The 143346-nt window shown below is 39.1% G+C and overlaps 8 protein-coding genes across 10 annotated transcripts; 4 read left to right on the top strand and 4 right to left on the bottom strand.

Moving 5' to 3' along the window:
- Positions 1 to 47407: 47407 nt before the first annotated feature.
- hmx2 (H6 family homeobox 2) lies at positions 47408 to 49589 on the bottom strand. Its single transcript, XM_028006142.1, has 2 exons — positions 49013 to 49589; positions 47408 to 48427 (listed from the first exon to the last, which is right to left on the bottom strand). The coding sequence occupies exons 1-2, from the start codon at positions 49281 to 49283 to the stop codon at positions 47880 to 47882; spliced, it is 819 nt and encodes a 272-aa protein (XP_027861943.1). The 5' UTR covers positions 49284 to 49589; the 3' UTR covers positions 47408 to 47879.
- A 7308-nt stretch (positions 49590 to 56897) lies between these two features.
- On the bottom strand, positions 56898 to 59923 carry hmx3a (H6 family homeobox 3a). The gene is made up of 3 exons (XM_028005965.1): positions 59512 to 59923; positions 59075 to 59381; positions 56898 to 58376 (listed from the first exon to the last, which is right to left on the bottom strand). The coding sequence occupies exons 2-3, from the start codon at positions 59364 to 59366 to the stop codon at positions 57745 to 57747; spliced, it is 924 nt and encodes a 307-aa protein (XP_027861766.1). The 5' UTR covers positions 59367 to 59381; positions 59512 to 59923; the 3' UTR covers positions 56898 to 57744.
- A 25564-nt stretch (positions 59924 to 85487) lies between these two features.
- Positions 85488 to 91243, top strand: ikzf5 (IKAROS family zinc finger 5). Of its 3 annotated transcripts, none has more exons than XM_028007789.1 (4): positions 85488 to 86200; positions 86369 to 86532; positions 87466 to 87639; positions 87801 to 91243. In XM_028007789.1, the coding sequence occupies exons 2-4, from the start codon at positions 86400 to 86402 to the stop codon at positions 88763 to 88765; spliced, it is 1272 nt and encodes a 423-aa protein (XP_027863590.1). In that variant the 5' UTR covers positions 85488 to 86200; positions 86369 to 86399; the 3' UTR covers positions 88766 to 91243. The 3 variants fall into 3 exon arrangements, with proteins under 3 accessions (XP_027863590.1, XP_027863589.1, XP_027863588.1); XM_028007788.1 differs by having other exon boundaries at positions 85489 to 86200; positions 86372 to 86532; XM_028007787.1 differs by lacking the exon at positions 85488 to 86200 and having other exon boundaries at positions 86358 to 86532.
- Positions 91244 to 92114: 871 nt separating this feature from the next.
- On the bottom strand, positions 92115 to 99288 carry cuzd1.1 (CUB and zona pellucida-like domains 1, tandem duplicate 1). The gene is made up of 14 exons (XM_028007786.1): positions 99253 to 99288; positions 98881 to 98979; positions 98739 to 98780; positions 96593 to 96691; positions 96452 to 96493; positions 94982 to 95080; positions 94820 to 94855; positions 94445 to 94586; positions 94115 to 94320; positions 93346 to 93521; positions 92983 to 93213; positions 92738 to 92898; positions 92391 to 92635; positions 92115 to 92274 (listed from the first exon to the last, which is right to left on the bottom strand). Exons 2-14 carry the CDS (start codon positions 98942 to 98944, stop codon positions 92237 to 92239), a joined length of 1581 nt encoding a protein of 526 aa, XP_027863587.1. The 5' UTR covers positions 98945 to 98979; positions 99253 to 99288; the 3' UTR covers positions 92115 to 92236.
- Positions 99289 to 103489: 4201 nt separating this feature from the next.
- agt (angiotensinogen) lies at positions 103490 to 108275 on the top strand. Its single transcript, XM_028007603.1, has 7 exons — positions 103490 to 103591; positions 104839 to 105280; positions 105421 to 105787; positions 105871 to 105995; positions 106097 to 106245; positions 107453 to 107609; positions 107704 to 108275. The coding sequence occupies exons 2-7, from the start codon at positions 104870 to 104872 to the stop codon at positions 107878 to 107880; spliced, it is 1386 nt and encodes a 461-aa protein (XP_027863404.1). The 5' UTR covers positions 103490 to 103591; positions 104839 to 104869; the 3' UTR covers positions 107881 to 108275.
- A 635-nt stretch (positions 108276 to 108910) lies between these two features.
- On the bottom strand, positions 108911 to 118731 carry cog2 (component of oligomeric golgi complex 2). Its single transcript, XM_028007602.1, has 18 exons — positions 118596 to 118731; positions 117688 to 117849; positions 116239 to 116304; positions 116052 to 116132; positions 115747 to 115850; positions 115392 to 115500; positions 115006 to 115185; positions 114206 to 114330; positions 113868 to 113994; positions 113635 to 113774; positions 111958 to 112019; positions 111721 to 111872; positions 111454 to 111639; positions 111190 to 111262; positions 110210 to 110352; positions 109971 to 110110; positions 109666 to 109849; positions 108911 to 109557 (listed from the first exon to the last, which is right to left on the bottom strand). Exons 1-18 carry the CDS (start codon positions 118650 to 118652, stop codon positions 109459 to 109461), a joined length of 2190 nt encoding a protein of 729 aa, XP_027863403.1. The 5' UTR covers positions 118653 to 118731; the 3' UTR covers positions 108911 to 109458.
- Positions 118732 to 118794: 63 nt separating this feature from the next.
- On the top strand, positions 118795 to 121688 carry LOC114138387 (THAP domain-containing protein 6-like). The gene is made up of 5 exons (XM_028007604.1): positions 118795 to 119151; positions 119345 to 119540; positions 119631 to 119738; positions 119961 to 120165; positions 121283 to 121688. The coding sequence occupies exons 1-5, from the start codon at positions 119072 to 119074 to the stop codon at positions 121285 to 121287; spliced, it is 594 nt and encodes a 197-aa protein (XP_027863405.1). The 5' UTR covers positions 118795 to 119071; the 3' UTR covers positions 121288 to 121688.
- Positions 121689 to 122857: 1169 nt separating this feature from the next.
- Positions 122858 to 142698, top strand: pgbd5 (piggyBac transposable element derived 5). The gene is made up of 7 exons (XM_028007389.1): positions 122858 to 123631; positions 128599 to 129029; positions 133814 to 133948; positions 135202 to 135382; positions 137246 to 137443; positions 138108 to 138213; positions 139105 to 142698. Exons 1-7 carry the CDS (start codon positions 123256 to 123258, stop codon positions 139298 to 139300), a joined length of 1623 nt encoding a protein of 540 aa, XP_027863190.1. The 5' UTR covers positions 122858 to 123255; the 3' UTR covers positions 139301 to 142698.
- The last annotated feature ends 648 nt before the right edge of the window (positions 142699 to 143346 follow it).

The raw sequence follows: 143346 nt of genomic DNA, 5'->3' as shown, positions 1-143346 counted from the left end.
TTTGCTCAAAAATAAGCACAGATATGATATGATAGAAACAAACTTAACATAACTTTGGCAGCAAAAAGTAATTTTGAGGAAATGATTTGTCTTTGATAGTAAAGAAGTGTGTGATGTTATGTGTGTTTTTTTTTCCTGATAGAAAATGACTATTCTTTCCTTAGAGTGCAAATAGATACAGCCAGAAAGGTCCGGTGTATCGCCACACTCTTCATTTATTTATTTTGTCATTTATTGTCTCAAATATGTTTACACTGTGTTATTATGCTCCCACTTCCTGCTCAAACGGCTAGATAATTTGGATCTTACATTTAAAAATGGTCTTGAAAGTAACATGTTTGAATCCATTCAGACTTTTTTGTCTCGACTATTAACTTTGCTGTCATAAATCAAGTTAAATGTTGTTGGGTTTTTTTAAACTTTGAATTTCTTTATAAAACAAATGCAGTGTTTTCACAAAAAACATGAGCTCTGAACAAATGTTTAATCAGATATGATGTTACATGCATGTTGACCATCTTGCGCATTTTTCATTCAATCTCTGTGTGACTGCAGCTCTATATGAACTGTCAGTTACACGGCTGTTTGCTCACAGCGCTGCATCCGCACTGAGCAGGAAGAAATACAAACTAGCAGGATTGGGGACTGTCAGTAGAGGAAAGAAAAAAAATTCTTCACCATGATATATGAAGAAAACAATTTGGTTATATAGAAATTCTTTAAATTATTTGGAAATTATCAATATTTAAGTTATTTTTTAACATCTTTCTGAATGGTTTAAAAAACTGTTTCTTAATAAACTCTTCATCATGAGTTTCTCTTAATTTCATATCAGTTGTTCACTGTTTTGAGTTATATGTCGGTGCATTTGATGACCCTGCCATGGGCAATCTGTTTGGGCTACATTAAAAAAAACAAGAGAAAAACTCAAACCTAAGTTCACTGTGACACTTACTGTTGTTTCAAGTCAAGTTGACACAAGTACAAACCAGTCTAAAAGCGAATGCTGTCAGCTGGAACTACTCCAGTGATGGGAAAAGGCAGATAAAATGTTATTCTGCAAAAAAAAAACAATGTGAAGGTTTTGTTGAAAAATCAACCCTCAACTAGCTTTAAATTACTTGTTACTTTAATCAGTGAATACATCAACTATGGCCACATACAGACTTCTCACTGTATTTTATTGCTTCATTTATTTATTTAGAAATAATCTAATTGTCCTGCACCTACAAAGTCTTGAAAAATATGTACTAAATGTGAAAATATAACTAGCTGCCACGCATAGCTTGATTACTGTGTTTCACAGTAGTCAAATGATTTACGAGTAGTGTAAGAGAAAACCAATAGACTCAGCAGACATGATATGTAGGTGGTTCTGCACTAGTCAGTCTGATTTTGCACAACTGCACTATGGCACACTTGCTGTACATATATTTACATATACATATCAGCATTTTTTTTTTATCTTTGCAAGGACTGCTCTTAAGTTGCTTTTTATATTAACAGCATTTCATATTTTTACAATTTGTAGCATTTTATATTTTATTTTTTATTTTTATTTTATCTACAACTCAGTGGTAGTTGTTATTGTGTCTTGTCTCTATGCTGTAACTGCGAAGTAATTTCCCTGCTGGGATGAATAAAGTACATCTATTCTATTCTGTAATGTACAGCTGATTTCTCAGCTGGATTTAAAAAAGAAATAGGTAGCTTTTATTTAGGCAAACCAGTCTATCTGTCAGAAGTCCCTGCAAAGTCCCATTTTAGAAAAACATGCACTGAAGAGCTTGTATTGTGACGAATATCACACTGACTGGCATAAAGAGAAATTGCAATAATTGCATGGCAGACCATGTTTCTCTAACTGTGGCTGGTGTCTGAATTATCACATCATCTGAATACATTATAAAACTTGAAGAGGTCAAGTTGATGTATGGCAAAACGGAAACACCTGTAAAATGATTTTTTTCCCCCTCACTCTCTGTAGAAAAATAACAACTTTAATACGTTTTTTCATGCTTTGATTCAGAATAGGATAAGCAGTCTTCCCAGCGCATTTGTGTGTCTGGAACCAAAAGTTATTGACTCACTTTAAAAAAACAAAACAAAAAAAACCCACTGTTGTTATTTTGGGTACAACTGCAGTCAAATGCATTAGCAGTGATTTTTCCTTCTGATTTTAGTTCTGCTAGATAATTCCCAGCATATAATACAGTGGCATAGTACAGAAAGTACTGTGCTTATCACTAATTGGCAGTTTAACTCTACCCCACTGCCTGACCAAACCTTTTATCTTTAATTGTGCTCACATTAGACTTCCAATCGGACCTATTTTGCCCTTAGCAATAGCTCAATCTGGCTAATTGGTTTCCTCGCTTTTTTAAATTGTAAGGTATTGATTATTCGAGGTTAGCCCTGTTTCGCAAATAGGAGACTCTGCTTTGCTTTTGTTTGGAAACTTTTAAATCTCTTGTCCTTACAATCGTATGGAGAGGAACCAGTAGCCAACAGACCACCTGGGTCATAAATTACCACACACACACACACGCACGCACACTCGCAACGAAAGAAAGACACACACACACAACGATAGAGAGGCACAGAGAGAGAGAGAGTTTAACATAATGCACACATACAACAGAGTTGGTGACACAAACTTAGATTAGCTGTACTACCCCTGTACATGCTTAGAGAAATCGTTTACTTTAATTAAACATCCCAGCACAATGCAGGCCCCTGGATGATAAGACTGCACTTTTTAACTTGCATTTGTTTCAAGCCTGTGGATGTTACAGGGAGACCAATAGCAAATAAAGGCAGAATCAATGGGGCTTCATTAAAAGCAGCAGGCAGTCTTTAGCCCGGACACAGCTTAATTACAGTTTCACTGACGTTTGCTTTAATTGTGGGAAATAAAGGGAATGAAGTGGAGTGAAAAGAGGGTATTAGCATATCTATCACTGGAAGAGGCCACTGGGGCCGCCCTGCGGCTGAACACCTCACCTCTAGCCCCACGGATCCACACAGCATTTACTTTGCTTTTCTTTTTTTTTCCCCCTTTCTCTCCGAGACCTTGTGGTAAATGCACTGAAATGCCCATTTACTTTTTTTTTTCTTGTGTCTGGCACACAGTGTTATTGGAATCAGGTAGTGTTTCAGTAAATAGAACAAAATACATGAAAATTTAAAGGTATTTACAGGCAAGCACTGTCTAACATGATTATGTGTCGCAGTGCATTTGACTTGACAAATGATAAAAGAGGCAGCAAGAAAAGTAATGGGAGCCAGTACAGAGATATCTATGACAGGGATGAAGCAACTGATAATGATGAAGCCACGGGCCATTTTTATGAGACTGAGCTGCACTTTTAGTACTGACAAAGACAATCGAAGCAACATGTGATATTCACACATTTTCATTTCAACATCTTCGTTAAGCAATTATTGATAAAATACACCTAAAGAATTCAAACAAGGCATTTTTGCTCTTCAAGTAATTATGAATTGGGGTTCTTACTTATTTGCGATTACAAAAACCAACTCCGGGTTTGATACAATTCAGGAGTTAAGTTAATGAAATAAGAGTATATGTTTGAAATAACCCTTACATATAAATCACATTTCCTCATTGTACCATGCTCTATACTAATAATTTGGCTGTTGGGTACATGACTTTGTCAGTAGTGACATTCAAGATATTGAAATGATTTTTCCCCAACCTGCCATGAGTCTTTTGTAATTACGTCAGTGACCTCTGTGCATTGGAAGCCTTTACTCATTCTAGAGAATAGAGATTCTTACAGCTACTCATTTATTTTACCCTTCCTGTTATCTGCTGATACTTTTATGTCTCACTCGTTCTCACAGCCTGAATGAACCACAGACATTTCTCAACGAGTCGGAGACTTTTTCATATCGTGCGTGCCTTTGCTGAGTTTGTTGTAAAGAAAAAGTTCATAAACGCAGCACTGTTTTAAGTGCTTTGCTTTAAATATTGTCCATTTCAATTATAGATTTTATGCTATGTATTGTGCAAATCTCCCTCACACTGAGATCTGCCTGAGAATATCTGAGCAGGTCGCATCTCAGAGGCAGATAGGAAACTCTGCAGTCAAAACAATCTCTCTTCCATAGTGAATGTTAATGGAAATAAAAAAATAGATTCATAAGCAAAAAGATATTTTTGTTTTTGCTAAAAAATACATGTGCAGATTTGCAAATGTGCATGTCGAATTGGTTGTGAATCAGAAATAAAATAAAAATGAAACCACTAAGGGCAACGACTGACATGCATCAGGCTCTAATTTTATTCAGAAACTCCAATGCTGTTTATTTAAAATCTTGATTGGTGTTGAGAAATAATTAATATTGAATAAAAACTAAGCTGTTTCATAATGTTGCTGTGACTTCAGAATACTATCTCAATTCCAATATTATCGAATTTTTTAATGTCACTCCTTGATGCAAATACACTCTCTGTGCCAAATGCCTGAAGTCACACCAACTAAAAGTAAATAAAATGAGTAAATAATATAAATATGAATTAATATAGATGAGTAATATATTATTAATGCCACTTTTGTCTGTGGGTGGTGGTGGTTCTTCTCCATCGCAGCCCTAAATCTGACAATGACTGATTACCAGCCAACATCAAACTATCCTCAGTGGTGCTCCGGAGACAGGTGACCAGAGACCGTCTGAGTCCCATCCTCTCCCCTAGCAGTTAATAACAATTTGAGAAAAGGTTTGGGGTTAATAACACAATCATTACCTGGATGAGGCTGGGAGACAGCTGTAAGCATCTATGCAGATGGACGACCATCATTAGTCCTTGTCAAACAAGCCGATCTGAGAGAGCTCTTCATCAGCTGAGAAAAGCCGAGCATGAAAGGCCGAGTGCGCGGCCCTGCAGCTTCAACCCGCAAGGTTTTGTTTTTTTTCACAGTTATTTACACAAACTGAAATTGAGTTCTGTTTTTATAGTCTACTTTATTCATCTTAGAATCATTTTAGGGTACGACATTTCTTTAAAATCCGTACATGTCGTGTTTCTTTATGCTTCAGTAGATGTGACTGAGCAACCACACTGGAAGGTCCTTCATTATTAAAAAAGATTGATCTGTAATTTGTAGAGTTCCCATCTGTCCTGGTTACGCAAAATTATGGCTAAACCAGTTAGTAAACACTTTGCCCCATTGTCTGTTGTTTTGATAATCACCCATAATAGCATCCAGCGTCAGTATGGTCTTTAAACTTGATTTAGGAGTTAATGGAATAAGAGGGAGAGGCAGTCAGTATATGCACTGGGCCTAATGTCATTAGAAATGTTTGCGGAGGCTAAATTAAATCAGTCGTAAATTGTACTCTCAAGTAAGCCAGAAAAACCCTGCCTCTTTGACGGGAGGAGGGGGTGGCATTGGTTCATATTTTAACCTTGCGCATAAAATGCACTTAAACAGATTAAAATAAAATAGGGAATAGTGTGTGGATGGATGGGCATGGTAATTGCTTGTGTTTTAATGGTTTCCTGTTAACCAAGACGGACTAAAGGCAGAGCTATTCTAAAGTTAGAATCTCTGATTGAGGCCCCAACTTTGCAAATCTGGTGATTAAGTCACTCTAGCAGCACACTACACATCTAATGGGGCTTTTGCTGAAAACAGATGTTTGTCGAGAGGATTTTTTTTTTTTTCTCCTTTTGTTGAATTGCTGAGCAGGTGCTTGTTGGAGTGGACGGCTTTTGACCAAACTATGCAGCAGAATGTGCATCGAGATTGATATAGCTTGCCAAAAGTCTAAAAATCTCGGTGTGTGTGCTTGTGCATAAATACGCATAAAGCCCAGTCGTGTGTGTGCCTCATTCGTTTCCCTTAATGCTGTCAGTGCCGGCATACTGTTTGTCTGGTTGCATCAGGTAGCTCATCATACAATGCAGCCCAGACAGTAATGATAGCCATAAACACTCTGGGAATTCCCAAACGCGGATTATATTAAGATGGTGTCTTTCCAAATATCTGCCAGAAAAATGCTTGGAAACAAACCAGTGTCTATTCAATGCACTGTAATATAGTCATAGATCATGTATTATAGTAATAAAGCAGGGTAACCACTAAACATTTGTAGTTAGTGATGCATGGCATGTCTCCTTCTCCTGTGTATTTCAAACCTAATGGAGTTATTTTACTGAACCAGTACAAATCCTGGTATTCTAAAACACAAATTGGGCCGTATTTGTCCTCTTTAGCTGAGGGCTTCCCAAACACTGATGTTTTTTTTTGTTGTTGTTTTTTTTTACCTTGCTGTTCTGGGTTATTTGTAACTCAGCACATTTTGCTCGGGGTAAAATTGTGGCCCCTGTGCATACTCATGTTCATCTATTGTGTGAATCAACAGGTAAGTGGCTCCAGATTGAATGGAAAGTATGCAGGTGATGACACATCCGCAATACATAAAAAAATTGTGTGCAGCATTATTAACATTATTTAAATACTCAGATGAACTCAGTCAAATATTTATTTATCTATTCTTTTTCAACAGTCATCAAGGTGCATTATTTCAAAGAGTACCATCCTGGGTGCAAAGGTACAAAAACATACATATATATATATATATATATATATATGTGTGTGTGTGTGTGTGTGTGTGTGCGTGTGTGTGTATGTATATATATTCCTGCATATGAAACCCTATGCACATAGCTTGAGTTTCAGGTCTTGACCTCTTATCGCCGTGTCTCTGAAGGCCATTGTATAGCCTTTGGTGCAACTGAAACTAAATTCACTGGAGAAGAAACTGAACCCGGTCTATGAATTATAATGTATCTCGCCGATGACGATTTTCCCCACAGACGGCACACTTCACAATGTGATGCAGTAACTATTAATAGTAAATACTGATCACAGTCAGTGGAACAATAACTATAGAAAGTTCAGAGCATCTCTTAGATATACTCTGTCACTCTGTAAAGTGAAACCGGACTGTCAGAGTGCCAGAGGTTGATGTCACCAAGTAGCATGGGGTGATTGAGAGTGAGAGTACAAGTGTTGAAAAAAGCAGGACAGGAACATGTGTAGAATCACCTGCATTGTTCCCTTTGTGTTGCACGCTGGAGGGCACATAGCTCACCGGGTCACAAGTGTGAACTAAAACTCTTTTGTCCAGTGTCTGCACCCCGAGGGTCCACATCTCCTCGCTTTCAGAATGCAACTTTTTTGCTGCTTTTGTTTACCTGATTGAAACCTTTGGCTGGCTTACAATAATAATCAAAGCAAACTTTTGGACTTCTGAGATAATTTTGGTTATGTAGAATGTTGCTTCATGCTTAAATGTACCATGATTTTGTCTTTGTTATTGTCTCATAACTTTGTGTCATTAATGTTCTGTCACTTTATTTAAAAGAAACCTAGTCTAGTTAATAGATAAAAGTAACTTAAGTGCATTTTATGGAACATCAAATCCTCTCACGTCTTTGAAATATGTAGGTGACGTCTGATAAATTCTTGGTTTGCACAGTCAATGTAAATGAATGTCCAGGTGTAAGATTTGGAGCATTCAGTTGCTTAAGGAACAAAATCTTTTTACATGTAATTTTGGAAAATAAAGTATTCTTGTAAAAGTCCAGTCTCAAAGGGCCAGTTTTTGGCAATTCTAAGATGTACCTCTACTGCATCACAGAACACCGTGGTTCTGTTTCTTTAAGAAAAATATTGTATGAACAAATTTACAACTATGCAATAATGTGTAACATTTTAAAAACTGAAATGACAAGTCCAACAAGAAAGCAGATTGTTGGGGTAATTTATTAAATTTCACCTTACCATAACATTCAGCTAACATTAAAGCAAAAAGCAGCAGGCAATAACACAGAAAGAATTTGTCAAATGAATTGGACACCAAAAAATAAATTAATAAAAGATTGCACTGGATGCACTGCAGAAAAGTTGCACATACAAATTGATAATTCTTTTGAGTTTGAGAAAAGTGTTTCAGATCAGATCAGATCAAAATAAATCTGACTTCACAATATGCACCAATATGTCTGCACAGAAACAGAGGCTGCATGCTTGTTGATAAAGACGGCCATGTATGTTTATAATCATCGCCCATGTCACAAATCCTCCATCGTTCACGTTCTTATTTTAGCTTTTGCACACTATCCCACTAGGTGTTTGCAAAAAAATAAATAAATAACATTTATTAAGGCATGGGGAAATCCACAGGTAAGAGTAGTCATCTTTTGGAACCAACCCAGACATTGTTAAGGCACGTAGCCAACAACTCCTGTCCTTGCTTATCTTAAGAATGTAAACCTTTACAAACAATTGCTTCGTCTGTGATTCTACTGAGAGTTGGCCAGTTGTCTCAAAGTGTCTGAGTAATCTAATGAAATGCAAAACCAGTTTTGTCTGCGACACCAAATACGTTGCTTAGTGCAGGCGTCTCAACTCTTGGCTGGTACTGCATGGTATTCGCTGGCAGACAGGATGGCTAGACCACACCAAATCCTGCCAGTAACATTCTTAGCATGATTCAGACATATCTCTTTCTACCACTGGGACTGAGTTAAGAGGTCTGATCAAAAGACCCATCATGCCAAGAAGGCTGAGATTGGATGCAAGGTTTGGAAAAAGAGGAGTGAGAGCGAGCCGCTGGTTGTTGTGTGGTTTTGTGTTATTATTTCCATTTGCTCGGGAAAAGGAGAGATGAATGGAGGAATAAATGGATGATGGTTGGGTGGTGGGGAGGAGGAAATTCCCTTGTCTGGATGGAATTGGATGGCGAGCTTGGGGGTGGGGGAGGTATGAGGGCCACCTGATGTAGAGGGTGCTGTCAGGCTCAAGACAGCGGGGTCTTTGTCTTCTCAATAATCACTTGCTGAAACCTCTTCTTTTCGTTTCTTCTCTCTGACCAGCACTCCACCTTTTACTTTTTGGATTCATATCGCAGCATTGGATCATACTTTGACCTGCCTGAATTCTGGAATATAAAGATGATTTCAATGCAAAATGCAAAATATTTTCTACAAAATATTGTTTTTAATCTAATGGGAATCAAAACAAACTTTAATGCTTTTATTTAAAGACTCTTCATACTCGTTTTTATTAACCTCCACAGCATATTTCTGATTAATTTAACAACATGCACAGCATGTGCAACCCCTTAGTCAATTTATTATGTAGATCGAGTTAATTGCTTGTGAACACAAATAGCAAATCATCCAATCACATGGCATTGACTCAACATTTAGGCATCTAAAAGTGGTGACAAGGACTTGCTAAAATTCAAATGAGCACCAGAATGGTGAAAAAAGTGAGATCTAGATTACTTTAAACATATTTTTGAAACTGTTGCTCTGCTGGTGTTTTCATGAATAACTATCTTTCAGGATAACAGTTGGTTCTGGAAAAGACAAAATATCCATCATCAGAATCAGTTGTATAGATTGAAACCCCTTGTTGGTGTCAGAGAAGAATAGAATATGTCATAGAAAGTCAACAATGAACCAAACAAAAACTCATTTTTAACAAGGTATGCAGATTGTAATCTGAAAACGCTCCATGCAACTGCTGTTAACTAAAAACAGGAAACCGAGAGTAGAGTTCTCACAAGCTCATGTAAAATAAGAATAACAGGCTGGAAAATAATGGCCTTGTACAGTGAGTCTTGAATTCAGTTCTGACATTTAGCAACAACATGAAAGCAAAAATTAAATCCATCTTTGGTTCTAGCGAGGTGAATGTGAAAAAGTGGCTAAGCATAGCATGTTGTAATAATTTTGGACTCATAAAAAAAAAGTGAAATAGTTTTTGTTGTTTCTTTGCTGTTATTTGGTCTTTTCTGTTTGATTCAACTTTGGGAAAAAAAATCACAAATTGGTTTGATTTATCTTGAATTTAACGTGCAACAAATGTTTATGGTAATCTAAAGCATTTGCATATTAAAAAAGAAGTGGTTTCTTGGTTTTGGTTTCTCTTGTTTTGTCTTGTAATTTTAGGTAATTATGTGTCATCCCCATATTTGTGTGGTTTCTTTAACATGGTGATAAAATATCCATGAAATAAACATAAAACCATAGTCTTTTGCTGCTTCAAAGTCCTTTTTAAACAGAATTAAATGCTTTTTCACTCTTAAACAACTGCCTTTTAATGTCATGTTCCCTTAGGTATTTTGGGGGCAAAAATGATACATCCTGTATCAGATCACCTAACCAAGTGAGTTCAGAGCTAGATGACTAGATTATCTTATTTGCACATCTTGTATTACTCCTCAGACTTGCTCTGTACTTTTCCATCAGACTCAATGTTAGAATATTTGTTTATTCACGCTTTCCGACTCGTGTGCGGTTGGTCCATGTCCTCCCTTTCGATAGTAAAAATGTTTTTGTCATGTCTTGTGATTTTTCTGAGCGCCTTTATATATGGTTTTCTCATTCAGGCCAAAGAATAAATGTCATTTAATCTTGTAGTGATTCTCAAACCACCCAGAGGAATGTGTTGCATATTTGCAGGCATCACAGGAATGTCAGATGAAGTCACATGTTTATGGAAAAACAATGCTTGAAATAATCAGGATGACATTGTAAATGGTGCCTTAAAGTTGTGATTCACAAACACACAAGCAGTGTGTGTGTTGTGTCAAACAAGCTTCTATCTGTGTAGAAACTTGTTTGACTGAAGTATTCTTTGAGGTTTTGACAGGTTGAGACAACTTCTCATTTCTGTAATAAAAGGATTGGTGAGAAAGTGTAAACATCTGTGATTGCAAATTTCTAATGTCTTTACGTCATGGGTAATATTTCCAATATTAAAACAATTAACAGCAAAGTTTACAAGTTTTTCCAATGGTTTATTCCTTCTCAAAGCTTCTAACAATGTTTTGTTCCCCCCCCCCCAACATTTGGCATTTTGATTCAACTTGCTTCACCTATCCATTTGTATATCTTAGTTTCACATAAAGGCTGGCTCTGAGCTGCTTCCACACCAAGACCAATCAAGCTGACCCAATCAATTCACTTCGAGGCTCCATCTGCGTCAGTCGTAAATCATGGAAAAAAACTGCCAAAATGACAACAATGACAGTAAATAAATGTTTGTTGTTTCTTTTCCTTGCTTGGTCCTCACTCTGTTCCTTTGCTTTGCTGGTGTAATGGATGGGATATTGTTGGTGCTGCCCTCTGGGCAGGGAGAGTTGTTTACTTGGGTGTAAAGTCCCCATCCACCAAAGGTCTCTGTAGGGGATGTTCCCGCAGCAGCCTCAATCCTAACCTCCCTAAAGCTCCAAAAGGTAATGGCATGGAGAAGACATGATTTATGTCCGCCCAGGCGCCCCCACCGACAGGCCGACTTCTTTGTGCTCATAGCCTCTGTTCATCAATAAAGATCACATTTAGAATTCAGCCCAAACCCAGTAGATGGTGATTTAACTTCAGCAGAGTTTTTCTAAATAAGTAGTCACCCATGGTTTGTAGTCTGCTTCTGGCAAAAGGACTGAATTTTTCACGGCTCCGGGTGTAAACTCGATGCAAGGTTTCAACACAAAGGAGTAAAATATCAGTCTTTCGAAAGTAAAAATCAAGTATTTAAAAAGTATTTCCTTCATAGAAATATGTGCAAACTCTTTTTGGTTTTATTTTATGCTTTTGAGACAAATCAGCAGTAAACTAACTGCACAGTAGTAGTGGACAGTAGTAGTAATTTTCATGTGGATCTTTTCATGATACAGTTCAGTTCCTTGTGTGAAGTTGTGGGAATGTAGATACCTTGTGGTTGGCCTTATAACTAAAATGTAAGGTTCCACTCACACTTGAAAACTATTCACACGCCTTCAATGTCTTCATATTGTACTGGGTTGCTAAAATAAAATGTAATGAATTTTACAGGAATTTTATCTGATAGGCCAAAGTAAGGTGGGTATAATTATGAAGTGGAGGACATATATATATTACTCCTTTTATTTTACAAATGAACAAAAGAAATCTGAAAACTGTGCCATCGTTTTCTCCAGTTTGTGTGTGATTTCAGCTCAGAACAAGCACGGCTGTTTTATGAAGGCCTAAAAGGTTAGTTACAGAACATTAGAGAGTAAACAGCATCAGAGACCAAAGGAAAAAAGCAGACAAGTCGTGGATAAAGTTGTGGAGAAGCTTGAAGCAGGGTTACAGTGGGATAGTTTCCAGGCCCCTTACAAAGAATGGGTCAATTTATCAACTGAAAATGAAAAGTGTAAGGCTCGTGTGCTTACTTATCACAACATGGTCAACCACCTAAACTAAAAGGCAAGACAAGGAGGACGTTAATCAGGAAAGCAGTCAGGAGGCCCTTGGTAACTCTGTGGGAGCTGCAGACATCCAGGTGGAAGAATCTGTCAGAAGGACCACTCCTAGTTCTTAATTGCACAAATCGACAAAAAGGGCATTTTTTCTTTCTTTTTTTTTTTGCTTTTTTAAGCCATAACAACTTCTCTTAACACTCTTTTGTCTTAAGCTTCTAGAAGGTGGTCAGATAATAATAAAATTTAGCTTTTTGGCCTTAACACAAAACACCGTTTCTGGAGATAAACTAACATTCCACAACCTGTTAAACACATAGTTGTGACAACATTATACATTTTCCGGATTGAAGTCAGGAAAATGATGGAATAAAACATGTTAAAAACTTCAAAATATTTGAAAAAGGGAGAGTAGGGAGAGTAGGGAACTTCCTGCTGGGAAGTTAAACTTCCCAAGTCTAATTACACAGAAATAGTTTGAACAGTTAAATATTTTACTTGAAAGTTCAAATATTCAGCTGTAATTGCTAATTTCAGCTGTAATTGCAGTGAAGGATTGTTCTACAAAGTATTTTTTTAAACACATATTCCAGTGCATATTTATTCCCGACTTCTTATTGGTTTGACTCATAATAATTATTGACATGTGGACTTAAAGTTAGACAATGTGAAAAGAATCAAAGAGCACAAAAACTTCTGCAACGCGCTCCACCAGTCGTGCATGTTACTGTGAAAATATATACATTTATTTATTCATATTCATTAATTTTTTTGCTCATTGACAATGTGAATGTCTGAACAATGAGACGTTTTGTCCCATGCCACCTTTCATGTCATGGTTGCCCCTGAAAAGGAGTAAACAAATTAGAACATCATCTTTCTCACAAGAAAACGTGTCACTTGCTAATCTATTATGACTGCACTTCACTTGTTCCAACAGGCCTTTTAACTGGATATCTCAAGTTGAAATTACAAGCTGTCTTGTTTGGGAATGAAAAAGGAGGAGCTCATTCTCCTTGGCAGCCATAGTTTTCATATTAGTTTTTCCTTTCTTTTCTGAGAAAAAGACCTTAGCGTTGACACTAATCCCTGTTGTGTCAGTCTGTGGTTGTCAAATGATAGAATATCATCCGCCTGTCTGGCTGCGTGTGGATGTGCGTGTGCGCACGTGTTCGTCTTTTCTCATTTTATAATACACCAGCACATTTTGTCATTGTAACATAAGCTTTACCATCGAGAGCCAGAGCGGGCTGCTTCAAGATTCAATTTAACCACAACTGTTTACAGCTGTCAATATAAGGACTCACAGCACAATAAATGCATTAAATTGCGTCTGGCCTCGTGTCACTGAAAATAAGGTGAGTGGACAGGCTTGCGTTGGTGTCGCTGACTCTCACTGTTATTACGCGGCTGTGTCTTAAGGGTTGTCTGGGCTGCTGTCCATTGGATTTAATCAGCCTCTATTACCTGCTACCCTTTTCACAGTTAAAATAATCACCCACAATTACTGACATAAAGGGGAGAGCTGACAGGGGAGACCGAGCCAGAGAAATCACACAAAGTAATTTCTCCCCACCTTGGTTGCTTACATGCCTTTTGATGTTTTTGAGGCGTATAATAAAAGGATTGAGGGGTGTCTGACACAACACTCCTCCTAGATATGGAAATGCCCTTTAAAACACAGACAGATCCACAACCAGGTACGTAGACGTCTGGGATCGAGAGCGAAAACATACATCATACAAATATACAGTGCACATTAAAAGTAAAACACTTGTAAATGAAACATATCGATACGCACTTAACTACTTCTAAAAATAGTTACACACAATCCGGAGTAACCGCGGAAGCCCACCGCCATTACCCAAAGAGGACTGCACAATTTATTGCATGTCCCAGATGAAAGAAAAAGTGAAAATAATTTCATAATTGGCCACCTCTAAAATGAAGAAAATACAACCACGAGAAATGGGGCATCGTCATCTATTGTACTTTAATCCTCACCGCACTGCTGAAAAATAAGAGACACCATTAAATGTACCTTTGAAAATAAATGGGCCCAATTACTGGCATGGCTGGGACTCTCTAATGAAGCTTTTGTCAAAGCACACAAACATGGTGGATGGTGCTGCCAACAGGGAGGAGCGGGAGCCGCTCGGAGCTCTTATTATCTCATGCAGAAGTTAAATTCATTAAAAAAATTAATGGCAGAACAGTTGTGATGCAGGGTACAAAGAAAACAGAAACAGACTGTATCTGTCTAAAAAAATATTCATAAATAATCACAACCACGGCAGCATAATAGCTGTGTTTAAACGAGCAAATTAAATAAATAAAAATGACCCGCACAATTAAACACAACATGCTAAATGCAGACAATATGAACATTAGCAGTAATCATCGCGACAAGGGTTGCTCAGTTACATTAGCCGTTATGTGTTTGACAAGTAAGTCGTGTTAAATGGGTTTAGGAGAGTTGTTTTGATAATGGCGTTTTGTGGAATCTCTCCTTTTTTAATTATCTGGTCAGAGGGTAGCAGCTCAAACTCCCTCTCTTTCATCCCTCTTCACAGCAGTGAGTGCAGCTGACCCTTTCCGCAGCAGCGCAGAACGCTCAGTGCCTCTGCTGGAAAACGCAGCCTCAATTAGTTTTGTCAAATCTCTTCACTGGGAGCAGTTTTGAAAAAAAAAAAATGTAAACAGAGTGAAATCATAATTAGTAGTTGTCTTTTTATCTTTTCCTTTGAAAAGTTAACATATTTTGTTAATGAAAAGATTTTTGAAAGCACAACGAACAACCTAAAAATAGGGGTCCTCTGATTCTGTCTTTGGGATGATTACTCCTTTTTTGCTGACCACGAGCCGCATCGATCCAAAAACGAACCAGATCCTAAGCATAGACATTGTGTAGGATTTTAAAGCAACAGCTTGTCAAAGGGTAAAGGTTATGGCCATGAGTGTCTGCTGAGGGACAGACAGAGGTCAGAAGGTCTCAGTCAGGGTCAGGAGTCCAGGTGACCCCAAGTCTGTGCTCCCAGTTGATGTTTCGGTGCATCGGCCACGTTTTCCTTTATGGCTTTTCTTCTTTGCCACAAACAGAAAAAAGCTCTGATAGACCTCAAGTGACTAAATTTTAAGTTTTTTTGGCCGACTTTTACAATAAGGCGTAATTTGAAATATCACAAACTAATTAGAAACTTCTGATAGATGCTCCAGAAAATGATTCTGCTGGTCTGAAATACGTCTGTAAAAATGCAGCATGTCTCAGGATTACCAATCCTCAAATATACACATATTTAGGTTGTTAAGAATTTGTAAAAACTTTGTCAGCTAACATACAAGTACCATTAAGATGCACATTTTAAAATTTTCAACCATGGCCATATTGAAAATCCTATTCACATTTTATCCACTTGAACTTCTCAAAAAAGTTGTCAGATGTTAGAAAAACATTTAACTAAATTCTGGTGCAAAGTTTGTTGTTTTCGGAGACAAGACCAGAAGGAACCTCACCATCGGACGAAACTTCATTGAACCTCCTCCAGAGGTGATGGTAAATGGTAATGTGCACACTAGAGAGCAATCTAATTTCTTTAAGATACAAATAACTCCTCAGAAGATGTTCAATATTTATACCTTTAAAAAAAAGTAATTGAAAACACAAAATACTTTATGTAATCACATTGAATTTGGTCATTTTTATTTGGTTAAGTTAAATTTACCTCAATATTTATTGCCTAATAAACCACATTATGAGTTGTTTCTTCACAATGCACTTTCTGATGGACGCAGGAGGAATCAGATAGAACATGCCAAGTTCAATATAACTCCAAAGAGAGATACACTGGTGGTCAGTGAACATGTCACACCGACTGACCACAGACCACTGATTTATGATCATAACCAGACATTTTTATGAAGTTCTTTTACAACAAAAGATTTTGTCCTTTTTGTAAAAAGTTGCACACCCAGCTTTAGACATTTGTCCTTCCAACCAAGACATGAAAATTTGTGCTGAACGTGGATTGGAAATATATGAAAAGGAAGATCTCAACTTTGTTTTTTCAAACGTTTTCCTGGGTGTATTGGAACAACATCCAGATATTACATAATCTATTGAAAACATAAACAATGAAATATCACAATGCCGGGTACAAAATTGCTCTAATTTTACTACCAGCAGAGTAGTCAGTACTTTCTAACTTTAACTAGCATTAGGATAAAAGAACAAAGAGTTCTGTGAATAACGGCTCCGTTTGGTATGCAAAAGAAATATTTATAATACATCACATGTCAGGTTTTTCGCTTCACTGATAGCTCAAAAAATAATAACGAACCAGAGCTGGAAGTGGTGGCTTGAAATCTGTTTGTATTCCACACACAGAGGATCTATGAATCATCTTAAGCCACTGTCAACAAAGCATAAAAATGAAAATATTTCCATAAAATCTTAATATCGAAATGGGAAATACATCAAAGCAAAATTAACTAGAGGAAGTGAGACGTCAGATGAACCTTTGTCCATAAAGCAGTCGTTTCAGACTTAGCTGTTGCGTTAAACATAACAGCCTAATGTGTACTGCCATCCCACTGCACAATTCATTTCACCATTACTATTTTATATATGTGTATGATTAACACTCATTGCACGGCTCGGCTCACAATCTTTCTGTCGGAGGCCCCCGCTAAAGACAGCTTGAGCTTGAGAGATTTTTTTTCCCAGTCATTTAAATTTTTACACTTCCATTTGCTCGCCTTTTAATTTAGCGTATAATGATGCCATTAGAACAAAAATCCATCTGGAAGTTCTGTTGGGAGCAGTTAATGTTCCATGGCATTTTGCTGCTAATGCCATCGCGCCGGCATTGGCAACAGATGCTCTGAAAGCAACAGATACATTCTTTTCCAACATCATTACAATTATGCCCCTGTCCAGGATAAATGTTGCTGCTTGTTCAGGACTAAAGATACACAGCAGACTGCATCACCGCCAGTGATTTTGATATTTTTATGTCTTTTATGCGATAACCTCGGTCTGCAAAAGCGCATTACTCATCTCGCTCACAGGAAAGTTAAGAAAATAACGAGAGGAATAAAACAGAAAAAAACATTGTCAAAACTTGAGATGATTTGACATTAGCAAAACACAGTGTGACAGACTGGCGACCTGTCCAGGGTGACCCCGTCTCTTGCCCAGAACGTTAGATGGAGATAGGCTCCAGCATCCCTCCAAACCCCACTGGGGACAAGGGTGTTAGAAAATGGATGGATGGATGGATGGATGGAAAACACAGTGTAAGAAAAAAAGTATTCACACCCCTTGACATTAAAACCACAAATCTTGAAGCCTTATTAGAATTTTAGGTGATAGATCAACACAAAGAAGTGCATAAATGCAGAAGTAAAATGATAAATGGCTTTGATTTTTTTGTTTGTTTTGTTTTTCAAATAAAGACCGAAAATGTTTTGAGCAGTTCTATTCAATCCACCCGAGTTATTATGGGCATCTTATCTCTGCTTAATCCTCAGTATAGGTCATGCATTTGTAGGTCAGAAACTGAGCTGTACTTTCTCTATTTGTTCTCTGAGATGTTCAAAACTTGGGATGTTTTTGGTTTGTTTGTTTTATCCTGCTTTATCCATGACTCGTCGTACGTGTTACTTGCCGTTGTTCACTACTGTTCTCCAACAAGCCTCTGCTGCCTTTAGCAAACATCTGGATTCTCCCTAAGATTGAATTGCACACGGGTGAAATCTAACTAATTTGAAATTAGAAGTCATGAAATTTTAGCAGTCATCCAAACTTCATTCAATTAGTAATTTCAGAATTTTTTGCTTATTTCTTACATAAAACCCCTCCTAAATCCTCTCAGATCAGTGGTTGTAATGCGATCATATGTGAAAGAGTTTTGTGGGTGTGAATACTTTTACTAAATACATGCAGCTCTGTTTCAGTCAATGTCTGCTCATCTTGTCTGGCTTTAACTGCACCCCTGCTGCTGACCCCTTCTCCCACCCACCAATGAGCACACTTGGGCAGTTTGTCTTCTGTGATATGAAAGCTAAAGCAAAAGGCAAATCATTATTTTCACTTGCAATTTGGGTGATTAAGTATAGTGGATAATTAATAGGAATAACAAACAATTTCCTCCGTGGAAGATTACTGATGAGATGTGCTCTACTTGCGCCGCCATGGCCTTTTTATTCTCTCTGCCTCAATTATGTTAATGCTAACTTTCTCTCCCACAAATTGTTGTGATTAATTTTGTCTTGTTTTGAATTACAATTGCAGTGGCTGCTGGCACTTTAAAGCATTCATTAATTCCCAATTAGATTGGTGGGCTCATTTGCTCCAGTGCTGCTCGGTTCTGTAGCGCTTTGTGTTTAATGTGTTAATTGGGCAAGATTAAAAACTGCTAACCTCTTATGAGAGGAGAAAAGTTATTCAACTGATACATTACCATAATTTATCGTGGGATGCTTAATTAGGCTAGATATTGCCACGATAATTATGACTACTGTCTAACAATTACTGTTAGAAGTTGCACACTAAAAGTGAAGGAAGTTCGGTTGAAGCACATGTTGCTTTCTCGTGTTCTGAGCGTCTTGCTTAATGTGCTGCCTGTGCTTATCTCCAGTCATCCCGCATGTCTTAGACAGTGTGGTGTGTTTTCTCTTTCCTTTTTCTTTTCTTTCGATTTCTGTGTTTTATGTCTCTTCAGTGCTTTGTTACAACCACTCGAGCAGCATTAACAGCTCACTACTCCATTTACCCAAGACTTGGATTGTCTCTAACTCATTTACCACCATCAGAGGATCGACGCTTCAGGCCAATATGAGTGGGGTCGAACACAAGGAAGGGGACAAAAAAAAATGGAGTGCTTTCATGTCTCGATGTGATCTCTTCAAATGAGACCTGGAACCTGGAAGTGAAATATTGTTTAGCTGTGTGCACCGCGCAAGCTTTTTTCTTCACAAGATAAGAGATGCTGATGCGCGTCAGGCGGGATTCTGGTTCCTGAAAGGCTTGGTGAGGAACTGGGCAGATCAAAGAAATATAAACTTTGATCATTTCACCTTGATCAGAACTCGCTTCAGGTTTGTGAAGTTTAAACTTTTTTCTTTTTTTTCTAATTTTCGCTTATATTTCAGTTTGCTCTTTTTCTGGTTCCAATACAAAGTATTATTAATACAAAAATGTAAACAAGGCTAGTTTTTGTGCATAATCACATCCATTTCCTTTACAGAGAATAACACTAAAAACACATCACACATGAAAACAATTTTAAACACACAATATTGCACATATTTAAAACAAGAAAGAACCTTTTGGACCAGTTGTTTGCTTTTATAAAAAAAAAAGCTGCAGTATAGTTTTCACTCCTGAGAGTCTACAGTTTTTGCACATCTCAGGTTTTCAGGAAGTTTGTTCCAGAACTGAGTGGCACTGAAACTAAATGCTGCCTCACCAGGATGTCCTGGGCGAGCAGATCTCAAATTGTCAGGATCTGTGTTTTCTGTGTTCATTTAGAGTTTTTTGTGTCCTTGAGTCTCTTCGTTGTCCTGTCCTCCCCTTGATTGTTCCCAGGTGTGTCTCCTTCTGTGATTACCCTCCCATGTATTTAACTCCACCTGTGTTCCTTGTTCGTCGTCGGGTCCTTGTCAATGTTTTGTCAATTCGTCCATGTGCGTGCTGCCAGTTGTTTGGACTGTGCTTTCCTTCATTAAAACATTTATTCATCTTACCTGGGTCCGCTGCATCTGCCTCACCACCCCTCAACACACCGTTTCATGACAGAAGGACCCGACCACGACTGAACGGTGAGGCTCGCTTTATTATGGACCCAGCCGGATTACTTAAGACTGTAGAGGACTATGTCGAGGAGGTGGCAAAGCCTTACTCCGCCCGTCACCGCCTGAACATAGCCACACGCTTGGTGATCATGCTGGACGAATGGATCCCGCAACTTCCGCATCTGGGGCTGGCGGAGTTGCAAGAGGAGGCAGAGAGGGAGTGCCTGACGGCGGCTGCCGTGCTGAAGGGTAACCCTCTGCCTCCCAATCTGCACAGTCTCTCCGCCAGCCCAGACCCAGCTCCAGCATCTCCGAGACCAGCAACTCCAGCCGGCGCACCCCAGGCCGAATCAGCCGGTGTTCCAGCTGGCGCACCCCAGGCCGAATCAGCCGGCGTTCCAGCTGGCGCACCCCAGGCCAAATCAGCCGGCGTTCCAGCTGGCGCACTCCAGGCCGAATCAGCCGGCATTCCTCCAGAGACTCCCCGTGTTCCGACCGAGACTTCCCGTGTTCCTCCAGAGACTCCCCGTGTTCCTCCAGAGACCCTGACCCTCTGCCTACCTCCCGAGACCGAGACCCTCTGCCTACCTACCCAGACCCCCTGCCTTCCACCGGAGACCGAGACCCTCTGCCTTCCTCCCAAGACCGAGACCCCCTGCGTTCCTACCCAGACCCCCTGCGTTCCTCCCGAGACCCAGACCCCCTGCGTTCCAACTGAGACCCCCTGTGCTCCACCAGAGACCCTGCCTCGGGGGGCTCGTCGCCGCCGTCGGTGGGCGGCCCCCAGGACTCATCGCCACCTCCAGCGCCGCGGACAGCCGCTGGACCGCCTCCGGGGTTCCCGCCTCCGGGGTTCCCGCCTCCGGGGTTCCCGCCTCCACCGCCGCGGGCGACCGCCGGACCGCCTCCGGGGTTCCCGCCTCCAGCGCCACGGACGGCCGCCGGACCACCTCCGTGGTTCCCGCCTCCTTTGCCTCCGCCCACCCTGTGGGTAGTTTTTTGTTGTTTTTGGACTCTTGGCCCTTCCTGTGTTTCCGCCCACAATGGTGGGTTGTTTTTTGTTTTTTCTGGACTCTGGCCCCCCGTCCAGTGCCCCTCCGCCCACCCTTGTTGTGTTTTTGTTTTGTGGGCGTCTGGTAGCCGCCCTTGAGGGGGGGGGTACTGTCAGGATCTGTGTTTTCTGTGTTCATTTAGAGTTTTTTGTGTCCTTGAGTCTCTTCGTTGTCCTGTCCTCCCCGTGATTGTTCCCAGGTGTGTCTCCTTCTGTGATTACCCTCCCATGTATTTAACTCCACCTGTGTTCCTTGTTCGTCGTCGGGTCCTTGTCAATGTTTTGTCAATTCGTCCATGTGCGTGCTGCCAGTTGTTTGGACTGTGCTTTCCTTCATTAAAACATTTATTCATCTTACCTGGGTCCGCTGCATCTGCCTCACCACCCCTCAACACACCGTTTCATGACACAAATGACCCGAGTGGTAGGCATGGTTTATGCAGCATCTCTGAAATGCATTACGGTCTTATAAACCATGAAGATTTGAACTACCAGTCCAACCAGCTGTCCTGATGATTGGTCAGGCTGCAACTGCGTGACTGTTTTTATTTTTATTTTAGAAGAGACACCAAAAACCAGGTCTACTGAAAATAGACGTTTTCACATGGCTTTCGATGTTATATTTTGAAAGAAAATGCTTCATTCTGATGAGGGTTTTAAAATGTAGCAGAGGAATTTAGTAATGAATTTAACACGATTGTTTAAACTAAGGTCTTTTGCAGGAATGTGAATCCATCTAAACATGCAGCACATGCTTTAGCCAGAATACTATATATGCCTACTTGCATATGTAAAGAATTACATGTTGCATACTAAAATGTTTCATAAAAGTTGTCCATACAAGACCCAAAAGGAAGTGACCACAGTCATAACTGTGGTATAAATGAGGAAAAAGATGAAAGGTCCTCATGTTTCTTCAATGTCTTTCATGTCTAAAGCACTAAGGTACTGTCAATATGTCTTAGAACATTTTCAGAGTGGCAATACGGTGAATACTATTCCTTTTAGTGTTTGTTTCAGGTTATTTGTGAAAGACTTTGGACAAAACCAATGTGGCTCATCTACAAATGGATACTGCCTGTTTCACTCTACAAATTTCATGCAAATGAAAATCAATTGATGCATTGTTTCCTTGTTTGTGCCAAGGTGTAGGGTGAGTGACCGGAAAATAAAACTTACCTGTGTTAGAACGTTCATAGAAAAAAAAAAAGCCCTCATGGTGTTGTTCTGGGGCAAGAGGAGGAGAGAGCTGAATCAAAGAGAAAAATCTGTATTGAGATATTTCTTGGTCCAGTCTAGACTCTCCAGCTCTCGTGCAATCCTCCTGACTATTTGCAACAAAACATTTAATGGTTCTGTCAACACAACCCAATATCCTAGTAATTTCAAGAGTGCTTAGACTTTTAATGTTTTGGTTGTTTTTTTTTTTTTGCACTTTTTAGAGGGTTTTTTTTGGCCCATTTTGCCTCAAGAAAAGAAGCTGCCAAATAATTATGCACATCTTGATATGGGGTGTTGACCTCCTTAGGCCACGCCCTCCCTCATTACACAGAGACACATCACCTGCTACAGTATGCATAAAAACATAAAATATTCAAGTTTATCTACCTTGGAGTTAGAAAATATGTCTACAAATTAAATATGGTAAAAATAAGCATTTTCCTAATAATTCTTCACACACTTAAAATATATCACTTGCATTAATAATTCTTGAAAACACTCCATGTTTGAATTAAACTGAAACAACAACATGTGCAGTATATTTGAAACACCAAGAAAGCAATAAAACATTTAGGCACACGTTGAGGTAGGAAGAGTTGGAACAGTTTTTGAGTTCGTGACTGGGGAAGTAATATTTCAGCATGAGATGCTTTAGTCTTATTTGAATAAAACGTCAGTGGGGATTTCCAGAAGGCTCAAATTTTCAAAGACAAACAAATTAGTTGTGTCAGATTTTACTTTGAATAACTGAGGAACAAAAAGGCTTGGATATGTTTGCCTTTTTCATAAGATGTTTTTACTCTGCTATACCATTTGCTCGTACCTTATGAAGGAAAATCAAACATATTTCTTTCGCTCTCAACTCTATCTCCTCTATTTCCTTCCTGAAATCGAGGACAAAGGAGTCTCTTGTCTCCTAGTTGTGTTCACCGGCAACGGGAAGTTAAGGCGGAGAGAATTAGGAAGGGGCAGGAACAAGGCTCCAAACTACAAGGTAACAAGGGAAAACCAATCCCACCTGGAATTATCCTGATACTGGAGACACAGGCCTCAACAGACAGTGGATCAATGGGGCTCTCTCGAAGGTAAAGGGAAAGAGGAGGGGGTGGTCTGGTGTGGGATATGTTGCCCCCCAATGAAAGTGTGCCACAGCGTGTCTAAATTACCCTCCAAAGTTGTAGAAGATCCAGTTACCTGTTCAGATGTTTCAGTTTGAATGTTCACTTGTCTGTTTTGGCTGTGTGCCCATGCTACACTGACCAAGGATCTTGTCTTTGGGACTAGAATTACTGATTACATTGACACAGCATTGTCCATACTGTTGGTGTGTACACACAACGGCAGCTAAAGTCATGCAGGAAATAAAACTACCGAGTTGGACTTTGTTTTTTTACCATAAATTTGAAACACCAAATTGGATACTGTTCTGTATTTGCAAAGGTGATTTAGTGCGGAAAGTAAGCAGGATTTGAAAACAGAAAAGTGATTAAAAAAGCTCAGCAGACAGTCGAGTGTCTGTACAGTCAGAATGGAAGTCATTTCTGGTCTCTAATAGTCCTTGTTGTTTCCAATGCTTTCTTTTTCAGGATACAAACAGAAATAAAAAATTTGCAAAGCAGAACTGAACAGAAATAAAGCTCTTCAAAACTTTACATTTCAAAATAGGAAGAAAACAATCACATTCATATTAAAGCTGCCTTGCACTTTCTAATATGCAAGAACAAATCTATGGATGATTACAGCAATTTACTTTGCACGGATTTAAAACCGTGCCTTTGGGTGACTGTATTTTCCAAATTATTTTTCACTATTCCAATCAAACATGAAAAAAATGTTGCCTGTGTAAAGGGACAATATAATGGTGGCGATACATTCAGTGTCATTCAAAGGTGGACTTACTGCTGTGCTTCAGGTAATTGTTCTCCTGCAGACCCCAAGTGAGCGTCAGGCTGACGGCTGATCAATCAATGAGCAACTCGTCCAGACTATTATGAAGCAAACATTCAGAAAAGTTTTGTTTTGCCAGTCCATAGAATATTTTCCCCAATGTTTTAAGGATTATCAAAACATTTTTTTTGGAGGGGTGGGGGGATTTTTGCTTCAATGATTTTCACCTTGTATCTTCCCATAAGTACCATTTTCACTCAGACTCTTTCTTGTTGTTGCATCATAAACAGTGAACTTAACTGAGTCAGTGAAGGCCTGCAGTGATGTAGATGTTCTGGATCTTTCGTGACTTCCTGCAAACGTCTTTAAAGAGGCACTCTTCAAATACGTTTGATTGGCCGACTACACCTGGGAGCGTTTAACCCTTTTCCATATTTTCTCCATTTGTGGAAAGTGGCTGTTTGAGCTCCTTTAGCCTACTTCATGTTGTAGACAGATTCTATTTAAGTGATATAATTATTCGTCTGATCTGGCAGTAATCTGACTGTGGATCCTGATACTGAACTAATAAATGAGATTAATTATGAGTATTTTGTAAATCATAGAGAGGGGAAGTTATATTTCACATATAAGATCAATGAAGGAAATCATCATTTGGAAATTATTATTTTTTTATTGCTTCTCATTATCTTGACCCAATATTCTAATTTCTTTATTGATCTGAAACATGTCGTGTAAAATAAAAGGAAAAACTGTAGATCTGTAAATCTGAGAATCAGGATAGTTTACAAGTCCAGCTGCTTATTAGATTCATTGGTATAAAACTCCTTGTGGCTCCATTTAGTTCCTGAAAGAGTCTGATTGGAGATGACCAAAACCAAAAGAAAAGGCCCCAGTGGTAAAGTAAACATGGTTACAAATCAGACATACTTGGACTGATCACTGGTCAAAGCTTTCCTTAGCTATTAATAAACATTTTGCTTCTTAAGAAAGATTATTACTTTTTTCATCTCTTTTACTTTCAGCCTCTTCCCCTTTTACTACCTGTTTACCCTCATGTACAAGCAGTTTGAATAAGACCAAAGCTCCATTGTCTTCCTTTATCCCTTCAAACATGTTTCTCTTCTTTTTTTTTGCCTGTGGTTTCCCTTTTTCAAAGCATTAGATGCCCTCTTTAAGCCAATGCACATCAGAAATGAAAGAGCAGAACACTCCTGGTCCTCACGCTCCCAATCACCACCACCATCCCGGTTGCACAATGGACTCTTGTCTAGTGCCATGTTCCAACCGAATGTCATCATCCAGCGTCTATGAATGAGTAAAGCACGCCGCGTCACATATTGATCCACTCCCTTTGTGAGGCCTTCCAAGCTTGCGATAATTAGCGTCGTCCATTAGCGACTTTGCCGCGCTAACATGCCCATTAAGAGTCAAAGCTTTGTGAACATTCATTTGGCCCAGATTTTCTTCTTAAAAGAGCCTAATAAGGGAATGGTGAAATACCTTGTGGAAAGATGAAAAGTGGAGAACATTAAGTGGGTGTTTAAATGCATTAAAAGGCATCTAGATTTAATTAACACCCTGGATAGCTGGCAGCTTTGTTCATGTGCTGTAAATGATCATCTCGGCAAAAGACGAGAGCTATAATTTTGAGTATGTTTTCAAAAGGTGGTTTGTGAAATCACTGTTTAGTCCTTTCTTTCGCTGCCCAAAATTTATAACTTCTCTTTGTCAGCCTTAATGCCAAACGTAATCTGCACAGCAAGGCTCCACTCAGTTCCAGTGTTTGTAATGCGCCTTCATTTGGTAAGAAAGAGGTGTCAGGCGTCAGTTGCTTGTTAGCAATAGTCATGTCTTTCATATCAAGGCAAATGATTTCCTAAAATCATGCAAAACTATATAAAACCAATATAGCCAGTTGTCACTCTGACAGTCACAAAGATGATGTTCGGAGAAACTGTAGTATAATAACGTCTAATCTACAGTTACAACCATACTGTTTTATGTGTTTTAACTTCCTGTTCGCATGCAAATTGTGTTTTTGGTTGAAATAAAAAAAGTTTCAAAACTGTTTGCGGTGTATATGTGGTGTTTATATAAACCCACTTTGCACATGCCCACTCATTATCTCTGTGCTGAAAAACCACAATAAGTGAAGTTTTTTTTAAGGTTTTGTTCCAGTTTCTGTACCAGTTTCTCACAACTCTTTTTCCATCCAAATGTAACAAGAAAAGGTACAAAGCTTCAACGAAACATGTTTATTTGGTTTGCTTTCTGACATCTGACAAAAAAGATTGCACATAGATCTACTATCTTCCTATGTTACCTTTGTTGTCACATTCTGTAGCACCTGATTGAACACATTTGTGCTTTTTATGACAATAACTATGAGGTTATTTCAGTTTGGATTTGGTCATTTGTGTGCTTCTTACCATAGTGTGATAACAAAGTAGGTTATCATACTGAAGAAGTTGTGCTGGGAAACACCCAACAAGTATTTCATAAATATTGTGTATGTGTGTGCACCTCCTGAAAACAAGCAAAAAGTAGTTTTTGGGAGAAAAAAAAGAGAGATTATAAATAAATCATTTTTAAAAGCTCAGCTCATGGTGGAAGTGTGTAGACTGGACATCTAGAATCTTACAAACAACGGTGTAGATCCCCGCTTTTGCACATGCCCACAATAACTTTCTGTCCTCTCAAAATCCACAAAAACAGTGAAATCATTTCAATTCTTTTCCACCACATCTGTCTTGCCTTTGTAGTGACTTGGTTGGCCGGAATTGCTTTAGCATTGCTCAGGAACTTCTTCTTTGAGATGTTGATGTAGTAAATGTTCTTATTGCCTCCTGCTGGCACGGCATCGGTATTACAGTGTTGATTGGAATCCCACAGACTATGAAGATGTGAATGTTCTCAAAAACAGAGATAAAAATGTATGTTAAATAAAACATCTGCAATAGTGCAGATGGGGCCTGAAACTAGTTTTGAACATGTTGACACTTGTAATTGTTGCCCACAGACCGTAGCGAGTATTGATAGCAGCACAAGAGGTTCACACCTACCTGTTTACTTTCTCTGTTTACTGTTTGTATTGAACTGGCAGGCAAAGATATTATTTTTTCCACCAAGGACCCTAGAAAAGCATCCAGTGTTCGACCCCAGCACCCACTATAGCGCTGCTGGTATAATGAGAGAGCGTGGAGGAAAAACCGCCGGCATCGATAGAGGATCTCGGCCGAGGCGTCCACACGGCAGCCTCCGCTCCCAGACACGCGTGTGTCATGTTGACCTCACGGGGCCGCGAGCCGGCTAAGAGCAGAAATGAGCGCGGGGTGCGGGAAAGAGGGGAGCGCCAAAGTAAAGTGCTCACCCTGGGCCATTATGATTAACCATCAGCAGTTTTTGTGTAATCATCGTCAATGTGCTGGCTGCAGAATTCTGTATGGAATGGGCTGCAGAGGAAAATCAATCACATTATATTACTGTGGACATGCTTTATTGACCTCTGTTGGTGTTCACACATTTCATACTTGATTTGTATCTACTGGCGGGCATTTAGAACAATGTGGGCAATTTGGGCGATGAGGAAAAACAGGGCAGCGTTTTTAAGCCTGGAGCCCCTGCTTATAGATTGAGTGCTGCTTCATACAAAAAAAGGGGGGGAACTACTGAGATGTACTTCCTGCATACATTTCATGAAATACCTAGGGGGGTCCAGATAGATAGATGGTGTGTAGATGTGCCTGCATTGGTTCCAGACAGACAGCACAATGTGTGACATCTCTTCTTCAGACAGACAACAGTAAATAAGGGCTGGATGTCTCATTACCTGAATACCAAGCTCTGACAGCTACTTTCATCCAAAATGCATTGTATCTAAAGGTTAAGAGTAGTTATGAGAAAAGTAATGTATTATTAAAATACCTTTCGGAATGAAGTACCTCCTGATATATTTTCCTTGGTAATGAAAGTAGGGCTCAATGGAAAATCTAATAATTCGAAAGCCCAACCTTTTATTCCTGCTGCTCCATCTTTAACAATTTATCTGGGGGAGAGTGAAGAGCTCACAGCTCGCGAGCAGACAGTAAACATTTTGTTATAGTCAGAACCATCTCTTATTACTGGTTTTTCATTAAAAAAGAAAGCCTTTCGAGGCATTCAAAGCATTTCGGCAGATGAAGATGCTTCACAATTTTCTCCCTCTCACCCTTTTTCTCTCCTCACTACACCTGAATCCTTTTTCTTTTTGATGCTGTTAAGGGAGTAATTGAGTGCAGAAAATGGCTTGGCTTATTTGGACTGAGCCTGATCCAGAAATGATTAAAGCTAAAGGGGTTTGGGGTATTCAAAGAGAGAGAATGACAGAAAGAATATGGTTAATGCTTTTTTTTTTCTTTTCTTTTTCCCATTTTGTGAGAAGAGAAGGAGATGCGGTGGTGGAGGAGGAGGGGGGCGGGGGGATTGACGGAGAGGCTGAGCACTGAGCAGCCAGACAGGTTGGTGTTCGAGGGGGCTCAGCGGAGGGACAGAGGGAGGGTGTGAGCGCACAGAATAGCCCCTACTCATACCCCTATTAAAAGCATCAGGGTTGTCAGAGACAGTAAAAAGACAGGAAATCACTGTAAGAAATGAAGCTTCTTTTACCAATTACTGAATACCGAGTACACACCTTGGAGCTCTTTGTCCTTTGTTGCACCAGTTCCCTGTCTCGCAACCCTTTCTCTTTTTCTTTCCGTCTCTCTCTCCCAGGCTTTCCAGCCTTTGAGTCGGATGCATTAGCACCGAGGCCTGGGAGGAGAGGCAGGGTTTTTCAAAGCCCAGTTGGACTCACTTCTAGCCTGTCGCCGTGGCTCCTTTTCAGGCTTTTATTCGCAGACAGCAGGGGCAGGTCTGAAAGAGACGCCCTCAACCTCTCCACTCAAACATTTATCTCTCCCTTTTTTTTTTTCCTCCCCTTCGCTACAGCAGAGATGATTAGCAAAAGAGACATTTGCTGATCGGCAGCAGCTTTCCATAAAGCACATTTGATTAACACTCCCACTCAACCGCGCACACTGTCAAATTAATGAAACGGTCGCAGTCAATCTCACAGACGGACACAACTTAGACAGTGAAACTGTGTGGTGTGGTTTGTGGATGACATTTTTTTTTTTTTAATAAGCTCCCTCTAACTCTGCTGTGAAAAAAGTAGCTAAGCTGAATACAGATTTCTCTTGTCTTTGCTTACCTTGGCATACTAAAGTGTTTCCGATCAACAAGCAAAGAGAGTTAAATAAATGGTCCGGTCAATGGCATCAAGTTGTAAAGGTGCTGAATAACCAATGCAGTTCGAGATCCCTACCCTCCAAACACCATGGTGGTAGTGTGATGATTATAAATGAAGTTTATCTCTGTTTTATGTTTTCTTTATTTGTGGATGATGGCTCTCGCTCAGTCGGTTCAGTAATCCTTTCCAGACTGAGCCATATCAATGACTGTTTGATCAGGGTATGATGTGTTCATGTTTATGGACCTTTTTGAGGCATTTCTTGATCGCATGGCTCCGGCAGTAGTTAAGCAAGAAATGTTAATCTTATAATTCATGATTTACCAAGGGTGAAGGTGTAATTCTGACAGATTTGGACGTCTGTTTCCCTTATAAAGAAAATAATCATTTAGAAATTTATTTTCTTCTTTGCAAAGGGTCTCAGTCAGATGTTAAGATTTCTTCATTGATCTGAAACATTAATAAAAAAAAAATTAAACAGAAGAAATCAGTCAGAAGGCAAATTTCACAACCCTGTATATCATCAATTTGAGCATGTGTCAGGTCATTTACTTTAAGTAGATCAGCTCTCCCATACCCTTTCACCTCATCTCACTCTCGGGACCCCTAAACACCTCGCAGTCCTGCTTTCCATTCCGCCTATCGACGAACTCAGTTAATTACTTCCCAGTAAAAACAAAACCAGATAACTAATTCAGTCTTAAGAGACCATTTAATGTTTTCTGTTACCCTGGTTTTGCAGCCTGCTTTCCTTTTTGCCGCTCAATGTGGATTCACATCAGGGATTTTTGTAGGGATTGTTGCCGTGGATGCAGTTATGGTGATAGCCAGCAGTAATAGTGTCGTTAAAGAAGATATAGCTTCCAAATTAGAGGTTCACAGAGCATATTCACCATAGATATAGCCGCCTTCAGGATCCATAACATTGTTAGTGAGTTTTCATAGACCTCTCAGACAGACGCTGTCGGCTTGTTCAAGGTTTGCTCTTATCAAGACACATGAGCGCATTATTATGTAAGATTACTCATTCTGAAGGGATTTAACTCAGGGTCTGTTCCTGTGCGCCCGCTTTAAACAGCCCAACCCCACCCCGGGCTCTGAGCCATTCGCTTCACATCATCCTCACCTCATCTGTCATCCCGGCTTGCAGACAGCACCAGACACTTTTCAAATCGCTCGTTGTTTTTGCTATGAGCGCCGCTGCAATGCTAATAAGATTTTCATGTACTCAGAAATCGATTACTCCTGTTTACCTCTCTGCATGTGTACAGGTGTTTTTAATGGTTAAAGAGATTTTTTGGCTTGGTGTTAATGTCAACCATCAGGAAGTTGCCAGCACTGACAGTGTGAAGGCGTGCGGGTGTGTGTGTGTGTGTGTGTGTGTGCGGCATGACACATTGCTTCTCTCTGGCAGCCATTTGCAAGGTTAATGTTGTAGAAAACAACATCCATCTCTACATTCCCACCTCTCAAAACACTTTCATTAGTCCGTGTGCTGTGGCTCCTCATCTCCATGTTGTTCTTATATGACATGAATCATGTTATTAGTGAGTGACGCAATCAATAAAGGTATACAGTTGGCGCAGCCACAAAGTTGTTTGACCGGTGTGTATATTTTAACACACTGGGTAAAAGTGATCTTGTATTCTTGTATTCCTTCATACCCCTTACCCTCCCCCCCAGTAAGGTGATAAATAAGATGCTCCACAGGCACCATATATCAATACAAATAGTAACATAATGGGTTAAGTTCAAGACAATTTCATTAACAAATTTAATGGGTTTTTACACAGCTTTATTTGCTGCTGTCACGTTGAGTGAATGAGGAAATCTAAGACAACCAGGTGAGTCAGATGAGCCAAAAACTGATGAATGACTACCAATGACATTACCCAACTTCAACAGATCATATTTTAATTTTTAATATTATCTTGGCAAAAATAGTCAAACGTAGCGTGCATGCAGTGCTGTGATGGACTCAAGGGCAAGTTTGAAAAAGAAAAAAAAGGAAGAAATAAAGAGAAGCAGGATTTACATGAACAAATAAAAAAAATTGAATGTTGAGTCAACGTGCAATATTTTTTGCCAGTCATCTCAGGAAGTGAAATTTACATATTATCTTTTGTAGGGTGATATGATCCAAGGCCTTTGTTTCTTCTAATTTTGATACTTATAGCTTACAGATAATAAAAACCCAAAATTTAGAGCCTCAGAGAGTACACTATTGTGAAAAAGGTCATAAATGGAAACTTAAGATGTCACATCCTAATCAGCATATTTTCACAAAACACCTGCGAAGGTTTCCTTTAAACTCAATCAATCTCAATCTGGGTCTTGTGGAAGACTGCTGACTTGACAGATGACCAGTCAAAGATATGCTTCACAAGGAGGGTAAGCCACAGAAGGTCACTGCTGAAGAAACTGGTTGTTAACTGAGTTCTGTACCCAAGCATATTAACAGAAAGTTGAGTGGACAGAAGAAGTGCGGTAGGGGAAGGTGCATCACCAACAGGGAGAACTACAGTCTTGAGAGGACTGTCAAGCAAAATCCATTCCAGAATCTGGGGAAGCTGCACAAGGACTGGATTGAGGCTGAAGTGGGGGCATCAAGAGCCAAAAAACACAGACGAATACTCGACATAGGCTACAAATGTCGCATTTCCCACATCAAGCTAGTCCTGAGTCAGAAACAACATCAGTGGCATCTTACTTGGGCTAAGGTGAAAAGGAACTGGATGCTACTGTAAGATGCCAAAGGTGCCAAATTAACAGATATTTTTCAAGGTGGATGGCCAGCGTCAGTGGGACCAAACAACACGACTGCAGCAGGTCAGCAAGGATATTCCATCCCAGACTAGACATAACTGTGTTTGGGTTGCTTGCATTTAGAAAGACGAGACAATTTCAATATTGGTGGCACTGTTGGGGTGGTTCGCCCAGGATGCCAAATAGGCTAGGACTGCCTCTGCCTGAATGGACTGGTGACTGTTTCAGAGTCTACCATGCTTCTCACCCAAGGAAGCCGACGATAGCCAACGATACCTACCCTGCATGGACGGATGAATGGACGGAGGGATGGAATCCTTGTCCTTAGGGAAAGACAAACACAGGTTTTAATATTGAACCTTCAACATAAATCGACAAAGAAATGTCATCTTTCTTGTTGTCACTCGCTGCAATGTGTCATGAACGAACTGGACCGAATCCCATTAAAATAATTCACAAACCGCAGAGGGGGTTCAGTATTACAGAATCATTATTTCTGGTAGCGACGCTTTTGTAAATGCTGTGGTTTTTCAGGAAGACAGTGCACAAGACAACGTTCTTCTGTTCAGTTAAACTCAAAGGCTGGCACATGCACAAAATGACCTGCATGTAATCTACGAGCAAAATATTCTTGTGCCTGAACCAACAGAAATGGGCAAAAAAATAAATAAAAAAGCCTGGATAAATTGCTTTGCTCATTGTGAATTCCATATTCAATTGTAGCATTTTCTGGGCTAAATGGGATTGTGCATTAAAGTCTGAATATGCCTGACTTTGGAGGAGTGATGCAATTTATTTTCCCTTTTTCCCGGCACCGATGTGGCTTGTGGAAGCTGCGGTATTGCGGTGCTTTCAGTGAAAAGGCCATCTTTAGGACCTCTTGATCAATCTGTGACCTTTAAGTACGCAGCCATCACGAAAATAGGAGGGTGCGCTTACAGAGACTTCAAAAGCAAGGGGACCCGATAATTTCAAAATGGAGCGGTGTGGAGTGGCACTGGTGGGGAGTCCATAAAAGCCTGCCTTGTTCTGCACACACCTCCTCTTTGCTCCACAACAGCCAGTTAGGGTAATAGCTCAAGGGAGAAAGGGGAAGAGAGAGGGAGAGGAGGAGGAGTGGAGGCATGGATGGAGGGGTGGGGGGTGAGCAAAAAAACAGGTAATTACTTGTAATCATTGTCTGAGGAAGAGCTGATGATCCCTACAGCATAACAGATTGTACTGTTCCTCGTTGAAAACCGTAGAGGAGTCCGGATGCAGTTCTGTCAACAGGTAACAACTTGGAAATTAATTGGTAACCTTAAACCTCCTTTCATAATCATGGAAAAATACTGTTTTCCTATCTTTCTGCTTTTCTCTCCCATTGAGAGGAGATGTAAAAAAAAAAAACCTCAGTAAGTGCCAAATAAGCGGGCACAGCAAGTCCTCATTATCCTACAATCTTTTATATTTAGATTGGGCATCAAGTAGAGAAAAGCCTGGTTCAACAAGGAAGCATCACAAATAGATATGTTAGAGGAAGTGACAGCAATCCTTCGAGCTGTGCTTCAAATCTCTGACATATTCAGTCATGGTTAAAATAAAAAACAGTCATTAATAAATTGTGCACTAAAGCACTTACACAAAATATGTCTTAACCTTTAATCAAACAGAGTTTGTTTTTTTTCTTTGAAAGCTAGTGTTTATGTAAAAAAAAAAACAAAAAAAAAAACCATAAGAGCCAGCTTATGTTTAAATTTAAATCGTCTTCACTTAGGAAAAGAAGAAGAAAATATGTTGTTGTAGCTTGTCATCAGTTGTTTAAATACTGAGTGATATATTTAATGTTCATTTTTTTATAATTTTGAGGATTTTGTAGTTTTTGTACTTTCTCTGAAAATACAAATACTACAAAAAAAATAAAAGTTGTTTTATATTGCATAAACGTTAGCCTCCTCATAAGTATCCAGATTTTTTTTTTTTTTTTACTAAATGCACTCCGTGGGGCTGCACAGTGGCGCAGTTGGTAGCACTGTTGCCTTGCAGCAAGAAGGTCCTGGGTTCGATTCCCGGCCGGGGTCTTTCTGCATGGAGTTTGCATGTTCTCCCTGTGCATGCGTGGGTTCTCTCCGGGTACTCCGGCTTCCTCCCACAGTCCAAAAACATGACTGTCAGGTCAATTGGTTTCTCTAAATTCTCCCTAGGTGTGAGTGTGTGTGTGCATGGTTGTTTGTCCTGTATGTCTCTGTGTTGCCCTGCGACAGACTGGCGACCTGTCCAGGGTGTACCCCGCCTCTCGCCCGGAACGTAGCTGGAGATGGGCACCAGCAACCCTCCCGACCCCATTAGGGACAAGGGTGAACAGAAAATGGATGGATGGATGGAAATGCACTCCGTGCTTTAACTTTATAATGCAGTGTGACATGGCAGTGTCCAACCTGTGGATCTGCTAAGGTGCTAAGGAAGCTGAAGATGCTCAAATAGTCGTCAGCTGGTCTGCATTGTTGGTTCTTGTGGTGCTAACACTAGAGCCCCTGTGAATTTGAGGTGAGGTGAGTCTGCGTAACAATCAGAGTGATATCATTGTCATACAACATGTATCGGGATCTTTAGCAGTGTCAGCAGGTGCTGAGTCTTCCTGAAAAACAAAATCAACATCTCCATAAAGCTTGTCAGCAGAGGGAGACTTGAATTACACTCATTGGTGAGGATGCAGAACATAAAATGAATCAAGATTTTAATTTTTTTTATTATTAGTCTTACGTAATAATCTAACTTTCTGAGAAGCAAATTTTGTGGATTTTATTAGAGGTAAGGGCTAATAATCTAAATTATTAACTCTATATTACTTTGAATAATTAATCTGTATATTAACTGAGCTTTATGTTTGAATTGACAAAGTAAAAATAAACTCTGAGTAAACTCTCAATCATTATCTAAGTTATTGAAACAAATAGCAACAAAATTATTTCTAATCCTTTTCTGTATTACTGTAGTTTTCCGAGACATTATTACCAACTTTCCACTAATTAAATGATTTCAAACACAGAATAAGTTATTAATAAGCCTAACTTTTCTGTAATCATTACCACTTTTTTTTTTTTTTTTTACAGAAAGAGTGCCATGTTGAGTTGTAAGAATTATAGTATTTTTCATATCTGGAGACATGTTTTTGAGTGAGATTGTACCTACTTGTTACATGGATGGGTCAAATTGCTTGCAAACAATTATTGCAATTAATATCATCAATGCAGCCTTGAGTATCACTTGTATTTAAATGATTTCCTACACTCTCTCCCACACTCTCAATGAAATGGTATTGGAAGTGTGGACAAGGCTTTTGCAGAGCCGGTGACACAGGAGGACGTATTGATTTGGAGCAGTGTCTCTTCTTAGGCTCGGTGCGACGAGACAGTGGCCTCCTGACGGTGGGAGTCTGTAGCGGATCAATTGGGAACACTTGTGCCGCTTGTACCTGTTTGTAACTGATAAGACAACACTTCAGACAACTGGTAATGATTAACTAAACATAAACATAGCCAATCAAAATACTAATTGGAAAAAAACACTCGGCTGAACATGGGGAAAGCTGTATTCTAGATGAGCTGTACAACATACATAGATTTTTATTTATTTTTTTATTTTTTTATTTTTTTGCTTTTCTGTTTTGCTCTCTCTTCTCATGACACAGTTAATAGCTTATAAATAAAGCTAAGTTTTTAATAGTAATCTGCATTAAACCATATAAAAGTTTAAAATATAAATCAGAATCAGCCTGAAGGATGACTTATTGAGCTTCATCGTTTACATAAAACGAGAACCGCAAACTATTTCTCAGGATTTCAGATTTAACTAGAGTCAACACAAAGATTAAAAACATTGATGAAAATAAAATAAGATATAAATACTAGTATAATGAAGAATTACATTTATTAAAAATGTAATCTAAACTCTTACTTACTAAACGCATCAGCAAACATCTAACAAAAGCAATCAGTGCTAAGGATTATGCAAACTAATGGTAAAAGGTACATTTTAACTGGGAAGTTAAATAATGAAAATATCACAATCTAAACTAATCTAATCATCTAACATTGTCCAAGAGTTTCTCAGTCTAAAGAAATCAGTGTTGGTGGAAACGGCTGACCAAATGAGCTGGGATTTCACAGACTACCTGACTGGTTGTTACTTCTGGCACAGGTTGTTGGGTGTCTGGAGGTTCCTCAGACCGGTTGGGAACCAGGAAGAAAGTGAAGGGAAACATATTCCTAAAAAGTTACAGAGATTCCTGAAAAATATTTCAACAATGCAGAAATAATGTATTGTGACATTTTTTCATCTCACATCCTTGCATTTGCTTGTTATCCTTACTGCAGAGAGAGAAAGAGAGAGAGAATCTACATCTACACCGGCCTTCTTAATGATGACCTCATTAAATCTTAGCTACATACTAGAAGACTAAGGGGAGAAGTACCTGCCAGGGAAAACAGACTATTAATTAAAAAGTAAAGCAGAGAACAGTTAAGGATGCACCTGAATGGGTGAAATATAAAAGATATTAAAGATAAGATCATGAAAATATGAGGACGATGATAAGATTTTCTTCCCCAGGCATGTGATCAGAACACCAACTGTTGTGACTGCTGGTTTATTCCTTTAAACAGGACAGATCAAAATGTCGCCCCTGGGAGTTACACCTTCCCTTCGCTGTGTTTGTTTTCAAAATTACAGTATAACTGAGACATCATCCCCACCCACGCCGTATCCTGTTCATCTGCCTGCTGCTTTGGCTAACGCTTAGTTTTTGTCGTGGCCATTCAAAAGGAATTAGCAATAACACTGTTCATAGTAAAAGACTTGTAACCGATACAGCAGCTAGTTGTTGTCTTGTTACAGTTTAATCTGGCCTGCAGGTATCCCGGCAGTGGTGAGCAGGTAATGCGAGACTCAAAGATTCGCTGCATTAGTTCTGCTTAGCTAACCGTGAATGCTAATTGCAGGAAGTACAAAATGCTGCTTTTCCCTCCTTTTCCTCTCCACCCCCCCACTACTCCCTTTTGCTTAAAACTTTGTTTTAAGAAAAGTGGTTTCTATGCATCTGATCACATTTGGCAATGTGCTATGTGGTACTTTTATAATTGTTTGTGTTACACTCAGTCAGAAAATTATAAAATGTTTCTTATCTGTATAAGACAAAACAGACAAAAGTTACCAAATAAGTGTAAAATAGACATTATGAAATGCAAATCAGTTGGCAAATCAGAAGTATGTCTCATGCTTGATTGTCATGAAAGTATGTCTCATGCATGACTGTTAAGGAGGGTGCTTTATTTCCATATTGCAATAAACAACATTGGGTTTTTTTTTCTTTGCTAAAGCAATATCCTAAAGTCTTAACAGTTAAACTGAGTATTATACAATCACAAATGTTCCCCTTTTCCAGTTTTTCGTCTGAGCAAACAAGCTTAAATTATATTCCATAACATAGAAAAGGTTTGATACAAAGTGCGTAGATGTCTTGTCTTTGATCAGGGTTTCAAAAATTAGATGAAATAAGATTAGATTTTTCCAACGGTTTTCAAAAAACTTAGAAGACATTTTTTGTTTTCACAAATGGAGTAAAGAGTGAACAAATCCGGTGTTATTTTGATAATACTAATAATACAATTTACCCAACAGTTATCCTCAAGGATTGGTTGTCAATATAGAATATTCCAGCTCACAATTAAACTAAATATAATTTCTTTTCCCTACCACAAAATTAATTTAAGTGAAATGCTGCATCTTCTATACTTATGTAACTGAGCATTGTCAACAAGGCAACTCAAAAAACATTTACTTTCTTACTTATCTACTTCATCTTCTGCACTCGTAGCTTCCTCAAGACCAAGGGACATTCTGACAACTGGATGGTGCCCCATGTTATATCATGGCAAGATCCACAAGATCTCTGCATCCCAATAAATAACCACAGTCTTACATTTCAATAGATAGAAAGAATTTACATCACTTCTCACAAATATTAACAAATGAGCACAAAAGTCTAACGTACCCTTACGAGAAAACAAGACAAAAAAAAGAAGCAATTTGAAGAGCACAAGTTTAATCCACTCTCCTCGTTGATACTGATACTAATCTGTGTGCAAGGTCAAAGACCCAGTTATTTGCCAGAGGCTACAAAGGCTCAGAGGTGCTGGTCAGTCTTAGCCCTCAAACCTGTGATCACACTCCGAGGCTCTGACCTGGGCAAATGAGAGGCCACAACCCTACCGGCAGTCACTACCTTCTATCAGTCTTCAACCCAGACAGCTATAGTCTCTACCTGCAGGGCCTCATTAGGACACAGCTATCAAATAGCCACTGTACCGAGCGCTCCTGCTTTTAGCTTGCAGTGGAGATTTATTGAAATTAGAAGATTCCTTTACAAAAGGTTGAGATCAGCTTTTCTTCAAGGATCCCTGTGTCATCCCAAGGGGGACCACTCTTTGATCCTGACCTTCGAACCCTGGGGGATAACCTTTGCAAATTAGTTTGGCATGATGGGCCACTTCCTAATTGGTAAATTGCTCAGTGTCATTGATGGTCCTACTAGTGTAACGTGCAAGGGTTTTCCCTAACACCCTCTATTATCACCAAATCAGTCAGAGGATATTATACATACTTTAGCTATGGCGTGCAAAAAAGACATAAAAACTATAAGCACTGTCTCAAAGTCCATTTGGTTTTAAGATGTGTAAAATAAAGTCTAACTTTTACAATGCATACCGGAATGTCTGTCTAGAATCCCGTGTTTTGGACTTTTCAATTTTTCTCCCTCTCTGTGATACGCTGACCATCCTATAGGCTATGAAAGCTCTTCAGCCATCAGAGGCAATGGAAAAGAAGAGGTTTCATGTCCCACCCTGCAGCATGTGGTTTGCAAGCTTGAGCCCCTCCCCGCTTCCATCTTTTTCTCAATCAGATTACTTTGTCTAATTGTGGTTGTTGTCACTGGGCCCCGCAGGCCTCAAAGAACAGGTGGCTTAGAGCTGATATGCAGTTTCTGCATAGGAAAAAGAAAGTTCTGCTTGAAGAAAATGACTGTATTTCATAACTTGAGATTTCTTATTAAGGTCTTTTGGATTTATCTCCAAATTTATTTCCAGGTGGATTCCACCGTAATATTTCTCTGTTACCTGTGCAAGGTTTGTTCCCTTGCAGGACCATGGGAATCTCTCTGGCAGAAAGCGTGCCTCACCAGCCGCCTACTGCCGAGACGGATTGTTAAGGGGCACAGCATTAGTCAAGGAAGGGGATCCGTGGCCTTGGGCATGCCTAATTCCTTTCTAATGTGACAACTGTTCTTTTGAAGAGCTGTTTTCTCACTGCCCAAATCTCTTTAAAAGCATCTTGGGGGTGCAAACAGGGCTTAGAGGGAGTGTGCTGTGGCAGGCCACACCAGAGCCAGTGGGGGGGCTCAGGTTACACCCTGCCTGCCGTGATGCATTGTTGGTGGGACTCCCAGGCTCCACTACTTCCTCCTCCTGCACCTCCTCTGCCTCCCCAATCACCACGTCCATCCTCCTCCTCCTCTCGCTCGGCAGTGTCCCTTCGAAAGAGACTGCCACAGAGCCTCGCAGAAACTCTGACACCAGTCCAGAGGATGCACTCTGCACATGAAACCTTACACGCAACTAATGGTTACAAATGTGTTTTCAAAGAAATCCCTGGTCTCTAGAATAAACTACACTCACACCCCCATAAATGTGCATATGCGTACACACTGGGGTGCTACAAACATGAACACAGCAGCATAGAAAGGCAGAGGCTATTTGAAAGCAAGGGACTTGAAAAAGATTAGTTATGCTCAGGTTTATATTTTTATTTCAATGCTGTGAGGCCAAACCAGAATAAAACGTGAAGTATTTATTTTTACTACCATTTTATGTACTTAGCAAGTTGGAAAAGTGTTAACCAAGTGCGCCCCGTTCAAGAAGCTGTGTTTAGAAACTGCAGGTGGCTTGTGGCTTTGACTGACACTTCACACGGATTTCACTGACCTCTTGCTTTCTTCCTCTCATTCCGACAAAGACAATGTATTCCCTTCCAGCGGAGTGATCCCTAATTAGCTGTCAGGTGATAGCGTGCTGCTCTCATTGTGTTCCCCGCCACTGCGCTCCAGGCAACGTGGTCAGAAGGCAGTCTCGGACTGAAGTGACAGAGCTTCTCTCTACACACTAGACCCCTGCAGCCTGAAAAAGACCACTTGGTCCTTACAAAGAGATCCCCGCTCTCTGCATTAAGAAAGCCTTAATATCAAATCTCATAACAAACAAACCACTCGCCAAACAAAGAAAAAAGAATCACTTGAGAATCTGTTTGTGGTCCTGCAAGTAAAAACAATAACCAGTGACATTTTTTTTTTCTCGTGCTAAAAGAAATATGCAATTCAATTCTCATAGGACCGTGGTTATAAGGAATGTAATCATAGCACAAAAAATCAAAACAATCGTTTTATCAGTATGTTGCTTCAATTAATTTTATTCGACTTAATTTAGCCAAATGTATCATTTTTGATACAAGCATTTTAGAATCTTCCATTACTTCACCTTAAAAACCTGCTGCAATGAGTAAATGAGTTGCTAAACGTATACAGACACAAAAGATTAAGATAATGTCAAGAAATGTGTAAAAAAATAAGTAAAGGTATTACTTTGTGTAAAACTTCCACAAAATAGTTCAATTTCTTTTAAATCAAAAATTCTGACAATTATTTGTACTGCAACAGTGAGTTTACAGGGAGTAAACTCTACAAAAAAAAACCCATTGCAACACACATGAGGATATTTTCATCATAAGTGCAGAAAATAACTGGATTTTCCAATAAAAGCCATATCTTCTTACTTTTCAGGATATCGCAGGTCATTTCTGATACAAAGATATGACTTCTTTCCTGTCTCTGTGTTAGGTCCACTGGAGGTCTGCTCTCAGACACTTCCAGTATAGACCCAGGCAGCAGGCAGGGACCTTGTTTGAAGGTCATGTCAGCACCGGGGTGTAAACGTTAGAGCTTTTTGTGGTCAGGGTAAATGTACAAGCCCACCCTGCGGGAGCACTCCTTCCCTCTCTTTAATCGGCGTGTAACAGGCCCTTGTAGAGCCAAACTGTCTGCGACACATCAGCACTTAGAAATAAAACCCCCTTTGCCAACCCTGCAAACGGCTGTGGTTTGAGTACGGCAGCTGGATCATTTCAGGGGGACAACACGGACGGGTCCGCTGACTGAGGAGAGACAGGAAAGAAAATATTCTGCTATAAGGCTTTGGACTCAAATATGACAGTTGGAATATCAATTTTTTATTAGCAATATTTATTGCTTATTAGACATGATGAACATCCCTTATCGATATTATCAAAGTTCTTATATAACTTACCGTCACAAAGCTGATTTAGACATAATTGGCATGTTTATGTTTTTAATATTGGGACTGATTAGAGCAGCAATACACATCAAAAATCTATGAAGACAAAAGTACATTGAGGAAAAATGTTACTGTTAAAAGATATTATGGTATGTTTAAAAAAAACAACTTATCACAGTAATGTATAAGATTTTATTTACAACAGAACAGCAACACTTATCCATTCTCATTGTTGCTAAGACATTCAAATACTCTTCCTTCTAGGACCCTCAATATTTCCACAAACATTTTTATTTTTCCTTTATTTAATCAGAAGAAACAGACAGAAATGGACAGCAACAGATGTGGGAGGTGCAGCACTGTATTTCTCTATGCATCACACCGCCGAGAAAACTCCAGCACTTTTTTTTATTTATGGCATCTCTTTAACATGTCTATAAATCACAGAAATCACATTTTTATCTTTATCTGTAACTGTGACTTCTTAAAAGCTTGATATCAGAAACAGAACCGTATTTTTATACCATGATTCATGCTTTCAGCTCGTTGCTGAAAAATGCAACACTGCTATTTAGGTGTCACTTTAGAATCACAAGATTTACTTTTAATCATTTACATTTATTTTGCTGCTCAGTAATGTGCAACACATGTCCAGATAATATCCAAGCTGCTCCTTTAGCAGATTGCTCTTAATGGCCCCAACATTCAGCACCCCCTTTTCTGTGAACTCTGCAAATATAAAATCTGCATCGAGAGAAAAAACACAAAATACACAACAGCTTTTCTTGTTATCAGGGAAGCAGAGCGTTTGAAGGAGCCAAGACAGCAAACTTAACAATTGTAATGCTCCAGCCGAGAAACCTAATTTACCAATTTGCAGGAAGACAAGATGGCAGGAAACAAGCCAATTTGCCACGTGTGCAGCGCACAGCGAACCGCAGGCTCGCTCCCTGGCCTCATGAGAGGTAATTATCCCTAAAAAAGAATGCCAAGCCGTATTAAGATGTGGCCGCATCAAAACGAGGGAGACAGCCTCATTACAAGTAATTATGAGGGAATTAGAAACATCATTTAACTAAACGAGCAAATAATGTCCAGGATATTGAAGAAGCTGCCTGCACTTCTGCCGACCACTGCAAGTCCCATTACAAAAATTGTAGGTCTTTAATAGAATAATGACATGCTTTATCTTCCCTGATTCCCTCTGAGGGGTTTAGAGGCAGAGGGGACGGACCGAGGGGGGTCTAGGGGGTTGGTAAAACAACTGTTGCAGAGCTCTCTGTCTCGGTGGTCTCACGCTTGAGTGTGTAGTGCAAGGCCTTCAAGATAACCCCCCCCCCCCCCCCCCACTCTCTACCAGCCCCCCCATTATCCCTACAAATACAAAAATGGAGAGCAGAAAATTGTATGTCACAGCCATTATTGTGTCAAAGGTAATGCTAATGGACTTATCTCCAGAGTAATGGCTGCATTTTCTACACATACTGTAGAAAATGTAATAGTCTGATGCATATTGTGCTGGGAGAGGAGCACTTCAAATAGACAGTTCAAGAAATGGTCTGTAATTTAACAATGAAGTGTGATTCAGTTTGCCAATGAAGGTCTGATCCATGTCTTTGGTTAAACATTGTTCTTGAAGATTTTAACTTGGAGACTGGAAGTTGTTGGGTTTTTTTTTTTCATTCAGTCTAAAAGAGGACCAATTTTATGTTCTTATGCGACTGCTAGCTGCAAATGCATCTACATCTGAGTTGTCAGTCACATTAGGAAGAGCATAAGCAAGTTAGATTTTGCTCCAGATACCAAATTGAAAAAGAAAATGGATATATGGTCAACGCTGTAAAAAGCATTTTCCCTCTCAGATTTATTTTGTTGTTTTTTGTGTGTTATCATTAAAAGTCATTACACGTATTTTAATGTCTGATGAGGACAACTTGAGTAAATACAATAGGCAGCATTAAAATAATTACCTGATATATGGCAGGGGGGGCTATGTATGGTAAATATATTGTGAAAAAATAATCTTCAACACATCAGTGAGGGACAGCCTGTCTGTGAATGGGAAGTAGGCCAAAATTAGCACATTAACTTAAAGAAATTCAAAACAAGTGAGAAACAAAGTCATCGTCATAAGGATTTGGGACTTCAGAGAACCAGAGTAAAACCCATTATACGCAAAGAGAGAAAACATTGAAAAGTGAGGAACCATTTATCCATCCATCCATTGTCTGGAGGGAACAATGGGAAATCTTCCCAGGTAAGTAAAACCTGCCATTTTTTAAAGAACACATCTGGATGCCTCACTTGCTGTTTTGCCAACTAATAACTTGATCTGAGAGACTTTGGAAAAAATTCTGCAGACTGAAAAAACAAAAGTGGAACTTTTTTGGTTCCAGTATACCTGGTGTGAAGTTCAAACAGCATTTCATGAAAAAGGCACACTGATAGCTAAACAAAGTGTTGGTATTACAACTGTCTGGGGTTGCTTTGCTTAATTACCTGGAGAGCTTCCTACTATTGATGTAAGCAAAATTTCTACTCTAACTGGAAATATTAACAGCGACTGTTCACCACTCAGTTCAGGACTTTAAGTTAAAGCAAAGTGGGGTTTTGCAGGAGGACAGTGCTCCAAAACAGTTCGTGAGCCAACTGTTACTGGCTCACTAATAAATTGTGTTGAAGTGGCCTAGTCAAAGTCTGGACAGAAATCTAATTGAGTGGCTGTGCCAACCAGAGGGTCCATGGTGGTAAAACCCTCCATGTGGTTGAATTTTGCAAAATTCTTCCTCAGAGACGTAAAAGACTCATTGTCAGTCACCGCGAACTTTAATTGTTAGAACAACAATTAAAGTTCATTATGTTTAGAGTGAAAATTGGTGACTTGCAGGGGTCAATAGTCTGGCTGACTCTTGATAAATAAATTTATCTTCTGAAAACTGCATTTTGTATTTACTATATGTCATCTCTGACAATAAAATGTTCATTTGTAATAATGTCAGGATGATAAAAATACAAAAGCTAACAAAATATGCAAGGGGCAAATACTTTTTCAATAGCACTGTGACTATTTCCCTTCCATTATTATTAATATTTTTCACGTTCTTAAATGACTTCTACTAAATATGTCTATATGTTTCATTTACCATTCTGCCTGCCAGGTAGCACAGTCCCTTTCTGTCAAGAGAAAGGGGCTCTCTGTCGGGGAGGGGGCTGATGGGCAAACACAATTTCCCTTCAGCTCCTTCATTTCCAGTTGATATAAAACAGAATCATAAAAAATCGCTCCTGCTTCGAGCTCTCCTTTTTAACCATTAACCCATAAATACAGTGGCTGGTTAAAGCCGGGCGGATGACAGGGCCTGCCTTCAAAAACCTCGTTACGCTCCTCTCAAATTCATTTAGGGAGCAAAACAGGTCTTGAGAGTTGCCTGGCTTAATGCATTGCGATCGCTTTTAAAACTCGTGTCTGCATCTATTTCTGGTGTTATGTCCCTTTATTCTAATATTAAGCCACGCCGTTCCCTTTCATTTATAAATCAAATGTCTGTAAACAAGTTGCGAGCGAGCTGAAAGGCCCTGAGTCCAGCAAATGATGAAAGGATGGGATTTGTATAAAAGAAGATCTTGAGGCGGGTTGGATAATATTGTTGCTAGTCTGTTTAAACTCAATAATCCTGATTAAGTTAGATTGGATCTTATCTGTGGATGTAAAGGGAGGTGATATCTGGAAGTTTTCCTATAATTCATAATGATCCTGTAAATATGTTTTAAAAAAAATTAGCCTGGGAATCAATTTACTCTGTGCACTCTCCCTCCCCTCCGCATGGAGCCCACAGCTCCCATTACTCCTCTCATAAATTATCTCCCAGAGTGAATTACACTTGCTTTTCACCTTACCAGGACCGTTTGATGAATCCTAAGGCAAAACATATCATCTCAACAAATCTTCATCACTGTGCCAGTCTCTGTCTCTTTGCAGTTTAAGCCACTTCAAATCATTTTCATTGCCTTGCTATTAAAATTTGTAATTCACACCTGCCATTGCCGTGATACATAGTTACACAGAGCGCTCTTCCCTGGCTTCTGCGTGCTGCACGTCTCTTTCTCTCCCCCCCTCCCTTGTCTTGTAAATCAAACACCTGAGGGTGACAGGTCATGCAGATTTCCCACAAGTCAGTGGGGTGCAAACATCCATCTAAAAGCGTGGCGCATTGCCGTCACGCGCGATGACATAATGACCACTTGGAAACTAATAAACAGCTTCATTCAAGCAAAGCTATTGCTCCTTTTTGTAAGCGTTACCATCCTCCCCTCCCCCTCACCACACACACCCTTCCCTTTTCCTATCTGTCACAAATTCATCCTCCTGTACTTCACCTCCTCCTTGCCATGTAGCCACAGTTACCCATAAATCACATCTGTTGTTCAACGCTATCCATTTTCCCTGAAACACAGGGCGGCTGTTGCAGAAATTGGGTCAGGCATAATCTGCGAGGCAGCAGAGCCTGGCTAGTCATGATTCCTGCCAGGTAATGTAGCCATTAGCACACACACAGAAAGAGAGAGAGTTTGGAGGGATGGAGAGCGAGCGAGCGAGGGAGCAGACGGGTGGACGGGTCGCTTCCCTTTGTGGCCCACAGGATGTGACACCCAAGAAAAAGCTGGCAAGTGGCACAATTTTATCACCCTTCCATCAACCACCAGACACCCGAGAGCCTAAACATGGGTTTGGCAGAGGCTCAGTGTGTGTGACAAAGTCCGGGTGTGTGTTTCATATTTGCATGAATTGAATTGTTATAAAATCTGAGATCCCTCTTTCCCCTCTTTTGTCTTTTGAGAAAGTTCTTGAAAATTCTAACAGGCCTCTAAAGGACGAGGACGCGCCGTCCAGGATGCAACGCGCGGCCTGTCCTGTAATCCATTACACAAATGGAGAATACGAGATGCAGCTCAAAGACAAGAGTCTGGAACTTTTACAACGTGCCTCCTTCTTAGGTTTCCCTCCCTATACAAGAGCTGATGCTTCTAAGAGCCATTGGAGGTAAGACTTCAAATGAGAGAAGATCCCGCCCAGAGGCATGATTGGCTAATGGTAGTGAGCATCCCGTTTCTAGCCTGAAAATGTCTTTATCTCCCAGTATGCATATTTTCATCTATGACAGAGTTCCCTGTCACTTGTAATCTATAGTAATATGAGACAAATAACATAAAAAAGGCTTAAAAGGTGAAAGTTGGTAATTTTGTGTCGCAATTTTGGTTTTGGAGCGGGAGGTAATATTATTTCCCTTAGACAAATATCTCCAATGTATCTCAGCTTATTATTTATTCCTCATAAGGTGAAGCTCTCTGAATGTTTTTCACTAGAAAATTATCTTTGGATGTTATTTTACTTAATTTACTTAACATGCTGTAGTTTTCAGCCCTCATATGCATGTTTTCATTTTTAAATTCTTTTTATGACATTTCATCAAATGATTGCTGATGCTCTAAAACCAACAACTACATACATGCCAGAGATTCTCACACAGAGTCTTAATAATTTACTATTTTTGGTTCCAAGAAGACAGAAAATAAACCACATTAAATATAGCAATAACAACTAAATTAAAAATTTCTTCCCCCAAATAATGCCCCTAACTTCCCTTGGGTTTTTTTTTATGATGTACTTTGTGGTCACCAGAAAAGTTGATTTTGTTGCCTTCTAAATCTAAAAATCTCAAAAAGGAGTAAAATTAAAATTCCGTATAATAAAACCAAGCAATCCCACTTGTCACTGAAATAGAAAAATTTATTGAATGTGTTTATAACTGGAGGTCTAAATTACAATTTAAAAAAAAAACAATGATGTATTTCCTCATATGGAAGAATTGTGTCTTTTCTTGTCCTTAGGTGAATAAAATCATCAGTTATAAATAAAAGTGTAAAAGCAGCATCTTTCAAATCCACTCATAAAGCTTTTGTTTGACGTCCCAAATCCAATATTGTAACAGTGAAAGATAATAAAAAATAAAAACGGTACAAATTTCTTGCTATCGTTATAAGCAATACACATGGTGTATTTTCTATGTATGGGGGAAGCTTGGTTGCTTTCTCTTGTAAAGTACAGATTTTTTTTTTCCCCAACAAATAAAGTGATACAATTAATATACATGGAGTTACGGAGACATTTATATAAAGTTTGTATTGTTTGAAATGCGTCTCTTTTTTCACCTGGACTGCGGTGGTAAACAAGGAGAACAGTCTATCAGTACTCTATTTTGTTGTACAGGTTGTATAAAGGTAACGCTGGCAGGTTGCTCCCCGGATAATACAGGGGCGTCGGGAAGGCGATGGACCGAGGGACGGGGACGCGCAGGAGGTTGTTATCTCTGAAAACCAGCGGCATCCCCACTAATGTCTGTGCGGAGGCGTGGGCCATGTTAGCCGCCTCCAGCTCGGCGGAGAGCTGCCGTTTCCACTTGTTCCTCCTGTTCTGAAACCACGTCTTGACCTGAGTCTCCGTCAGCTGCAGGCTGGACGCTAAGCAGGCCCGCTCCGAGCTGCTCAGGTAGCGCTTCATGTCGAAGGTGGACTCCAGCTGGTACACCTGGCTCCGGGAGAAAACGGTGCGCGTCTTCTTCTTGGCCGAGTTGCCGTGCTTGTCCGCGCCGTCCGCCTGTCTCTCCTCCGACAGAGGAGACATCTGATGGCACGGTCTGTCCTGCTCCTTCTTGTAATCCTGCAGCAGAGGCTGGGACAGGTGCGGCCGTCGTGCGAGTCCGTCGGTCCCGGAGAGAAGACCTTTAGCGGCACCTGATCGCGTCAAGAAAAGCGCATGATCAGAACCGTTCCTGAACTGTTTAACAGTCACTGAGAGAATGCGAATTACTTTTTTTTCTTTTACAGTCAAACTGAGTGAGTTTGACTTAAACGAAATGAGTGGCAAACATGGTGACTTTTCTGAATAAACACATCAATGTCGAGTGTGCTTAGTACAGCTACAGTAAGCTATTAATTAAATTCCGCTATATTTAACGCTCAATTGACGGTGTGTGTGTGTGTGTGTGTGTGTGTGTAGGGCCTGGTGCAGCCATTTTGGAAACATGCTTCATCAATTAGTGGGGCTCAATTAAATTTGAAATGAGAGGATTAGACATGGGGCTGTTAGGACACGCGACCTTCCACTCTCGCCGCTGCCTCTGAGCTCGTGCGCGCACACACACGAGTGGCAGTGAATGCACTGCACGCGAGTGTTGCAGTGTTAGAATGTAAACTAATGGAGTGTGGTTTGAACATAGCAACTAGAATCAAGCCAACCAACACCAAATAATTTATTAACAATAATAATAATAATAATAATAATAATAATAATAATAATAATAATAATAGATTTCTGACCTAAGCAGGAGAAGTTGTGGGCTTGGTGCTGCATGCATGGCTCGCTTTGACCCGTGTCGGAGCAGAAGCAGTCCGCCGAGTCCTCCCCTCCGCTGCACTCCTCCTCGGAGGACACCGACAGCGAGCGCCTCCTCGGCGGCGACGGCCCCTTGGACAGCTCCTTGGCTCCGGAGCGCGGCTCATCGGACGGCGTGCCCAAAATGGACTGGATGGTGAAGCTGGAGACTGGGCCCGACGAGCACTTGCTCCCGCTCTCGTCTGCGCTACTCATTCTCGCTTCATAACAGTAGCGAAGTATTGACTGAATCGGTTAGTCCCGTTGGATTCCGTGATTGCTTTCTACACGACTGGCGCGTAAAAATTACCAACGCTTCTTTTGTCCGCTTTTTTTCCCCCTTCTTCTTCTTCTTCTTCTTCTTCTTCTTCTTCTTAAACCCCCCCAGCCGGTTTAATTGTAGCGTTTTAACACTGAAGGAGGTGGAGGTGTTTTTTCTAGAGCTCGGGGAAGATGAGTGTATTCCCGGTCCTCCTCCTCACGCTCTGGATCCGAGGCAACAAAGTTGCGTTGCTTCATTTGCATGTAGGTAAGCTCCTACTGGGCCAATCGCAGCACCCAGTATGAGCCCGGAAATTTCAAACTCCTGTCAGGGTTTTGAGATGGGAAGTGGAGAGGGAGAGAGCGCTCATATGCCCAAAATTGCATATTTCAGAACTTACGTGGAACTGCAAAATGCAATATTGATGTGGCCAAATTTCTATTTATTTATTGCATGCAATGCGTAATATATAAAGTTATTTTTTAATTAGAATAAATAGTAAAATGTAAGTAAATAAATTATTGTCCATATATTTAGAGTGGTTGTATGTTAACAAAATACATGTTTTTAGTAAAAATGTTACATATTTTTTCTTTTATCCTAGTGTATGTTTCAAAACGATGACAGTCATTTGTGGATGACCTGAATTAAAACCTTTTTTTTTTTTTTTTTGTATGCATGCCAAATTGGCTGCCGTGACAGTAACACGCACAAAGCCTTTGGAACTAAGACAAAGACCCAACTCATTTCTCCCCCCTGAAAATAATAAACTCATTCCCCGTCCATTATCTACGATTAAGAATTAATTTGATCATTACTGAGCTAATCTGCCTCGTGATGACCGCGCGTGGAGTGGAGGCCGGCTAATTGATTGACTAATTGATTGGAGGTGGTGGGAGGCTGTGGGCGCGCACGCGGCGGTGCAGGGAGCATAGTGAGCGCGCATCACCAGGTGGGGGGCTGCGCGCGCGTACACACAGGTACACACAGGTGTGTACGCGTGCGTCTCCATTAGACTGTGTCTGCCTGCGGACAGACTCTAACATTAGCACCATGCAAACAGATACGCAGCCGAACCGAGGCATTTGCAAACTAAGCTGCTGCTTCAGGCCCCCAGGCCAGCAGGGGGCCCAGAAGAGCGCTCTACTTCTCATACAGGATGTAGATCTCCAGACTTATCATTCGTACTTAGATTGATCAAGAATGAGCCTGACTTTAATTTTGCTGTAAATTTGAAGTGCAAAATTGTTTTTCAAATATTTACAATGTAAAATCGAGATTTATTGAGGTTTTTAAAAACCTTGCAAATGTGCTAGTTGTTCTCATGCAGAGAAAAATCATCTCAATTTTTATAGTTTTGTCAAAGTCGTCATCTGTTGCAAATATTTTTGCTTTTTCGTCTATGCTTTGAACTCACATATATGGTTTCATAAGCTCATTAACAAAGTAGAATCCATCAAATTAATTAACAATTCATAAGTACCATAAACTTCAGGCCAAAACCTACCTAATCTCAGTCATGTAATGTTGTGGTTCTATAATCAAAGCATGAAAAAAAAGACTATTTCTGTTCAGTAGCTATTATATGAAAACTGCCTGTGGTCAGTAATTCATTGTCCTTCCAGTTTTGACACTATTTAAGTTGGTCAGAATGCCCAACAAAAACAAAGGAACAATAGAAATACTATTTTATGTTTTACTGTACATGTTTTAGAAATCTCAAACTGTTTTTATGAGCAATCTACGCTCTACAGATTATGTACTTCAAGTTTGATCAAACTGGGTGTTTTCTATTTCAAGCTGATCAAAGCATTAAAAAAACATTAAAATAACCATTTACTTTAGCACTCAATATGAATCTGACCATTAGATATCAACGACAGCCTCACTTAGATGCTTGTCCTGCCCTAGCAAAAAAGAAAAGTCACCCTGGGAAGGAACTTACTGCTAATATTAGAAATGTCACTTTGTATGTCTTAAAACAAAAACTTTGGCATTCAGGTTGAATACAATCAATTGTAGACTGGACGTCTGATGACACTTCAGACGTTAGAGATTATCTAAAGCAGTCCAGATGAGCAAAAACGAAAGAAAAACTTCAAAATGAAATTTTGGCACCAAGTAGTGATCAAACATTTCTGGCCCGGGTTACCCTGCACACAACACAGAGGGGCGCTCTCGTTGATTAGACACACAAATAAGTAAGAGGTTTGGTTGAATATGACAAATACTGTCCTGATCTCCCTCTGGTAGAATGGAGCCCTGGGCAGTGGGCCCATGTTGCCCGTATAAAAAAATAACTAAGCGATGTGGTCAGTTTGATTGCTGGCAAAAATCCGCGAAACCAGAAGTGTTAAATACCCAGCAGAACACAATTAATGGCGCTACGGTGGCTGCCTGGCGCAGTAATAACCTTCTTGGTACCAACACAACCGGTATGTTGTTTGGACAGCCTGTGAAAAGAAAGCAAACAAAAAAACAGAAAAAGAGAAAAGAAGCTGGGTTAATTATGCAGGTGAGGTGACGCTGCCGATGCTGACATCAGATCCTGCCGTCGTCAGAGGCATCTGGAGCCGTGCGTAAATATTCTGAAGTGGCAGCAATGCCAGCAGCTGCTAAACGGTCCCGCTGGAAACTCAGGAAAGGGTTTGGGGAGGTGGGAGGGAGGGCGGAATTATACGAGGGCAGTCGAGGCGGATGCTGGATTTATGGTGGTAACACATAAGGCGTGAAATCTGCAATGACACTTAAATGGGTTTATTTTTTATATGCCGCTCTTTTCATACAAAGACCCGTGTCAGCGCGTCGCCGCGCCTCCTCCGTCACTTTCAGACGACTTTAACAAAATATCGGCGATAGTGGACACGACGCGTTGCTGTAGTGTTGAAACAAAAAGAATAAATAACGCATACCACCTTGATGGGGAAGCTGATGTTTACAGGTCAGTAGTGGCAAAAGGCGCGCTGTGGTTGTTTTCTGGTATTGTGTCAACAATAATCCCCTCCCTGTGTGTCTTAAGGCCCGAGCAGCAGAGGAGCGCGCCTTAAGTTCGCGCTCTATCACAATGATAGGTGGCGTACGGCCGGCCTACCACAATAACTGAACAAGATCTTTAGCAGGAGAGAAAGCTCTGAGAAAGACAGATGAAGTTATGAGGCGCTTTGATCTGGGAATCAAGCTCCGATAAATATTAAACAAAGAGCCTTTACACGTGTGTATTATGATGTATGGCGTGTCCAAGTCTAGAATAAGGAAATTACCAGAGAAAATGATATCAATAAATTTTCTAAGTATAAACGTTGATTATGTTTCGATTTTCATTCAAGAAAGCGGTGGCTGCTCCTTCACCCCCCCCTCCCTCCTCTGTGCGCGCCTTTCTTGCGTGCGTGTGAATGAAAGAGAGAGAGAAAGGAGAGAGTTGTAAATGCAAGCAGAGCAGCCGAGCCCTGAAGGTGTACAATTTATGTAATCTGAGTGTGGAAATGAACTGGGTAATTTATTGGAAAACACAAAGTCAGGAAGATTGGATCAGCCACAGCCTATCCAAGGGCTCCTATCCATCAAGTTCCAATTAACAACCCAACCATTGAGTTTTAATGGCTTTCCAATCTACTGCCCTGATAGACTCATCAATTCCTCGGGGAGAAATTAAGAAAATCGACCGCCCCCTCGGCGTTTTGGTGTCATTCTTCACAGCAACTATATGTCAAATTAAAAACACAATTAAAATTTAAACTGTTCCAATCAGACGCTGCTCTGCAACCTATGTTTCACTTAATAGAACTTTGATGAAAATCTGATGCCCGCGTTCAATCAGGAAAGCAAATGGCGTCGGTAGAAAAACAAGATTTCCTCTTCAGACGAGTGATAGGTGACGCGGGAGCGCGCGGTGAGGACATCACTTTTCCATGGTCTCTGATTATTGATTGGCATTTATCTGTTGCTTGATACTCTACATTTAATTGTGGAGGCTGAGGGTTTTGTTTTCTTTCACATTCAAGTTTGACCGTTTTCCCTAAGCATGTTTAATGATAAAGTCACAGAAACTCAGAAGATTAGCAGCATCAGCTTTCTAATTCATATAAAAAAAATAAGAATATTTCCTTTAAGATTGGAGAGAGTAAGCTCTCTCCAACATTTATTTATTCAGTCAAATCATAACTCCAAAGGAGGTCAACAACATATTCTACAATTTGTTGAAATCAAACGTCCACTGTCGCCACATGCTTTCTCAGAAGAAGGGATTGCTGCGAGACCTGAGCAACTGAATGACCTGCCTTAAATGGACAACCTTGTATCATTTGGCATTATAAACTAAATAAACGGAACTTTTGTCAAGTGTTTTAATTAAGATGGCATTTGCTGTGAACCGGCTTCATTGAAATAAACTAAATCAACATAGCATGTCTGTTGGAAACACAAACCAATCTCCTGGGTCTTGACTGTCTAGGGGACATGCTCCATTTAAATGTGAGTTTGCATATTTGTGGATAATTCATTAGTATATTTGATCATAAAATGATCAAATTTATCCTCACATGTTATGTTTGTTAAGATTTCTTTGACATTTAGTCCAATGCTTTACCAAAGTTCACTTCAATGCATGCACTGGTAGGGGCTGTATCTTAAAAAGCATAGATATAGAAAACACATCCAAAAATGACGTTGCTTAACTCATTTTATGGTCTATAAGATAAACAAAGTAGCTAGTGTTTTTTTGTTTGTCTGTCCTTGGATATAATGAAAAAACAGCAACATTGAGACAATAAAGCTTCAAAGCCCATTCATATGAAGCATGACCATTATTACATTGGGCATTTACAGTTCAACCCTGACAGAAAGGCATAGTTTCCTAAATCACATTAGAAAACGTAAGGTCACATGAACATGTTGACCATGTGAAGCATTACATTTAAATTGTATGTTGGATAATGCAAAACACTTTGCACAAGGGAAAAATTAATTTGAACATTTTGATGGTGTATATGTGAAAGACATGTATGTTGACATGTGAAACCTTTGTGATGTACAAGAAGTACCCAACAGATACCCATAAACATAATACCTGTGATGCCACTGTGAAACTTGTAAATCACATATGGCATGTGAACACTCTAAACTTTATGTGATGCCCATCTGGAATGATAAACTTCATGGGTTTTATGTAAAGATCATGCGGAACCAAGAAAACTAAAGTGATGTAAAACTAAATCTTCAAAATTATGCCTGATGCACACGTGAAAGCCGGAAATTTCATATGATTCCCGCATGAAGCCTTTAAAATTCATGTGGTGTCCATTTGACACCGACGATTTACATATAAGGCTCATGTAAAACATAATGGGATACCCATATCAATACAAACATTTTGTGTGATGCCCTTTATTTCAAAGCAGCACTCCTTCTTCTCACAAGATCCAAAAAAAAAAAAATCAACAGAAACATAACATGGAATTAACAAAACTTTTGAAATTCTTTCTTGTGTTTGCTTTCAGTGTGCCACACCAATCACAAGTGACACTTATCTGGCCACTTTGAAAAATTCCTGGATGTACCCCTGGTTTTTTTGTTGGGTTTTTTTTGCCTCACACAGTCCGTTTTTGCGACAAAATTTTTGATATGGATGCTTTAACCTCTGCGCATGGCATTCGATAATAAAAAGAACAGGTTGGCATTATGCAAGAAGTTCACTCTACTTGTGTGTTTCCCAACTGGCCCCTGAGTCCTGTGACGGAGACTGCTGAATATTATCCATTCATGAATCTCCATTTTAATACACCCGGTCACGTCAGTTTGTCCCTGTTTGTGCAAATGCGTTTAATCTGATCCCCCCCTCCCCCTCCACTCCTTTACATAAAGATGTCGCACAAATGGATATTATCGAGTGGTGAATTTTTTTATTTTTTTTTTTTCAATTTATGCGCGCAAATCAAGGTCATGAGCTTGGCCGAAGCAGCGCGTGAAAGCTGCTAGCTTTACTTGACGCAGCGTGCTGCAGACGTTCACAGATCGATATGTGCCAGAGGAATAATGCTCTACTAATCTATTAATTTGCAGTAATGGGGCCGTGTTGAGTGTTCATGGTAAGATGCGCGTCAATATACCCGGATGATGTGATGATATTTGAATGAACCCTTTGTCTCTTGATGAGGTCATCACAACAGAGTTCATACTGACTGATTAGTTTCCAATAATGAAAATCATTCCACACACACACACACACACATATATATATATATATATATATATATATATATATATATATATATATATATATATATATATATATATATATATATATAGTTGTTTGATTTGATGAAATATCTATAAACTTAGAATTAACAAAAAGTGTATCGTCTCATTTCTGGGTGGCAAAACAATCTCGGGAAAAAAAATCGCAAAATTTCACAAAGGTGTCCCTCAAGGCTTTGATAGGGCCAATACATATTTTAACATATACACAACATACACAATGCATATAAATGGTATTTTTAAACATTTAAATATCACCATCAGATTATCGTTTCTGCACAAGCGAGATCCTCTCTTCACCTTCCTGGTCTGAGTTCCGTGTTTTTCTCCCTCATAAACTTTGGACATAATATGAGCATTTTAAAAAGAGCTATAAACACACCATGTGTCTCTACGTCTGATCTGATTCATGCAGAAGAAGGCCTTAAAACATTTGTTGTGTTTTGCATCTTTATTCAAACTTCAAAAATGCGTCTTAAATAATTACGAACCGAGCTGAATAAGGTGTTCGTGGTTATAAAGGGCGCGCTTGACAACTTAATCAACTTTTTTTAGGTGTTTTGGTTATAACATCTGATGTCCTTGCCATCAGATGTTCCTGGTATGAGCTAAAACTTATGAGTGCAGTGACACCTGTAGTACCTTCTGAGACAAAGTACCTGTTAAATAATGTATCTCTAATTTGAAGATTTACATCTTCTTTCTTTTTTTCACATTTTAATGTGGATGGGGCTGTAATTTGGGTTACGGTACAATACTGCAAGCTTTCATTGTGCACTATTACTATTATGTTATTATATAAATGTAATCACAGATTTAAAAAATAAATAAATAATAAAGAAAAGCCGTTACCAGCCAATTTTATAGGCTATTTTTAATGTTGCTAAATTGCTTTATCTTATTTAAATTCTAGTGTTATAAAAAGCCATGCAGCAAAAAAAAAAAAAAAAGGTTTATTGTGCAACAATACACTGAAAATAAAACAAATGCAATAACAATTATAAATCGATATTTTCAGCTTGTCAGGACACAAACGTTAAGGACACCGGCTCGTACTTGGAGAATAATGTCCTCGAATACATTACCCGTAATTTTGGAAAGACGGTGCCAATTACGCACGTAATTGACCGAGTCCCTTTTGATGTAAAATAACGTTTTAAAATGCGCAACACTTGGGCGACGTCAGAGGAGCCACCTGCTGTTTCTCAAAGAGTGAGTAAGTCCTGCTTTAACTTTTAATAAAATATACATATTTACATATATATATAATGGTAGCGAGATAACAAAAAAAGTGTAATAAGGCAAAAAACGAAACGTAAGCAATATTTTCGATTTATTTCACAACATGATCCAGCAATACAATATCAAAACGTGTTTTTTTTTTTTTTTTACTTTACAAATGAGAAGCGTGTAAGGAATTTTCTTTTTTCCGCGTCTCATTAAATATATACATTTATTTTATTTTATTAATTTTTTTTACACCAGTGATTTTTTTTGTCTCATTATTTATAATCCTTCCGTTTCAAAAACACAAATTGTCATTGGAGACTTGTGCTTAAGAGGACTGTCTGTGTGGAAGGAGCTTTTAAAAGAATCACTAAAAACAGAAAGCTACGTGGATATTTTTTATACAGCTGGAGTGTCTTGATTGTCCCCCTTCAAGCGCTTAAAAAAATAAAAAAAGAGAAAACAAGTATTTCACGTTTAGTGAATTCACTCATCTGACAGCACTGTCACCAGCTCTTGAAAAGGAAATAAAATTCAAATGAGGGTGTTAGGTGAGAAGTAGGTCGCCACTTTTATGTAAACAAGCCCCCCCCTTTTTTTTTTTTGCATCGCACAGATCTGGCCTTTCCAGTAACAATCAGGAAAATAAAAAAAAATGATACACTCATACAGTGGGCAGACTCCTGAGATGTCAATAATAATAATAATAATAATAATAATAATAATAATAATCGGTACCCTTATGGGAAATGACACAATCACCTATCTGACAAAATAAGTCCACGTTTGCCTGACAGTGACAGTCTCTTCTTAGTTTTTTTTTTTTGTTGTTGTTGTTGTTTTTTCGCAGTGCCGGACTTTGTATAAAAAAATATTGTCTTTCTTTTTTAATTATTTTGTGATAAGATGAAACATCAAAACTCTTTTCGGCGGTTCTCAAACCGGTCTGAGCAGCGGCACAGACGTGACGATGGGATGGGAATAGTAGACTCCCGGGTGCGGGAAGGTGAGCAGCGGCTGGCTGACGGGCACGCTGGTCGCCGCGCCCCCCGCGCCCTCCGAGGCAGAGTTCTCGTGGTAGAGGATGGGCACCCGGACTATCCTCTGCGCCGCGGCGTGGCTCAGGTTGGCGGCCTCCAGCTCGGCGGCCAGCTGCCGCTTCCACTTGTTCCGCCGGTTCTGAAACCAGATCTTCACCTGGGTCTCCGTCAGGTGCAGCGAGGCGGCCAGACCGGCGCGCTCCGAGCTGCTCAGGTAGCGCTTCATGTCGAAGGTGGACTCCAGCTGGAACACCTGGCTCCGGGAGAACACCGTGCGCGTCTTCTTCTTGCGGCACGGCTTTTTGTCCTCGTCGCGCTTCTTCCACTCCTCCAGCTCGTCCTTCTTGGCCTCCTCCGCGTCGCTCTCCTCCAGGATGATCTCGTCGCTGCTTTTGTTGTTGCTGTGCTCGTCCTCGTCCTCGTCGTCGTCGTCTCTCGCGTCCGGCTCGGATTTGAGCACAAGGTCCGGGGAGTCTCTGTCCGTGCCAGAGGTCGGGGAGGAATCTCTGGCTCCTGGTTTCTCGATTGCTGGAATGGAAACACGAGCAAGGGGGGAATGTCAGAAAAATAATTATAATAAAAAAAAAACAACATTTGCTTTTTATGCGTTTGGGGGGCATTCATCACCGCCTGTTGATATGATCCATTCAGTAGAGTTTGGGGAAACAGTTGTCAGTCAAACAGTTTTTCTACCCACAAATAAACACATTGTGAAAGATCAATAATAATAATAATAAACTTGATTTTCAAAGTTACGTTAGTTCTTTATTCTAAAACGGACCTGCTCGGGTCAGCTCGTTATGATCATACGTTGTTTTTTTTTAAAACGGGGATGTGTAAAAAAGGCTGAATGTGTAAAAAAGGCTGTCAGTGACGAAGCCTCGGGGTGAGACGTGCACCACAAGCGCGAGGAGACAAATCAAAAGCAAGCTGCGCATCGTCGCCCTCATCCAATGGTTTCATCATGTCTGCTTCATTTTATGCACCGCGTGTCGGTTTATTGATCTATTATTCCGTGTCGTGGCATAACAAAGTAGGTTACGTAGGAGACAAGGTGTTAAATCTCCACACGCCTACAAAACCTTTCAGGAAAACGCACGAAATGCGCGATTTTATGGGAAATCTGTCTTCTGCGGAGACGTTTTAGGTACGTGCAAAAACCGAATTGGTTTATTCTGTCGCCTTTATTCTTCAAAATCAGACTACATAGGTATCACTCATCTTACCTTCAGTTCTGTGCAGATGAGCCGCCGAGCCGAGGGTGTAGGGGTACCACCACGCAGAGGTGCGCTCCAGGTAGTGCGCCGGCAGAGTGAACCGCTGCGCGGGCACGTCAAAGCGTGGAAAGTTGAATTCCCCGACCTGGGAAAGGGAAAATCCTCCCTCGAAGGCCGCCTTGGCGGAGGCGACGAGCGGCGGTTTGGGTTTAGACGGCTTGCTGTCACAGTTCAGCAGGTTCTTGATGAAGAAAGGGGAATCCTTGGCCGGAGCGCACGTCTCTTGTGTCGTCTCTGGCATCGCTGCAGCTGCGGTCTAAACGCAGAGGTCCAGGGTTTAAAAATAAAAAATAAAAATCTTATCAAAAGCAGAGGAGTGGGTGAAAGGAAAAAAAAACCAAAACAAAATAACGAAAACAAAACAAAACAAAAAAATGCTGACTTACAGGCTGTGGAAATCCCAGGTACGTGGAGTTCCTGTTTTTCTAACTCGACTTCACACACGGAGAGCGTCGTCAAAAAACACACTTCCTTCTCCGCGGGTGAAATAATAAAATAAAGCGCTGATACGTGTCACAAAAAGACAATCATGGGGATGTCTCATCCCGGAGTGTTTCCGTCTAAAAAGCGGGGGGGGAGAAGAAGAAGAAGAAGAAGAGGAAGAAGAAGAAGAAAAAGAAAAAAAAACCTCTTCGTGTCCCAGCGTGTCAGTCAGTCGGTGTCTGATGCTAATGATGAAATAAAAATGTCATCCAAGTTAAATGCGGAAAGTATAGGCGATTGGGCATGTACAATGGCAAATGGGATTAAGGGAGAGACGGCGAGGGGAGGGAGGAAAAAAAGAGGAAGAGACCATCCTCCCCTCCTCTCCCCACTCCGTGCGCCCTGTGGCTGCAGGCTGTGCGCGCTCCCCTGTTATTGGTCTCATACAGTACAATTAGCGACAATTGAACAGCACCAAAAGGAAGGATTTGGACCCGTCTCACAAGGAACAAAGACTGCATCGCTCACAGAAATCTACCTCTATTTCATCTAGTATAAAGGCGTGTGTGCTTTAACTCTCTTCAAAAAAAAAATCTTTCTTCTTCGTCTTTCTAAATTTTAATGTAATTAAATTGCTTTTTGAACGAACATTAAAAAAATCATAATTGGGCGACGTGAGGTTGTTGTTGTTTTAAAAAGTCAATTTAATTGAAAATGCATTTCAAGAATCCCCTGCATCTAGGCCCATTTTCCGCAACAGTTGTCCGGAATTTTTGGTAATTGCTTCAATAAAACATTTTCTATTAGATACAAATTTATTTCTAAAAGCAAATCCCATCGCGAGTGGGTGTGAGGTCTCATGTCAACAATCATCTTAGAGCTACCGACAGCACGGGCCTGTTAGCCACACTGTTATCTCACCTAATAAATAACGACTGTGCAGCAATATTAAACAGACAACAATTGAATAAATCAATTTACATTCTGTTTCTTTGTGGATAGTTGCTAACTTGGTTCACTTTTACTTCGTGCAAGCCTAAACACACTGTATGTGTTTAGCAATGTCTGTTCCTCTGTGCGTTCATTTATTGTCAGTTTCTGTTCCTGTAATCTGGGGGGAGAAGAAGAAGAAGAAGAAAAAAGGTCTGTAGCTGCACGGCGCGTCACCAATGGGCGATTAGATTCATATTTCTAATTCATTGATTTCCAGCGAGGGCCACTTCCACAATGTCTGCGGGTCGTGCAGTCATTTATTTTTTATTCTTTTTTTTAATTCCTAATCGATTTTGTTAATTCATCCCTCAGATTGCGCTCTTTGTAAAATGCGCCATGTATATTCACTCATTGATATTAATTGACTTGTTAAAAAGCAGCAGCCGCGCTGGTTGAGGAACTGCTGGGTCTGATACGGAGGAGGAACGGCGGAGGGACAGCGCCCTCTGTGGGGAGCAGGGAGCATGTGCCTGATTCGACCGCCTTATGAGGGCAACTCTGTTGTCCGGGATTGTGGGAAGTCACACAAACAGGTCCCCATTAGAGAGAGAAAAAAAAAGTGGGTTTAAGAAAAAAAAAAAAAAAATTGGAAGAGTCATGCACATAATAAATTCTCCAGATGATAAACGCAAGGTGACATTAGGGAGGACAAAACTTGCAGATTTGCCAAAGACTGAGTTACACATGTATTTTCATTCCTTCAGTCTGACGGTATGCAGTGGGATATTCTGATATTTGATCTTGTTTTTTAGAGGATAAATTAGAGTTTAAACATGTAATCCGAGCATAGAGTAACTGGTGTTTCATAATGAACTGCTCAGATGGAGACATCCTCAGGCTACAATGGCAGCAGTTGTTTGCTATCATTGCAACTGAGGTGCAAATAAACACATTTGTACTTTGATAAAAAGAACTTTATCAAAGCACCATGTAATAAGCTTCGCTCTACAGCATTTTTGTTATTTTGTTTTGTTAAATTATACAAGTTTTTATGAATAACTAGTTAATATGTACTTACTTTGATATGATTAACAGTCTGAAGTCACCATATGCTTGCTTGCTCAGGTTGAGAGATTTCTGCTAAACCAGTTTTTTGAGTCAATCTTCTCCAGATGGTAAAATAAAGTGAACTTGACTTCAGTGTATCATCATTAAGATGTAATCTAAATTTATGTAAGTGAATTTGAATCTACATGAATGAATTTTAACGGACTGATTTAGATAAATCCAGTGGTTAAAATGTAATTTAATTAAATCTTTTTTTTTTTTTTTTTTTTTTTACAGTCCCTGAAAATAATATTTATTGTGAATTGGTGCTGAACGAGAAAACTGTATAAAAATCTACCAGGGAAAGTCTGCTCTCCAAATTAAATTAAATAAATAAATAAAATAAACACAGCACACTTAGGAGTGAGACAAAGGGTTTTCAACTCAAGAAACAGGTGAACAACCATCAAAGTTGCCGGAGACTGGGTGAAAAGGCATTTGTCAGTTGTAGTTTTTCACTACAAACTCTGTCTTGTGCACAGTGTAAATATCACGACAACCAGAAATAGTTGTGAATAGACCATGGGTGAGTTGCGACACTGATTTTAGTATTTGATTTGCAGCTGTCAAATTAATTCTAATATAAGTTGTGTTTCACCTTTTGATGACAAGTTTGCTGTCTTTGATTAGCTGAAACTCTTTGAATGAACAGGACTATCCAACACTGAGCAGATATCTTAAAGCTTGATATTTAAACCTTTGTCGTCTTTGGAAAAAAAAAAACAAAAGTGATTTTCATAGATTCATTGAAACCATTCACATTATATATTTGTGTGTTTTTGGTTTAGTTTCACAGACGAATCCGTAACTGTAATTCAGCATTAAATGCTGGTTGCAGGGGTTTTTGGATAGCGAGAATAAACTTTCCTGTTGGGACTGGGCTCCCAACAGGAAATGTTCACTCAGTGTTTATTTTTGTGAGGTATTGGAAATATTACAAAAATAATACGCACTCTACATGTAAGACTCTTACATGTAGAGTGCGTAAAAGCAAAGAATGCAAAAATGAAAACTCTGTGGAAACATACACCACAGCAGGATTTCTGCTCTTATTGCACTCCATGTGGCTAGAAGAAACTGATACTCGAGACTTCATCATTGAAAAGAACGTAAAAAAAAAAAAAATGGTATCACGCAATCAGTTTGAGCTTTTATTATGCATTGATTACCAACATGTAGTAGCCCGTGCCCACGCACCATTTAGGGCCTCTGAATGCTCCATAAGTCTATTTTTGTTGCTCCTTGGGTAGGTTACTATGGCCTTTATATTATTTATTTCAAAGCGCCCAGATATTGATTATTTCACAAGGAAAAATGACAAATGGCAGCAGGGAATGACACGGTCAGCAGGTTCTATTAGAGAAATGATAGTGTTGCTCGTGGTTTGTTAAAAGGTCCAGTTTAGATACTTTATAGGTTTACATCCATCATCGTCTAATGACCTATTTGATGAAAAACACGCGCTCTGGTGACAACAGCCCTGTGCAGCCAACTTTGCTTTGTAATTGCTCCCATATTAAATATAGATTTTTGTTTTGATATCTTGTGAGAATTCCTTTCTGTGGGTCAGAATTGTGATAAAAGACAATGGCAAAAGCTCAGAGGGAGAGGAGGCAGGAGGAGAGAGGGCCGTGGTAAACAAGCGACTAAGAGGCGTTGACAGTGAAACTGGGAGTTTGTTGTGAGTTTCAGGAGGAAAGATTTAGACCCTTAACTTGAGTGAAAACAGCAGTGGCGATAGAGAGAATACACAGTAAAAATAAAAATCCAGCTCTACAAATGGAGAATTATTTTTAAAATGTCTCAAGGTTCGTCTCTCTTGTAAAATATCATCACTGATAAAAAACCTTCTGTCTCCAAGATTAAAAAAATAATAATAAAAAAAATCTGAATATATAAAAAAAAATCAAAAAAATAATTTCTTCATAAGTATGATTTTTTTTTTTTTTTTGTCAAAGTCCCATGATGCTATTAATGCTTTTTAAAATGGATATTCATCAATTAAACTACAGACAGATGAGGGCAATAGAGTTGATTTTTGCAAGAAAACAAACTTTTTTTGTGATTCATGGTTTTTGCCTGACGGCGATATTTAGCTCTTGCTAGACAGTATTCCTTTTCATGGTGCATTTTATGATTTAGGTGTTGTAATAATAGCAACAATGATAATAATAGTAATAATAATACAATAATAAAAAAAATAGGCTGGAAATTAACAAGTAAATAAACAAGTAATTCCTAAATAGTCACTGATTAGTTAACAAGAAAGTGGATAGATTCATTTCACTTTTATCCAGTTTAGCTGTAAAAATAATACAATCTAGAATTACTATAAAGAGAAGAAGAATGAATATCCAGCATTAAATGTAAATGTGATTTCTAAATTAGATGTAATAATTGTCAAAAGAGGGAAAAAAAAATAATAAAATATTCATTTGAGTATCCACATAAAGGATGGACAATGTTTTTCTTTAAGATTTGGGGATTTAAAACAAATAAAAATAAGCTGCAAAAAAATTAAAAATAAAAAATCGCTGTAGGAATGAAAATGATTGGATTATTAATATAAATATGCAAAATTCTTCTTTTTTTGACTTCTACAAAAACAAACACAATGCATAATGATGAACTGTCATTACTATAGTTTTTCTAAACCTTTTGAGTTCATTTAGTTTAACAAATTAAAACAGAGCTTGCCAGTCTTTGCGTCAGTCACCCTCCACCCAAGCAGCGTTTGGCATTTATCACCAAAACTGGGTCCACTCTGTGTCCTTCTTGGACTCTTAACTCTCGATTTCAGGTTGAAACAAGCCATTGAACCAACGAAGGCCACACGGAGATTGCTTAGATTTAAGCATTGCATTTAAAGGAATTAGTGGCTGTCCACTGACCCAGCAAGCTTTAATTGGGATTGTGCAGGCATTGATTGTAAGTGGCCATATGGCTCTTGAGTTACAGCCTGATTAACTTTTACTCGGCCCCTTTGCACCAGGCAGTCGAAACAAGCTCAATGTCATTCAGCCGAGCCCAACAGACGATAATCTTGTTGCTTTGCGTGTAAAACAGCCAAAAACTGGGATAAAAGTGCAAATTCTAGTATATTCTTTTACATTGTCATTGTTACACATATTTAGATCTTTCAGTTGTCTGGTTTTATTTCATAGATCTTGTATAAAAAGCTGTTGCTCCGTGATCTTTTGCACATTTTATCATGCGGTGGAAACAAAACAATGCAAGGCGTGAAACCTTTTCCAAAGTCAGCATGTGAAAGACTTGGTGTGCACTTGTACTCAGTTATTTGTGATCAATATTTTGTAGAAAGAGAAGCAATTTCAGCTGTAAAGCTTTTGGGTGTGTCTCTACCACACTGTAAAATAAAAAACATAATTGTCTCTAATTTACTGTAAAATCCAGGGAACCACGTAATTTTAATGTATTAATACAGATTCTACCTTGTTTATATGATAAAATCGGAATAAATATGGATTTTACTGAATTTATATGGTAAAATTCTGGCAACTGCAGCTGTCAGTATTACAGAGGTTTTTTTTGTTTTGTTTTGTTTTAGGGTTGTTGTTTTTTACAGTGCAGCTTTGCACTTGAGACTGACATTTTTTTTAGCTTTATCCTTGCAAGATACTGTAGCTTAAGCTCTGATTGGATGGAGAGCATCTGTCTACTTAAATCTTCAATTTCTTTCACACATGCTCACTTGAATTCAAACCTGGACTTTGACTGGACCACTTTATCTAATGATCTAAACCACTTCATTGTAGCTCTGGCCGCATGTAGAAATGTCCCAGTATTCTAGTTTCAAATATTTTAAAGACTTTAACAGACTTTCCTCTAGAATTGCCCTAAATGGAGCTCCTCTTATCTTCCCATGAACTCTGACCAGCCTCTCTGTCGACGCTGAACAACATCTTATCCCACATCACGATGCTAACACCCCCACTTTTCCGCTAAGGAGTGCTGTTTTCAGGCTATGTGTGTTTTCCATTTTGGTCTCACGTTTGTCGAGCCATGTTGTTGCAAACTATACATTTTTATGGCTCGTTTTCAACAAATGCTTTCATTGTGCTATTGTTCCATAAAGGCCTGATTTGTGCACAGAAAACCATAGTCAAACAAATGCGCCGCATACTTTACAAGCTTTTCTTTTTCACAATTTTGCACTGCTTTATGTTGGTCTAACAGATAAAACTATAGTAGAAGAGAGATTTGCAGCTGCAACTCGACTACGTGAGAAAAAATTCAAGGGGTGTGAATATTTTCGGCTTAACTATATTATTATTTTCTCTTTCTTAGTCCCCTGCAGAGATGTTGACCTCCGGATGGTGCATATGGAAACAGTCACTGGGCTGATGTAGCCTTTTTTAATCTTTTCATCCAGAGTTTAATCTGAGCCCTCCAGCCACCAGCCCCAAATGTCCATCCTCTGTAGCTCTCGAAGCTCTCTGCAGGATTGTCGCCTTTCACCCAGCCTGCCTGCATGTGTCATTACAAGTCAGTAATCTGGAGAAGGTAGCAGAAAGGTTCTCATCAGCGTCAGCCTGAGATATAGATATGGGCCCGGTAACAAATGGCCAAATGCACAGGCAGTAGAGCACACCATCAATAAAGCAATTTCTTGTGTCATAACAGCTGCGCTTTTCCTAAAGCCAACCTTTCAAAACTTTTCCCCCTGCAAATCGCTGCAGCCCCACCATTACAGCCCTGCCTTGTGAATTTAATGGATTCCGTACAAATAATATTCTGCTATAATGGAAAAGGTTGAAGTCACTGAAGACAGATGAAGTCATAAACATGTATAATTGAGAATCAAAGACCGATAAATTTTAAACTGCTATCCATTTTCTCCTCTTAGATGATGATATATGTCGGCGCGGCTGCGGGAAAATGGAAGAGATTATGGCGGAAAATTATAACAATAAATTTTCTAAACATACACCTTGATTATGCTTCGATTTTTTGGAAAGGGTTGAGGCTGAGGGGAGGAAGAGGGGGGCTTGAAAGAACGCTGGGATTGCTGAAAGCTTGCCGTCTAAATGGCACCATAAAATAGGTTCCCTGCTCTTTTGCCTGCATAGCGTAGGCAGGCCTGGAGGTGTGACCCCCCCCCCTCCCCACTACCTCCCACCCCACCCTCTCTCTAAATGGGGGAAATGAATTGTGTAATTTATTGCAAACGTGCACACAGTGAGATTAGATCAGCATATCCCATCAAAGGAACAACAATCAATCAGCCTCTAGTTAACAGCTTGAAACACATAAACCAGGGCACCTAATGGCTTTCCAATTTAACAGATTGATAGACTTATCCGGTCCTAAGGGATGAATTAAGAAAACCGGGTACTTCCATACAGTCACTGGCACTTTTGACAGGACCTTTGCCCCTTTTTTCCAACTCACTTTCTGTCTTTTCTTTAGAAGACGAAGACAACGTTAACATTGAAATGAAGAGGAAGCCAATTTCTCCTACTTTATTTATTATTTCTACCCTTTCTGTTAGAGAAACCAGGCCGGGACTTATTTGGTATTCAGATGAAGCGTGAGTGTAAAGTGTGTCAGATGTGGAGAATGGGCTGATTTTAATTACCTGATTATCGCGGGTCATTTGGAGCTGTGAATTCAGGGCGCCTATTCAAAGCCACTTAACAATATCTAAATGTGACCCAGGTTATCCGTTCAACTGAGAATGTGAAAAAAAACGAAAAAAAAACGGCGCTTGTTTGTTTTATATGGTATTAATCACATAATTAACTGATGCAAATTCACACATATTAAATTATATATATATAACCTTGTTGGATGTAGGCAAATAAATGTTTATAAAGAGGTAATAACTAAGCATAACTAAACATAAACATACATGAAAAGTTCTCTAAAAGATTTTGTTTTACATTTTGTTGTTTACCCTAAATGAGTTAATATTACGCTGTAATAACTCAAACTACTGTTTGCAGATAAGTTGCTGTTTTGTTTTTATTTGTACTTTTTGTAATTTATACTTTTAAATATACTTCTATAATACCTACTTCTTTAAGCTAATAAAGAAGTAGGGCAATATTGTTGGGCAATATTTTGCACAGATTTGCAACAAACGTCATCTCAGAGTGAGCAACATCAACAATAATTCCTTTTTCCTTGGGGTATAAATGACTTGTGACATATGCACATGTCTTTTAGCCATTATTTAAAATGGGAACGGCAAGAGAGAGTTTTCCATTCAAGTTAGGCAGATGCCTGTTGATGTTCTTGAGTCCCCAAAAACAATAAAACAATGTGAACTGTGACAAACTAAACTGAATAATGACCAAGGGCTTCAATCTTACTACACAGTGGTTGGATGCCGGGATGTTTATTTTAAATACCACAAAAATTTACACTTTAATGTGAGACTGCTAGGTTAAAAAAAAAAAAAAATTCAAAATTGAAGATAAATTCTCGCATGTTTCTTTAGCAGCCTTCAATTAAAACAGAGGTCTATGTGAGGTCATTTGTTGTTTCATCAGCCACAGTCGTTTATAATGTACACAGTGGCTGATTTTCAATTTATAATCTCCAACATCATTATTTGAGCTTATTAAATTTAAGCATTCAAAAAAAAAGTGACCACTAACCTAAGAGAAGTCAAATCTTTGAAATTAATTTGCAACTTGGTTCTGTGTTTCAACCCAGTAATGATCACAGCTAACTAAAAAATCTGATGTTATCAAAAATCCATTGCTTTTTCTTTGTGAAGCACAGATTTGCAACAAACACCATCTCCGAGTGCACAAAATGTCCTATTGAGATCCAGTTGAAGTCCAATTTCATCTAATTCACTGCAGCTGAACATATTCAAAGAAATTATAATCCAGTTCAATTTAGTGCTGTCAGATTCAGAGTACGATTACATTTAAAATGCCGATTGCAACATTTTTTGTACTTTGGTCCAATCTCTCGCTGTGAGTGTGCACTTCACTGGATGTGGCAGAGCAAAGGAGATTTGCCTTTCAACAGGAAAAAAATACCCCCAGCAAAAACCAGTGAAGAAGAATCACTGTGCCTTGACTGAATTAAGGGACCAGAGAGTAGTAGTAGTGTTAAGATATAGCAAGATGTTCCCCAAATATTCCACTGAAGATAGCCTAAAGTTCACCCTAATCAGAATTAAATATAACCATTTAGGAGGGTCCTGTCTTTTTAAAGGCCCCACTAACCCAGAACCTTGACCCAGAAATCTTATGTAATGTACACTCGGCGCATCATCTTGTCCTCATCCATACAGACAGCTGATCTTTCTGTGTTGTTGCATAATTGAGGAGCTTTTGGTCTCAAGGATGAGATCCTGAGAGAGATGGGAAAGTGTTACCTTAGACCCATCAGAAACTGATCAGACTCAAATGAGCCAACAGACAAAGTCCATCCACAGGACAGAGCTATAATCTGTCAGAAAGCCTTTGAGTCTGCTGTTTAATAAATCTGAAATTAACTAAGTTGTGCTCCACAAACAAGAGTCATTTCTACTTGTTGTAAGTGATGTGAATAGTTGAGGGGGGAAAATAATGTAACTGTTTTCATCTCAAGGTTCTAAAAGAAATTGGGCTTTACTAAAATTATTTAAACTGAAGGTATTGCAAACAAAATTTTTGAAATCTCTTCAGTCCTCTCTGCTTTTCAACAATTCCCCAGTTCACAGAATTTCAGTGTATAGTTAGGGATCATTGTCCTGATGAAGATTTGATTTCAGCCAATCTTGAGTTGTGGAACAGATGGTACATGGTACATACATGTCTCAAGCACACTAGTTTATATATGAGTCCATGGTGGATTCAATCAGTGAAAGATGTGCTGAGGATCTGTGACAACATATCAAGCCCACATAATCACTCACCACCACCGTGCTTGAGAGAGTTGAGCTCCCTTCTCTTGTCTCATTTTTCCAAAGAATTATTTTTTTCTCCAGAGGTTTGGCTGCCATATTGCTAGAGAAATGTGGGTTTGTACTGGAAATTCTTCCAAACGATCCACACTTCTTCAGTATTTTTCTAATTTAACTGTCATGAACTTTAACTTTACACTCCACAAACTCTGGTTTGTAGAGTGTGAAATTGAGCTACTGGGCTTTTTGCAATTTCTCCCACCACTGGATGACAGGACTCTGGTTTGAATTTGCCAGGATGTCCATGTCTCAGTGGTTTTCAACTTGTGAACAATCTTTTTCTCTGCTGAATGACATATTTCAGATGGTTTGAAAATTTACTTTTGACCCAAAGTCTCAGATTGATGAGCAGCAATAATTCACTCTCATTGTTGATGTCTTCCATACCTAGCATTATGTTCAAAGGACTTTTATAGAAATAGTCCCACTGAGCTGAAAATAAATTAGTCTGTTAATTTTTAAATCAAATAATCATCAACATTGCACTTGAACAGAGTTTCCATTTTGTCTTTGTCTTTTGTTTTGTAAATAATGACTTGATCAAATTGACCTGAGGCTAAATTTGAATGTTTTAGAAACTTGTTAAGACCTGATCCTTATTTTATATCCTGATATGTAAAACCCTAGAACCCGTTCTTCCCCTGCTGTGACCCATTCCCACTCACACGACACAGAAAATGTATTGAGATTCAGCTCACAGGTTGGAAATGAGCCACAATTGATTACCAATAGATCAATAAATTGGACAGTGAATGGGAGCCCATTACTAACCATTTAAAACTAATAGCACTTTGATTGCCTCTTTCTTCCTGCTTTTCACTCAGAAAAGCGTCTGCCATCTGACACACAGCGGGATCGACCCTCCAAAACGGAAAAGATCAACTGTGAGAACATGCAAACACAAAACAGGAACACGGCTGTCAAACTCCACAATTACGTTCTTCGCGGGTTTAAGACCAACAAGTGCAATTTCCTACTTGACACTAATATCCTGCCTGTTGACACAATTTTCCTGACCCTTGTGTTTGTTTTGTGACGAGAGAAAGGGGCACATGACAGCAAAGTACGTTCAGACATAATTGCCCCTTCTTCTCTCAGTCGTCGTGATGGACAGTAATGAGTGTTTATTTTGTCTCTCCGCTCCCTCTTTGTGCCATGGGGCGGTAAAAGAGCGCCATCATTGGGAGCTGCTTAGCATAGCTCATCTCCCTCTTGTAGAAGTTGTGAAAGCTGCCAAACAGAAGTAAGAAAGTGAGTCTGAGATTTAGATTCACACAGTGCCTCGGGAGAGTATTTAAACTTACTGAAGTTTTATATCGTTTGTCACGAAAACAAACTTCAGTGCTTTTTTTTTATTGGGTTTTTATGTGATTATGGATGGATTCATCACCTCAATTCTGTGTAGCGCAAAATTTGTTCTGCAGCAACATCTGCAAACAGTGACTTTGAAATTTGTTTTCAAAACGTCACATACATGAGTCCTCGATTTGATTCTAGAGGAATGACGGGAGCAGTTATGAGAGTTTGTGATCTCACATTTTATTACAACACAAGAAGATTTTTTGTTTGTTTTATAAAATGCTGTAGAGCTTTTGTATTTATCTGCTATTGTGTCTATGTTTTTTGACAAAGGAAACAGTTCTTGACTTACCCTGTTATGTTGACAAAACAATTTTTTTTTAAACTAATACACATGGCTTGTTAAACTGTTTTACACCACTGGGTTACAGAAGCACCAAAGCTCCCACCACTTTTAAATCATTTATTTGGCACCATCTTGCGTTCTTTATATAGAGAATAACAGGAGACAGATTTGAAGACGATCTGTTGACAATTTGTAGCCCTAAAATACTGTGGCAACTGGCTGATTGTTAGCAGCTAACAATGCTAAAGCCACATCAGAGCTTCTTATCATTTCCTAAACAAGTCACTGCATTTGATAATCTCATGTTCAAAGATTTACTGAGATTTGTCAGAGCAGCGTTACGTAGTACTGTACTGATCGAGGTTTTTTAAAGCACAATTTGTAATGTATGAAAGATTTCATTTGTTTTTGAGCACAAAAGTAGGAAATCCTCATTTTCCCACAGAGCTAAAATCTTGTCTCGTCTCATTCTTGTGAACCTAATATTGCACATCGCCTCATGTCATGATTTGGATGCACTCTCTTACACACCTAATAACAAATAAGTGTCCACACAGATCTGCTTATGCAAAGACGTCTATGAACATACAATGCCATACTTCACGTACGCAGAGCTTCAGTGTATCAAATACATCCAAATCATAAAGTCAAACAAAACTCGTTGCAGACATTCCATCTTTTTCTCTCACACTGAACAAAAATGTGATAGATTGCGGGCCAGCATCAATCCCTAATGGGCCTCTTAAAATTGGACTCTTAATACATCAAGTATCCACAGTAACCCCTCGACAACTCTATCTTCCTCACATCTTAACGCAGCCCTACAGTCCTCAGGGCACCCAGGAAAATTAACCATTTAATAGCAATAAATAACAGAGTCTGACTCAAGGGGACCTCAAATCACTCTTTCCTTCAGACAGTTGCACACAAAATAAGGAGCAGCCACATATGTCGGCTTACCAGCAAACAGTCCAGTCAAATCCGTGTGATAGAGAAGGCACGCCATCTGTGACTGAGGTTGCTTTCTCAGTCATGTTCCAGTTAAACATAAAAGATATTGTTTTGTTTCATATAATCCGAGATGCTGCAATCTTTATGAATGAGCTGACTCAAATGTCACTTGAGAATCAGTAATAAATTCACTGCAAGAGTAGTAGTAGTTTTAAAAAAAGCATATTTAATTACACTTAAGTCCAAAATTTAGATCATAGAATATTTGTATTCAACCAAGAAACTTGTTTCTAATTAAAAAATTATCTATAAATTACTTGTATTTGTTTTAAAAAATCACATGTTTCTGAAGGGTAATTTCTGTTTAGCGGAGGGCCATAGTGACACACATTATGAAAGTAATGACAGGAATATATTATGAAAATATATCCTAAATCTCATGATTGACACACTTCTGTAAATTGAGTGAATACATTTGTATGTAATCACAAAAACTATCAGTGATTAACTTCTCCTCTAGCCATGTCATAGTCTTGATTTATTGGTTAAGTAAAGATACAAGACAAATTGACTCAAAGATTAAATCTAAGGTCAGGGAAATTCTGAAAGGAATTGAGAATAAATGTTCAGATTATCTTTATCTGATCAAAAGTTTAGCTTCATCAAATTGTCTTTTTTTCAGAGGTGAACTTCATTTTCCAGCCTTCTTCGATCTTCTACTTTTAACAAAACTCTGAGGCCTTCAAGGATCATATCTATTTTCACTAATGTATGTAAAAATGTTACAAACTACGTATTCTTACACATGTATGTCCTTCACTTTCCAAAGTACTTTTTATCCACTACTTTGTGCTGGTAAAGACTGTAAAACAATTTGATGTTTGTAGCTGTAATGTCGAAGCCCATTTCACACAGATGGGAACATCACAAGAAAATAGTGAAGGTTTCTTCATGGGATATGGGGTTCAAACTTCCACATTTCAGGATTAAAACTTCTACTAATCTACGATCACTGAAACTAGAGCTGAACCAGGATTTTGTGTTTTATAATACAGCTTTTTTTCACTCGTCAGATATCCAGATTAATATATTTTCTGCCAGTAAAACACCAGTTGCAATAAAAGGTCTTTACTTGTATTTCTGTTTGACATTGTACATTCGGCGCTGGATTTTATATTAGTCCAGATGTAGCATTGATTACTTGAAAATCCCAAGCACAAATCACATCAGTACCCAGTACCCTGCAACAGGATAGAGCTGCCTGTACGCGCTCATGGATAGGGGACAGTTACTGACCAATTGATTCGATCTGAAGGAGGGGGCATTCGTTTTCCCCACAGCGGAAAAGACCTTGACTGTAAGTCTGGCAATCACTCCACCATCTTACCTCCAACTACAACTGCCTCTAATGCCCAACTGTGTCCTCAATCTCCACTCCAATGGGCCCTAGTATGCAACTGTTCCGTCAGCGGCGTTATGTATTCGGCTTTCTATTTCACTTTAATAGGGGAGAAATTGCCAACATATTCTTTTACAGCCCCCTGGTACCATTAGAAAGCCACCTGTCATTTGGATTATTTATGAAAAACTATTTCATGCTTACTTACATTTGCTGCTTATTTTCCCCCAGTGTGACCTGCAGGAGATTTAGTTCCATTTTGAAAGCCTTAAAGCCAATTCTTTATGTCTGCAGGTCAGCCTTCTCAATTGAGTCGAGATTGAAATACTAGTGTGTAGTGGGAAAAGTATGGCAAGAGGAAACCAATAGTCTTTTAGTGTGTAGAGGGGGCTGTAGAAAAAGGAAGAAAGGGAAAGGGGGAATAGTGAAAGAGGTGGAACAACAGAGGGGTGAAAGAAGGTGATTTCAGGTGGGTATGGAATGGGAGACGAGGCAGCTGCAGAAATACGAGGCAATGCAAATGTAGCGGCAAAAGTGGAAGAATGAATGGCACACAAACATCCGGCTGCTCCTGAGCGGCAACGGTAACAAGGGTTAGAGGAAAAAAATAATAAAATAAAAAAACTGAGTCAGCGAGTTGGCTTTGAAAGTGAAAACAGAGAGAACATAAACCAAAAGTGGTCTTAAATCTGCAAGCTTTTATATTTCATCCAAAAACATGTCAAAACCCTTCTCATGCTCGGTGTTTCACAAGGACAACAATGATAAAATTAGCTGCTAGGTTTTCCCCTCAGTGTTAAAAGCACTTGGACTTACATTCATATCTGTTCAAAACTGATGGAAATCTTTTTTTTATTATTATTATTTTAAGATATGATGTTCATCAAAATAAAGTCAGAATCTCCTTGAAACATTCCAAATGTGAAAGACATTTTCTGTCCCAGTTAGAAAAGCTCAAGTAATCCAAGCACAAAAAACTCACACATGCATGGTGAGTAAATAATAGTTAATATTTGTTTTTTCCTAACCCCCTTTTTAAGTCATTTAGTATTATATTTTAAAAAACTTTCTTGCATGATTTGACTTTGATGGCACGTGTTTCTTGAACTCATGTACAATTATCTTAGTTAGAAATATACTTTAATACTTGAATAATAGTAACATTTGTGCCTCTAATTTAGCATTATATGAAGAGGAAATGCAGCTATTCACATAAGATTAGAAAATATCATTAAGTCATATGCTAACATCACATACAGGCTGCAAATCAAACCTCTTTGGCCTAATGAGTCACTCAAACAAATGCAACCATGCTTCCCAGATCAGCACAATAGGACACATTTATTCAAACTTTTGATAATTATTGATATGTAAAATCAGTCTGTAACTAAAATCATCAGAAACATTATATTTTGCATCTATTCCTAATTAAAGATAAAATTAGCATAAGTTTTCAACACATTATGATCTGCAATTAGAAGTGATTTATCTATTCAACTCAGCTACCAAATCATTAAAAAAAAAAAATTAAATGAGTTTCTAAATATTAAGTATTTGACCTTTTGATAGTTTGAATGACTTGATGCAAACGAGATTTAAGTAAATATTTGAAAATCAATAATGACATTTGTAAAAACAAACAGCATGCGACTATTCAGTGGTTGAGTGAGCTAGATCCCTAAAGTGAAGTCTTATGTGAAATGAAATATTTTTTTCAATGTGAGCGCGACTTTCCTGTTTAAGGATAGAATATGTATTAATAATTTTTTGCAAATATTTTTTTTTTCCCGTTTTCATAGTACTAGGAATTTCACATAGCACAGCACACACAGTATTTTTGATTGTTGAGCAAAGCTAATCAAATTAGCGGGTGGTTTATTTCATGCTTATCTTGTCCTCTGATTCTGGAATGACCCACCTGCACTCATAATCTCATAATCTCATAATATGCAAGACGGATTCAACGTGAAGCACGCACACACATGCTTCTGGTTGAGGCTTGGCTCAGGTTTTATACAGTGACCTTAATAAAGTGTGGCGTGGCCGCACAGGTTTGTCACTGTCACAGGTAAATGATGTAATTAATGAGGGTATAGCGGAGAGGATGGGAGCTGGAGTGTTTTGCTTTTAAACACCTCTCCAGCTGACTGGGTTTGGGGAGGCCCAGCTGGACAGAGCCAGCAGATCGATGCGGGGTCAGGGGTCAGTCAACCCTCCTATTATGGCCGAGGTAGCTCCCATCATCATCTGGCTAACGATGCCCGCAGGAGAGCCGGGAAAAAGAAGGAACTGCAGGGAGAGGACTCAGATTTAGAGGCTTAGGCACAAAATCTGCATTGACTCTGAAGATGTTTAACTTCTGAAGGGATGTTTTCTATCTTTATTCTGAAAAACAATTTTGAATGAAAATGATAAAATATGCCACATTGTTAAACTCCATAACACTTTTTGTGTCTCTTTTTAACAAACGAAACGTCCATGGGCTTGTTCTACATAGTTTCTTGTTTTTTTGTTTGTTTGTTTTTTTCAGTTAAGGTGATTTATTTTGTAAAAAGAAAAAAACAGCAATCATCATCATTGCCAGCAATCATTCCCAAACCAGAGACAAGTCTTTGTAGGAAGTTCATGTGGATTATGTGTCAAAGCTTTTTACCAGTTCACTTGAAAATAATTTCTCTTAATTAACTTCTTAATTTAATTTATTTTAATTTAACTTGATTTTATTTTATTTCTTAGCCAGGACTGCTGACATTTGAAACTGCATGAGTGAAAATTTGTCCTCAAAAAAACTAAAGTTCAATTGGGATTGACGGTTTCTGACTAATTCGTTTTGTCACTTAAACAGATTCATCTGAGTCAAAGCTGATCATTTAAAAAACCCTCAAATTCCTAAGAACCCTGACGTTTTTTTATTTTTTATTTGCAGGTCTTCCACTGGATACAGTTTTGTTCATGATGGTGATGCATTATTAAAATTACAGCAGAGGAACATGGAAAATCGTTCCTGGCCAGATTGCATTAGATCAATATTCTCAAAGAGCAAAGAGCCCATTAATCTAAAACTTCCTTCACATTAGCTACATTTACCAACGCAGACCACTAACTCTTCAGTCAGACCCAACTGCCACCACAACAAATCAAACCTCAGTTTTTTTTCTAGGATCCTTGTTTCCCTCACAACCATGAACTTTTCATATCATACCAAAAAATGTTAAACATTGTAATTGTTTCAAAAAAATTGTAGATTGCTTTAAATGACAACGTAATATCCAAAACATTATGTAAAATAATAATGACTCAAAATAAGGATAGAAAGCACATCAATTATTGATAAAAAATTTTACATGCTACATAAAAAAATTGTATGGGAAGAAAATCTAAAATGAACATGCTGTTACAATTAAATGGTGTAGGTGAATATCTAGAGGCTAATCCTTATATAAGGGTAAATGTACATCTTTAAAATAAGTAATCAGTTCATAATTGAACATCTGATTGGATGCTCACCTATTCTAAGCCTATTTGTGTCACCTATTTAGCTTCACAAAATTTCAAATTCACTTCAGTGTTAAATTATAGCACATTTAGTTTGTTACACAATAAAGACAAAAAGTGAATAGTCAACACCCTTTTTTAGTCCCGGATAGAAAAATAGAAAACAAATAAAAGTTTTATTTTATTTGCTTACTTAGAGATATTGTGGAACTTTGTGACCGACAAAACCCCATTGCTCAATAAATCTGATGTTTGACGTACTTTACCAGAAATTATCTTCCTTGTCAAGTTAAAGCACCTTCGCTGTGCTAGTCCTTAAGAAAATATATTACATTATTTTAAGAAAACCAATCCCTGCTTTCCCCCAAAAAATGTAACATAAACATAAAAAGTGTGTTAAGTGTTTTTCTGTCCTCTTAGAAGAACCACACTAAGTTGTTAAACATTTAACTGCATTACACAACAGATAAATATACGTGACAACAAAATACTTGATAATTTTCAAAATAATTTAAAGAACAAATTTTTTTTGCTCACCTCCTAAACTAAATCTATTTACGTTTAAATTCAACTATTTTGAAATGCTACTCTGACTGCAATGCAGTTTGACACACACATTATCACATATTACTCCATGGTGTTTAAGGATGTGCTAGTGGATGTGCTATATATTATCTTCCAATAGACAGGCTGATCCATTACCAGCCTTCTCACAGCACAAGTGTAATGCTCGTATTAGGGCAACTGTGCGTTCAGAGGTATCATTCGGGACAATGAGCTATGGCCAGAAAGTGACAAGGCAGAAAAATGTCCCCACTTTTCCGGCTGTACAAATGACGTTTGGCCACGATAACTCACGACCGGACACTTCATTTCAAGTTGGGAGCCAGCTGGCCAGTCACAAGCTATTATACCATCTTCTTTATTTGTGGGCCGTGGTTTTGGTAGTGGGAGCCATCAAATAAATACTGCTAAAATGCCACTTCACTCAAAAATATTGGCCAATTCTTTCTCGGCCGTGACTGGGCCTGGATAGCGACCTGTTTCTGATGGCATAAACCTCCGAGAGTCAGGTGGTCGAGCAGCCGGCATTCATCACGCCATGAAACTGCCATGAGCCACCGTTTGGATACATATGCAAGTGAATGCGGCTGCCGCTGGTTGCTTGGAGCGATGCTAAGAGCTTAATAGTCAAATGAATCGATTACCAATAAATCACAGGGGAATTGCTTGCTTAGAGGAATAATCACTCATTGATGAAGATGAAATGGCTGCGAATAGATTTCAAGAATGACAATCTTTGAGGAGTAATAGTATAATTTGTCACTTGTGACAGTCGCTTTGATTGTTCCTGATATTTCTGCCTGTTGGGAATATTGGAAAGAATCTCGCTGGTTTGTTGCAGCCAGCCTGGTGTGTGTGTGTGTGTAGCCGAGTGGTACTTCAATATGAATGTGGGGCAGTGATACCCTGCTTAGATTTCCTAATGTGACAGCAGCTTTACTGTGCGTCGCTTCATAAAATCCCACCATATCTGTTCACCCCTGTTATTAAATGAGCATTTAGCGCACCGCTGTCTGTGAATGTGTGACACAGAGACAAAGATGATGTGTGAATAACCTCATTTGTTTTGTGCGTGAGTGAAGCAATGACAGTAGGGCAGAACAAGATTAGCAAGGGAAACTAGGTTGAGGTCAGAAAAAAATGTTGTGAAGGATCGCAATCAAACAACTTAAACCTACAGAACTTAGTGTAGTGTGTATTTAGATTCAATCCCCTTTACTCAAATAATCCCCAAATAAAATCATGTGCAACCAACTCCTTTCAGAAGACTAACATGGTGATGACATAGGAAATTACTTTAAAAATTGCTAAAGTAAAGGTTGGTTAAGTTTAAGACAGGCTTAGGTCATAAAATAATATCCCATTTATCATCTCAGATTGCAAAAGGTATGGTACACCTGTAAACCTAACAATACATGGGGATCAGGGAAGCAGCCAAAAGGCCTATGGTATCTTTGGAGGAGCTGCAGAGATTCCATCATCTATTAGTGGCAGACTTAATAAATCTGGCCTGTATGAAAGAGTGACCTGGAAAGAGCCATTGTTGAAAGAAAGCCACAGGTAGTCCTGTTTGGTGATTCTAAGAAACCTTGAAAGGAACATGCAGACATGTGGATCAAAACTTAACGTTTTGGCCTTTTTGGCTTTGACCACACTAACCCCTAAACGCTGATCCTGGGACAAAACCTGTACGAGGATACAAAAGACTTCAGACTGTAGTTCAACTCCCAGCAGAGCGATAGAATCCCAATAAAATACACTGAAACGAGAAAATGAAGCATATAAAGTCTATAAATACAATCCACCGTAGGCCAATAAGATGTCTTTCCATCTACCGAGTTGACACATCTATCAAATGATAAAACCTTCGTCTTTACAGGAAAGATTAAGTTCAGCTGGCAAATAGTAGAACCTTTATATGAGCCATGCAGGAAATTAATCAAGGAAATGGGGTTTTGGTGCACCTATATCACATCTAATCTATCCTTTGTCCACATGTAGCCGCCTCCAAGCCTCACCAATCGAGAGCGACACGCTGGTTTTATGAAAAGCCACTTGTTCTCTGCATAATTGGGGGGTCTGACTGCTGAGTTAAATGGGAGGCGGAGGAGGAGGGAGGGCCAAGTCTTGTTTGCCCATGTAAAGTGTGATCCAGATAATAGCATTCTCATCAAAGGCGGCAATTACATTCATTACACCGGAGCAAGGCGCGCCTGCAAGGAAATTAAGTGGTGAGAGGAAAGAAAAGCTTAATATATACCTCCTTTATCCTACCCACCCCACCTCTCAGTTCTTTTACAAATTCTCCACGTGGAGCAGGAGACCTCAAGAAAAGAAACAGTCTCAGTCAAAGGAGAATAAATCTCCAAGCCTCCCCTTCACCCGTCTCCTTCCAAGAGGCTCCTGTCTGCTGTTACTATGGCTGCACTTGTCTGGGATTAAAAAGCTTTTCCAGAAGGGTGATCTCTGAGACAGCTTTCTACGCAAGCATAACAAATGGCACGGAGTCTCACAAAACTGCTAAAGACCTTCTTTAAATTAAATTCTAATTTCTTTCAGGGAAAGGAGGAGTAAATTAATTGTCCAGTGTAGTGTTAAACAACAAGAGGCCTTTAAATCAAGTGATTAAGGGGAGAAGGGAATCTTGCCAGAAAGGACTTTTAAATGTGAATCGGAGCAAGTGGATAACACTGCCAGCCTCTCAAAGACAGGTGTTGTCCCTGGGATGGTTCTACATCGTATATTGTTAGAATAATAATACATATATTAATTTGCTTAAATCATGTCGGCGTACCAAAGTTTTACAGCTAGGAGCAGGTTTTAGGACGGGTTCCCTGTGGAGTAATCTGCGACAACACATTTTGGGGACCCAAAATAGATTTTTTTTAAATAAATAAATTAATGTTTTGCAAGCAGGAGTGTACAGTGAAGCCGTTGTAGCACTATTACCTTGCAGGCAAGAAGGTCCTGGGTTTGAATCCCGGCCATGGTTCTCCTGAGGATCCATCCTCCTACAAACTAGAAACATAACTTTCAGGTTAAGTGAAAGTTATGTCACCCTTAGGCATGAGTCTAAGCTACCCTTAGACTCATGCCTAAGCTAACCTTAGGCATGAGTCCACATATATCCATATGTGTTGTATGCTGTCTATGGGTTTTCCAACAAAATCTACAAGCCCATGTTGCTGTGATATGTTTTAACCAAATAGAGGGTGTGTGTGGGGGGGGTGAATTTACATGTATTTACACAACATACAAAACTCTTTCAGGGCACAAATGAGATATGATTTTTTGACTTCTCTTTTTTGTGAAAGAGTATCTAGCACCCCCAAGTGTAAGACGCCCTGGGATTGGAGCCATAGCGTTCAAAAACCTCCACTTTTTGCACAGTTCAATTTTGTAAGGGCATGACACCAAAGACCCAAATCAAGCCTATTCCTTTAAAGAATTCCACATTACTGTGTAATGAGATGTGATTTATGAAACTGTTTTCAATTTAAAACCTTTTGAAAACTTTTTAGTAACTCCAAAGGCATGTTTCATGTGAAAAAAAAACATACGTGTACTGCAAAGAGTCACATACTGGATGCAATAAGAGCATAACCTGCTACCAGTCTCATTAGCAGAGCAGCTGCCCTTTAGCGGAACAGCTTAATGTATCTGGAATTGAACAAGTCATGAATGCAAAATTAAGTTTGACCCAGTGCTCCCCTTTAGTATTTTTAGGCGCAATAAATCATTCCTTTAGTCAAGAGGCCACAATGATTTGAAATCTCTGGAGATTCGCAGTTTTAAATGCGACCGAAGATTAGTGGCTCAATAATTTCTGCGGCAGGATTTTTTGAAAAACAAAACTATTGAAACAAATTAGACCACTGCAGTGGGAAGTGTGCTCTTTTGTCTTCTCGTGCCCACAAATCACCATGGCTGCCTGTAAATTATTCAGGAGGTTCAGGCCTCGGTAGAAACCTGAGCGTAATTAAAATGCAATAAAATAACATTAGCGAGGACAGGCTGTTAGAGGGTGATGTAACTGGCTCTTCTCGTGGCCGAGGCTCAACGGAAAAGGTCGACTGTCCTTTGGTTCCGCAGGTGCAAGAACCTTCCAGAATCTTGGCAGTGATGAGACGTTCAAGACATAGCCTTAATTAGTGTAGTCTCACCTTATGCGCCATAACATCCCTCATGTTTTGGCTTCTCAAAGTGTTCATTCAAGCAGAGTGGGCGAAGCCATTTTCACTACTGGTGCGTGTGCGCCATCTGGTGTCCAAGTTCTTTATTGTACCAGAAAGTGTGGAGAACTACTTGAACTTACCAAAGAATTGCTCAAATGGTAAAAAAAATCCTTCTCATTTTACATAAGAATGACCTACTGTAAAGATCAGGTGGTAGACAGGTAGATGAACCTAAAAATGAACTCTAAATGAACAGCTCATATTGCAAAGAAAAGATGCCGGCAGGTTTGCATTACTGCTGTGACATGCATGCTCTGTCGGTAGCAGTTGTTAAGGAGTAAAAGGATACAGTAGTCTCCATCTAATTGGCCGTTTATCATCTTCTCCTCTGTGGTTTTCCTACAAGTTTGACACAAATGGGGCAACATGATCTTCACTGTGCACTTAACTTGTTAATTATTGATTGTGATCAAATTTGAATGAATCTGTCAGAGGCCTCTGGACGTATTGCTATTGCCGTGCCTCATTTGACACTTGAGTATAATTACAAACTGCACATCTGAAAGTGTGTCATGTCTTATAGTATGTGGATGACAGGCTATCGGTTCATTTCATCAGCTAGTGACAAGAGATGGGTGCTTCCACTTATCTGTGAAAAATGACACCGAAGGTAATGAACAGAGGATACGGATCAGGAAATAATTACCTGTGTATATATTTCAATATAAAGAGGGCACTTAACTGACAGAATTAAGCAGGACCGTGCATAATTTTGCATATTAGTTGATCTTTTACACAGTTTGTCCTATCACAACTACAATCTGAGACATGGTGAGACTTTGGGTGACAGAGCACAAAAAAACTAGATGAAAGATTTTAAAAGATAAATGTTTTACTCTTTTTATCCAAGTCAAAATCTGAAAAGTGTGCCATGCCCAATTTAATTAAACACCTATTAGTACTGTCCAGTGGAACCAAAGGCTTTTAGACATAACCCTAATCAGTAACTACTTCACCTGGGAGTAATTTAATCTTGGTTGTTCTGTGAAGTTCTCTGATGCCTTTTACAGAATATTAGGGAATGTCAAGTGCAAACCATCACTGAATGCAAAACTCTTTCTTGGTTGTCTTTCACCTTATAGAACACTATAACGTTATTTTCTCATCAGTTTGAACAGCCCAATGTTTGGATGATGTAAAAACAATTTAGAATGTATAACCAAGCACATTCCTCTCTCAATAAAAGCAAAATCGCAGGTTAAAAGGGAAAGAGATGTGTAAACATGGACCTAAGGTTGCCAAAGGGGAACAGCATAGTGAGTAAGACACAGGCCCAATGATAACTGGCAGAATAACACTAAAGGGGAGTGTTTTAGCAACAGTATTTAAGAATAGGCTTTACTGAGCAGTGATAGCTAGAAAGATGTCAAACACTGCACTGGACGGTAATACTGGTGCCTTAAACAAGTTAAAAATAACCAAAATTGTAGATGCTGCCATTTTATCTATTATTGTAATTGATATTTTAATTTTTTTCTAAGCTGGTATCTGTTGACCCAGCAGCACTGTTAACAGATTGTTTCATGCCTCTTTTGTGACACCACGGTAAGAAGAAATAGCTTGTTCCATTTTCAACTCCTCTCCTCCTTCAGAGCAATGAAGGGGTCGTATCTTTGCCTTTTGTGGTTCATGGGTTCTGTTGGTGTCTTTTGACCATGACTTTAGGGTGCATCTGGAGCAGTTGGCAGGCAGGGATAAGAATTGTCTCCTCTAAGTCTAAGGCCTTGCTTCTTAAATCGAGGTCAATCTCTGCCTCAAGTGGAGGTTTCAAGTTTCTTGGTGTCCTGCTCACAAGTGGAGGTGGGGCAGAGCAGGAAATAATCAGATGGGTTGGACCCTCAGTAATGTGGATGCTGCTTTGATTTGTTGCCGTGAATAAAGATCTGAGCCAAACACTCTTGATTTACAAGGCTTCTGGCAGAAGCAGCAGAAATGATTTTCATTTGTCTTAGGGTAAGTGGACTTGGCCTTAGACTTGAGCAGAGGAACACTGTGATCCAAGGAGAGTTAAGAGTAGAGCCCCTCTACCCCATCAAAAAGAGTCAACTAGGTGAATGTAGAACCACAACTTTCTTGGGATGATCTATTTCTTCTGGCCAGGGAACACGTTGATCTCACAGTGAGCTGGAGACTGTTGTTGAGTAGAGGGCTATATGTCCCTCTAGACAAGCAGAAGACAATGATTGGTGCCGGGCAACTGCAACATTGCTACCTTACCTTCAAAGACGAAAATGATCTATGCTACAAAAAAAAAATATGTGACATCACTCTTGACACAATGGGTTTGTAGAGTATAATTTTATCAGGGAAAGGGTCTGACATTCCAAAGTAAATTTTATGTTGCATTTTTTTTTCAACATCTCTAGAGCAACTAAATCAAAAAAGGTGACTCACACATCCTTCGCCAGTTTCCTCTCTGACAAACTCTTTACAGGGTTTCCATTTCCCATGAGCAAGTTTAACCGTTCACTGTTTTCAAATCAGTTATGGTTTCTGTATATATCTTCCTCAAATTTCTTAATAAATTTAGTCAATGGAAGTGTAAATCTTCCTCAATGAAAATTCGATCAGACCATGAATGTTTTAAGCACAAGCATTAAGCCCAGTCTCCTTCAATAAAAATGTACTCAAAAATTGACTCTTAAAATCACACACAAGTAAGTGTGCTCTTTTTACTCTAAGGGAGGAAGTCATGACTAACTAAGAAGCAAAGACATGTTCAATTTATATTTTTATCTTTGTAAGACAAATTACAAAGCTTTGGTAATTTCTCTTATTTTAATACTGGGAACAAATTACATACATATGAACTTGGATTACCTAATTAGGGAACTTTTGCTGTAATTTGGTTGTGCTGGACTTTATTTTAGGAGTCTCAGACTAAGGGTCATGAGTGCATGCATGCCACACATTTTACATGTAAAAACATCTGTGGTTACTTACCAGAGAAAGTTATTACTTGTTACATGATAAAATGTAAATATATATGTAGATAGTGATAAATAAAAATAAGAATAAAAGTTCACAGGAGAAATGCACCGGTATTTTATTTCAACTTTATTTGAAAAGATTTTTTTTCTCTATATACGAAATCTTCTACGATTTGTGAGATAACTTGCATCGATTTCAGAAAAACATGAAAGCAGTCTGCGAAAAGAACTAGAGTAGATTGAATTTGCAGATTTTTAAAAATTTGAAATAAAATTCCATCCATCCATCCATTTTCTGTTCACCCTTGTCCCTAATGGGGTCGGGAGGGTTGCTGGTGCCCATCTCCAGCTACGTTCCAGGCGGGAGGCGGGGTACACCCTGGACAGGTCGCCAGTCTGTCGCAGGGCAACACAGAGACATACAGGACAAACAACCATTCACACACAACACACACCCCTAGGGAGAATTTAGATAGACCAATTAACCTAACAGTCATGTTTTTGGACTGTGGGAGGAAGCCGGAGTACCCGGAGAGAACCCACGCATGCACAGGGAGAACATGCAAACTCCATGCAGAAAGACCCCGGCCGGGAATCGAACCCAGGACCTTCTTGCTGCAAGGCAACAGTGCTACCAACTGCGCCACTGTGCAGCCGAAATAAAATTTAAAATATTTATTTTAATTCTAACATTAATTTAAAACTACTAATGAAGTGTTAAAGACTACGACTTTAAAGTTCCTTAATAAATAAATGAGAATGTCAATTAGTTTGGCAATTAAGTTTAAACAATTCTGACCAAATTAAAAAAATGTTGTTATAGTATTAATACAGTAGTTTGAAGATCTTTTTCACCTCTTGCTTCTTAATGCTGTCCTTTGGGCCTTTTTACTGAGTGCAGGAAAAGCATAAGAGACGAAAACAGTTGCTGACAAAATAAAAATAAATAAAATTCGCTGCCGTTACATTCCCGGTGGGAACCTTTGTTTAGGTGTTGTGGTTTTAGGGGACGGTTTTTAACGGCGCAACATGGACTTTAACTGGTTAATTGTTTTTGATTTAGCCCGCTAGCTTCCCTGGGAAATACTTGCTGTTGTTCTCGTAATTGTGAGCAATGTAAGGGATTTTAGCGTACTGGAACATTCTCCCTAATCTAAACTCTTCAGTCTTTGTTTGATTTCCGGTGGAGTCTTTAAAAAAAGATGCTTTTCATTAACGGGGCTAACGTTAGCTGGCCGGCTAACACGGTTTTGGTAACAAACATGACGATGATGGTGATGCTGAAGATGATGAGGAGGAGCTGCGTGTAGAAAACACCGACCAGACATTGGATCGCGCCGATTTCCTGCTTGTCAATCATTGTTCTCCAGGGTTTTTCTGTCTTTGTGTCTGGCTAGCCAGTAAACAGGACTTAACACCAGTTTTTTTATTTATAAGAAATCATCCGGCTGTTTTTATCTTTGGAGGTTGGTATACTGTACAGTTCAACTAGATAACATTAAATACACTGACAAATGTGGAGATTACAAAACATAGCGTTTTACATGTACCTGCCCAGATGCTTTTTTTTTTAAATCGCTTCAATGTTCCCGTTGTCCTCACTGATAAGTGTCCAAATATGTGATGTTGTTAAGCAGTGAGTTGAACCTCCGTCACTTTCTTCCAATGGGGGAGGAAAAGCCGGACACGCTGGACTTTGTGAAGGATTTCCAGGAGTATCTCAGCCAGCAGACTCAACATGTCAACATGATATCAGGCTCTGTGAGCGGGGTCAAGGAGGTGGACGAGCTGCCAGCAGGTGACGTATTTCTCATGTGTTTACTGTTGTTCCATCTTGTAGCTTTATGAATGTCCCCAGCAAGCAGCAGGAATATGCTTGGTAGTTTCAGTATTAATGTGTCTAAATGTTGATCACCGTTTTACGGTGGCTCAGAAGGTTCAACAAATGCCAAAGCAACATGGCAACAGCAAAAAGCTACAAAGGAATTTATGCTAAATCAGAAGATACGAAAAACATGCTAGCATAACTTAACATAAATCCCGTTGTGGCTTTTACATTTTGTGAAACCTTCTAGGCCACCATACAATTTAGTCAACATAGTGTATTAACAAACAACTGTATTTTTTTTTTGTTTACATTTTACTCCCAAGACATACTGAGTATTATTTTTTATTTATTTATTTTGAACATGAGAGTATGTCTTGGTTCTGTTTAAGTGGTTATTTAATTTCCCTTTGGGATTAATAAAATATTTTTGAATTTGATTTTATAAGGCAGTTCTGCGTGTAAGTACAGTGGCTCAAATAAAGTATTTGTATCCTTTTAACATGTTCAAATCTCGCTATGTTACAGCCAGAAACGTCAATGTATTTTACTGTGATTTAATGCTAAGCACTCTCACACAGTGTGAAGAGCAATTCAGTTCAATTAATGTCAGACATACTTTTTAAATCCCACAGGAAAATTAAATATCGCTGTGATGTTAAGGAGTTTTTCTTTTTAAGTTAAATAAAATGTGAGTGTCTGCTTTTATTCAGCCCCCTTTACTTTGAAACCACTAAACAAAATACAGTGCACCCAACTACCTTTAAGATTTGCATGTTTTAATCAATTGGTAAACCCATGTTTTAAATGTAAAAAAAAGCTGCAACGGCACCAACGAATACATAACAAACAAAAAGATTTGTATGTTGCTTCATTTGGTTTTTGTGCAACACATTTTGGTCACAGAATGTAGCCAGAATGGCCTGGAACATCCTTCAGTGGACATATCCCTGGAGGACAGCTCAGGGATCCTGGTTGATGGTTTCGAGAGGACCTACGATGGCAAACTCAAGTGCCGCTACTGCAACTATGCCACAAGAGGAACAGCCCGACTCATTGAACACATCCGCATTCACACAGGTATGTGTTTAGAGTTCATTCCACAAATCACAGTGGTTTATGTGACATGAAAATATTTGCAAACAAATGTTGGTCCTTTGTTGCTGTTCTGTGTACAATTGTATTTCACACTAGACTAAATAACAAGATCTCGTTTGGTTGAATTTTTTTTTGACAAACAGGAGAGAAGCCTCACCGCTGCCACCTGTGCCCATTTGCCTCCGCCTATGAGCGCCATCTGGAAGCTCACATGCGCTCTCACACGGGCGAGAAGCCTTACAAATGTGAGCTCTGCTCGTTCCGCTGCAGCGACCGCAGCAACCTGTCGCACCACCGCCGCAGACGGCACAAACTCCTGCCAATGAAAGGTGCTCGCTCCCTGTCCCATAAGATGCTGAGTGTCCTGCAGAAGAAGGCCAGCTCTCTGGCCTACGGTCGACGTCTCCTCATCAACTTCAGCCCCCCGTCGATGGTGGTGCACAAAGCTGACGGGGCGAATGACTTCTCCCACGAGCTGCCCCACTTGCGCCAGGAAACCTTTGATAACCAGAGCCGGGCGGCGGAGGACGGGCTCTCCTCTGACCCAAACCACCACCACCACCATGAGATGGTGATGGATAACCCCCTGAACCAGTTGTCTACCCTGGCAGGCCAGCTGGCCAGCCTTCCCTCAGAAGCCCAGGCCCAGACCCAGGCTCCGATGTCTCCAGGAGCAGAGTCCGTAGTGGACGAAAAGCCCTTCCTCATCCAGCAGCCGCACCGCGCCACCGCTCCTGTTGTCATCACGGCCAGCATGACTCGCGCCGCTTCCTCTTCCCCGATCACGCCGGAGCCCCGCGCCCCTCCACACAGTAACTGCAGTCCCACGGGCGGACCGTGCAGCGAGCACAGCGGGCGCACCAGCACCCCGAGCATATCCAACAGCCAGCCCAGCACCCCGGCCCCGGGCCAGTCCGCCCTCGTTCAGGACCCCCACGTGCTGCATCACTGCCAACACTGTGACATCTATTTCCCCGACAACATCCTCTACACCATCCACATGGGGTGCCACGGCTACGAGAACCCATTCCAGTGCAACATCTGCGGCCACAAGTGCAAAAGCAAGTATGACTTTGCCTGCCACTTCGCTCGGGGGCAGCACAAGTGATCGAAGAACGGGGGAAAAACTCTTGAGAACTCTTTTAGCACACCGCTTGTTTTTACTTACTAGGAATTTTATTTATTGGTCTTTTCACTTGACCTGTATGTAGCATAGGCTTTTAAAGTTATACTTGCACAGGGCAGCGTTGGCATTCAGAACATTATTTTTTAGGTATAGCTAAAGGTGGCCCGTTCTAGTGTATTACAAAGGAATAATCAGTGTTTTTGACATCTCAAGAATTTATTTGCGGTGGTGGTAGAAGTCACATTTATTCTGGATCCATTTTCCTTTATGGTTTAATTATTTGGAATGCACTGGATTTGACGCATTTTCCTAAATATTCAATCAGTTTTCTATGTTGAATTTTAATCACACAATGTTTTAATTAATTTGTGAACAGAAAATTACATCAAGTTGAAAGTCACCTGCGCTTAATGGAGCAACATGAGTTTTCCAGCTTATAGTTTTAAATTTGCACTCAACACCTTTTCCTTTGGGAAAAACTCAGTGCCCATCAGAGGTTTACATGCAGCTTTGTATGTCTTTGATTTTGGGTGTTTCATTTGAACGATTTAATGATTCATTTGAACTCTTCTCCAAAACGGATTTATTATAAAACACGAAACTTTAGTCAACTTCAGAAACACAAATCGGGTGCACACTGTTACGTTTACTGTGGTCAAATTATATATACAGTCTCATATATAAACACACTCCAAATAATATGTATTTTAATGTCCTTTACTGGTTACCATAAAGGACGTTGCAGGCCCAGTTCTGGCTGAAATTCTTGCTACTGTTCATGTCAGGACTGATTGTTTGTTTTAATTTTTTGGTTTTCTGGTTTAAATGCTGCTTTAAAAGATTGTCCACAGATTTAGAGTTGAGGTCTTGCTTTTTGACATCTATCCAGAAGAAACATGTTTTATAGATTCTGAAACCTTTTTTTTATAGAATATTTAAGATCATCATAATGTTGAAAAAACAAAAAACAGTTTTGGCAAAATTTTAAGCGTCTGAGCTAAGTCAGCATCACCGATGGCTCCGCCAGTTTGAAATTTGCTTAAAGATAAATGAACTTTTGCAACCTAGAAAGAAAACTGTCCATTTTTCAGCCAGGACTGGACCTAAAGAAAGCATGGCCATGACCGCAAAAAGTGCATCAACTTGCTGCAGCATATACATCTAATTTTGACATTATTTGTATTAGAAAACACTACACTGAAACGTTTTTTTTTTTTTAAATTCACTGTCGTTTTGTAATCATTCCACTTTGGGGAAAAAAAACTGTTCAGCTAAACCATTAACTGCCTTATTTGAGCTGTGTGCCTGTGTTTAGTGCTTGTAAACATCTGACTTGGCACCGAACAAATCAGGCGATCCGGTTTTATATTTTTACATCTTTGACACCACCGCAAAAATAAATTCTCCACTCACCCAAAGTTACTTCTACTTATTTCTCAGATATTTGCAGTTGGCCTTATTGAAGCCGTGTTGAAATTATTTCTGTGCTTGGTGCATTACTACGATTTCTTTGCAGTGCCTGACATTGTCACCTTTTTTGTGTCAAAAGTTTGAGACGACTGTCATTTTAAAATATCTATTTCCTGTTCTTATTATAGCAGCTAGACCCAGAACCTTATGGATAACAGAAGAGTCGGTTGTTGCGGTTTGATTGTGGTTGCCGTGATTGTATTTCTCAACATTTTACTGGCCAAAATTTCTTCTCCATGAATGCTGCTAACTAACCTAAGAGTTTATGCCAGCTCTGTCTGGAACAAGAAAGTGGCATCAGCAGTGAAACCTGGCCAAAGCTTGTATAAGAAGCCTTTTGGTCAGGAAGTGTTTTAAGGTACCTCCATCATGATGGCGTTGTTAACTTGTTTCTTTTAAGTCATTTTGTCAGAATTTAATAAAACATTTTTTTTACAGCATCATGTCATTGTCTGACTTTTTCGACAGTGTATGAAGTCATTTTGTAACAAGTGTCTCCGTATTTAAATACAAAATCAAACTCGTGTCTCATATGAACACTGTTTCAGGATTGCCACGTAGCACGATCTAGCCTTTGGTAGTTCTCAATGAAATCGTTCATTAAATATAAGTATCCCAGTGCTTTTTACTTTGAATATTTATTGAGTATTATATTCTGAATGGTTGGATAGATGTTCCATGTCAAAAAAAAAAAAAAGCTTAACTGTGTTGGCTGTAAGACTTCAGCAAGGTTGTCCTTTGTCTTGGGTACTGTTGTCTGTTGCTTACCAACACACGTAGAGGGTGTAGCTGCTGTTTTTAGAAGCACCACCTTGTTATTGTTCCTAAATTTAATGGAGACATTCAGTAAAAGGCTGCCTTATGTTCTCTGTCTGTCGTAGATTCATGAATGTTAAACTTCTGACCATCTCCCTGAGCTGAGATGGCAGAAGAGTTTCTTGTGATATGGATTACTAATTTATAAGTAAAGTGTTTTCTAACTGACTTGAATTTGCCTCGTTTTTTGGTGGGTGGGGGTTTTCCTTTTTTGTTTTTTTTTTGTCTTTTTTTCCAGAATGGGGGGGCTGAAAATCTGTTTGGACAAATGAGGGATGTTTACTGTAGGGTGTTGGAAGTGAAGGTCTGACCGGTGGTCAAATCTTGGGTTCAGGAGGAGCGGTGCGTCAGATCCACTTTATTCATATCGCACTTTTCAAGATAAAAATCACAAAGTCCTTCAGGAAACAAAATAGCAAATGCACAATACAAATTTGAGCAAAAACTGAATTAAAAAAGCTTAGTTTTTAGCTGGCCTTTAAAGGAAGCCACTGATTCTCCTGATCTAACAGTCAGAGGTAGGAAGTTGGTGAGTTGTGGTGTTCTGCTTATATATTAAGCTATAGGAGATGAATACAATAATTATTCATGTTTATTTGAAGTATTTATGTTATGATGAAGAAGACCCAAAGCTAAAAAGTGAAGATCTACAGTAGATATACTATACATTTCTGCTGTCAGCTATGGGCTTGAGAAAAGGATCATGACCCGATAATTAAGATTTGCGCATCAGAACAAGTCAACAAGGTTCCAGCATCTTATCAGGATCCCTCCTGAGTGTCTGCTTTTGGAGTTTCAGAACTTTCCACTGAGAGGAGACCTTCCAGCAGGCCCACAACTCACAAGTAGTCTCCATATTTTCTTACCTAGAAACATCTTGGATTTGGCCAGAACGAGCAGGAAGGGGAATATCTGCGTTCCTATTGTAGCTTTTACCGCAGCAAATCAAACTTATATAAAGGAAAGATGATGGATGTCGCTTTTTTTTTTTTTACTGGAAGAAAATTCACTTTAGTTAAGAGCTTGACTCAGCAAGGCACACAGCTTGTCTTTCAATAATGCATTTAATCAGATAATGAGAGAGAAAGGAAAGAAAGGTTGAGTAGAATCTAGCATTTCATTTAAAGGAACTCAGAGTTGATTGGATGAGGTTTCCGCAGAAACAACTTAAGCCTCTTCAGGCTCTTTCTTCTCTTCTTCAGATTCTGCCAAACAGAAAAATGCTCAACCTTAATTTTTCTCATGAAGTCACAACATTTCTTTGGGCTTCTGTTTTTCGTATTCAAGGCACTGCATGGAACAAATTGAGATAGATTCTTACTTTTGAGCTGAATGGGACCCATGACCAGAGTTTGGCTCTCATGTTTGGGCTCCAGCTCCCTGGCCTTACGTCTACTGCATCCGCGGCGGCAGCGGGAGTTGCTCTCGGAGGCGGGACAGATCAGGGCCTTGCACTGGAGGTACACAGAGTCTGTGCCTCGCAGGAACATGAAGGCCTTGAATGTAAAACGGGCCCTGTACCAGCTGCCAGAAGAGATGGGGCGATACGTGCTGTCAACACTGCATCTGGAAGTAAAAACAGAAAAAAAAAATCTCTTTTTAGCAAAAGAAAAAGGAAAAAACAAGCAGATAAAGGCAACTATAGTGAGCTGCATTTTCTCGTTTTACCCATTTCGCACTAAGTAATTAGGTCTGGTTTCGAAATCGAAGGGCGATGGGGCGGCCACGCAGGTGTCCAGGAAGAGGACAAGGTCACTGTCATGCGAACTCATGTCCACTTGAACATACAAGTCCTGGTTGAGAGCAACCTGATACGGGACATTAGTTACCTGAACGGAAGAGAGCGAAATATCAGCATCGTACCATTTCCAACAGAAACCTTCCACGGTTCCATCTTCATGACCAAACATTACCTTATAGGAGAAGCTGCTGGACGTGTAGAAAGCCATGCTGGTGTTGTATCGCCCCGAACCAGTGATGCTGCTGTTACCCCCATTACTCACAACAAACATGATCTGGGAGACAGAATCCGGCTCCATGGTGCAGTTGACGTTCATCTTCAGGTACGACTGACGCACAATCTCTCCTTGCGACGAGGGAAACCCGCGGATATTGTTGGTGTACACAACACTGCCGCTGTTGAACTGTTCATCGAGGAAGGTTTTGGGACATGAGAATCTGCATGGGGTTCTCGAGAGTTGACGAACTTCACAGAATTATGCTGGAAAACTTTTAAATAGTGTTCATATTTTTTGAGAATGTGGTGAGTTGCTTACGTGTTTGACGGTTCCACAAGAGTTGAGGGGGAAACTGAAGACCACCTCGTAGCTGGATATGTTTGGCTTGCAGTACGGATCGTCCAGGTACAAACTGTGGCTGTTGTAGCCCAGAGAGTTCAGGTAGGCTAGGTTGATAACGATGTTCATGTTGTCTGAGGAACAGTCAACACGACCTGAAGGAGAATTTTGTTCAATATTTAATAAACAAATAGATAATTGTGCCCTAAAATGCCATAGAAAAGTAACCATGCTTCTTTTTGCACAGTTTGTCAAAAACATAAATGTATATTTTTGGAATCTTATGTGGCAGACCAAAGGTGTCCAAACATTTGCGACAGGAGCCAAAACTACCAAGTTGAATGTAGTCATAGAACACAAAAACTGAATTTTTATTAAGAAAATGTAAACTATTTTAGTGTAAAATTTATTCACTCTAACTTGCTTAGCAATAAGCTAAATTTAAAGTATCTTAATGTACTCCAACACCTGCTGGGGATGGATGCCACTGGTTTGGTAGCAATTGATTGAATTACCAGAAACTAACATTCAGAGACGCCTGCTGACTCTGAGTCCACCAACCAGATAGTTTGCAATGGATATTAGTACATTTATTCATAACCCCTCGTGAAGCAACTTTTTCTGGTGTGACTGATGTTGAAAAGAAAGGCCCACGGAGTAAAGATGTAAATCCTAACTCAACCAGTTCAACAATTGCCTCATGTGGAATTGACAACTGAAAGATATAAACAGGAAAACCCAGGCGTACCTGAGCTGGGTTTCAGAGAGCTCATGAACTCGGCTCTGAATCCCCGGCCGACCACAGAGCTGTCCGACCGGAAGATCACTGTCATGTAGTTGGAGGTGGAGTAGAAAGTGCTCAGACTGTTGTTGCACACTTTCCCCAAGTATGGTGAGGAAGTGTACGGTCCGTCGTAGATTGAAATGTAGTCACAGCTGCAACAGTTCTCCAATCTGTTTGTGGAAGCGGCAAGAAAATGTAAAAAACTTTTTGCAAAAGATTTGTAGAAATGTAAAACCAAATCCTACAATATTTTCCATTTTCATAATGTGACTGGATTTGACTGTTTCTACTCACTGTAGGTAAGAAAATGCCAAGAAGATCCGTTGGTCGTATGCAGCTCTGAGCTGCCACACGCAGTAGGAGTTGTCGTTGTAGTAGTCGGGGTGGTTGGGACTAGAAATGGTGCCAGAGCCAAACAGGGAGCCTCCGCATGGCCCTGATAAAGGAGAATAAGATCTCATTGATGTTTCTTTTTTAATTATTTATTTATTATGATAATTTTGCATTTGCTGTGAATCAGCATGATTTAAATAGACTGTATTAAATTAATATTTAATCACATTTCTTTAAAATTTTCTATTATCTTTGTCCATCCCCTCCAGATGGACGGATGGATAAAGTTCTATTATTGTGCTCAACGTGTCCCTTTAAAATAGATCTAGAGTTTACCTGTGGTGGGAACTTCAGTGGTCCATTCACAGTAAGCTGCATGAGTCAGAAAAAGAATATATATATATTTTTTTCTCATATATTTCACAACAGACTTACTGTAATCAAAGCATGTCTAAATATGAATGCAGATCCAGCTGATATTGGCAAATTTGTGCTTACAGTAGTAGTCATGGCAGCAGTTTCCATTCCATTGACATGAGTATTGGCAGGAGCAGCTTCCCAGGTAGCTGCCACAGTTGTTTTCACATGACTGTTGAGCTGCCATACACAGGAGGATTAAAATATTTCAATAATCAATGGAAAAGTAGAGAGTAATCCTCAACTTTGTCTTTATCTTTGGTAAACCATGTGAAAAAAATACATCCGCGTTTTCAGTTTTTATGTGACAAATAGTGAAAACGTTCAATCGGTATAAATACTTTTAAAAAGAACAGTAGAAGTGTCTGCTTTGCTAATCATTGCCATGTTCATTTATTGTAATCTTTAAAACATTTAAACAAATGTATTTATTTTCTTCTGTCAAAGGCTCTGATGATGTCTTTTTCTATGCTATGCAATCGAAATGAAATACATTCAAGTTCGTGGTTCTAATGTGACAAAATGTAAAGAAAGTTTAAGGAGTATAAATACTTTTCAAAGGAACTATGCTTTGCTTGTTTTTGTCATGTCTATTCATCGTAATTTTTAATAAATCTGTTAAATTCTATTAAAATCTCTGACGTTTTGTCTTACATGGGGTGGGATAAGCGGTGTCGGCGTATCCACAGTATGCTGCAAGAAAAAGAAAAAAAATGCACAAACTTTTTGCAGCAATGTGTAGACGAGCTTTTATGAGCACTATCAACTAACAACCTGTTGAGGTTGAACTCACAGTAGTAGTCATGGCAGCAGTTTCCGTTCCACTGACAGGAACTGGAGCAGGAGCAGCTTCCCATGTTGTATCCACAGTTGTATCGACAAGAAGGTTGAGCTGTTGAACAAGTCAGAGAGAAAGTAAGCAACTAATTGCTTACTTAAAAGAGGGTAAATGTTGTTTCTGCAAGGCTCTTCAAAAGTTCAGAGCATGCAGAAGCCCTACAAAAATATTCATGTGTTCAACTTTTTTCACATGATTTTCATGTTGTATCAACTAAAATGTATAGGTCTAATTAAAATTTTAGGGAAAGGTAAATAATAACATCCAATTTGTTTAACAGAAAGGAAAATCCCTTTGTATTCCAACCTGATTGGGAAACATCTTTTAGAAGTGCAGTCACATCTGCAGTTCTCTGTACATGTAGAGGTTTGAATGTCTTGGTGAGTTTACAGTTTTGCAACTATTGTAACTATATTAAAAAGAGGGTAACTGGACCTTTTCTGCATGTTGGTCAGGAAAGTGCAAGGACACATTTATATTTTCTTTTGTGAAAAATAAACAGTTATCCGCAACTCTGTTTTTTCTATGCTATACAATTGAAATTAAATACATTCGAGTTCGCGGTTGTAATGTGATGAAATGTAAAGAAAAGTTTAAGGGGAATAAATACTTTTCAAAGGAACTATGCTTTGCTTGTTTTTGTCATGTCTATTCATCGTAATTTTTAATAAATCTGTTAAATTCTATTAAAAGCTCTGATGATGTTGTCTTACATGTGGTGGGATAAGTGGTGGTGTCGGTGTATCCACAGTATGCTGCAAGAAAAAGAAAAAATTGCACAAACATTTTGCAGCAATGTTTAGACGAGCTTTTATGAGCACTATCAACTAACAACCTGCTGAGGTTGAACTCACAGTAGTAGTCATGGCAGCAGTTTCCGTTCCACTGACAGGAACTGGAGCAGGAGCAGCTTCCCATGTTGTATCCACAGTTGTATCGACAAGAAGGTTGAGCTGTTGAACAAGTCAAAGAGTCAGTAAGCAACTAATTCACAAATGTTGTTTCTACAAGGCTCTTCCAACTTTCAGTGGATGCAGAAACCCTACAAAAATATTCATGTGTTCAACTTTTTCCACATTATTTTCATGTTAAACCACAAAAATATATAGGTTTAATTAGAAATTTAGGGAAAGGTAAATAATAACATTCAATTTGTTTAACAGAAAGGAAAATCCATTTGTATTCCAACCTGATTGGGAAACATCTTTTAGAAATGCAGTCACATCTGCAGTTCTCTGTACATGTAGAGCAGGGGTGTCAAACTCAATTTCACCAAGGGCCACTTCAGCATATTGGCCACCCTCAACGGGCCACATTGACCGTATAAATCAGGAATGCCCAAGTGCAGTCTTCCATACTGCAACTTTTAGATGCGTCCCTGCTAAAACATACCCCAGACAAAAAGTTGACTTCCCTCATTAGCAGCAACTCAGTTCTGTAGAGGCCTATGAATGAGTCAATGTGTTAGAATGTGTTAGAGAAGGAACGCTTCTAAAGTTGCAGAGTGGTGGGTCTGGAAAACTAGACTTGGGCAACCTTAGCATAAATGTATGAAAATACAATGTTAAAATAAATTAAACAACACCTCGTATTGTTAAATAACTGATTTTATGTATTCAAGTTTTAAATATTACATTTGAGTTTGCATGGATGTAAAATTACTGCTCAGTTTAAAAATTACAATATTTTTAAACTGCTCAGCTAAACGTCGCTCTTTAGCTTGTTAGCTTGTCGATGTTTCAGTTTTATTCGCTGGGAAAATTATTCTTTGCTTTAAAGATAAGCAGACAAAGAATAAAAACAAGTTTTGATATTAACTCTCAACTTCATTCACAAAACCTTTTCGTTATTTATTACACAACGAACATGTATTTCACATAAGAACAAAACAATTAGGTGACGTTTCCTGTCCTTGAACACAAAGCTGATCCCTCTTCACCCTGTCACCAACTCACACACATCCTCATTGTGTTGTGTAAATAAACACGAAACAAGCAAAATCAATAAACTATATACATATTCCAGTATACTGAGTTTTGGTTTTACATTCATTCTATTTAAATTTAGTTTGTTCGTGCTTACTAATGTTTTCTGGCCAAATGTCTGGCACCGTTTTCCCCTGGTCAGTTCGTCGATGTCCGGTTTTAGTTCTTGTGCTGAGGAAATCCGCAAAACGCGTGTAGGTTTTCGTCAGTAATGCGCGACCTGGTCTTGGTCTTGTTTAAATTCATTATTGAAAACATCTGTTCGCACAGATAGGTGCTTCCAAACATGGACAAAACACGAGCTGCGTGGAGTCGAAGCTGTGGCATCAAATCAGGGGGCAGTAGACGGTAAAAATCCTCGATTGAAACATCACGGGACTTTGCTCTTTAGCTTGTTAGCTTGTCGATGTTTCAGTTTTATTCGCTGGGAAAATTAATAATCAGCTTGAGGTGACTCTGCTGCACTCTAGTGGCGAGAAGCCGTAATGTTGGCTGGTAAGAATCGGACGGCATTATGGGAGATGTAGTTTGTAGTCAATTCGTGCTCAAAACCTATTTTAAGTCAATCAATGGGGCTGTAAAACGGTGGTGGGGGGAGAGGGCCACATAAAATGACGTAGCGGGCCACATGTGGCCCGCGGGCCTTGAGTTTGACACATGTGATGTAGAGGTTTGAATGTCTTGGTGAGTTTACAGTTTTGCAACTATTGTAACTATATTAAAAAGAGGGTAACTGGACCTTTTCTGCATGTTGGTCAGGAAAGAGAAAGGATGCATTTAATTTTTATTTTGTGAAAAATAATTTGATATTCTCAACTCTGTTTTTTTCAATGCTATGCAATTGCAGTGAAATACATCCAAGTTTGCAGCAGTAATGTGACAAAATGTAAAGAAAGTTTAAGAAGAATAAATTATTTTCAAAGGAACTATGCTTTGCTTGTTTTTGTCATGTCTATTCATCGTAATTTTTCATAAATCTGTTAAATTCTATTAAAAGCTCTGACGTTTGTCTTACGTGTTTCGGGATAAGCTGTGGTGTCGGCGTATCCACAGTATGCTGCAAGAAAAAGAAAAAAATTGCACAAACATTTTGCAGCAATGTTTAGACGAGCTTTTATGAGCACTATCAACTAACAACCTGCTGAGGTTGAACTCACAGTAGTAGTCATGGCAGCAGTTTCCATTCCACTGACAGGAAGTGGAGCAGGAGCAGCTTCCCATGTTGTATCCACAGTTGTATCGACAAGAAGGTTGAGCTGTTGAACAAGTCAAAGAGTCAGTAAGCAACTAATTCACAAATGCTGTTTCTGCAAGGCTCTTCAAAAGGTCAGAGCATGCAGAAGCCCTACAAAAATATTCACGTCTTCAACTTTTTACACAAAACGTTCAAGGTGTATAAATACTTTAAAAAGGAACAGTAGAAGTGTCTGCTTTGCTAATCTTTGCCATTTTCATTTATTGTAATCTTTAAAAATTGAAACAAAGGTATTTATTTTCTTCTGTTAAAGGCTCTGATGATGATGTCTTACAAGTGGTGGGATCAGGATAGGTGGTTGTGTATCCACAGTATGCTGCAAGAGAAAAAATGAAATTGCACAAACTATTCACAGCAGTGTTTATACGAGTTTTTATGAGCACTAACAGCAAACAACCTGTTGAGGTGCACTTACAGTCATAGTCATGGCAGCAGTTTCCATTCCACTGACATGAGTATTCGCAGGAGCAGCTTCCCATGTTGTATCCACAGTTGTTCCAACAAGTAGGTTCATCTATTCAACAGGTCAAAGAGAAAGTAAGCAAGTAATTCACAAATGTTGTGTCAACAAGGCTCTTTCAACTTTCGGTGGATGCAGTACCCTACAAAAATATTCACGTTTTATACATTTACACATTACTTTCATGTTAAAACTACAAAAAGAAATTGGTTTCGTAAGAATTTTAGGGAAAGGAAAATAATAACTTTCCATTTGATTAACTAAAAAGAAAGTCCATTTGTATTCCAACCTGCTTGGTCAATTCTTTATAGAAGTGCAGACACAGCTTTAAGTCTTAGATGCATGTCTGTGTGTACATGTAGAGCTCAGGTTTTTGTCCATTCTTCTTCATGAAATATCTTAGGCTAGGTCAATGTGAAAGAGGGCATTTTTGAATTGAATGGCTCAAGTCATTCCAAATTTTTGTTGTTGTATTCAAGTCTGGGCAATCTAACAGACAAATTGCAAAATAGTTCCAAGGGTATCAATACGTTTCAAAGGAACTATAAAGGTATCTGCTTTGTTCGGATTTTCATTTGGATAGTTGAGACTGTAAAAAGTGCCCTTGTTGTTGTGATAACAGTGGATTGACAGTGAAAATAAAAAGAATGAAACCACCAATTTGTAAACCTGCAATATGAGAATATTTTCAAACTAAGTAAAGTACAGTCCTCTGCTGCTAGATAATCCATTTGGTGGGTTAGCCAAGCTGGAAGATCTTAACAAGTGCTGCATTAGTTGAGGTTAAAGTAATCATCTGAAGATATGTTGTTTGGACTGGCATTAAATGGTGCTCAATTACCTTCTGTAGTGTAATCCGTTGGCCAAGGTGTCCAACCTGAAGGATTTTAAAACAGATTGTGTTAGTCGAGGAATGGGTGATAATCTAAAATCTAAAATATTGCTTGGATTTACACTAAATTGTGGTCCGTTCTCAATATATGCAAATTTCTTTTCTGAAACATAAACTACTGTTCTAAGTGTGGGAAGAAAAAAAAAAAACATAATAAAATGATTAAGTTTAACAGAATGGTACCTTGCACTCCTTGTGTGATGAGCACACTGCAGAGAAACACGAGAGCTCTCATGGTGAATCTATTTCCCCAACTCTCCATCTGCTTCATCTCCTGATCTCTGCTGCTTATATGCTCAAAAACTGACTGGTTACTGCACCCATAAAGCCTCTGACATCACCAAATGTTTGAGTGAAATATCACCCAGTAACATATACATATGAGAAGCACACAGTTGATTAAATATAATAAATGATGATGATTCACCCGATGCTTCAGGATGTGTTCAAAAGCAAACGCTTGTTTAGGATTTCATGTGGGGTCTGTAAACCTTAAAAATGGACAGAAAATAAAGTAATACATTACTTTGTGACGTCATCATAAAGTAATGGGACATCTACAACATAAATATTATATATTAATAAGGCTGAAAATACATACCATTCACTTTCTTTTTTGCCCAGCATGTTAAATAGAATTATAAACAGCTTAAAGGAAAATTTTTCTGGATGCAAAGACTCCTTATTTACATACAGTCTCACAATAACACATTTATTTTGTGTTTTACATGAATGATGGATAGATTGGGTAAATCCTAAAGTGCATGCAGTGTTTGAGATCAAAACTGATCTCAAACACTAAAAGATATATCCAGTAAAGTTAACATCATTGAAATTATTAGCATAATTTAAAAGTTGGCAAGATTTTTAAAACAATTTTCTTTTATTCCATATTTTTAACGGTTTTAACACTTTTGTCTTTACTTTAATTGGGATGTTATTTTAAATTCTCAAGAATCAAGTTTTTCATTTCTATTCTTTAAAATCTAATAATTACACTTGTCAAGGTTCTACAAATTTTTGTGTAAAAAAACATATATAAATGCAACCATTTCACAAAGCTCCTTAGGACAAGGAGGTTACCTGACTATCAGTCTCTTAGCGATGATGTCATAAATAAGTTAAACTACAAATTAAAATGAAGACAGACAAGAATAATTCAACAGCAATATGTCACCTAAGCACTTAATTCATTAATAAAACTTCAACTCCTTGTTGTCAGCTTCAAAGGAAGAAAACAAATCAAACAATTCTTAATTTTTTTCTTAATGAATTTAATTTTGTGGTTCTTGTACCCATTATAATAGACAGAATATTTACAGGAGATTAAAGAAGAGCTGTAAAACAGCAGACAGGATGAGGAAATAAAACTGGCCTTGTTGAATCAGGTGCAGGTTTTCCACCTAAACACCGGGGATGATGACTCTAACAGTATAATATAGCTTAACATTGCGCAACAAAATACAAAGTGGAACACATGACTACTATTAGCTTTTTTCCCAGGAGTTTTGTTTGTCTGCATCACCAAAGCACTCACTAAAAATTGGTTCCCTCATGTCCGTCCAGGAGGGAACCAAATTTCAGAGTTTCTCTATAAAATCAAGGATCTGTTTTCTGATTCTGCATTAAACTTCTAATAAGTTCAACCCACAAAAACTACCTTAGCAATTACTTTTTAGACTCCCATTCTTCCAAACTAGAAAAAGAATTAGACTAGAGGATACTTACTTATACTTATCTACCAACCCTGAATAGGAGTATCTAGTTTATTTACTTTGGATCAACATTATTACCTTTTTCTTCTTTTGCTCTTTCCTTTGGTTTGTTATTTTGTTTGTATTTCTTTTTAAATCCTATAAAGCACTTTGTATTGCCTTGTTGCTGAAAATGTGCTATATAAATAAAATTACCTTTACCTTTACCTTTTTGATTTTGCTTTTGGTCAAAAAGTTAAATGTTTTCGGTTATTGCTATAAAAAACAAAAAAAACACAACCCATCCCTTTATGATTTAAAATTGTACATCATGAATTAAATGCCCATTTCTTACTTACTAAGTGATATTTACTTAATTTCTGTCTAATGAGGGCATTGTAAAACATTTTTTTACTACCATCACAACAAATAAATGCTTTTAAGAATCACTAAGCAGCTTTTCACAATTTCAAAGTGCTGCTTTGATTGTCTTTTTCTGATGAGCTCCAAGTCTTTGAGGCTGGAAGTCCTAATTACCAAAACCCTAATCTTTAGCTCCCTCCACAGATTCTTTGACATTACTTTTTCTAGGACATTTCAAAACATTAATATTGATTCCAGTTAGAAAAAAAAACTATCTTAGCAAATATAAATGATTACTTTTTATCAAAATATTGTGTCTAGGTGACAAACCTGTGTTTCATAAGTAATTCTTTAAGGTTTACTTTAAGATCTTTATATGAAAAAAAAGATGCTGGCCTTTAAACCTTCAACAAATCCCAAGAAAGAAATAGCGAAAACTTATTTTCCATTAAAATTTCGAATAAGAAGATAAAACAGTTATATGCTTCTACAATATTCGTATGTTGCAACAATTTCTTTCTCAGAAACTTTATTTTCCTTAATGTACTTGTATCAGCCACAAGTACATTATGGAGGCTCAACTTACAATGTTTCACAAGAATATGAAGCATAATGCAAGTCAGTCCAAAACATTAAAAAGCACTGATGAGAATAACACCTACCAGAAAAGAAATATTGATTCATCACACAACCTCAATCATTATTTTTTATATTGGAAAAAAACATGGTCATGTTTAAAGAAATCTAGTTTGTTTTCACTTTTGGTCATTGTTTGGTCAACACTTTGACGTTAATGTAACTTGTAGACTCATTGTTTGCTTGACCCCTATGCTGAGGAAAATTACCACAATCTTTCTGGAAATAAACATTCAGACTATACGCCAATTTTTCAATCAGACAATATCAGAAAGAAAAAAAATACACACAAGTTCAGAGGTTCTTAAACTTCCTAGTGTACTTTTATGGAAGTTAAGTTTTTCTTTACCTCCTTCCTCTATTTCCCCTTTATGTCAAAACAAACCATTAATCTATGGCAGTTGTTCACCAGTACAAGGCGATCTGTGACTCATGACAGTATAGCCCCTGACTCAGTTTATCTTTGGTTAATGAGTAATCACCGCTGCTGACCAGCTGGACTTAAGTAAAGGAGCAGAGGTCTGGGATCCTCATTCTGAACCTCACTCAGTCACTGCGGACACACAAGGTAAGAGTCAGTTTTGTCTTTTTGAGATTAACTAAAGAAGCACATTAGAAAGCTGAAACATTATGGAAAATCTTTGTATTTACAAATGTCAACTTGGTAACCGAGTCTCATTTGATGGTGCAGTTCAAAATAAACACTGAGAGCCACATTTTAAAGAATTGCTCAAGTTCTGCAGTCTGTTTTCTATTAAAGAAGAATTTCTGTCGCCTTTGGGACAGACAATAAAGATTATCTGTCATTAATTTTGACAGAAGTCATTGCAGCTCAGTAGTTTTCTCAATAATAAACAAACATTTAGTCGCCAGTTGTATTGATCAGAAACCAAGGCCGGGGTCTGTGCTGCATAACAGGCCATATGTTTGCTTAAATCCCACACGAGTCCATCAGTCCACACATTCAAATTTGTTGCTGGACAGCTGGAACATTTACTGATTTACTAAAAACATTTGCCATTAGAAGTTAGCATGAATGTCTTATTAACTTTGCTCCTTTAAGCTCACGATTTAATTGTTGAATCTACAGTGGATTTTACCCAATCCTCTCAAAAGTTACATACAGGCTCAAAATTGTACATCCCCACTAATCTTTCTCAGCAGGTTGCAGAGAATTCACCCACTTTTCACAGCTATCAACAACATTCTGGCATTACTCTGGCTGGATCGTTTACCACTCTTTTTTTGTAAGAACTGTAGGGGTGTTTGAAAATGGTTGTCTGCCTGACGTGGATACAGATTTTAAAGTCATTCAACACATTTTAACAAAGTTGAGATTAGGGCTTTTGGACGATCATCCTGAACCCTACTGTCAACTTCATGCATCCACAAAGTTGGGATGTGTATTTTAGCTTTTTGTCTTTTAACCACAGATCTCTTATAGTCAAAGGGTGAGAAGTGGAGAACACGCTGGGAAGGCTAGCTGTCTGAAAATGTACATCACATTCATTACTGTAGCTATAAATGTGTTTGAGAACACTGCAGACAGTCTGAAAGCTGAAGCACAGAAAGTCAGGGGATGTGTGTGTGTGTGTATTATCTCTGCCTGCAATCAGTGAGCCACTCTTGCCACCTGACCTCTCAGAGAACCAAATCCAGACGCAACCAGATTAGTGATGAAAGCTGTTTTCATGATCCTGTAATTGTCAGAGATAACTTCACACCCCAATGTTCTGAGAGGCAGAGACAGTGGTTCATGAAATAAAACACTAAGTTACTTGTAATACTGAATAATGTATCTTTGTTTACCCACAGAGAGAAAATCGTCTTAGCAACAAAAGATAAAATGCAGAAGCTACAACCACTTCTTCTAGCGGCCCTGGTGTGTTGCTGGATCTCCGGAAGCCAAACTAACCGCGTCTACATTCACCCCTTCCACCTTTTTGCTGTTGACAATGTCAGCTGTGAGACTCTGCAAGGCTCCGCCGTGAAGGCTCTCGAAACCGTCGCCGTGGAGGCCCTTGATGTTGAAGTTTTGACCCCTGACAGCAGGGACCGGTCAAGTCTGGATGCACAGAAGCAGAACATGACAGAGAGGACGGCAGTGCTGGCTGGCCTGCTGAATCCTCTGGGTCTGAGGATGTACCATGCCCTCAGCAAAAAACAGAACAACACCCTCTTCTCTCCAGTCAACACTTTTGGCTCACTTGTTGCCTTTTACCTCGGAGCGTCTAAGAAGACAGCACGCTCTTTTCAGGTGCATGCCTTCGATTTGCTTTTTTTTTTGGTAGTTTTTGAGCTCTACTTTAATTTCATTTTTGGAAAGCATAACTTACTGCCCTGGCCATCCTAAATGTTCACCTTTTGCTCATAATCAATATTTTGTTTTTGTTCTAGGAGTTTCTAGGCCTCAGTAGCGGTACCGACAGAGATGACTGTGTATCTTTAGTAGACGGACATAAGATCCTCAGTACACTACAAGACATTAACTCTCTGGTGGACGATGGGTCTAGAGATGAAATCACCACTCAGGTCTGGGCCTTTGCACGGAGCGACGCTCAGCTATCTAGAGACTTTATTCAGGGAACACAAGACTTCTCAGACAAATCGTTTATCCGAGGCGTGGACTTCTCGAAGCATGAGGAGACGGAAACACTGGTGAACAGCTTTGTGGAGAAAACGTCGGACGGGAAAGTGACGAACGTCTTCAAAGACCTGAACCCAAGCAACAAATTTCTCTTCATCTCATCCTTCAGCTTCAAAGGCATGAGCTCTGGCTTTCCAAATCAATCACAGGAACAACTGAAGAATCAAACCTGACTTTGCTCTCTGCTTGTGTCTGTTTAGGCAACTGGATGACAGCTTTCCAACCAGATAAGGTTTCCATGGAAGAGTTTCATGTGGACGAGACAACAAAAGTAACGACTTCAACAATGACACGCACTTATCACTACCACTACCTGAATGACAAGGTAAAGCTTTCTTCTATTTTTTTTTTTTTTTTGGTCATTACATTGAATAGCACATCAGATAAGAATAGATTTTGACTCCTCTGCTGTTTGTTTTATTGAAGGTGAATAGGTGCACTGTTGTGAAGCTGTCTCTCAGTAAACAGAGCCACATGTTGCTCATTCTACCTCACGAAGGAACAACCCTCGGTCATATAGAGGACAAACTGCTCGCCAACCTGATGGGTGGCTGGCACAAGAAGCTCCAGGAAGGGTGAGAGAAGGTTTTTGTACAGAGAGTTATTAATTAATCCCTTCAGAGTCAATCGGACAGACTGAAAATATTTTTGTCACACGCATCAGCAGTTTGTGACATTTGGAATATAAATGTAAAGAAATATTCTATTTTAACCAGTCCTTTCCATTTCCAATGACAACGCCAATGTAATGACGACATGTAATTGTGCAGTTTGTCATGTAAACATGAAGAGCATACTGAAAGTTTCAGGTATACACTCACAATTAACACAACTGAGAGTTTGTGTCCAATTCAGCCAGAGATCAGCATACCACTGTGCTGTTCAACCACAGGCTGTGAAGATATCTGTCTCGGGTTCACATGAATTGAGCGTACTCTAGCTAAAATTTGGAAAATCTGGTGAATTTGTTAGTTGTTGTGGTATTTTAACACAAGATGCAAAATAGCAATATTTGTTTCTCTTTCATGGATTCAAGCACTAAAGGAACCATGTTCAAAAACAGAGGCTGTACAACATTGTCTGCCACTGGTTTAAGAAAAAAACAAACTGCCAGAAGCACTCTTAAATAGTTTTGCAAAGTTTTATGCATGGCAGTCACATGATATATCAAACTGAACGCTGCTTGACAACATCTGACGTTCTCAGGTGGAATTTTGATTTTAGGCGACTTTCTTGTTGTATTAGGAATAACAAAAATCTTCAAACTTCTGAATACAGAAGTTAGAAGATTTGTACCAAATCTAAAATAAATGGGACTTTCTAGTATAGGAGGAATGGTGGTTCAGGTTGCAGGAGCTTGTCATGTAACCAATGATAACCCACTATAGACACTATACATGTACAGGTAATTTTAGTTGTGGCTAGCTACTATATAGAAAGATAATTATTTCTTCCCACTTTACGCATTTAAACACTAAATATATAAACTGCGGTTATTCCGTTTCTTTGTTTAATGACAAACCAACCATCACAAACACAAATAAATAGTTTCTAACATTATATGTAACTTTTTTGTATGGGTAGCAGCCATATTGGAAATTGAACTTGGGCATTCATTGTATTCCCAACTTTGGATTTCATTATAACATTTTTACTGCCATCATACAGTTTTACTAGCCTCAGTGTGTCAAACAGAAAAAGTTTTCTGGACGATAGAGAAAGAATAAGAAGATTCCCATTTTGGTTTTAGAAATTTCTATTTTTCTCCTTTTTGGTTCTCAGTTTGTTGGAGCTGTCCCTCCCTAAGTTCTCCCTGTCTTCTCTGATTGACATCCATGACCTACTGACCACCATGAATCGCCCTCTTGGGCTCACGCTCTTGGGCTCCCAGGCCGAGTTCACCCGGCTCAGCAACACCAGCCCTTTCTCCATAGACAAGGTAAACCAGATGAACTGATCTTGTGGTCATGTAAAAAAAAAAAAACACTCAACAGATTGTGTCATTAACAGCTTTGTGTTTTTTTTTCTGTCAGGCCATGAACAACGTGATGTTTGAGATGTCAGGGGAAGCAGCAGAACCTCAGGCCAGGACTACAGAAGCAGGCGTCGCTTTGAGGCTGTCCATCAACAGACCGTTCTTTTTCTCCATTATAGAGGAGCATTACGAATCGATCCTGCTGCTGGGAAAGATCTCCAACCCTACCCTCTAAAGCTGCTTGATACTGAACAAATGACCAGACCATCAAAGTGCTGCTGCGTCTGAAAGAAATGACCAGACGGCATAGACAAGAAATGAAGCTACAGTTTTATCTCTTTTAGTATTAAACAGTGTTATGGCTACTCAAGGTCAGCACACAGAAAGTTACTGGAATCACTGGAGGTCTCATTTTAGTATTTATGGATAGACTTCTTTACAGTCAACTAGTTTTAAACTTCCCATCCTTTTTTTTTTTGTAATATTTACTTTCATGATGTTCTCTACAAAACTTTTCAGTAGGCTTGGTAAAGTAGTCTATTTGAAATTAATAACATCTTATAATATTGTAATTAAGAGTTTACTTTTGTTTGCCTATGATTGTATAAATAAAACATTCCAGAGGAATGGGTTATGTGTGGCTGTTTTATGAAATTGGGAAATATGACAGAAAATGCCATTCGGGAAAGTCAAGAAATGGCAACAAGAGTTTAGCTGCTCATCTCAACTTCCTACCAAAGGACCCAAGTTAAATTTTCCCAACTATGCAGTGATAAAAGAGTAAGAAAAACAAAAGCAGTTTCAAAATGAGACATCGTACGATGTTAGGCATTTTCTACTCCTACCATTTAAATGGAAATGATTTGATCAGCTGAGACAAAATTGTGCTTTTCTGTAAAATACTCTGGTGTAAAAATGCTCCATTCCCACTGTTAAGCACTGTAGAGGATGTGTGATGCTGTGGGCTTGATTCTCTTTCAGTTGCAATGGAGGCTTTGATTGGGTGCATCGCCTCATGAACACCTTAAAATGTAGATTTTTTTTTTTAACAAATATTTTGCGGTTTCTGCCAGAAAACTGAAAACAACTGGATCTGGAATTATGATCCAAAGCATGACCAAATTACCAGAAAAACTCTTACTGAATCTTAAAAAAAAAAAAATCTAAATATTTTCTTGACCATTTCGGTAAAAGGGCTAAAAAAAAGTTTGCATGGTCCTGAAAATTAACCTAATCTTATCGCTTCGTTAAATGAGACAAAACAATTGTTCCCAGAGTCGCCCTTTTTAATAGATTGTTAGAAAAAAAAACACAATAAAATTAAACAACAGGATCATATGTAGCTACCGAATCATCTGTGGATAAAAACACAGATGATATAAAGCCTTTTTCTTTATTCCCAAATTATTAATTTGGATTCTGCACCCTTAGTTTGAATCTGTACATATTCCACATTAACACTATTTTTATCTGTAAGGCGTTTAAAAAATTAAATAAACATGCTGTTACTGAGTTTACCCTTTAAAAATAAAATTCGGATCTTTTAGAAACATTCAAACCCAAGAGGTGATCAATGTAGCAGTTTTTACAGCGAGGATACACTACACAGTAGCAAATGATCCCAGAGTAACATACCAACCCTGGTACACATGTAGCCCAGTCGTTTGTTGCACTGTGAGGGCTCAGTGATTTGGACGATGATTTCATAAAGTCAGTTCTTGTTCTTCCTCATGTCGTCGCGGACAAAACTTTCATTTCTTTGAAAAATCTGAAGGTGTGCAGAGAAATCCCCGTTGCCTTCAGAGCGGATGTTCTACTGGTTCTGTTCGGCGAGGTCCCGGGCTTCTTTCACAAGCTCCATTAGGGTGGAGAACATGGAGATGTCGCTGGGCCGGAGGCCCATTTTCTGAATCTGAGACAAAAGCAAATAGAGAAATGACACATAAGCTACAACACCTGCTTCTTTACTAGGCGCTTTGAGCTTTGATTGTGTCCATTTGTGTATTAAAGCGACACATACCTGTTCGCCCAGACACTCCACATCCAAGGCCAGCTGAAGACGGATCTTGCTGTCGTCCGTCGGCCCACCGTTGGTTCCTGTTGTGACAGCAGCGCTTGCACCTTTTCTGGCTTGCTTTAAACGCTTCAGACTGTCTTCCATCTTTTTCACTGAGCTCAGAACTTCTGAGATGGTCTCGTAGTACCTGAAAAAGAGAAGAAGAGTTTTAACCAAAGGACTAAATTCAGCGCACAAGACATTCTTTCTACTAGTATCACAACCTCTTTGGGTTATTTTAGTTTCATGAATGTATATTTGAGACTTACTTCTGTGTGCAGTCAGACAGTGTAACTCGGAGCCATTCCTGTGCCGTTAGGGGGTTGACCAGCCCTGTGGAGTCTGCTAGCAGCTGGTGTAATGGCTGTAAAGCGTTGTCCATGTATGCCGATGCTCGTACTGGTAGGTCCTTCACACGGAAACAGTCATCAGGAACAAACAGGCAAAATATTCTAAGAGATTACAAGTGTGAGCTGACAATATGCAGGGGAGGGAAAGATCCACCTACTTTATTGGTCCTGCGGTAGAGTCGTGGGACCTCAGAGGCGCTCTTCAGGAAGCGGCAGGAGCGTTCGGTCAGATGCTGCGTCATCCTGGTGTTCAGAGACGGAATGCTGCTGGACAGGCGAACCCTGGAGTCTGCGAGGGCATCTGTCAGACAGAACGCTTGTAAAAGTCCAGGAAGTGGCGACATAAAATTTATAGAACGTCATCATCAGCTCCTGCCTGTTTTATTTAGTTGTAGTTTCCGCGTTTTTGTTTGTTCTAATTTTTCAGTTTTGAAAGGGACCATTTTTAACATTTCTTGAGAAATGTAATGTTTTTCTATGACTGTGTGCTATTTAAGATGTGACCCATGCATACGTATGTGATTAATTTTTTTTCCCACATGCTGCAAGTCATTTCGTATAAGCTTTGATAAGTAACCTTTCTTAGTTTTTGCTCATGTATCTAATAAATAGTATCTACCAGGAGGTCAATTAAAAATGTATTTGATCTCTCTTTTTATAAAAGAATCAACTGGAAAGAGCGCAACTTAAAATGTTCACAAAAATGAGAAGCAAAACGTGAGATTTGAGGATTTTTCTGATCATCTCTATAATTCATGTGCATAAAAACATAATAGTTAATTACATGGGTATGAATTTGTTTACTTCTACACATGAAAAGGATGTGGCTTGGGATAAAAAGGTAAAAGCTGGGCAAACTGACCCAGAACTGAAGAAAACAATAAGTAGTAATTTTATTTTTTCACTTGGGATTAATAAAGTATTTTTGAGTTTAGCTGAATATTACTTAAGTGGATGTTTAATTACATTCAAGGAGTGTAAACATCCTAAGTTTTTCAAAACTGCTCAATGTTAAAGAAATATAAAAAGAACAGTGAAAAAAAAATGTCCAAAAATTCTGATTGTTTTTTAACTTTCTGTCATATTTTAACAAGAAAATAAAAAACTGCTCCCAGTGTGCCTTGTAAGGCCAGCTTACCTTCTACAACTGCAAAGTTTTTGATCCCGATAGCATCCAATCGCTGTCTGACCATCTCTGACAACTCTGGGATCTAAAAGAAAGAAGACATAGAAAATAAAAACCTACACTGACGTTTGGGGTTGTAATGTTAACAAAATAGATTGGAATACCAACAAAGGAAAAGCAAACACCACAACCAGAGATGCACCACATTGTGTAATGACGGAAACATCTCTGTGATCCTTCTGTATTGTTCCGTCTTCAGACCGTGTGCGCACACACCTTCTCCTGTAGCTTCTGAATGTCAGCTGCAATGAAAACCAGCTGTTTGGTGGACAGAGCTGCCGGGCCGCCGCCCTCGCTGCCGCCTTCGTCCAGGGACGTTCGGCTGGACGTGGAAGAGGCCGAGCTCGGCAGGGGTCTGGTCGGCTCCTTCGGAGCCTCGAAGGCCGGGTTTTTAGTCAATGCCTGTGTGGATTGACTCAGTTAGGTAAAGCCTGGACAGGGTTGCTCTTCTTGCTCCTCCTTCATTTCCACATTTGGCTTTACCTCATCCAGAAACTTGGCATATCGCGAGTACAGCTGCAGAGTCAGCTTCCAGAAGCGATGAGCAAGAGGTGACAGGTAGACCTTGTCCGACCAGCACCTAACCAAGCAGGACCATAACACCTCAGACACTTGCAGGTGGAACAAACCGCCAGCTGGAAAGGAGCAGAAACACAGGGGCATTGTGGGAAACGTGTGCAGCAAACACCGACGTTTAACGTTTAGGCATAAACTCCCCACCTGGTGCTGCTTCTAATCCGTCTCCTATGGTGTTCTCCAGGCGCCCGGCAATTTCTTTGTACCTGAAAAATGGAGGAAAATATTCAGAGTACGGAAAGACAAAATGGTATGAGCTCAACGTTTGCGCCAGCACGGATTCAAAAACACTCAACAACACGTGCGTGGAAACTTTTGCCTTCCCGGAAAAGCTTAGCCGTGGAGGGTTTGGGTTGTGAAATGTGGACAGGCGGCCTGATCTTTGCTCTGACGTGCAGAGATGAACCTGCATGTTGTGAGTTTTATAGTGTGTTTCTGTGGGTGGGAGGGGGACTGGAGGACTTCTGTACTTTTTCCCCAACCTCACCAGCAGCCATTCTTCCAAGGTCTACCGTCATAGCAGTGAGCAACGTTCAGTAATGTGCTGACACACATTCTCAATTGACATTTTGTTTTGAGTCACTCGTCTCTGCGAAACTATCAGCCGTAAGTCATTTCCCAGATTCCGGTAAAAGTGGGTTTTGTTCGTGTCGTGAGCGCCTGCCAAGTTGTCTTTATCGACAGAGAATGCTGACAGGTTGTTATTTTAATCGCAATCTGTTTCTCTGAGCCCTGAAAGGCAAAGAAACGTCAATTTAACAAATTACACACTTAGCAGAATTTTTACTTCGACCCAAACTCTGACTTTCAGATGCACTCCTCTCTGCAAAATGTATCCCCCTCAAAAATTATTATCAGTTTAGTAAGAATTGAATAGAAATCCCTGAAATCCATAATTTCACTTTTTTTTTTTAATTAATCTAATAAGTATTCCTAGCTTTTGGGATCTATACAACAAAGTAAAAAGAACAAACTTTTGAGGTTTAAATATTCCATCATGTCACTTTTCCTCATTTGATCATGTTACGACAAATTTTGTGGTTTTATTAGGATTTATGTGACACATCAACATAAAATAGTCAATACTTCTGAAGGGAAATGAAAATGACACATAGTTTTACAACTTTTAGAAAAGTGTGGTGTATTTAAAACAAAAGCTAATCCAAAAATTATTGATATCAACTGACATGAAATCCCTATATTATGAAATGCCGTTGAGATTAGAGTGCAAACGTTTATCTATTTTTACATGACAGCAGATTTGGAGAAAACTAAAACCTCATAGACACTTTCACTGAATTTCTTGTCGAAATCAGGGGAAACCAGGATTTTCCATTGTTCTTGTGATCAAGGACTTGGGAGCCTGAAAAGTAATTTAGAGATGTTTGTTCTCAATGTAACTGGAGGAGGTTGGACTGAAGCTTATTCATTGATCTGATTCACTCAATGGGTTAAATAATACAAGACCAAGTTACCTCTGTACACATCTTCAAGATATTACATTTCAGGTGACGAGTTATTTGTGTTTTAAGGAGATGAAAAAGTGCTACAGCAAATCATTTCTCATTTCATAGCGCAGCATTTGCGCCAGTGAAATGTTTACTGGCGCAATCGTCTGACATTCACTTTCAGGACGTTAATAACTCATTTTAGGCAAAACGCACATTTTTTAAAGCTTTGTTTGAAAGTGAGTGAGTTTATTGTCACTCTGCGCCGTACAACCCAATTTACAACCCAACTCTAGGTGTGTGAGTGTGGTGTGTATTCAGTAACAGATCTCCAGGATTAATAAAGCGTTAAACAAATTAGGGGCATATTTACCGAAGCTGGAAGTAGACAGGCAGGTTCCATTTGTTGTTGAAACTGGTATACGACGGATGAACTCTCAGTCTCTTCACACTGGCCTGAGAACTGCACTGCTGCTCGAAACGCCGGACAAAGTCCATGCTAACGCTGTAGCGCTAAAACACGGGAGAAGAAGTCAAATCTTGAAGTTCATAGAATAACTTCTGCTATAGAGTGTTTTGATCAACATGCCAGAAATATTTGCGTACCTCGTAGAATATCTCAGGGTTTCCAGGGTTGAAGATGTAAGCCAACCTTTCCTCTACTCCTCTGATCATCTCCGGCCACACAGAGTTCACTAGAAAATCATAACCTGGCACCGTATCAGCCTTGTCACTGAGGAGGAAAAAGGCCAAATGAAAGCTGTTTTCACTGGTTTACCAAGTTGTTGTTATTATTAAGAGGATGTGGGGTTTTTAAAAATTAAAAAAAAAAATTTTAAATAGAAGATGCACAGCAAGTAGTGCCAACTAACTAACCTAATTTTGTATTTAAAAAATACAAAAAGAATGACTTCATGTCTAATTTTCTCTAATTTTAATAATACCTGGATATAGCTCCTCCAGTCACCTCTCGAAGCAGTCTGCAGTGGTGAGGAACAAAGTCCAACAGTCTGGAGAACATCAGCTGAAGACCGCTCGGACTGGACTTCACAACTTCTTCTACTATAACCTGGTAAGAGAAGAAGACACACGATCTTTAGCACTTACAGGCAAAATAATCAGGATTTTGCTAAAACCTTTCTTTTTCATTTGCATCATGCAGCCTGCTCCCATGTACAATGTAAAATTGAGCTAAGGTCAGGTTTAGTCTAGTAGTGGATTAAAAATCAACACAGCAAGTTTAACACCTGTTAAGCTTTCCCCCAAATATTAAACAAAGAAAAGTAAATTCAGAACTGTTTCCAACTTTAACAAGACGTAAAGCCTGTACAAAACAACTGAAAAAACAGAGATGAATGTCTGAACAAATACGTTTCATCAGTGTGCACAACCCCGTATAAAGTTCAGTTGTTCTAGTAGGTCGTCATCACCAAATACATAAAACATGGTGAAACCGCTGTATCACCAGAAAGATGAGTGTTTCTGCAAAACTGATAAGGGATGTGAATGAAACCGGTCAGGGAGGCTGCTTAGGGGCCTACAGCAACATTAAGGAGCAGCAGGAATTTCTAAAAAGTTCTGTCTATGTGATACATTCAACTAAAATCACATGTATTAATCGTACGGCCAAGTTAAGAAGGAGGGAGCTAAAATTTTACTAAACCACATCTGAAGTCTCCTCCCGCCCCCCAAAACAAAACAAACAAACAAAAAAAACTAGCAAAAAACCGTCAAAGATTTGTACCTGGTCCATGTATGGTTTGACCAGCACTTGTCCCACCAAAGCTTCTGCGTCTCGGGTTTTGTCTATGGTGGCGTACGTCCTCAGGCAGTGGCGCACCATGTCCACATTGGACGTCTGCAGACCCTCGATCAACAGACCCTCCAGGGACTGCTGCAGCATGGAGGTGATCCCCGCAATGCGCTGCCAGAACACAACAAACTGCATCAAAAACAGATGCTGCCACTGCTTCTTCTTATTATACAACTTCAGTGAAAAGCACAACACAGACACATGAAGGCTTTTCCGGGTAATCGGGACAGACAAAAAGAGAATCAAGTCATTTGATCAAGTAGGAGAGAAGCTATTCGTTTATCAATTGTCTCTGTGGTTAACCGTTCGACACTTACAGGTCTGACTTTGTCGAGCAGGGGCATGCCTTTGCTTTGCACAGCGTGAAACTGAAGCTGGTTGAATTCTGTTGCAATCCGCTCCAGGATCTGGCCCGCTAACAAAGGGCTGTTCACACACACAGACACACGATCACTCATGGGGACATAAACATATAACCAAGCTGAGCAAATATTAACCTCCAACACTTGTTTGCCTTCCGCAAAGTCAGTAGGAAATTAATACTGAATCAATATAATTACTGTAATAGAAGCTTTTTATAATTTTATAGGGCGTCTGCTTTTGTAAAGTGTGAACCATCCTTTGTTCATCAATCTACAAAAGCTCAAATGGAGAGTCTGTTCTGTTTCTCACCTGCTGATTTCCAGAGAACTGGAGTCCTTCGAGCTCTGCGAGTGGAGAATCTTCTCAATCTTCTCCACCGAGCGAACCACCTGAATCAACCTCAGTACGCACACCTGAGGGGCAATAACAAAGACGCATCATTTCACAAAGTGGAGACGCTCCACTTTATTATCTAACAGTAGAGAAGTGGAATCCACAGAGAATATCAGTGTCTTTACATTTTTTTCTAAGTGAATTCGCCCAGTTTGCCGCAGAGAGCAGATGACTGTATTACATTACAGATAAAGATCAGATATTAGGAAAAAGATCCAAACCTTTTTTTTCTGCAGGTCTTCCTGTTTGGACAGCTGGTTATCAATGGCCTGTATCACTTCACTCACACAGGAACGCAAACTCTGCCAGAAAAAAAAAAAAAAAAAACATATTTTGAATTGGCTAAAACACACAGAGCAAAGAAAAGATCAAAGCTTATTATGATTTTTATTTTTTAGGGTTTTATACCATAACCTCCTCTCGTAACTGTCCCAGTGGCACCGAAAGCTGATTGAGGGCTTTGTCCATTCCCACCTGAGATGAGGAAATAATACTCACAATAAGAAATATCTACTTTGAAACACATATAATACTACCTAAAATCTATGTGAGGTGAGTTTATTGCCTTGTACACAGAAATACCCATTCTTAATTTCAAGGTGTAGAATTCGTATCCAAACTTAATTGCTTCTGACGAGTATAAGCCAGAGTCTGATAAAGATTCATAATGCCTCAATGCTGTAGGATGTTTTTGAGAACACAGTGAATTTAACATTTTACTGGTAAATATAGATTTTTGATCACAGTTGAGGGGTACAGATGAGGCCTGTGTTCATTCGGACACGCTTGGACAATGTGAGTGATGGGCAGATGACGTTTCACTGAGCGTTTCTTACATTCTGATAACGACACGGAAACTGACCGTTTATTGCTCAATAGCGACATCTGCTGGATCCCCGAAATCATTGCAGACATCCAAGACAATTGATCTTGATTCAATCATTCTGGCATGTGGACACCCAATGGCAGATGAATGGATTCACTTTACATAAGCGCTTGCTATTAAGTGATAGCGGAATGACATATTATATATTACAATTATTTTTGATGTAAACAAACTATGAGTTATGACAAATACGGTCAGTCAAATGCAGAGCTGAGGAAAATAGGAAGTAAAAAAAACTCTAGTAGAAGGTTTTGTTTAAATCTTTGAGAAATATAGCAGGTTGTGAAAGTTAAATTGCCTTTGTACATTGATAAGAGAGGTCCAAATAAAGTTTCATCCCCTTCTTTGAAAATAAATGCAAATGAGTTTAAACGTTTCCTAATGGCCACGTTTAGGCATGAAAACAATCTGTATTATTTACTGTGATTGTTTTATTGGTTCAAAATGAGCAATATATTCCACATGAGGTCATGCTTTTTACTCTAACTCTATTTTTTTTTGTGTGTATTTTTGCAAAGAAAACAAAAATCAATCAACTTAAAGTCTTTACTGCAATATTAAATTAAATTCAGTGAGTTTTTTTAAACTTGTGGATTAAAAAAACACATTGATTTCACCAAATACAGTATATAAGGTAGAATCTATGTGGAAATTTTCTATGGTAGCCAGGTTTGTGTTCTCACATTAGATTTAAATGTTTCATTGCAGCCATACAGAAAACAAGTAAAATTTTCTGAAGGAAGAAAATTTGATTAAAAACATGATAAGAAAAATAAACAAGAAACAAAATGCGAACACAAATGCAAATCAATGCACTGAAAAGATCCTTGATCTGTTGCTTCACCAAAATGTAACTTTTTGTGTTATCATTAGCAGTGATTGCCACGCATGTATTTATATAGATTGTCCTGACCTACCGATCTCTTTCCATCTGCCAGTGGAACGCTGGACATGTAGTGAAAACAACTCACCAGGTTGGTAGAGAGGTTGACAAAATCTGCATAATCCTTGTTGATGAGCTCCACCATGGCTGTTTTCAGCAGTTTGTAGTACATCTCCAGGTCTTCTCTCATCTCCTCCAGCTGGACCTGCTTTCGACACTCGGCCACAAATTGGTCGACGTCAAAATCGTCCTGGAGGCAACAGCAGAAAATGTGAGTGGCAGTTCTAACACACAGAGATAATCATAAAAATAACTAAGTTTTCTTTTGTTCATACAAAAATCTAAGATTTTCAGTGGGATTTTATATAATACACTATAAGTAGGTAGAACATACTTGTGAGTCAGAAAGAAATGGATACAAGCTTTTCTTTTACAAATTGTGTGACATCCATTTGTCTTCTGTCCCCTTTAGTCAATTGAGGAGCCAAACGTTACTGTAATAACAACTGCAAGTCTTTTGGGGTGTTTCTGTAGCATCTTCGCTAAATTGCATGGAAAATACATACATTTTCAGATTATGCCTCGGATTCTCCATTAGATTCAGCTTAGCTTTTATAAATTCATAATGAGCATAGTGCATAGTTGTAAACAATGTTGCACAGCTGTGTTTAAAACTATCAAATAAAATTCAGTGACGAGGTGTTAAAAGTTAAAACGGTGTAGGTACTTCCGGACGGCAAAGTAAATAGAAGAGATCCTGAGAACATAAATATTTAGTCCTTTACTTAAGACATATTGGTTGTGATAAAACAGATGCTGGAAATTAAAACCGCAGGCGAATGCATGTGTACACATTTTTGGACGCAGTATCAAAAATAAACCTTTAAACATCAACAGTTAACATCAAATATCGACATTTGTCCTGTTTGATGTTAAACTGCTTGGCAGGTGCTAACCATAGCGCTTTAAAATAACGCGAGTTTAACAAACTCTCACCTTCATAAAAACATCTTTATCGAAGCACAGAGAATCTGGTCCTTTCGGCAAATTCATTTTTGGATCTTAAACGACAGCTCAGCACAACATTCACGGATAAAGATGACAAACTGTCGGGTTAGCTGCTACAGCTTAGCTTCCGCAAACATGGCACTTCCCGTGACACCACCGCGCCCTCTAGAGGCCGGGGGGTCTTCAGACGCCATTGAGGCGGTGAGGATTGTTGTCCTGTCGCTTTACGGAGAGTTTGCCGTATTTACTTATAATAAGTAAATTTTCTTCACTTTTTAATTATCGTAGCAATACAACTGTACTTCTACTGTGCTACAAAAATTGCCTGGCCGTAGATAAATACGGGTAGATACCGTATTTGCTAATGTTCAGACGTACGTCTTCGTGTCCGCCATCTTAGGTAGGTCAACGTTGGCAGCAGACGACTAGAGCAGCTTTTATTGTAAACGTGACCACATCCAGAAATGCCGGTGTCCTGCTCAGCTTATGGCTGTAAAAACAGACGAACCATTCTAAGTAAGCATCGAGGGATAACTTTTCACCAGTGAGTTGACGCTTGTTGTGTTTCAATATTGTTTGCCGCTTTAAATGTAATTTAAACTATCAAAAACATTATCGGTATGCTTTGATTTTTGTTACCAAGCAAAACATACTTTCAAATTGTTAACTTTATGCACACTCACCGAATTATTGCTCTAATTAGAAGTAAGTCTGTCATGACTTTGTTGATTTTAAAGGTTCCCCAAAGATCCTGGGCTCAGAAAAGCCTGGATCTTAGCATTCAGAAGACTGGACTTCAAGCCATCTAATAAAACCGTCCTCTGTAGTGATCACTTTATGCAAGCTGATTTTGACAGAACCGGTCAAACTGTACGATTGAGGGAAGGTGTTATCCCTTCTGTTTTTGCATCTTTTCCATATCATCTAAAGAGGGTTAGTACATAAATAATTTTTACAAATATGCCACCTAATTTTAAATAAATATTATTTCTCACCAATATATCTCTGTTTTCAATTCTGAAGAGGCCCATTAAAGCCAGGTCAACGAAGACATCAAGGCGTGCGTTGGAACCAATCAAGGATCCCGTCCCTGCTCCCAAATGTTCAGAACCTCCAAAGCCTGCAGTCTCTGTAAGTAAAGTGTCATACAAAAGCTTTCAGACTTTTTTTTTTACTTTAAATCTACAAAATGTTTTTGCATATCTGCAAAAAATTTGCAGAGTAGAACATAAATGTGAAGTGTTAACCAAAATGATTCAGAGTTTTAAAACAGTTTCTTTCTTAAAACATAAACAGTTCACAGCAATTTATGGCAAAAGTGTTTCTTTAGTCAACAAATCTTTCCTTCTGTAGGATCATCACTATGCTCTGGATCCTGCTCAAGTAAAAAAAAAGCTATCTGACGCTCAAGCACGGATCGAGGAGCTGGAGCGACAGCTCAGAAATGCAAAGGATCGAGAAAGGAGACAGAAACAAGTTTTAAAGTCACTCCTGGAACGATTAGAAGAAAGAGGAATGCTATCAGAGGCAATAGAGATCGAACTGCTCCAGGAATCTGGTAGGTCCAGTGATCAGCTGTAAAGACTGTCAGTTCCAAGGAGAAAACATAAAAAACTTAATTAACTTTTATCAATTGTTTGACTATCATTACAAAAAAAGAACCTTAGCTCCACAAGGTCATCTCTTTAAAAATGATTTCTTGAATTATGAAAACACTGAACAAAACTGGGATCACATCCTGTCTCTGTGATGTTGAAGACTTTCCAGGGTTTCCCCCCGTGTATTATGAGCCTGACGGGCAATCTAGGCTTTACTCTTGCCCCCACCAGGCTAAGCATTGCTTATTTATTTAGGTCTTCTTAAAATGTTTGCATTTTTTTAAGACTTTATAATTGGTGTTCAGGTATTAATCTTCCAGTCTTTCAATAACACATAATTATCAAGTGATATTTTCAAATTTCCTGTCAACTTTAAACATTTTTAACTCAAAAACACGACGGGCCGCTGGATGAATGGCTGCACCAAACCACCGGGCTTTGCGAGTTTTCTGGGGTAAAACCTCGCTTTCCCTTTAAACCCAGTGCAAACAACAAGGGGTGTTGTATTAACTACCCCTTGCTATTTAATGTACCGTTACATTAAAAGTAAGAGTACATTCAAGTACTCTTAAAAGTACTTAAAGTACTTTTGTCAAAGAGTACTCTTTGTCAAAAGTAAGAGTACTTTTAATGTATTTGTCAGTTTTATTAAAAGTACCTGTGAGGAGTTCTTTCAGTTTTTGCAAGTTCATTAAACCTGCATAGTTCTTGCAGTAACAAATATAGGACAGGAAGTGACTCTGTTTGTTAGATTAAGTGAACCAGTGTCTAGTGAGAGCACGTCAACTCTGCTCTTTACTTTATTTCTCAAAGCATATCTTAATCACAAATTTTTTTTTTTTTGTATTTGTCAGTATCACTAGAGATAAGGATGGCGCATGCAGTAAGCAACAGAAAGTTGAGCTTTATGAAAACCTCTCTGCCTGAATAAAAACAAAGTGCATCATGGATAAGCCACAAGCTCGTTGTCATTGTAAAGTTTGAGTTTTAATTTTGTTCGGTACCTGCTTCATGTAAAATTCTTTATTTTACGTTCACAATAACGTTTTTGTTTTCTTTATTTTGGTTCACTGGCAGATTGACGCATCAAGCTTCAAGCAGTCAGGGAGATCGCACCACTGGACAAAAGTTGCAGACTTCTTGAAGCCCCAGCTGTGCTATCCCTGCTGTTCCACTCCACAAGGTTTATTTGAATGTGTTCACCACTCCTCCTCAGAAAGATGATCACTCATTTCAGCCAGCAGAAATTCTGGATAAAAAGGGACGATTGTAAACTTAAAGCCTGTTGACTGGGAATGACTCTTTGGACAGTTCATAATTTAGGGTTTTGTGAGACTTGATATATAGTAATATATGTTCTGAGTCAATGTAATCCATGAACTATCATTTTTAAGCTGCGAGTAAATGTCTTTGTAGATTTCTTTCCCGTCAGTTTCAACTTGCACATGATCATATATAAAACCTCTTTTTGGTAAAAAATAAATATGTATTGTGCAATTTTTATGAAAATGTGAGGCTTCTGGAAATCTCTTTCAATTAAGTAAATACAGATTATTTCAGAAACTTAATTCACTAAGTGAATGGCATTACATAGATTAATTACATACTGGCGAATGTTTTCATGCCGTTAGTTCTGTTACAAAAAGAAGTCTTTTTACAGCCAATGACGACAAGACATTTAAGATTAGAAAATGACATCCGATCAATGAACACGTTTTTAATACAGAGATGTGGGGTTATTGAAAATCATTAAAACTTGCTTGAAGGTTGTAATAGTCAAAAGGTACCTTTTAATTTGACTGTCAAGCCACATCTAAACACATATTCAAATGTATTGAATATGATCGTATTTGTGTATTTAAAAAGTTATTGAACATTTAAGTAATTCTATATTCTTATTTCATAATTTAAAATATCACATATACAAGTATTTCTTTAACAAAATGTTTGTTTGTTTTTTGGATTGTGACACTTTTTGACCTCAGTAGGTATTGAGGGCAATATATAGAGGTAGTTCATTTTGAAAACATTAAGTTATTGGATTATAACACTGTTTTACTATTGAAAGTAATCAAGTAATATTTTTATTGTTTTGTATTTACTTATGTAATTGATCTAAGGCAGAAAAATCTTAGTCACGTTTATTGTATGCATTTTAATTGTTTTGATGTTTAAACATTTATATCAGACATAATCAACAGCTTTTAATTTGAATTATTATTTACTTGAATTGTAAAGGGGGTGTAATTACTAATAGTATTCAACAAATCTTTAATGGATGGTGGCACTTTTGGCAATGTTTTTGCTGTATGGAAAATCTGTGCCATATGTATCATCCTAAATTTATTATTTCATCGTTTAATTATTTATACGGGTATTTAGTAAATGGCTGCATAGATACATCTATATGTACTTGGTGTATTTCTAGGAATTTAAATGATACACAATATTCCCTAATATATACAACGAGCAGGCATTAATGCAATCTTTTTATTTGTGTAGTCAAACGCTGGAAAAACTGGGCCACTTTCATTACATATTATTATTATTATTATTATTATTATTATTATTATTATTTATTGCCATGGGTTATGAGTGCAAGTCCTCCTCTCGGTTTGGATCAGGAAATGTGATCTTATTGGTCGACGCTGGGGGGATTCGGTGTCAGGTGATGTGGAGGCAGACGGCTACTACTCCTTCTGCTCCTCGGTGGAGAGCGAAGATCGCCGCTCTATCAACCCGGATGCTGAGCACTGCCCAGTGCGCAGCCCTGTCGGCACAGCAAGGGGCGGAAATATTCCCAGACCTTTGAAGCGCAGCCTTCCCCGGCTGCTCAGTCGTCTGGCCGCCAGGCTCTACATCCGAGCCGGGAGAGGAAGGTGGATTTAAATGTGCAGCTTACCTAGTGCACGGTAAGGCGCTGCTGTCCGTGTTCCTGCAAGATCTTGGCAGATCGTGACTACCTGCACGCCAGGAAGACGTAGTGACAGACTGAGAAAGAGGAAGAAGGGAAGCGGGGTGGGGGGAAAGGAGCATCACTGCTGAGGGAGATGGCCGAGTGCGGGCGGAAGGCGCTGTCTCTCCTGGAAGCGGCCCGCTCCCGGTATGAGAGCCTGCAGATATCAGACGACGTGTTCGGCGAGTCCGGGGATGACAGTAGCGACAATCCCTTCTACAGCACCTCGGGGGACTCCGACTCCGACAACTACGTAGCCGAGGCGGGCGAGCAGGAGCAGCAGCACCATCAGCACCACCACCATCCAAAACGCGGGGACAAGGATTGTGGCCACAGCGGGGGGTCTGGTGGCGGGTCTGCCGGCGGGAGCAGCGGGCCCCCGGGCTCCCTCACCCGGAGTCAGGCGGAGGAGGAAGGCTGGACGGAGACGCTGCAGGATGTCACGGTCCCGCCGTACAAAGAGACATACGGTGAGAGAGACATGATTCACGACGAACGAATAAGGTCATTTGTGCAGTAGAGAAGAAATGCCCCCTGGCTTTAAGGTGAATGGAAAAATAGTGTAGGTTTCAGGTCAGACAGGCCATTTCTCTGACTCTTACGAAAATGTAGGGCAGTGATAACGCAACCGAATGCACGCCTCCTTTCCATCCATGTGCGATGGAGCGGAGAGTGACACCGCACTGTAGGGTTAATGACACACGCTTAGTCTTTGATACTTCACCCCTTAGTGCTGTGATTCACACGTTCATGTTTGATTGCAGTGCGGAGGGACATGCTGTGTAATTTAGAGAAGCAGCAGGGTGCTTTCATACAAACTAACTTATTTATAGGGAAGTCAGATAAACTGTAAAGCTTAATGCCAATAATAATGCCAAATCATTTCCTATTACATAACCCCACAAGTCAGTAAGTAGTCCTACATACACACACGCCTTGCCTTACCATTCAGTCAGTCAGTGGGCAGGGCTAGTGCTATAGAAGTTATTGTAATCGGTGTGAAGTTTACAAGCTGTGCATGTTGACCAATGAGGTGTCAGGGCCTAATGGAGCTGCAGTGACAAGAAATAAACCATAAAATAATTATTTAAATACACTATTTTTAAAATTCTATTCATATAATGATGCAATTATAATGTTAATTTATTACAAATTAGACAAGTTATGAAATTATTTTTATTTTAACTTGTTCCTAATTTCTAAATAATTGTTTTGAACTATTTTTTATAATTGAAAAATTATATATATATACAGTATGCACCTACAGTATATGTATATGTATATACATATAGGTGCTTTTTAGCACTTGCTACAAGCCTGGCTCATTTTTCTTTGCAATCTCCTGCGAAGAGAAAAGGAGACTTCAACGTGTGTGACTGAGAACCCGTCCAACTGCTCTGTCCATCCCTTTCAGTTTCTGTCTGTTTATCCAGGGCAGCAGGGAATGCAAGTCTGCATCCACAGTGATAGAGCATCGCTTCAGCTTTGGATGCAGCTGCGGCATGTGGCTCTGGAAGATATGAACCAAGCCCGGCTGTGCTCATAGCCTGTTTATTGACTTTTATTGAGAACCCGGCGCTGGGTAAAGTGCAAGGAAAGCACTGCAGAATCAGAAATAACTTGCTTGCAAAAAACAAAACAAAACAAAAAATCCACCTTTTTTATGATTAGAAATGTAAGAGCGCATGTGGGGTTTTTGAGCCAATAACCAGAGTCCACCTGGAGATAAGGAAAGCTACAGGATGCTTTGTGCTTCCCACATCCTGAAGTGGGTGTGGTGTTGCTTTTTAGTTATTGTAAGGTAGCGCCTGGTGTGTCTGTCTGTTTTAGTCTGAGGTGGATTTGTAAAAGAAAAACATTCCGTGTCTGTTTGCACAAACATGGGTTTTGGCCGCTGCTCTGTGTAGATAAAAACACATAAAGTGTCAAAACTGATTTCAGACTTAATAATCTTGAGCTCCACAGTCTGAACATCGGTGCATGAATATGCATCTCTACTGACACTGACAGCATCAGAAGCTTCTTAAGTCGGCCAACGCTGCAGTAAAGGGAGATACTTATACGTCTGGACTGCTTTGCCTGTCTGTGCGCCTGTCTGGCTGCATATTTGTCACTTGCCTGCCCATTTCTCTGTCAAGGTGTGCTGCCCGTCACACAAACACACTGCGGATGTGACAGCTACCCTCTTTGGATGCCGTGTCATGGGTTCATAAATTATCGGCTCCTGTCAGAACGCATTCGCTCGCAAAACCTCATGCAAACCCTAAATGGCTTGTTCTGGTTTGCAGCAGAAGACAGGTGCAGAACTAGGGGAACACTCAGGTCAGGTTTTAGTTGATTTTCACGGTTCATACTCGGGTGAGGATTTGTTTTTTTTGCACAGAAAGGCATTATGAAACCCATATCTAAATCTTTAGATTATACAAACAACTTAAGGTGAGGAATTAGGAGTTCACTCACTTTGCTGGCATACTGTTAGACTGCTGCTCCTCACCAATGCCAAGTTAAATGTTTTGACCAGTTTTTTCTAAATGTCATTCTGTCTACATGTTGATGCAGAGACATAAATAATAATAAAGGTTTTTCAACTTCAATGGGCTATTATGAAGAGAAAATCTATAGTTAGGTCTGAAGAAATCTGAACAAATCAGAGCTGCATTCTTAAGTAGATTTTGGAGTCTTCCACTTTTTTTAGTATATTAGATGTTTATATTGGATATTGCACTCCTTTTTAACAGAAGTTTTCTAAATATTATATATTACATTGAAATAAAGCATTTTTATAATAAGAGTAAGATATTCTGTAAAAAAAAAAAAAGTAAAAAGTATTTAACCCTTTTCAGATTTTTCTCTGTCTTTGCTTATTTTACCACATTAACACAAATTAAATATATGTCTCGTTTTCTGTTTATAGCTTTCTGAATATTAAAGTCAGACCATCTTAGTTTATTTTAGAAAACCGGGCAAAAATTAATTTTCAGTTCTTGCCTTTGCTCCTCAGCTGAGCCTGAACCATGTTCAGTTTGGTGAAGGGTTTATGCGCCGTAAATATAGTGTAATCTCCGACTGTGTAATCCCTGGATATAAAAGCTCTCTACCAGGCAGATGTTTGTCCTCCAGCTACTGGAATAAAAATATCAGCTGATCAGCAGGTAGGATTTTCTCCGTTCTGGGATTTGAGTGGATTTGGTGGTAAATAATTCAGAAAATGTATATTTTCAATCCCCGGTTGACGAATATCAGACAATGGTAACAAACAGCATATTTGCCGGTTAGACTAAAAACAAGCTGGCAGTGCTTCATAGGAGACCAGATCTCTGAAGAAAAGGTGTAGACATCTGCTTTCTGATATTTTCCCTACTTTATGCTGGTCTGCGAATTAAAGTCCAAGTGAATTGCATAGGTTTGCGGCTGTAGCATGTAAAAATGTGAAAAAAGTACAAGGGGTTGAATATTATCAAGGCCATTTCTCTATGTTTTTGTTTTGTTCCTTACAGAAAAAGTGCCTCTGCATCCCACTTAGATTTACTTTAAGCTTTAAAGTTTAGTTGGATATAAATGAGTTTGGTTTTGAGCCAGCCTGCCCCTTTTTTTATTGATTTCCTCTGCAAGCGGCAGACATCTTCTCATGATTGTTCCCGATTGTCTCTTGTCCACATCCTGTCCTCCTCCAGGCCTGCAGCGATCTAACGGCTTGTACCGATGGTGTTATCTTTAATTGTACCTTAAGAGGCTAACACAGCTGATGCAAACCATTCAGAAAGCCAGACAAGCGATCCAAGGAGAAATGTTGCTGTCTGCTGTTTAGAGATAATGAGACATTGGTGTTCAATTGAGCTTGACGTTGTTCCACTCAATTTCCAATTTTTTATTTATTTTTTTTCCCAAAGCAGTCAACAAGGTCAGAGAAAATCTTTGACTGAGAAGAGCCGGTAAAAACCAGACAGAGTGGAATGGGATGTTAGTGTATCAGCTGATAGTTACATTTATTTCTCCTAACCTTGAAGCTTCACCCTTACGTAGCACATCATACTATAAAAAATGATGTAACACTGTTTTCATATTATTAGTACGTAAACAAAATACTTTGCAGTTGAAATTCCCCATTTCTTTTAGATGTTTTCTGGTAGTAGATTGTGTTCGGCTTTAAATATAATAATTTTTGGGGGGAATTCTATAAAATCCTCATCATTTTTGATTCTAAAATCAGTGAATTTGTGTTATCTCTGGAACCAACACGGTAAATCACAATCCGTATTGGATTTTTGTTGTGGATGTTGTGGTCTATGATAGGTTTTTGTTTGTGGAATGAATAGACGATGGATGGTTCTTCTGTGTGCAAATATATCTGGTTTAAGAATCTTGGATACTTTGCATACTTTAATATATAAAACTAACAATTTGGTCCCCAACACTGAGCCCTGAGGGACTGTGGTTTATAGTGTTAAAAGCCTTAAGCTGAAATAAAATATACAACAACCAGAGCAAAACTCAAATGTGAGCCGAGTAAGGCTGCGATTATTTATCAATTCAAATCTGAAATCATTTACTTATTTTAATATATCTTACATAATGTCTCTACTGTTTTTGCTTTGAACTGTGGCAAATAGTGTAAAAACTATTCTAAGTAAGTTTTTGAACTGTGAACTATATTCATTTATCTTCCGATCTACAATTAGCCACCATTTATGTTATTTAAACTAAGCTATTTTACTCATTATGTCTAAATGGACATTTTATCTGCGTTTTCTCTGAGATAAGGGTTATATTTAACCGCAGCTGTAGCCTTCCAAGCACACTTCTCTTTATAAATCACCTAATCAGTGGACATGTTTGTTTGCTGTGTGTGTTTGCTTGACTAAATTATGAATACTCCTGTTCCAGCACCACTATCTTTTATCAGCCCAAGCTTTATTGGCAGATGTCAGAAGCCTGATTCAGCTACTTGGGGACGCAGTTCTGACTCATTTCCTGCCATAACAATAAAGCAACTAGACACTGAGACTTTCCGCGAGCAGAGAAACGACAAACTCTGACGTTCGCCACAGTGCGGTGGCTGTCAAGTCTTCTTAACTGTCCAGCCACGGCCCATGGCCTCTGACATCCATACCAAAAGCTGACACGGTTCATTCATGAAAAAAAAAACTGTTTTGATGCAGTTTTTTTCTCTACTTTTGAGGCGACATTGTGCTTTATGTCAGCAAGAAGCACTTTGCTTTTGTTCTCCTGTGCTTAAAGAATGACAGCTCACTTTATCCTGTCAAAGTGTCAAAAAGAGAAACATTTCAAAGAGCAGAAGAACCAAACTAAAGACTGTTACTGAACTTCAAGAGTTGGGATTGATAGCTGTGCCCGATAGTCAGCTTATGTCAGACTTCCTGTCGTTCTGTTTCGTTTGCTGCAACGTTTCGCTCATTTCCTCTCGGTCTCCTTCCAGGACCCGCTCAGAAGATGCCGGCTACTGCCACTGCCTTGGACTTTTTCCAGCTCTTCGTCCCAGATAACTGCATCCAAAACATGGTCACCCAGACAAACATGTACGCCAAGAAGTTTCAGGAGCGCTTCGGCTCCGAAGAAGGCTGGTGTCCCGTCACGCCTCAGGAGATGAAGGCCTTCCTGGGCTTCGTCATCTCCACCAGCGTGCACCGCTGTGAGTCGGTGCTCAGCATCTGGAGCTCGGGCTTCTTCAGCAACCGGAGCATCGCCTTGAAGATGAGCCAGTCGCGCTTCGAGAAGATCCTCAAGTACTTTCACATCGTGGCTTTCCGCCCGTCTCAGGGGAGCAATCAGGGCCTTTACAAGATCCAGCCGTTCCTGGACTCGCTGCAGCAGTCGTTCAGCTGCACCTTCAGGCCGTCGCAGACACAGGTACGTGCAAGTCGTCAGATCATCTGCTGATGTTTCTATTCAGAGACGCTCTCCATTCTGCTATAATGTGTGCAAATGTTTAGAAATGATTCTGCTAAATGAAGTGTCGTTTAACAGAATCATTTTGCTTTTGTGAGTCAGTGAAAAACTTAACGTTGAGCATAATGCTAATTAGTTCTCCAAGTTGCAAGTTGTGTTTATACACACGTTCCAATTTTCTGAACTGCAGTCAAAGTCAAATTGGAGATAAGGTTATATTTACATATAAAACAGTAGTTGTAGAAGCGTTTAAATCAGATTGTTACCGACTCAGCAGTTTAGGTACTATTTAACCTTTTATGAGCAAATATGTGAACTTTTACATTAAGGCAAGGAATGCCCCACTTCCATTTAAAATGAGACAAGGGAAGGGCTTTGCTTGAAGCAATGTGAACCTCAATCTGAAAACCATCCACATATTAATTATGCAGGAAATCTAGCTTCTTCTTTTTATCTGGCTTTTCCTCCAAAATTTCTTTTTTTTTGGCTTCAATTTGGACTCACTTTTCCAACTGGGTCAGAAGAGAACTATTTTTACTTTCTATTTTGGGTCGCCCGGAAATATGTCCAAAACTTTCAGCTACTGATGAGCAGCACTGTTGTAGAAGAAGTAGCAGTCAGTCTATGTTTTATTTATGCTTTTTTATTTATATGATTTATTTCTTCTTTTTTTTGTTGTTGTTTTTTTGCATAAGAAAAAAAATCTGGCTCTATAAAAATAAAGTTGGTGTATTCATCGAAGCTTTCAACCTCTTTCTACCATGAAAGTGTCTGGATCTACATTCTTTAAAGAACGGATGGATGTTTACAGTCACTTAACGCTCATCATGCCAGTCGCTTATATAAGACACTAAAGACAATTTAAAATGTCAGCGTTGTCTCATTTGTCTTATATAGTAGATAATAGTAAAACCCTGCTTTACAGTGATCACTCACTCACACAGTCTACTTCTAATGTCAATAATCAATAATTGCTGTTAGGTACAATTCTTAAAGCTGTTGGCCGGTCAAATCTTCAGAGAACCAAAGATCAGAAATCCACCATCAAATTCAAATCAGGTTTTTGCAAATGTGGCCTGTTTTTGTGATGTGTGACATGAAAACACCCCTTTTGCTTCAAGTGGAAATGTCAAACCTTTTTGACGCTGTTGATATTTTCCTGGTAATATTTGACAGTCTTTTTTTTTTTGGTATGGAACAGCAGAGGTTGCACTTTCTGGCACAGAGAATGGCCTTCAAAAGCAACTCATGGATTTCAGCTAAAATCCGCACATGTGGTTTTATTTATTGGAATTTCACATTAATATAAATTACAACAGCATTGAATTTCCCTTTGGGATCAATATAGTATTTTTGAATTTGAATATGAATATGAATTGTCATTTCATACATGTACAGAAAAGGTTTTCTTTTTATTCAGTCGGCTACTGTCACAATGAGAACTGTGTCGAAGAAGTCCTCTTATTTTTCATGCAGCATCACAATAAAGAATAAGTGTTTCAGATTTTTACCTGATAAATGCAGAACTCTGACCCAAAAACAAATAGATCAACTTTATAAAAAAAAAAAAAAACAGACCTTACTAGCTTCAGCTGTGTGCTGCCTTTTTGCTGCAGTGGAGATTTATTTTGCACCAGTTGCAGATGTGGTCATGAAACCTCAGACTGAGGTCGTCCTATCACACCCTGTGCACAGTTTGCAGCACTGATGACATCTGAGACAAATCATTGAATAAAAGGCTCTGGATCAGTGTTTTCATTTTCAAAATCCAGATAAGGTTAAACAGTTCTTTACTATAAAGTCTTGTTTTATAGTTTAAGTTTGAAAACATGAGTGTATGGTAGGCCCGTCTTAAGAAAAAAGCACATACTTCTATATGGAGCTCATAGACTTAGTGGATAGTTTAACAAGTCTGAGTACAAATGCATGAATAGTAATATTGCTACGCCTTGTTTCTGTTGCTATTAGCAGAGTAAACTGAAAGGAGACTTGTACATGATTTTTTCGATCTTTTAACAAATGAAGCTATAAGGTGTGGCACAAATATCTCAAATCTCGAGAAATAAAATATAATTAATAAAGTAAAATTGAGTACAACCAACAACAGCTTCCAGAAGTGTATTAGTTAGCAAATACTGCACTTTGTATATATACTGTATATATAAAGTATATATAAAGTATATATATATATACATTTGTATATATATAGAAATACATAATGTGCATATACATCGAACATTGAAAAGACAACCGACTGCAATTCAGCATATAAGTGCAGTTGATGTAAAGAAATTAAAGAAGAAAAATATCTTATGTACGTTCCAAGTGATTGCATGGAGGGATGATCACAAGCAGTTTCTTTTATAAATGCTTTTATAAAAGCATTCATTTAGCTCCACTTTCTCCAATGCTAATAACCAACACACTGTACTTCATATTCAGTATTTGCTCATGAAGGGCCTCTTGGGATAAATAATCATATTTCAAGAGCATCAATTTTCATGCCTGCATCAAAAAAAGTAATGGAAGTAGTGGAAACTAGCTGATTCATTTGCTTTTAGTTTGAGCAACTTAAGTGCCTCTCGGATCAGCGTAACTGATGAAAGATGATCCCTACTACGCCCAAAATACATTTGGGAATATCGTAACCTCTGTCGTGTTACACCCAAATCTAATTCAGCTCTGAAAATTTAAAGGAAACAGTTTAAATATTGCGGAGTTATTGGATTGTCAAATAGATCTGAGTTGTCATCTTTTTACGCGGAATCATCTCAATCTGCTTGCATCTAAAATGTACAAAATCAAAATAATGAGGGCAGGATGGCTGCCACGGAGTGTGTGCATTTGTGTGTCCAGGACAGTTTATTTTATCTGATAGTTGACAGTGCCAGGAACAGAGTGGGTGCAAACACAGAGAGAAGCACAGAATGAAACTGTTGCTTTGTCAAACAATAGTTTACTCATTTAACGAAGAAACAGACTTTTCTTAACTGTATTGTCCTGTTTTCATTTTGTCGTTCGTTTTAACCTCTCTCATAGTCTCCTCCTGGACCCATTGTCTGATAGGTAAGTGTTTTGGGGGGTTTTAGAAAAAGAGAAACACAACATTGTTTCCTTATATTTATTCTCACCGACAGTAAATAATTTTTTATTTTTTTTTTGTAGTTTCTTCAGAGGCTAAGCAGTAAAGATTTAACTAAGGACTTGTTTGTTTGAAACAAAGCCTTAGGTCATTACGGGTTGGACTCTCTAAGCCCATGGGGAGATCTGTGGTTTGGATGAAGTCATTCAGCGAGAGGCTAGAAAGCTTCATTATTTTTTCATGAAAAGATAAACTCATATTTGACTGGGAAATGTCCTGTTTGCACTGATGGCAGAGCAGAACAGAGCTTCCAATCACACCTCCCTTCAGCTTTAGTTAGATTCAGCATGCAGAAAAGACAACAGAGAAACAGCAGGAAACATTAATTTACACACACCTTATAAAAAGGCACCTTTTTTAACTAACATTAAACCTAAACTTTTGCTGTTTAGCATATTCTCTTTGTGTGTACATGGTTTCTGTCAGGGTACTCCGGCTTCCTCTTACCAAAACAAAAACATGGCGACAGAATTAGATTAGATCTAATTGAATCCATCACAATATAAATGATTGTATTAATATTACATTATTGCGTATAGGTGAACATGGGATATGTTTGTCTTGTGAAGCGATTACATGAGATTGCATTGCTGTGAATTAGTTCTATATGAAATTATTTAAGTTAATCAGGAAAGATTGTTGTCATTCGACAGCTAACCAGTTTTGTTTTTATAAAATGTATCGTGAAAAATCAGATGCAAAGTTTAACTTTAGCTATTCGACCAACAATAAAGTCAATGCTTATTAGCTGCTATATTCAGTGTCATGAGGTTTAGCAATGTTGCCAGTTTCTACATTATCTAATACGTATAAACAGCAGGGGGGAAAGTCTCTATGGTGATTAAAAAGCAAAAGTTACGTACCAGAAGGTGATTTATTTTCTGCTGAAAACATTTTTTTTATCATTATCCCACTCAAACACAAACTACTCTTCAAAAGGCTGTGCTTTCTGTCGAGTTTTCCACACTGACAGCCAGCCTGTTACTCCAGTAGCACCTTCTGCGCTACGGCGTCTTTAACACGTCTTGATGATAAAAATGTCATACTTTTTAAGATTTTCTAGATTTGACGCAGTGTTTCATAACATTAATATATAACAACACAGTACTCAGTTTGACTCCTGATTTGTAAAATGTTATTATCCTGAAGGTTTTTGCAGGGTTTTTTGTTTTTTTTGTGCATCTTGGTTATCAGATATATATTGTATATTATAACACCAAAGAGTTAAGAGTAAGTTAAAAATAAATCGTTATTTTTCTTTCTCCAGATTGCTTCAAGCCTGCACTGCAAAAACTGAAATCTTAGTAAGATTAAATATCTTAAATTAAGGAGATTTGTGCTTGTTTTCTTTCCGACAAGATGATTTTTCTGACCAAGAGGGGTTTATGCTAGAATATTTTTCTTATTTTAAATGTTTTTGTACTTAATTATCTCAGTAAGACATAAAGCTTAAGATTGAGAAAATATTACTTATTGTGAGTAAATATATGCTAGAAACTAGAATATCAATATCAAACTTCAAGTCTGTAATGACATTGGTTTTAGTTTCATGGAAAGGTTTTGACACAAGCTAACATTTACTGAATCCTCTGTGCACTTCCAGGTTCTTCATGAGCCACTGATAGACGAGGACCCTGTGTTCATCACCACCTGCACAGAAAGAGATCTGAGGAAGAGGAAGAAGAGGAAGTTCAGTCTCTGGGTCCGGCAGTGCACCTCCACCGGATTCATCTGTCAGGTAGAGGCGCCGTCTGAGAGTAAAATAAATAAAACCTGCAGGGCATTTCGAAGGAAGCAAAGGAAGGATGTGGGTCTGTTTTAATTTTCTGCTTTGAGGCATGATGGCAAAAATGACTTCATAAATAAGGGAGTGAAGTTTCCACTCAGGCCAAAATCTGAAAGGCTTTTTATGAAGACATGAGCGGCTTTGATCCGGTATCAGATCTCTGTCTCAGCTTGTTACTTGTGTGTGCTGGACAGAGGAAAACAGCTTTGTGGGAATGATGTTCACAAGCTGCAAAATTCACTTTGAGTATTGGATGTGAGCGTGAGAGATGGCTCCAGGGCTGAAACGCTGGTTGTTAGTTTCCTTTTTGATGCCATGGAGTGGAGTATTTTTTGGCTTCAGATTACAATCACAGATAGAGCTGCTGTGCAGACTGACAACGTTGCCCTCGACGCAACCCTCCGCTCCTACGCTCGTCTATTATGTAACACCGCGGATCATCCGAGGACCAGAACTGTCGGATCTGTCCAACCCTCTCAAAAGCTGTGCTGTGTGCACAATTTTTTATTTTTATTTTTTTTAGAAAAATCTCTTCTTTTTTTTTAAGGACTATTTTTATTAATTACCAACTACAGCGCTCTCGGGTGAACCAAAACGTTAAACTTCAAACAGCGACTGTGTGAGGAAATGAAAGTGAGGTTTTGGCTTTCTTAGGGCAACATGTAGACATGCACAACTACTGGGAAGAATTATTATCAAACTAAATAAAAGTTCCGTTAACTCGTCCATTTCAGAGAAGAAACATTAGCGTTCACAACGACTGCAGCCATTTAGCAGCACCTGCTCCTTTACCAGTTTGCTGCACACCAACTTGATTCTCCACTGATGTATTCTTCATCTAAATCAGGGACAGGAGAACAAAAATGTGAATCATTAGTCTATGGCACAACAAAATAATATCCAAGTACCTCACAGAATTAGGGACTCTCTCCACTCAGCTTAATGGCTCCATAGCTAATGTAGATCTGGGTTAATCAGACTAAAGCCATTTGACTGAGTGCAGAATGAAAAAACTAAACTGTTTCTTGTTTTAAATAAGTGATTACAATTCTGAGTTTATATTACTTTTAAGATGTACAGATTTAATGCCCTGTTTGCAAAAGGCTTGCTACAAACAAGCAACAATATGGGAATTTCGTTAAAATCAGCTCAGCGTTTGGCCGTTCTGTACCTGACGTTCCGTCTGGTTTCCGCCCACTGTGCAGATCTCCGTCCATCTGAAGGAGGGACAGGGCACAGATGGACTGGCCACCTTGAAGAACAAGCCCCAGCTCCACAGCCTCGTGGCCAAGCAGCTCTGCCAGAACATCTCCGGCAAGAACGCCATCATCTTCACGGGGCCATCCATCACGAGCCTCGGCCTCTTCTCTGAATTCAGCAAGCAGGGTAACCAAGCAGACAGCTTCCTCTTCTTTGGCTTTGGAGGACAGATTGTAACCTCACTCATTGTCTTATCCACTTTTGCCTTTGTACAAATTTGTTTTGTTTATTTCGTTTTAAATTGGGGTTGATGGCTAAACAGTATAGGCAAGAGTAGTGTAGGATAAAACCACTCAACATAAAAGATCATAGCTTGGATTCTCATTATATTTCAGCCTTTACCCATTGAACATGAACATTTTTTTGACTGCAGTGACCTTTTAAACCCAAAATTGTGTTTTCCTGTTTGTTTTGATTTTAGCAAACTAAACCTGTAGTTTCTTCCCTCACCCCTGCCCTGATTCCAGATCTTCACTTTGAAGACCGCAAAAAGTTTTTACTGAGAGAGAAACAGCAGTTCAAAGCAAGCGTCTCATCATGACTAACTCTCTCACTGATCCACTCGTAAACAGGGATGCCTTGTTGACTGGATCTCCAATAAAAAGTCCTCTTTTTATTGGAGAACTTTAAAACATGAAAGTGAACACAATGTTCTGCGGTTTTCTTGGTCTAGGCGGTTTGGAGTTCAACCGAAAATTAAGGAAGTCCAGGATTTTCTCTATTTATACATTAAAACTAAAGACTGCTCACCTTCACTTCCATCTCTGAAGATTTACGTCACAGAACAAATCGTTGCTCCGTAAAATAAATGCGCCGAGAGTGTGTGCTTCAGCACAGATAGGAGCCGATCAAGGGAAAATTGGTCCGATTAATCAGGGCCTAATTAATTGAGCAAGAGTAACTGGCACCTCTCTGCAGTCAGATGTTGTCCCGCTAATGAAAATGGGTTTAATTAGGACTTTCCACTTAATCCCAGAGAAACCAATCAGTGTATAGATTTCAGTTTTACTAATAAATAAAATAGCTCTGCTCCTAGTTAGTTCTTTAAGTTCTTGCTTTCTTACCAGTGGCATCTTTTTAGCACAAAGCAAATGACGTACTGCTTGGCCGAGGTTAATTAGAATTTCTCAAAAATGGGACTGAACCAAAACGTTAGAATAAGGAGCCTGGCGGCATTTCTTTATTCTAAACAAAAACCAGAGAAAGTGAAGTGACAGTACATTCACTCTGTTATGCTAGGCAAAACTCAGCTTGAGTGTCCCTCCACCAGGACGACTAAAAGACCGCAGATATGATTGACATTGTGTTATCACAATTAGTAGCAGCTTTAAACATCCCCCCACGATAAATAGCTGGCTGAACACATTGTCCAACAATTTTGTCTCTCGGTTTTATCTCGCGTGTTTAATTAGCAGACTTAATTGCTCCGCGTTATTCTGCAGCAGTCGTGCGCGGAGACGGAAGCCGTTTTGTGAATCATTAACACATCAGCGGTGGCCGCTCACACGCTTGTTTTGCCTCTTCCTCAGATGAGAAAGAGAGTCAATTGTACGCACTGATGAAAGAGATCGAACAGCTGAAACGGTCCTGCCGGTTTCTGGTTCCCAAACTAAACAGGAAGACAGAACAAAAGCTTTCTTCGTGGTTCGTAAATTAGTAATTTAGCCGTTAATCAAATTTATATTTCTGCCAAATCCAAACTGAGAAGCCAGCCTTGAAAAAGTGCTCACACACACTCTTGAACACGCCTACACTCTGTCACTCTGCTACCAAAACAATCTGTGCGTTTTCTTAAGACTGAATATTATAAACCATCACAAGTAGCACATTGTTGTAAACCGAAGGGGAAGTGGCACTTGGTTTTTAAATATAAAAATCCAGAGAGGGTGCCGTCCTCCATGAGTCATTTAATGTTCTCTTTTGAAACATAAACGTAAAAAAAACAAAAAAATAACCCTACTTATATATGTTTCTCTCTTCTCTGCTCAGATATCTACTGCTGTGGCTTGCTGAGCACCAGGAAGAGCGACTGCACAGGTTTGCCCCAAAGCATGCTGGTCTGCAGCTCCACGCCGGCACAGCGCGGCCAGTCACGCGTGATGATGAAGGGCAGCATGTCTCTGATCAGCTGGTACAATAAGGGACACTTCAGGTTCATTACCAATGCCTACTCGCCAACAAAAGAAGGTGAATAAGTAAATAAGATCCTCTTCAATGTGTCCTATTAAACAGCTTTAGGTTGAAATATCTGTTTCTAACACACAATTTGCATGAAAGGAAAACTGTCTTCTGATTAAGTGAAATAAAATTCAACATTATTCTGTAATGTGAGTTTGTCATCATTAGATGTTTTTTCTCCCCACTATAAAGCATTCCCGACAATGAGAAACAATGAGAGCTTTTAATCCACAATCATCCTTTTTTAGGAGCCGAGAGGATCATGATATTGCATAAACACCCTCATACTGTCTAATAGTTTTAAATCCAGCTGTGTTCATGCTCTGTGCTTGAGGAAGTGAGGAAGCAGATCAGTTAAACGGTTACTATCTAGTATTGATTTTCTTTGGCCTGTATGTGTGTGTGTGGGAGTCTGTGTGGGAATGTTTTGTAATTTGGCATTAATAGCAAAATAGCCTTTAATCCTTCCATTTCCTTTGAAGCATCATCACCACAGTCGATTGATATCCGCGGTAATAGTATCACGTTTTCATTTCCGTGATTGAGTAAAATGAAAATGTGTAACAAAACAATGCAAAAATGGTGACAGGTATGTTTACATGGATTTCTTTCTTCCTCCTGTTCTCTATGCTAACTCTCAGCTATTTGTTGTGTGGGCTTTTTTTGTTGGCAGGAGTGATTATTAAGAGGAAAAGTGGAGAAATCCCGTGCCCCCTTGCCGTCGAAGCCTTTGCGGCACATCTCAGCTACATCTGCAAATACGACGACAAGTACAGCAAGTATGTGCAAACCTAACGGTTCCTCTGCATGGGGCTCGCTTGTTCACCTTGAGTATGTGCAGGTTCTCTCCAGGTACTCAGGACTGGTTAGATGAAACTAGCTAGCAAGCTATTCCTACACTTGGCAGGTTGAAATTTAAAGTAATATTGTAACTTTACCAGAATCTTTCTACTGACTGGAATTTTCTGAAATAATCCTTACTTGAAAGTCATTGAGAATCAGAGGAGGGAGCAGAAGATTGCTTTGAGCAAAGACTTTGAGCTCATTGCTAAGGTTGAATAGTCAGAATATCAGTAGAAACATGCTCAAAGCTGGCCTGCTATTATATAAGGGTTAATTATATATATATTTTTTTGCTTTAATAAAAATGTTTACCATTGATTATTGAGAAAGATGTTAATTACATTTTCAGAAATTATTCTCAATTTACAATATGTTTTACTTTGAGAGACCCGTCTCATTTCTATCATAAACAAACTTCTTATTGAACAGAAAATCATTTTACGATCTAAATTTAAACGTAAAACCCCACGTTATGGTGACCAGTAAGAACAGAGTGAAAAATAGAGCTAGTTCAATAAAAAAAGTTGGTGCACTGTTTTTAGTTTTTTACAATAATAAACAGGTTGTTTTCATATATATAAATGGTTTATTCATCTGTTCTACCCCTAACACATTATTTTGTATCTGTCCTTCGTTTTAGTGGTGTAGAAGACATAATGCAATAGGAAAATAACACTCCAACATCGCCTTACAAACAATAAACACTTTAGCACATTTTATTTCCCATATAAGCCGGCCTGAAAGGGGGTCAACAAGTGCTGCTGCATGAGCACCACAGGTCTCACACGTCATTTTGTTGTTGTTGTTTCTTTCTCTCTGCCTTATAGATATTTTATCTTCCATAAGCCCAACAAGACTTGGCAGCAGGTATTCTGGTTGAGCATCAGCATCGCCATCAATAACGCGTACATCCTTTACAAGATGTCCGACGCCTACGCCGTCAAGCGCTACAGCCGAGCGCAGTTCGGAGAGAGACTGGTCAGGGAGCTGCTGGATCTGGATGACTGCTCCCCCACACAGTGAGAAAAGAAAGAGGAGGAGGAGGCGGAGGATGAAGACAGAAATACAATCTCCCACATGTTAATTTCCACTTGGTTGTACAGACCTCATGGGTCTGTGTCAGTGTGCCAAGCTCCCGTCTCTCTCTTCCTGTGGTTGTTCATTTCTGCCCCTGTAAATATTCACTAACACACCACTGCACTGTATACATTATTAAGATCCACCTGGGGTAGCTGCTTCAGCTGCTACTGTTAGCCACACACTTCTGGCGTCAGCAGATATCAGTCAGCAGAAGCAGAGATGAAACAAGAAACAACAAAATGAGTCGGATTTCACTCAGAAATGATGTCACCTTAAAGTTTTTAGTCTTATCAAAGAGTTCAACTATTTAACAATTTAATAAGCCTGAATTAAACTGAAAATATCTTTAAAAAAATAAAATAATAATAATAATAATAAAAAACAACTAAAAACACACCTGGCACCTTGTAACAAAGTCCGAGTAAACACGACACTGCATGCATTGAGAATGTAGATTGTGACGTTTGTGTTGTTAAGTGTGGAAAAGATTTTAGCTCCAGGCGAGCTGTGAAATAACTGTGTGTGTGCGTGTGTGTGTATGTGTTCAGTAAGTAGAACTGCCATTTGTGTGTCTGATGTCAAGCCTGAGGATTGAAGCGTGTGACACCGGTGACCCAAATGTGTCTTTCCGTTGCACACCGTGTTCGCTATTGGTGCATCGTCAGTAAAAAGGGACGCCTCATACGGCGCCGTGTTCATCTGCCCATCACAACTGCCCGCATCAGAAAAATCCTGACAAGAAAGCCATAAAGTTTCCTCTGGAACTGTATTTTAATTTTTTTTTTTATTCTCTAACTGTAATAGCAAAAAAAAAAAAACATAAATTACATCCATACATGGTTTTGCAAAAGTATTCATACTGCTTGAACTTTTTCTTAGACAGCGACATGCTACGTGGGTGCATTTCTTCAGTAGAGACAAAGAAAGTTTTCCAGGTGGATGGAGATAAATACAGAGCAGACCTGGAAGGAAACCTGTTAAGAGGCTGCAAAAGCCTTAAGACTGTGGCAGGGGTCGACCTTCCGGCAAACCGGAGACGCGATGGAACGATTTTAGCTCAGAACATTTTCCTGTCAACATCCGTACCTAAATCCTCTCCGTCCAACCCGACCGAGCTCCAGCTGTTTGGCAGAGAGGAAGTGGCTAAGATTGTCTGTCACTGCAAAGATTGCAAAAGTCTGGCTTCATTCAAAACAATACTATTTAGGTTTTGTTCTTTACAAAAAAAACTGAAAACTATGCATCACTTTCCTTCCTTTCCTTACACACTACTTTGTGTTGGTTTGTTTAATCCCAGTTTATAGTTTTGGGATTGTAATGTGACATAATGTGAAACAGTTCAAGTGGTGTGAATACTTTTGGAAGTCTCTGTGTGGTTTGTTTTAGGAGATTAACTGATTAATTAAAATGATCAATCTGTTAGATTTTATATATATATATATATATATATATATATATATATACATTCTTCATTACATTAATTTCTTCTTAATTACTTTTTTTTAACTCATAACTTCATTACACTGTTAACGTCCAACTTAGCATTCCCATTGTTTTTGGCAGGAGTCCTTTCTCTCCTCCTGCTTCACAGTGAGGTATAACTGAGTTTTAGAGGGCAGAAAACGTCCGAGTGCTCCAGCGTTGCCAGGCAGTGAGTACAGACTTGGCCGCTGTTCAGGGCTCTGTTCAGATAGTAACGTTTGGCCAGATTTACTGTGGAAGCAGGGGGCAAAAACAAGTCTAGAGGCAATCAGGTTAAGATGATGATCGTCCGTGGTTTGACTTTGATGTGACGCAACAAAATTATACAAGTAAGACGGCAGCTTATGTTACAAAGGGATTTCATGAGATAGAAGAGGATTTTTTTTTTTAAGTAATATTTCTCAGTGTGAGCATCCCGTGGCATTAGTCTTTGTAGAGAAGCCACCTTTTCCTCGTCTGAGCTCAAACTGCGCCATATTGCCGTCTGAAGAATGACTCACTTAGCTTGGCTGGACGTGGTGGGGCTTCGTTCCTGTTGTTATGCTGGGAAAACATTATGAAGAGCTTTATATGTGTGAAAAGTGTTGTGTCAGCATGGTTCGGTGTGTGAATACATGATGTTACAGTGATACGACGGCATTCGTTGAGTGATTCACTCATTCACCCACCCACTTCATCTCCCCCATCAGAGTCTTGCACTTTGAAAGCTCTGAGGCTCGTAAGATGTTTTTAATTTTGGGCAAAAAAAACAAAAAAAAGCCAAATATGCATTGGTGATGTGGGTGAGATCTCTAAATATAGGTAGAGAAATTAATAATATATATGTGAAAATACACAAATGATTATAGGGTGAAAATGAAAGAGTAGATCTACAACAGAAGGGACGTCCTTTTGGTCTCATGTTAATCATTCCGTCTCTCAAACGGAAGATTGTGATTCCTTTTTATCCTTTCACTAATCCAGATCATAACTGTTGTTAATCTTGTGCGTGTGAACCGCTGAACCTTGTAAATGAATGTTTCGGACTGCCACCAACTAACACTGTTTGTCCGAGGGAGCGCATCTCTCATGTCACCTCATGATTTTAATACAATGTTTGATAATTACGTCATAGGCAAATGTTTTCACTCAATTGCAAAAAAAAAAGGAAAAAAAGCATTATGACATGAAGCTAAAATGTTCGGTACCCCCTCAGTCATTCGATTGAAAGGATCAAAGAAAAGTTTGCCAAAGTATTTGCACAACTTGAACTTCACAACTTGACACATTGCAGCCACAAACCTTAGTGTGTTTTACAACAGTATCATGTGACAGACCAACTCAGAGTGGTGCATAACTGGGAAACGGAAGGAAGACAATAAATGGTTTTCAAAAATGTCTGGAAAGTGTGGCTTGCATTTTAATTCGGCCCCATTGAGTCAACACCTCTGAAAAAAAAAAAAGATGCTGTCACGGTCATATTGGATGGAGAAGCCTCTGTGAAGATTTATATTATGCAGATTCTTTATCAGATTTAGTTCTAGACTTTGAGTGGACAATTCTGACACACTGGTCTGTTGGAAGGTAAAACTAGATGTGTCCGTGTTCCAACAAAGCAAATGTCTGAAATACCATCTCAGCATGTCATAAAGTTCTCCAGAGGTCATTTGATTCAGGTAAGTTTAGCCAGAGAAGCATCTAAACCAGGATGCTGGACAGAGCACTGAAGTACTGGACACTGAAGTACTGGATTTAGGTGGATAGTCAAGTTTTTTGTTTGTTTGTTGTTTGGGTTTTTTTAGCACCAATTGTGCAATCCTCTCCCATGTCCAGATGATGTTTTATAAACTAACCCTGCATTAAACGTCTCCACACCTTTATCCCTGGCATGTCTGCTGTGTTCCTTGCTCTTCCTGAGGCTGTTTGTTCACCAATGTTCTGTTTAATATGTAAAAAAAAAAAAAAAACTTACAATTATGAAGTAATTCATATTGGTTTCATCTCACAATACGTATTGAAGTTTGTGGTTGTAATAAAAAAAAAGACTAAGTTTAGGGGAAACTTTTACAAGGCCCTGTATATATGGCTGCTGTCCTCAACATTTTCACCTCTTCCCAAAAATCTTTTCTATTACAAATCTTTTCAAATTTGACACATGGATACCTTAAAACCCCTAATTAGGGCTTAACCAGCTACACATCCTGTCTTTGGCAAACACTGCCTGAAACCGCACCGTTTGTTAAAACAGAAAAAAGGGCTAGTCTAAGCAACTAAACACCAAAGCATTTTTCACTTTTGAACTGTCTGTTTCTTTGCCGTCCATGTACTGGGCTCCCAAATACAAATACAGAAAAACACTTCAAGACAAAATCACAATGTGAACCGACTGATTATTATACTATACCTTTTCAACATGCAAAATAAAAATCATGGATGCTTTGTTTATTTTTACCAACAGACTGGAGGGAATGCTAGAAAGCCTTTAAGATGACATAAAGTGTTTTTTTTCCCCCTTCAGTCCAAGCAGT

Source organism: Xiphophorus couchianus, chromosome 22 (assembly GCF_001444195.1).
Source record: "Xiphophorus couchianus chromosome 22, X_couchianus-1.0, whole genome shotgun sequence".
NCBI classification, from domain to species: Eukaryota; Metazoa; Chordata; class Actinopteri; order Cyprinodontiformes; family Poeciliidae; genus Xiphophorus; species Xiphophorus couchianus.
The sequence above is the reverse complement of the archived record's forward strand: the minus strand, read 5'-3'. Positions and strand labels throughout refer to the sequence as shown.

What these genes read in the sequence shown, in the direction of transcription:
- hmx2 (XM_028006142.1), bottom strand. Translation starts at nt 49,283, where the DNA reads ATGAGTAGCGCAGACGAGAGCGGGAGCAAGTGCTCGTCGGGCCCAGTC. An exon ending in CCACAACTTCTCCTGCTTAG is followed by an intron (nt 48,428 to 49,012) that starts GTCAGAAATCTA and finishes TGACGCGATCAG; the next exon opens with GTGCCGCTAAAGGTCTTCTC.
- hmx3a (XM_028005965.1), bottom strand. Translation starts at nt 59,366, where the DNA reads ATGCCAGAGACGACACAAGAGACGTGCGCTCCGGCCAAGGATTCCCCT. An exon ending in TCATCTGCACAGAACTGAAG is followed by an intron (nt 58,377 to 59,074) that starts GTAAGATGAGTG and finishes TTTCCATTCCAG; the next exon opens with CAATCGAGAAACCAGGAGCC.
- ikzf5 (XM_028007787.1), top strand. Translation starts at nt 86,358, where the DNA reads ATGTTGTTAAGCAGTGAGTTGAACCTCCGTCACTTTCTTCCAATGGGG. An exon ending in GGTGGACGAGCTGCCAGCAG is followed by an intron (nt 86,533 to 87,465) that starts GTGACGTATTTC and finishes TTTTGGTCACAG; the next exon opens with AATGTAGCCAGAATGGCCTG. An exon ending in ACACATCCGCATTCACACAG is followed by an intron (nt 87,640 to 87,800) that starts GTATGTGTTTAG and finishes TTTGACAAACAG; the next exon opens with GAGAGAAGCCTCACCGCTGC.
- cuzd1.1 (XM_028007786.1), bottom strand. Translation starts at nt 98,944, where the DNA reads ATGGGAAGCTGCTCCTGCTCCACTTCCTGTCAGTGGAATGGAAACTGC. An exon ending in CTGCTGCCATGACTACTACT is followed by an intron (nt 98,781 to 98,880) that starts GTGAGTTCAACC and finishes TTTTTCTTGCAG; the next exon opens with CATACTGTGGATACGCCGAC. An exon ending in CTTGTGGAACCGTCAAACAC is followed by an intron (nt 93,214 to 93,345) that starts GTAAGCAACTCA and finishes CTCGATGAACAG; the next exon opens with TTCAACAGCGGCAGTGTTGT.
- agt (XM_028007603.1), top strand. Translation starts at nt 104,870, where the DNA reads ATGCAGAAGCTACAACCACTTCTTCTAGCGGCCCTGGTGTGTTGCTGG. An exon ending in AGACAGCACGCTCTTTTCAG is followed by an intron (nt 105,281 to 105,420) that starts GTGCATGCCTTC and finishes TTTTTGTTCTAG; the next exon opens with GAGTTTCTAGGCCTCAGTAG. An exon ending in CTCATCCTTCAGCTTCAAAG is followed by an intron (nt 105,788 to 105,870) that starts GCATGAGCTCTG and finishes GTGTCTGTTTAG; the next exon opens with GCAACTGGATGACAGCTTTC.
- cog2 (XM_028007602.1), bottom strand. Translation starts at nt 118,652, where the DNA reads ATGAATTTGCCGAAAGGACCAGATTCTCTGTGCTTCGATAAAGATGTT. An exon ending in ATAAAGATGTTTTTATGAAG is followed by an intron (nt 117,850 to 118,595) that starts GTGAGAGTTTGT and finishes TGTTGCCTCCAG; the next exon opens with GACGATTTTGACGTCGACCA. An exon ending in TGGAGTGTCTGGGCGAACAG is followed by an intron (nt 109,558 to 109,665) that starts GTATGTGTCGCT and finishes CTTTTGTCTCAG; the next exon opens with ATTCAGAAAATGGGCCTCCG.
- LOC114138387 (XM_028007604.1), top strand. Translation starts at nt 119,072, where the DNA reads ATGCCGGTGTCCTGCTCAGCTTATGGCTGTAAAAACAGACGAACCATT. An exon ending in TTCCATATCATCTAAAGAGG is followed by an intron (nt 119,541 to 119,630) that starts GTTAGTACATAA and finishes TCAATTCTGAAG; the next exon opens with AGGCCCATTAAAGCCAGGTC. An exon ending in CTCCAAAGCCTGCAGTCTCT is followed by an intron (nt 119,739 to 119,960) that starts GTAAGTAAAGTG and finishes TTCCTTCTGTAG; the next exon opens with GATCATCACTATGCTCTGGA.
- pgbd5 (XM_028007389.1), top strand. Translation starts at nt 123,256, where the DNA reads ATGGCCGAGTGCGGGCGGAAGGCGCTGTCTCTCCTGGAAGCGGCCCGC. An exon ending in CCACCGGATTCATCTGTCAG is followed by an intron (nt 133,949 to 135,201) that starts GTAGAGGCGCCG and finishes CCCACTGTGCAG; the next exon opens with ATCTCCGTCCATCTGAAGGA. An exon ending in TACGACGACAAGTACAGCAA is followed by an intron (nt 138,214 to 139,104) that starts GTATGTGCAAAC and finishes TCTGCCTTATAG; the next exon opens with ATATTTTATCTTCCATAAGC.